General features: G+C 33.6%; 4 protein-coding genes, 2 long non-coding RNA genes, 1 other non-coding gene and 1 pseudogene across 9 annotated transcripts; 1 reads left to right on the top strand and 7 right to left on the bottom strand.

Annotated features, from left to right (window-relative positions):
• Positions 1 to 4,665: 4,665 nt before the first annotated feature.
• LOC149499149 (uncharacterized) lies at positions 4,666 to 5,112 on the bottom strand. The gene has a single exon (XM_089722087.1). The coding sequence runs from the start codon at positions 5,110 to 5,112 to the stop codon at positions 4,666 to 4,668; it is 447 nt and encodes a 148-aa protein (XP_089578213.1).
• Positions 5,113 to 21,590: 16,478 nt separating this feature from the next.
• Positions 21,591 to 22,139, bottom strand: LOC149499148 (uncharacterized). Its single transcript, XM_089722085.1, has one exon. The coding sequence runs from the start codon at positions 22,137 to 22,139 to the stop codon at positions 21,591 to 21,593; it is 549 nt and encodes a 182-aa protein (XP_089578211.1).
• Positions 22,140 to 69,726: 47,587 nt separating this feature from the next.
• Positions 69,727 to 76,490, bottom strand: LOC110009593 (uncharacterized). 2 transcript variants are annotated; one of them, XR_016322527.1, is made up of 4 exons: positions 76,072 to 76,490; positions 73,984 to 74,425; positions 72,337 to 73,825; positions 69,727 to 70,269 (listed from the first exon to the last, which is right to left on the bottom strand). It is a non-coding gene; the product is annotated as an uncharacterized LOC110009593 (long non-coding RNA). The 2 variants fall into 2 exon arrangements; XR_016322528.1 differs by lacking the exon at positions 73,984 to 74,425.
• A 736-nt stretch (positions 76,491 to 77,226) lies between these two features.
• On the bottom strand, positions 77,227 to 97,378 carry LOC105635434 (cuscuta receptor 1). Its single transcript, XM_089722070.1, has 4 exons — positions 97,372 to 97,378; positions 96,524 to 96,679; positions 92,849 to 92,989; positions 77,227 to 79,532 (listed from the first exon to the last, which is right to left on the bottom strand). The coding sequence occupies exons 1-4, from the start codon at positions 97,376 to 97,378 to the stop codon at positions 77,314 to 77,316; spliced, it is 2,523 nt and encodes an 840-aa protein (XP_089578196.1). The 3' UTR covers positions 77,227 to 77,313.
• Positions 97,379 to 119,030: 21,652 nt separating this feature from the next.
• LOC149499146 (uncharacterized) lies at positions 119,031 to 121,584 on the bottom strand. The gene is made up of 2 exons (XM_089722063.1): positions 119,130 to 121,584; positions 119,031 to 119,044 (listed from the first exon to the last, which is right to left on the bottom strand). Exons 1-2 carry the CDS (start codon positions 121,582 to 121,584, stop codon positions 119,031 to 119,033), a joined length of 2,469 nt encoding a protein of 822 aa, XP_089578189.1.
• LOC149499147 (small nucleolar RNA R71) lies at positions 120,983 to 121,089 on the top strand. The gene has a single exon (XR_016319240.1). It is a non-coding gene; the product is annotated as a small nucleolar RNA R71 (small nucleolar RNA).
• A 5,945-nt stretch (positions 121,585 to 127,529) lies between the features above and the next one.
• LOC149499145 (uncharacterized) lies at positions 127,530 to 132,818 on the bottom strand. 2 transcript variants are annotated; one of them, XR_016318832.1, is made up of 3 exons: positions 132,258 to 132,818; positions 128,950 to 129,033; positions 127,530 to 128,294 (listed from the first exon to the last, which is right to left on the bottom strand). It is a non-coding gene; the product is annotated as an uncharacterized LOC149499145 (long non-coding RNA). The 2 variants fall into 2 exon arrangements; XR_016318836.1 differs by having other exon boundaries at positions 128,950 to 129,027.
• Positions 132,819 to 134,944: 2,126 nt separating this feature from the next.
• Positions 134,945 to 142,748, bottom strand: LOC149499144 (cuscuta receptor 1-like; annotated as a pseudogene).
• Positions 142,749 to 144,179: the final 1,431 nt, after the last annotated feature.

Genomic DNA, 144,179 nt, shown 5'->3' with positions numbered 1-144,179 from the left:
GCTTGTATACATACTTTATTTTCATGAAAAACACATTACTTGGAGAATTTATCTTTTCCTTAAAAATCAAGAAGTTTAGAAATCATACTTTAAATTAAATTCAACTCTTTCAAGTGCGGAGTCTTAGTATTTATCTCCAAGCATATTAAACAACCATATAGGAAAAGATTCATGGCCTAAATGGCCCAAAGTGATATTCTCTATAAGACCAAACTTTCTTCTCACATTTGAAAAAACCAAAACTTTAAATTGACACTAATAACTAAAATGAACTCAGCTCATGTATAGTTCTTTAAAAAATTTCCAAAATTTCAAATCTTTACTCATAGGAAAAATACTCATTTTCAAGTTTCATTAAAAGCATTTTCTCCAAATTAGACCTTACTTATCATAAAAAGCTTAACATATAAATTTCATGTCATAAAAGTCATTCTTCATATTCAAGACACTTACTTATCAACTAACTCAAATAAAACGTTCCTTAAACACATATAAGCATACACATACGCAAGCTTTATGGCATATATTCAAAGATTCACATATTTCAAGTTATAGGAAAACTTAAGTCATAAGTCCCATTCTTGACATCAAGACTTTCGTTTTCTCATCAATTCATTTAAAACACTCTATATACCTTAAGAAACATAAATACACCTAAAGGAGGCATATACTTATTATTTTCCCAAAAATCCATATGGTTCAAGTCATAGGATTTTTACCAGTTCTCAAGTTATAGTAAGAATATTCATGCCAAACTTAAAACACATGCTAACCATCACAAAACAAAGGAATTCCATGATTGAAAGCATCACAATACCCGAGGAGATTTTTTCTATATTATGTCATAAGAAGAAAAATCTCATAAAAGACTTCCTGAATGCAAAACAAGCTTCTAATCATTCTAGCATTAATATACATTAAGTATCAATATCACATAATTAAGGTTTAGCTCCTCAATTACATACTAAGCATGCAAAATCCCCAATATCTCATATGCTAAAGTTACAATAAATTTCTCAAACTTAGTATTCATGTAAATTAACTTCACTAACATATAAATACATTTGTAACACATTACTTAGAATTTTAATAATGCATAAAAAAGTCAAAACTCAAGCCTTATCACCCATGATGGTTTGACCAAGTTAGGGGAAAAGGGAAAGAAAGCTTCCTTTTTTGGTTTAAACATGCTAACATTCTTAAATAACACCCAATATCATAACTATAAAGCCAATTCCATCAATTACACACATAGAGACAATTATTCCCAATTTCTCATAAATTTAAATCACAGGAAATATGGCAAAGGTTGATATTCATGCAAACTAACTTAATTCAATATTTAAATACATTCATAGCATAACATTTATGAGCATAATCATTATTTAAATGAAAGAAAGACAACACCTCCCCACCTAGAGGTGGTTTGGCCAAAGTAAGGGGAGTGGGGAGGAAATCTTTCCTCATGCAATTGATCATATAACAAGCTTCAAAAACCACCCAAGAACACAATTAAACCAATAGCATACATTACTCAAGCCAAAAATCACATAATCCCCAAATTCCTAACATAGAGTTCTAGAATCCAAAATTTAAGAAAATATATAAAGAGATGGGATTTATGAGAACTAACCTCAATTAACAACCTTAGAGAGCTCCAAAAAATAATGATCAATCCTTTGATTTCACTTTATCCAACCTTGGTAGCGCACCCTTCTTTAACAAGAGAATAATCAAAATCAATACACACTTTCAATCAAGAAAGTAAAGAAATTATGCTTGGAGATGAAAGGAACCAAAACCCCCAACTAAAATAAAAAACCTAACACAAATTCATAATTTCTACTTATTTAAACTATAGCTTTAAATCCTAATTTCTTGAACTTAGGCAACTATCCACTATTAAGCTTTAAAGTCATGAAGTGTAGGAACTAGGAATTAGCTTAGGTTACTTGGTTTGATTGATTTCTTGTAGAAATTTTGAAAGAAAAATGAAAAGGGGAGAGGAAGAGGGTTTGGTCAAGTTGTGGAGAAGAAAGGGGAATAGATTGTGCTATCACAAAACAAGAGAAGGGGCTTTATATTTTTATTAAGGGCATTTAGGTCATTTGCCAACTACTTCTTTAGGAAGTTGTTGATGAATGGCTTAGATTGAGTTAATCTAACGGCTATAAAACTCCTCTCATAATAGTATTTTTCTCCATAAAAAAATATTAAAATTACTCCATAAAAATAATTCTTAAATTTTCTAATTTTTTAAAATACCAAAATTCACTATTCACTAATTACTTAATTGGCCAAATAAATTCATAACTTATTTTCTACCCATCAAAATAATATATACATGCTCCAAAAATATTAAATAAAATATAAGACATAAATAGTAATTTTTTTGGGACCGGAATAATACCAATTTTCAGACATGTGGTACTATTCAGAGACTGATAAACTACTATTTCAAACACAGAAAATAGGGCATTATAGTTATACCCCTTTTAAGAAAACTTTGTCCTCGAAATTAATTTGAATCAGGAAATAAAATCTCATAATCCATTTAATTGTTCTCAAGTGGATTAATACTTAATGTCCTCATGAGAACTAATTGTCCATATACAGGCAAAATCAAGATTTTCAAATCCAATAACTATACCATATACTCCTTCATACAAGCGATATAGATCTCTAGGAATCCTCTTTAATCTTCCATAAGAAGTGCTTACTAGCATATCTTATCCCAATTAGCAATCAAATCAAAGGTTACATACAAAGATCATGGGTTATGCTTTAAGGTTCAAGGAACGAACCCACAAAACCTAATCACATATAACATGCTTTCATCAAGAACACTTTCACACATGCTTACATACATTCACATTTGCAAGCATTCTGTAAAAAGAGAGTTGCAATAAATAATAAGTCCAAATCTTATTGCACACAAGATGAATACATGTAATAATAAGGTCATGCAAATTCATACAAATGCTACATATGTACACTGCACCCACTTGCTCATTTATTCAAGGAGATTTAGAAGATAATGCCCAATAAAAATTCATCAAATCATATCATATTCCCTCAATTATAGTTATTTTTTACAACTCCATAAACCTTTCATGTCTTGCGAACAACTCTTTTAACTATTACATCAATCCTTCCATCTTATCTTGATTACTTATTTACTTTTGATCATTTGGCATAGAAATCATTTCCATATAAGCATAATAAGATCACATCAAACCATAATTATTATGAATTCACACTTACCTTATATAGTCCCAAAAATGTACAAGTCTATAGCTTGATTACTCATTATCTCCATTTCCATTTAGTCTTAGAAATCATGGTTTTTTATTACTATAAAATCACCAATTAATTACAACCATTTTATCATAAAACAATTGGAAATGCATGTGTATATTCATTCATATCACATATGTCATGTTCATAAATACAGATGCATGATCATGATAAGGTGTTTCAAGACTAAGATGTTACAATACTTCGGCCCTGTAAGAAATTTTGTCCTCAAAATTTTTACCTCATTCAAAGAATAAATGGGGGTAATTCTACCTTATGTACTATTCTGTTTCCCATGTAGCTTCTTTTCTAAAATGGTTTTGCCAAAGAACTTTAAACAATGGTATCTCTTTGTTTCTCAATTGTCTAGTTTGATATCCAATAATAGTAATTGGTTCTTCAAGATAACTCAAATTATCAGACACTTGAATATTTTGAGTTTGTAACACATGTGATGGGTCTGATTGATACTTTTTGAGCATGCTTACATGGAATACATCATGGATTTGAGCTAATTCTAGAGGCAATGCCAATCTATATGCTAAGGGGCCAATTCTTTCAAGGATTTCATAAGGACCAATGTATCTAGGGCTTAGTTTGCCCTTTTTTCCAAACCTGATAACCCCTTTCCTTGGTGAAACTCTGAGAAAAACCTTTTCTCCCACTTGATATTCCATTTCCTGTCTACTGATTTGCATAGCTCTTTTGTCTATCTTGGGCTGCTTTAAGCTTATTTCTAATAATTCTCAATTTGTCAACAGCTTACTGTACTATCTCATGCCCTTCCAGTATTCTAGCACCTTCTTCATCCCAGTATAAGGGACTTCTGCACTTTCTACAATATAATGCTTCATGTGGTGCCATATCAATACTACTAAATTCAATTAGGGAACGTATTGATCCCATGATCCCCGAAATTCAAGTATACAAGTCCTTAACATCTCCTCAACAGTCTATATAGTTTTTGAGATTGTCCATCTGTCTAAGGATGAAATACAGTATTGAAATTCAGTTTGGTGCCTAAAGCATTCTATAAACTAATCCAGAACCTAAAAGTGAATCGTGGATCTCTATAAAAAACAATCGATACTAGCATAATATGAAGTTTTACAATATCATCTATGTATCTTTGGGCCAACTTCTCCAATGAACTACCCTATCTGATAGGTAGAAAATGAGCTGACTTAGTCAATCTATCAACTATAACCTATAGAGCATCATTTCCCCTTGGGATTATAGGCAAACCCACAAGAAAATCCATAGTGATTCTTTCCCATTTCCATATAGGTATTGTCAAAGGGTGAAGCTTACCAGCAAGTGCGTGATGTTCAATTTTGATTTGTTAACATGTCAGACTTGGAGACAAATTCAGCCACATCTTTCTTCATCCTTATCATTCGTCATCCTACGCCACCAAAAGTGAGGTCTCAATGTGTGGTACATTTTGATGGTTCCAAGATGCATAGTATAAGGTGCCATATGAGCTTCCTCAAGAATCTCTTTCCCTAGTTCACTTACATCTAGTACACAAATTCTTTGTCCCATCATCAAGGTACCATCAGATAGCTGAAAATCTATAATTTTATTCTGCTTAACTTTCTCAATTATTCCACTTAACTTAGGATTCTTATCTTGAGCCTCTTTAATTATATCATGTAGCATTGGTCTAATTTTTAAAGTTGTTACCAATTCTCCTTCTTGTCCCACATCAAATTCAACATTTAGTGCCTTTAGATGGACTAAATTAGGTAATACAGATGTCTGAACATGTGCAATACTACTGTGGAACTTCCTACTTAATGCATAAGCCACCATATTGTCTTTTCTGGGATGATATTCTATGGTACAGTGATTGTCTTTCAAAAGTTCAAGCCATCTCCTCTGTCTCATATTTAACTCCTTTTGATTGAGCGGATACTTTTAAGCTCTTATGATCTATAAATAATTTGAAATTCTCCTCATACAAGTAATGACGCCAGATCTTCAATGCAAATACCACTGCTGCCGATTCTAAATCATGTACTGGATAATTCACCTCATAGGGCCTTAACTGTCTAGATGCATAGGCAATAATCTTGCCATGTTGCATTAATACACATCTTACGCCTTGATAAGATGCATCACTATAAATAACAAACCTCCTATACCCGAAGTAATAGTCAGAACTAGAGCTGAAGTCAACTTATGTTTCAGTTCATCAAAACTCCTTTGACAAGCTTCGGTCCAATTAAATTCAGTACTCTTTCTAAGTAATTTAGTGATTGGGGCAGTTATAAGTGAAAATCCTTTAATAAATCTTTTATAGTAACCAGCAAGCCCAAGAAACTCCTAACCTTAGTGACTGTCTTAGGTGCTTCCCATTTAACTATTACCTCAATCTTCTTTGAGTCTACTTCAATACCTTGACTTGATACTATATGTCCCAAGAAACCTGCATGGTTCATCCAGAATTCATATTTACTGAACTTAGCATAAAGTTATTTTTCTCTCATGGTATACAGTACTATCCTCAAATGTTCAGTATGTTCTTCTTTTCCCTTAGAATATACCAAAATATCATCAATAAACACAATTACAAATCTATCTAGGTACGGCTGGAGCACTTTATTCATTAAATCCATAAACGCTGCTGGTGCATTGGTTAGCCCAAATGACATAACTAAGAATTCATAGTGTCCATACCTTTTTCTAAATGTAGTTTTTGGAATGTCTGCTTCAACTATTTTCAATTGATAATAGCCCAATTTTAAATCTAGCTTTGAAAACACTCATGCTCCCCAAAGTTTATCTAACAAATCATCAATCCTAGGTAGTGGATATTTATTTTTAATTGTCATCTTATTCAACTGCCTATAGTCAATACATAATCTCATAATACCATCTTTCTTTTTCACAAAAAGAATTGGTGCTTCCCAGGGTGATATACTTGGTATTATAAACCCCTTAACTAATAATTCTTGTAATTAGGTTTTCAATGTCATTAATTCAATAGGATCCATTCTATAAAGAGAGATGGATATGGGGGCAGTGCCTGGGATTGCCTGACTATAGAAATCAAACATGATGGGATTGCTTGTCTATCTCCCTAAAAAATCACTCTTGGTTGATTTGACAATTCAAGTATAACTTCCTTGGTATAACGATTAACAATAGCTCTATGCCTTATTAACCAATCCATTCCTAAAATCACATCAAATTCTCGAAGAGGCAACAATATCAAATCTACCTTTGGTATTGTCTGCCTTATACAAATATCACAATATCGGTATACCTGGTTTACTTCCACATTATCCCGTAATGGTGTGCTCACTTTCAAATCATAACCCAGTGGTGTATGCTGATGTTGTAATTGTGATGCCAAATTCAATGCTATACACTAAAACGATTAGAGGAAGTGATAATCTATTCACATACAAGTGTAATTTAAACACATGATTACAAACTCTTCTAATCCTTGTTTCAAGGAACTTGTATATATCTAAATATAACAGAATAGAATTTGAATAAGTCTTTGTAACAATTACGTTGTTATCTTATCTAATACGCCCCCGCAAGATGGTGTACAGTCTGTAACACCAATCTTGTTTCTGAAATTGCTGAATGCTATGAAAGATAAGGGCTTTGTTAGCATATCAGCAAGTTGGTCTTTTGCCGAGATATGAGTGACTCGAAGAGTTCCATTTTGCACTTGTTGCCGTACAAAATGATAATCTATGGCAATGTGTTTCATGCGGGAGTGAAAGACCGGGTTTGCTGCAACATAAGTAGCTCCCAAATTATCACAGTAGATCACCGGAGATTTGGGTCTTGGAAACTGCAATTCATCTAATAAATTTCTGACCCATGCCAAATCAGCTGCTGTGGAGGCTACGGATTTATATTCAGCTTCAGTTGAGCTTCTTGCTACAGTTTTCTGCTTCTTTGAAGACTTGATATTCTTCTTCCATGGCAGATCGCCACTTCGGATCCTTCAATGCCTGAGCAACAGTCTTGGGAACAAATTGAATATCAGATTGAACTTCAATGGATAGACATAGTCTATTAATTAGCTTTTGAATTTGATTTTTCCTGCGTGTCACCATTAGATGTACATTCTGATTGAGATTAGAGGCCAACGGCAAGCTGCTCACAACATCACTTTGAGTAGGTAATAATAGGTGAATTAGAAATTTCAGTACCTGAACCAGAATCCGAGATGTTACTGTGTTCGGGTTGCTGTTGAACTAGCGAAGATGAAGCCGAGGAATCAGGGTTCACATAATTTGGTTGCCCACTACTGTCAAGACCTGCAGACATTGGTAAAATAAAATGTATGGGTGACCAGGTATCTAATGTATGAGAATTAGGTCGTTCTAAAGCTGTGGCTAGAGAATTAAACAGAAAGTCAGATTCTATAAAGTCAACATGACGAGAAAGATAGATTTTGGATGAATGAGGATCATAGCACTTGTAAGCACTTTGAGTAGCTGAATACCCAATAAAAACACAAGGAAGAGAACGTTTTTCGAGTTTATGTTTATTAAAAGGACAAATCCAAGGATAACATAAACACCCAAAAACCTTTAATTTAGCATAATTGGGTTCTTTGCCATGAAGACAGTAGAAAGGTAATTTATTGTCCAAAATAGAGGTTGGCATTCTATTGATTAAATATATGACTGTCTGAAAAGCATATGTCCAAAAAGATAGGGGTAGATTGGCTTGATGACGTAATGTGAGCCCGGTTTCGACAATGTGTCGATGTCGACGCTCAGCTGTGGCGTTATGTTCTGGTGTGTAGGGTGGAGTAAGAAAGTGAGAAATCCCTTTTTATTGCAAGTAAGCTTTCAGGTGTATAAATTCCCCCCCATTATCCGAATAGATTGATTTAATTTTCCTATTGAAGTAGTTTTCAACAAGATTCTAAAATATCGGAAAAATTGAAGACACTTCAAATTTTCTTTTCAAAGGAAACAACCACACAAATTTGGTAAAATGATCGACAAAAATGATATAATACCGAAATTCATCAATAGAAGTGACCGGTGACGGTCCCCAAACGTCACTATAAATTAACTCCAATGGAGCAGAGCTTGTCATAGTGGACTCAAAAAATGGAGACTTGTGCATTTTGTTGCACTTACATGAATCACAAAAGAAATTATTGTTTGAAACTGATAAATCAAATGACTGCAAAATAAGACGTAAGATAGGTGTTGAAGGGTGGCCTAGCCGACGATGCCATAGGGGCTGTGAAGAAGCAACAATATGATTAATGTTCAAAGAAGAACCTCTTGACAGATTGGGCGGCCATTCATAAATGCCATTAGTGGGCTTCCCTTCCGCTAGCAGCGCCCTCGTGCTCAAATCCTTCACAGTAAACAGAAAGGGATTAAATGTCACCTCAACATTATTATCAGTGCTCAATTTATAAACAGAAATAAGATTCTTGTTGAGAGCAGGAACACATAAAACATTCTTTAAACTCAAAGGCTTGGTGGCAGAATTTAAGGTAACAGTCCCTGTATGAGAAATTGGATAGGATTTACCCCACCAAGGAAAACATTATCACTGCCTTCATAATCTGAATGAATAGCCAAATTCTTTAAATCTTCTACCACATGCTGATTTGCACCTGAATCGACAACCCAACGAGTATCATTTATCTGCCGATTGCTAGTAACACAATTAACTTGAGCTTGAGTCTTTGAACCAGCAACAGCGAGTTTTCATTAAACAGCCATGGGAGCAATTTCTTGAGTTTAAAACATTGTTTGGTGACATGCCCAGGCCTGTCACAAAATTGACATTTAACCCTGTTTTTGTAGGTCGAGGAAGTAGGAGTACCTGAAAAATTTCCAAAATTAACAAAAGCGGAAGACTGAGGAGCAGCAGTTGACGATCCAGCTTTGTTTTTCGCAGTATAGTTCACCGTTGTGGGAGTAACAACCAAATTCGACTCACGATTCAATTGACTCTCAAAGTCAGTCAATTTATCATGAAGATCGTCAAAAGAAATCTCAGAGTCACGTGCTCGAATGGCAGCCGAAACCTCCTTATATTCAGCAGGTAGACCATGAAGAACATTGAGAACAGTTTCATTCATCGTAATAACAACACCAGCAGCAGCAAGTGTAGTGGTGATCGATTTAATTTTCTGGAGAAACTCAGTAATTGATGAGATCCCTTTCTTAGCTGTAAATAGAGACTCTCTCAAGCTCATAATGCGAGCTTGAGATGGCTTAACATAGGTTTTCTCCAGAGTAACCCAAACATCGTGAGAAGTTTTCTCACCAACAACGAAAGAGACAACATTGGGAGAAAGAGAAGCGATCATAGCGCTTCGAAGGAGTTGATCTTGACGAAACAGATAGGAACTGGTTGTCAGATTACTAGCAATAGGGTTCTCAACAAACTTAAGAAAATCATAACCAACCAATAAAGAGTACCACTGAGTATGCCACGATTGGTAGTTTGTGGCAGTCAGTTTAAGAGGAGCTTGAGCGGAGGCATTAATGGAAACTAATTGAGTTTCAAAGGGGTTTAGGGTTGGCATTTGAAGAACGGTAGGAGTGGTGGAACTGGTTTCTTCCAGAGGATTAGTCATTGAAAAAGGAATAGAAGAATCACAGATAGGATCGAAAAAAAAAATGCTGTTTGAGCAAAAGGCTCTAATACCATAAAACGATTAGAGGAAGTGATAATTTATTCACATACAAGTGTAATTTAAATACATGATTATAGACTCTTCTAATCCTTGTTTCAAGGAACTTGTACATATCTAAATATAACAGAATAGAATTTGAATAAGTCTTTATAACAACTACGTTGTTATCTTATCTAATATACACAAACGTGTACAACCAGGATCTATTAATGCATATACTTCATAATCATAAATAGACAACTTACCAGTAACAACTTCTATTGCATCTCGTGCCTCCTATCTAGTCATCTCAAAGACTCTAGCTGGAGCCTATTGCCCAAAACTCTATCCTTCAAATCGAGCAGCGCCATAACTACTTGATCTAGCTCTACCTTACCTTTACCTCTATGGGGTGCTGTTCCAACACCACTAGCTCTTGTGTTATGCATAGACATCTCAGCTTCAACTCTACCTCTTCCAATTTCAGAGAACCCAAGTGCCTCAGGACAATCTCTGATCATGTAATCTAATGATCCATATCTATAACATGTACCATTAAACCTAGGACACTCACCAATGTGTTGCCTACCATAATGCACACAATTTATTCTTTGTTTTATGGACCGTGTAGGCACTTGGTTTCTTCTTGTATAAGCTAGTGTCATTGGATGTGCCAGCCTTCTTGCTTAGGTACACTTCTTTCTGTATTTTTGGCTGGTTTTCTGTAAAAATGCTACAAAATTCCCCAAGATCAAGTGAAATGTGATTCAAGGAAGCTTTAAACAAAAACATAAATAAAACTCAATAAAAACTAATTAAAGTAATTAAAAATACTAAAAATCCTAATAAAAACTATATTAAAAATACTATAAAAATAACATCTGTCAATATATATCAACTAGTCATGTGCAAGTCACATGACCACCTAATTCCTCCTTAACTCCTTAAAGGTCCCACTTATTCATGCTTTTACCCACACTTGTAATTATAACTTTTCTTTTATGCTAATCGAGTCCATAACCCTCCATTAACACTTAATTAATCTCTGTTAGGTCATAACTAAACATCTTAGATGATTTAACATCAAATCATTAACTACTTAATCAAGATACTAATTGAGGTGCTTCAAGTACTAGCTTGTCATTGCTATGACTTGAGCACATTTAACATTCTCATAATTAATCTCCATAATAATTTTCCACTTTAATTAACTTTATGATATTGTGATTAACAATTTCTTATCAACATATCAAGGCAGTCTTAATCAATCAAATCACCAAAACAGACATAATTCTCCATAACAGTCTTATTATACTCTCTTGACTTAATTCACCTTTGAACACGTTATATGGATGTACAAAGTACAAATGTATCCTCTCAATCTAGGACAGAGTGCCAAAACTTCTCTGATTCAAAATTTTTCAGATTCATGCATTTGCGTACTTATACTCATACTAGATGTCTCATGTGCATATTCATGGTTAGGCATATCATGCCCTTATTTATCATAAAACAATTGCAAATACATGTGTATGTACATTCATATCACATATGTCATACTTATAAATATTGATGCATGATCATGATATGGTTTTTCAAGACCAGGATATTACAAAAATTATGTATTCGGCATTTTCTGTCCTACTTTCGCTCTCATTTCCCTTTCTTTCCACCTACCCCACTCTCTCTCTCTCTCTCTCTCTCTCTCTATATATATATATATATACACACACACACACACACACACACACACACACTGGGTGATTTTCGCTCTTTGCGCAGCTGTGTAATATATTTATTTTTGAGATATAAAATATGTGTATTGAATAAATTGCTAAAAAATTAAAATGCATACAATATATAGAGAATATGATTCAAATGTATCATGTGAAAAAAAAAATTTTTATTCTAACTAATGAGGAAGTTATTCACATAATAATTTGAAAGGAAAATGAATGTTAATATAGTATTTATACGTGGCCAATTGAAATAGAGAAAGCATATTGCTGCTTTAACATAAACTACTGATGGAAAAATTAGTAAGAACTTATATACCTTGGACTAATAACTCGAAGTATGCAGACAAAAAAAAATTTTTTTTGATAAAATTATGAATTATAAGTAAGAAATATATGTAAATAAATTTAGAAGAACAAAATTAGATAAGAGGTATGGAAGCTATTACTTTATTTATTGCAATTTTAAATCTTATATATTTTTTGGTAATACCTTTTTTGTCCATATTTATATTTATTTGTTTTGATTTTTTGTTTTATAAAATATTATTTTAGGCCAATTTATGAACAAATCATTATTCAAGAAAGCACATTTTCTATTTTTTAGTATAATGATAAAAGGCATATTTAAGTTTTAGTGAAAGAGAACACCAAGAGCATTATGTTCAAAACTCGTAAAAACTAAAAATTAGAGAGAGATAATTCTTAATGAGGGAGACATTAATTAATAAGGCAATAAAACTCAAATACAATTTTTTCTTCAAAAACCTACAATTTTTTTCTTAAATCAGTTATATTCAAATACTTACTCTCTTCAAAGGAAGTGTCATGTCAACATCCAACAAAAATCAATGATTCTATAATGATAATGATATATCTTTCTCTCCATTATATTGATTCTCTTTGATAGCATCACTCAATCTCCCAATTAATACAACAAACCTAATAACTTTATTTAAGCCCATGGCCAAGTCAATGAATAAATTAAATCTCTTTAAGGTAATTCTAATGGCAAATTATAACCTCAGCAAGTGGTTTATTCTTTGTAATAAGGCAACGTTCATTTGATGATACCAACTTTTTTTATAGTTTTTTTTATTGCAATAAAAGGTGTTATATCATTACATTCAATTGTGTTAAAGTTATTTCATAATTTAAATTATTAGGTTAGATTTTATAATTTCATGAAAAAATAAATTATTTTTATCATAATATTTCATCCCACAATAAGAGCAATTTAAGATAATTTCATAAAAATTAAGAAAATTTTTAAGACTGTAGGACACGTGAATGAATTGAATCATATATCCAAAAGGGGAAACTAATCAACATGCACCTTTAGGTGGAAACTAATCAAGAGGTGCCTTTTGGTGGAATGGCTTAAGGAGTTGGGAGAACTATTGGGTTAAGCGTTGAAAGAACTATAGGGTTAAGCGTGCTCACTTAACGGAAACCCTAAGATGGTTGACCTCTTGGGAAGTTCATCATTTCACCTGCGGGACAAAACCGTACGGATTTTACCAATCCATAAGATGGATTCGGCTTAATCCAAAGCGGACAATTCATGATTAGAGTCAGACATGAAATAAACAAACTCAATTCTTTTTTTCTTTTTGGTAGATAAGGAAAAAAAAAATTAAAAACAACTAACTATTACACATCTCTCATAAGCGACACTAGCTCAATCACGAGCAAGCGAAGAATAGATCCTGAACCTTGAGAAGAAGCATATTGAGCAAGCCAGTCCGCGTTGAAGATAGCTTCTCGAAAGCATGTAAAATAAAGAGATGGCAATATAAAGAGAAAAAAATGACGAATTAACAAGACCAAAGATCTAACAGCAAACTGACCAATTAACAAGACCAAAGATCTAACAGCAACCCATTAATAAGCTGGATCCCTAGAAGATTGTCACATTCCATCTGAACAATGGTGTAGCCAAGAGGATACACCAATTTCATAGTTCAGCGCCTAGGACCAAAGTGTCACCAATACCCAAACAAAACCCTCCAAGCCAAGAACCCAAATTGTTACTATGAAATTGGCAAGTTTGAAGATAATCGTGTAAAGTTCTCTCACATTAAAATGAGTAAAATATGCTTCGTTTAAAAGTTAAAAAAAGAAGTTTTATCTCCTCATATAAAGGAAAAATCTTAAAAGTTATACTTGAAAAATTCTCTATTGGATTATGATTATAACTTATCTGATAATGAGTTTAATTAATATTTTCATTTTCTTTTTCTAATGTGTTATCATGTATGTTCAAGTTAATCCGAATAATATTATTTAATTATTTTAATTTATAAATGTGGGAGTGTTAAAGAGTATGAGGTATAAAATATCATATAAAAAACAAACATTAAAAAAAGATATATACATCCTATTATTTTTTTTTTTAAATAGAGGATTATTTTAACTCAATAAGGAATATTTGGATTAAATTTAAAATTTTAATATTAAAAAGGACAAATATGTTAATTCAATTTGAATATTAATTAATGTTGTTATAAAAAAAAGGAGGAAATGATTTTAACTCAGTTAGAAGTTTTATATTAAAAAACTTAATTCGGAACTTTAAAATTAAAAGAAAATGAATGAAATATTTTAATTCAATTAGAAGAAATCTACAAAATCTTATTATTTTATTATCGTAACTAGGTAGAGGCTCGTACATTGCATTGTGAGAGATCAATTACTTTATCCATGTTGGTAAAATTAAATTTTTGAGATTTTTATTAGGCTAATTTTTTTTTAAAAAAAATGTTCATTTTTCAATTTTAGAAAATTATTATAATTTTGGCAATTGGTTATATGAATTTTTTTTATTCTAATCTTTTTGCAACTGCAAGCAAAAGAAAAACCAAGTTTATTTGTTATTTTTTAATTAAAATTATAAAGTGAATATTGAATAATAAATGGTAATTGTACCAAATAATTATTGCTGAAAAATTAGATTGATAACCTTTTAAGTATGATGGTGATGATGGATAAAATTATTTCAATTGTGTGATATTGAAATGTTCCAAAGTTTTATTTTCGAAATCGACCAAATTAAATTTAATTTTAAAAGCCACGTAAATATTATTTTTCAAATCAAAACTATTTTAACCGGATCGATTCTCACAAACTAAATGAAATTCAAATGACCCAAAATCATTTTAGAAGGACCTAAATCAACTTCCCAAGAAAGTTTACAAAATCAAGAAATGATTTAAATAATAATGATAATAACAATAATAATTTATACTATCTAAAAGTATGAATAGGAGACACTAAATTTCTAAAACGTCTCTATGAACTTTTAATTTTATTTTAATCGGAAAACTTTTAATTTTATTGGTCGATTAATTAGTAATATTGAAGGTTCTAACAGATTATAATGTACAGTAATTATTTTCCTTTATAAACATTAAAGAATTAGTGGACATGGTTTAAAAACCTTCCAACGCACGCATTATACCATTTTCGGCACTTCTCTGAAGGAGAAGAACCGGCCAAAAAATTAAAAAATTATAAATGAAATTTCACCCCTTTTATTATAGATGCAATAAAATTAATGTACTTTACATATTATCATCAAGCAATTTGCAACTTATTATTGGACATTTCAAGTAAATATTCTAGATCAAATTAATTAAATTTACATAACTATAATTAACAACATTCAGTTATAGCTAGTATTTACAGTAGCATTCATTGTATGTAGGGATTTGAAGGTTTGCTTTAGGAAGAAATAGCAGATATTAAAATTAAGAAATCTCTTTGGAAATTTAATTTTATTATATTTTATTAATTGATTAAAAATATTATAAATAGTCTCATTTCAATTAGAAAATTTTAAATTTTATTGGTAAGAAAAATTTTAATTTATTTGTTTTAAAATTATATAAATATTTGATTAAAAATATCATTCAATAAGAATCCAATGTGGCTGGCTGGCTGGCTATCCGTATATCAAGCGAGCCACATAGGAAGAAAACTCCTGATTGAAAAAAATTTATCGATTTAGAAACTTGATTGCAAACGTTTTCCGTTGAGACATTGGAATAGAAATTTTTCAAGAATTCAGGTATTAATTTTATAATTAAGCCTATTTTTTTAATTAAGAATAAACCAGAAAAATATTAACAACAGAGGCACTAGTATAAATGATATCATCTACGTAGGGACAAACAATGATGAAATTGTTTTTACCTCCCTTTTCTATGTAAAGTGTGGGCTCATTCTCACTCCTCAAGAACCCATGTTGCTAGAAGTATGAATCAATTCGGCTATACCACGCTCGTGGCCCTTGCTTCAGACCATATAATGCCTTTCTCATCTTGTACACCTTCTCCTCTTTGCCTTCAATTATAAAACCTTCTGGTTATGAGACATAAACTTCTTCTTGTAAGTTTCCATTCAAAAAAGCTGACTTGACGTCAAATTGATAAATTGGCCAGCATAGCTGTGCAGCCAATGATAAGATGATTCTCGTAGTTTCAAAGCGAGCTACAGGAGAAAACGTCTCTTCGAAATCAATACCATGTTGTTGTGCATGCCCTTTTGCGACGAGTCGTGGTTTATATTTTTGCACATTTCCATCTGCACAACATTTGGTTTTGAACACCCATTTCAATCCGATTGCATTTTTGCCTTCCGGTAAGTCCACCATCTCCCATATTGCGCATTCTTTTCGATGGCCATCAACTCTTCCAGCATTGCTTTTTGCCATTCTTCTTTTCCTGCTGCTTCTTCATATGTTATGGGATCTGAAGCAAGAAGAGTAAATTGACAAGATTCATATATTCTGTCAAGGATTTGAATTTTCTTGGTGGATTCTCATCTGAAGATTCTTCCGAAATGGAGGAAGAATGTTGCCTCAAGTGTGGTGATGAATTTAGTAAGATCATGGGAGAACTAGCAACTGAATTTGTTGGAGTTGGCACTTGATTGTCTTTGTAAGAGATTTTGTTGTCTATTGAAATCTGTTGCTGCATCATTTCTTTATTTTCTTGCCAATCCCAGCTTGAATTTTCATCAAATATTACATTCCTGCCTATTATAATCTTGCCACTATAAGGGTTAAATAATCGATATGCTTTGGATTGTGTACAATAACAAACAAAGATACATTTTTCAGATTTCTCATTAAGTTTTTGACGAACTTAAGAATTTACCAAAGCATATGAAATACACCCAAAAATTCTTAAGTGACTTACAGAAGGTTTCTTGCCTTTCCAAGCTTCAAATGGACTTTGGTTCATCATAGCTCTTGTGGGAGATAGATTCAACAAATAGACTAAAGTTGCTACTGCTTCAGCCTAAAATTGATTAGACAGCCCTTTCGCTTGCAACATGCTTTTTGCCATCTCCACAATTGTGCGCGATTCTTTCATTCCGCAATGCCCTTTTTCCTCTGGAGTATAAGGAGTTGTCAACTCCCAATGAATTCTATTTTCTTAGCAAAAAAGAGTGAATTGATTTGATAAGAATTCTCCACCTCTGTCTGTGCGAAGACTTTTAATTTACAATCCCCTTTGCTTCTTAACCATGGCTTTAAAATGCTGAAATTTCTCAAATGTTTCTGATTTATTTTCCAAGAAATAAACCCAACTCATCTGACTACAATCATTAATAAAAAGTAAGAAATAACGACTCCCACTATGAGACTTAGTTTGTATAGGACCACATAAATTGGCATGAATTAATTCAAGACAATTCGTTGCTCTCCACGCTTTTCCTACTGGAAATGACTTTCTAGTTTGTTTGCCATAAATGCATCCTTCACATAATTTAATTGAACCAATTTTTGGTAGTCGAGAAACCATATCTTTATTACTGAGTAACTTCATGCCCTTCATATTAAGATGCCCATACCTCAAATGCCATATGAATCATCATTTTCACTTGTTGCTAGTGCAAACTGCTCAATGCTGGAAACGTTTAATGGAAACATCTTATTTGAAGTCATGCTTATTTGAGTTCTTTGGCCTGATTTCTTATTTGTAATGAGAGAAGCGTTGTCATCAAATAAAATGGAATGCCCTCTAACCATCAATTGTCCAACACTCAGTAAATTGTATCCCAATTCAGGCACAAATTGAACATCATCCAATAACTTTACCTCACCATGATCAGTTTCCACTTTGACCATGCCTTTACCTTCAACTTGCATCTCTTTTGTGTTGCCAAGATGCACAGTTATTTTTTATGTCTCATCAAGCTTATGGAATAAGGATTTGGTGCATGTCGTGTGGTTTGAACAACCACTATCAACAAACCATAAATTACTTGGTTTGGAGTTAATGTCAATACAAGCCATAAAAAGTTGTGCTTCTTCTTTTTCTTCTTCATTCTCTGCAGCAAAGTTCATCTGTTGGTCTTTATACCAACATTCTGCCTTTATATGCCCGTACTTGCCGCAATGATAGCATTGAACACCATTCTGCCATTTACTTTGATCTTGGGACTGCCTTTGTTGTCCATCAGATCGGCCTCTGCCTCTTCCTCGACCATGGCCACGGCCACAGCCACGGGATCCTCCTCTTCCTCGACCTTTTTTTGCTGAAGTTTCACCCTCCTTGCTTTTGGTGACAACTTAAAATGCTTTTTCGCCATTCTTTTCAAGTGATCTATTAATTCTGGACTCATGTGCTTGCAATGACCCCATTAGTTCATCAAATGAAAACATTGATAAATCCTTAGATTCTTCTATTGCAGCAACTACATGATCAAATTTTGGAGTTAAGTGATAGGTCCCAATCAAAGCCAAAGAGAATTAAGTAGAGAGAATAAGAAGTTTTAAGTGTTTTGTTCCTTCATTCCTTTTTGCTGCGGATACAAGAGAATAAATAGGAAAAGAGCGTAACAACTTGAGCCTATTCTATATGTAACAGTCTGATTTTCTTTTAGTGTTGGCAATAGTGATTTACCGGTCTGTGAATATTACCATCGGTCCTGGACTTGGTATTATTTTAGTCCGGAAAAATTACTATGTATATTTAATATTTTCTTTACTATTTTTGGAGCATGTTTGCATGATTTAGGCGGGTAGAAAATAATTCATGAATATTATTGGAGAGTTTATGTATTAAATGCATAATATTTCTAGTGTGGTATATTAAAAAATAAATGAGGAATTATTTTAGTGGAGTTAATTTAATTAATTGGTGGAGTTAAATAAGAAGTAGAAGAGAATTATTTGAGGAATATTTAGAGCCATTGGATGAGATTACTTAGGACTTGATCTTAGCCACACATTTGGCATGAAATTTGGAAGTCAAATTTGACTTTGGCACCTTAAAGTAACACCACAACACTTTTTTCTTTCTTCTCTTCTCCTTCTCCACGCCATTTCCATCTTCTTCCTTCTTCTTTCATTTTCTTCATTTTCTTACCTCCAAATTTACCACCAAACTACCTAATTAAATCATAGAATAGGACTTAATTCTTAAGAATTAAGTAGTAGAGTTGAGATTGGTGATTAAAAGCAAAGAGAAGTGAAGTTACTATTGAAGCAAGTAAGTTGTGGTTTTTGAGTTTTGTGAATTGTTAAGTAGAATTCATGGTTTAGACATGTTATTGATGCATTAAATCATGCTCCAACTATTTCTTTTGTCAAGTTTTGCTTTTAATGTTGATTTCTCATACTTTGAAGAGGTTGGAGAACCATCCTCAAAGGGTAAAGAGAAAGCCAAGGAGTAAGGCTTTCCAAGCTTATTCAAGCTTGTTAATAAGGTTAGTGCAATAATACTTTCAATTGTTTAAGTTGTTTTTACATGGTTAGGGTTTTGAATATATTTTGGGAACTTTGTATGTTTTGGTTAAATTGATGAATTTTAATGTGAGATATGTTCTGCCGTGGGATTGGAACTCATTTTCGACCCCTTTATACTTTCCATCTGTTTCTGACTTCTTCATGAAAGTTGTAGCTCTATTTCTCAGCTTTCCAAAACATATTCTTATGTCTAATTCCAATACTTGTAGCTCAACTTATGATTTAAATACCAAAACTGGTTCTGTTATGGTGTCTTACCTGTATATCCGAAATGATTGTCCATTTTGACCACTCAAATGGCAACATAACATCTTATGTTCTTCATAAAAGTTGTAGATTTACTTCTTATCTTTCCAACCCATCCTCTTGTATCCAATTTCGAGATACATAGCTCAACTTATGGCTGAAACACCCAAACTGACTCTGTTGTGATGGGCCACAGGCATCACTAAATTGAGTGCCCATTTTGACCACTATAATGACAAGATTAGGTTCTGAGTTCTTCATAAAAGTTGTTGACCTATGTCTTGAGACTTCTCTCGTTCTGGATTGATTTCATTTGAGTGTTTGGTTAAGTAGGAATTCAAGAAAAATTGGACTTGGTTCTGCTGAATCAGGTCTGATCTGTTGGTCTGTGTTCCTAGCTTTTGTTTGCTATTTTACCATTTGATCTGGGCTGTGGTCCCTTCTGAACATTTGTAGCATTTTGTCTTAGCTTTCTAATGAATCTGATTTCATTCAATTTGGAGACCCATAACTCAAATTATGAGTTAAAAACCCAGCAAAGGGCAAGTTTATGAAAATGCTGAAAGGTTCTTGATTTATGTACTTTTATACTATATTAAGTTTATATATATCTATAATGTTTTGAGTAAAAATTTTGAACTGATGAGTATTAATAAATGAAGAGGTTTTGATTAAGAATTATTGCTTTTGTGAAAGAATGATTTTGATTTGGGCTCTACTATGCATGATTGAGACGTGGAATGATGAGATGGATTTTGTTAGTGTGAAGCTATGATCATATGCTAGGGTTATCAGCCCTTATAAATAGGCGGACGCGCTTATTTGTGTGATGGGGTGGTGCTTTCATAGGCCACGGTGGTGCTTTCATAGGCCACGATTGTGTGATGGGGGTGGTGCTTTCATAGGCCACGGTGGTGCTTTCATAGGCCACGAGTATGTGATGGGGGTGACGCTAATATAGGCCACGATCAAATCTGCTTATGTTCATTCTGCATGAGTACGAGCCTTAACAAAAAAAATGAAATTTTATTGTTGCTATAAAAGAATGAAGACATATTTGTATTTATAATCTTCTCATTGCTTTCAAAGTATTTGAATTAAATGAATGCGATTTCGGTATTTATATAGTTGAGTAATTTAAGATTTGCCTTAGCTATTCTTGTTAATTAAATTGTTGGTTATTTAGCACTACTGAGTCTTCCACTCAGCGCGTTGATTTTTATCACGCGCAGGTTAGGAGCGGAGGGTGTTCTTCAAGACCAGAGGAGTAGCATCATAGTAGATATCACATTTTGGGTAGGATATTTTGTAAATGGTGATTTTTGGCATGTATATAAATATTGTATTGTGAAGGTTGGATATAATAAGTTTATAATGTATTAAGAGTTATGATTATTTAAGGAAATAACATCTTATTATATTTTTGGTGTATGATGATTAAAGATTTCTTGAAAAGAATATGTTTCGAATATTATGCGTATGTTGATGGATGTTTAGAAGTGCTTGTGGTATGTTGTGTTGAATTGGAGTTTTGGGGGTTTGGAGAAAATTGGAAGTGTGTATATTTTCTTTGTGTGACAAGTTAATTTTAAGGGGAAACTCTTGCAAAATTTTCGTAGGAATTTCCTTAAACATTATTTTTGTAAAAAAAAAAATGTTAATTACTTGCCTCCTTATGAAAATTTAACCACTTCTAATTTGTGATCTAGCTTTAATAAGTGACGTTAGACGGTGCTCCGGCACCGATTGTCGCATCCACCGTCTGGTTCTCCGGGATTGGTCGGTGGGTGTTACACTATAGGCCATAAATGACACTTATTAGATAAACTAGCCAGATCCAAAAATCAGAGAGCAAATTGACTTATTCAATAACAAATAAACAAAAAAAAAATAATATTGCAGCAAACCAACAAACTTAAGCAGAGGCTTAGTCCAAATATTTTCTGTTTTGGATAGGCATCCTTGAGGACCTTCGTGGCTTATCATTGCATCCCCCTTTTAAAGGAACCTTGTCCTCAAGGTTCAAAGTAGGAAATCTTTCTTTCATCATCTCAGAATTTTCCCATGTGGCATCTTCTTGTGGCAATTGCTTCCATAGAGCCAGACTTTCCTGCTCAAAGCGTGAACCCCTTTTAATCCATCTAGTGTCCAATACCTCCTTTGGTTCCAAGAGAACATCACCATCATTGGACAATAGAGGCAAGTCCAAGGTGACAGGAACATCATCTCCAATATGTTTCTTTAAAAGCGACACATGGAAAACCGGATGGATTTTGGAGCCTGCAGGAAGTTGCAATTTATAAGCTAAATTCCCAATTCTGGCTTCAATTGGAAAAGGCCCATAATATCGACTAGCTAACTTTTGATGAGCTCTCTTGTACACCGAGTGTTGACAATAAGATTGTAACTTAAGATAAACCAAATCACCCACTTGGTATTCAACATCCTTGTGTTTTAAATCAGCTGTTTGCTTCATCCGGTTTGCATCACGCGAAAGATTAACTTTTAGTTACTGCAGAATTTCATCTCGAGTGACCAAATTTTGATCCACCTCATGAACAAGTGATTGTCCCATCTCATACGGTGGTATTGGCAGTGGAGGTCTGCCATACAAAGCCATAAAAGGAGACATTCCAATTGAAATATGAAAGGAAGTATTATACCAGAATTCGGCCCAAGGAAGAAATGAACTCCATTTACGCGGCTGTTCAGATACAAAACAGCGAAGATACTGTTCGAGACATCTGTTTGTCACTTTAGATTGTCCGTCATTTTCAGGATGATAAGATGAGCTCATATTTAACTTGGTACTAGATAATTTGAAGAACTCACGCCAAAAATTGCTAATAAAAATAGGATCACGGTCACTGATTATAGACTTGGGCATCCCATGATATTTAACAACTCCATCAACAAATGTTTCAGCAATTATTTTGGCAGTATAAGGATGAGACAAAGCTAAGAAATGAGCATACTTGCTGAGTCGATCAACCACCACCAGAACTGAATTTTTTGCCATATGAAAGTGGAAGTCCATCAATGAAATCCATTGTTATATCATCCAAGACTTGGTGAGGAATTGGTAAAGGTTGGAGAAGTCCAGCCGGAGATGAAGTAGAAGCCTTGTTTTTCTGACAAATAGAACAAGAAGAAATATATTGCTGAATTTGATTTCGCATAGAAGGCCAATAAACTGCTATGCTATTCTCTTGTATGTGCGCAAAACTCCAGATGATCGCCGCATAGGGAATCATGAAATTCCTGTAAAAGTTGACAAGTTAAATCAGTATTAGGAGGAATCACCACTCGATTTTTATAAAGAATTAAACCATTTCTCCACAAATAAGGGTCACCAGGTTTCTCCGTAGACAATTTTTCCACGCAAAGCATATAAGGATGAGTTGAGACAGTTGCCCGAATTTTATCCCATAAGGAAGTTTGTTGAAGGAAAAGAGTGTTGAGACTGGGGCTGCCTACATCGCGTGACAAGGCACCTGCTACTTTATTTTCTCTACCCAGCTTATAGATGATCTCATAATCAAACCCCAATAGTTTAGAGACCCAATTCTGTTGTTCTGGAGTGACAATCCGCTGTTCTACCAAGTACTTTAAGCTTCGTTGATCCTTTTGAATGTAAAATTTGCAGCCGAGCAGATAAGGTTGCCAAGTACGAGTAGATTGAAGTATAGCCAGCATCTCCTTGGCATATGTAGATCATGATTGTTTGGAAACTCACAAAGCACGACTCATGAATGCGATGGGTCTATCTTATTGGGATAAGACAGCTCCTATGCTAGTATTGGATGCATCTGTTGTAATAACAAAAGGTTCATTAAAGTTTGGCATTGCAAGTGTAGGCGTTGAAGTCATGGCTTGTTTTAAGGCTGAAAAAGATGCTCCGGCTTCAGTAGACCAAGAAAAGTGGCCTTTCTTTAACAAATTAGTCAAGGTTGAGCTATCACGCCATAGTCACGTACAAATTTCCTGTGACAACCTGTCAGACCTAAAAAACCACGTAATTTAGAGACATTAGTAGGTTTAGGCCAGTCAAGCATTGCCTTTATTTTCCCTTAATTCACCTGAACACCATCATGAGACACAATATGACCCAAATACTCAATTTGCTGCTGCCCAAAGCACATTTACTGAGTTTAATAAAGAATTTATGCTGCCCCAATATTTCAAAAGCCAGTTTCACATGTTCAATATGCATGTTCCAATTGGGGCTATAGATTAAAACATCATCAAAGAAAACTAGCATAAATTTTCATAAATAAGGGCGAAAAATAGAATTCATGAGAGCTTGGAAAGTGGAAGGGGCATTGCATAAGCCAAAAGGCATAACTAAGTACTCATAGTGGCCATTGTGTGTACGAAAGGCATTTTTATGGATGTCTTTAAAGTGAACCCGAACCTGATGAAACCTCGAAATGAAATCAAGTTTGGTAAAATAAGCAGCTCCAAAGAGTTCATCTAACATATCATCCAAAGTGGGAATGGGGAATCTATCTCTAATAGTTATAGCATTAAGAGCTCTATAATCTGTACAAAATCGCCATGAGCCATCCTTTTTTTTTTTTTAACTAATAGGATAGGAGAAGAAAAAGGACTTGTGCTAGCCCGAATTAGCCCCGATTTTAACATGTCATGAACTTGTTTTTCAATTTCAGCTTTTTAAAAGTAGGCATACCTATAAGGTCGTACGTTAATGAGATATGTCCCTTCTTTGAGGTTGATACGGTGATCAATTTCCCGCTCTGGAGGAAGCTGATTTGGCCTTTGATAGATGTCTGAGAACTGTTCTAGCTAAATCTGCATCTCTGGGTGTATTCCCTTAGGCAAAATTGTCGATGAGGACTCCACACAAATTGCAAAGAATGAGCTTTTGTGTCTTAGCTCTTTAGACATTTCCTTCAAGGAATAAGATTCAATTTGTTGGTTTTTGATCCCCTGTAGATGTCATTGCTGTCCTTCCCACTCAAAGTCCATAGTCAGTTGCTTCTAATTACATTGTACCGTCCCTAATTGCGGAAGCCACTGAATCCCTAATACCACATTCAAACCCATAATTGGCAGAGAATAAAATGTAACAATAAAGGGTATACCTTGTAGCAGGATTGGAACATTTTGGAATTTCCGACCGCACTGCAGAGGACTGCCATTAGCTACTTTCACATTAAAGGGTTTGATCTGCGTTACTGATAATTTGAGCAATCCTTCTACCTTTTCATTGATGAAGTTGTGAGTGGAGCCGCTATCAATGAGGACAATTAGCTCAAAGGACCTAATTGTAACAGCAATTCTCATAGTCCCTGTTGAAGACCAACCAGTGAGGGTGTGTAACGAGATTTCTGGTTTATCATCATCATCCTCTTCCCCAATCTCAATTGTGCCATCAAGGAGGAGAAGTTGTGGTTTGGAACACCTGTGCCCAGGAACAAATTTCTCATCACAGTTAAAACACAATCCCTTAGTTCACCATTTCTGCATCTCGTCCCAGGTAAGACGCTTCACCGGAGTGGCTGTCTTATTCTTTGTTGGAGACAAGAAGGTTGGGTGAATTGCTTTCCTTTGACATAGCAATTGCTCATCCCTCATCCGAGCTAAACCGATAGTGTCCTTTAATGTTTTTGGTTTAAACATTCTGATGCCATCTACGATTTTTGGTTTAAGGCCACCGATGAATGTCCCCACTAAAGCTTTCTGGGTCCATCCTCGTACTCTATTTTCGAGCCTCTGGAATTCCTTTTGATAGTCCCTTAAGAGCCCTATTTGTCGTATTTTTGACAAAGACTCATCAAAGTCTTCGCAATTGGTGGGGCCGAAGCGAGACCATAGTTCCTCAAAGAAAATCTCCCACGAAACATCCTTTCCTTCTTCCTGATGAGTCCGGCGAAGCCACTGGCACCATTCGTTGGCCTTCCCTCATAGGTGGTAGGAAGCCAAAGATACCTTTTCTGTTTCTAGGGTTCTTTGATATTCAAAATATTGATTCACTCGGGTGAACCATTCTGTTGGGTCATCACTTGAACATTGTGGGAACTCAAGTATCGCCAGTTTAGAAGAGAACATAGGTTTCCCTCTATCCTTGGATTCATCTCTATTGATGCGCATCGGGCTGTGAGGGTTACTAGCACTGCTGGATACATCTCTGCTAGCAAGAGCAATTTCAGAGAATTTTGTTATAGCTGCCTCTATTTATTGCAGCTTATCACTGATGCCTTGTTCCATTTTAGTCACACAATCTTAGAGCTGGCCAAGCCCGGCTTCCAAATTTTCAATACATTCTTTGTTTGTTGCCACGGAGAAAAGAAAATTTGTGCTCTGATACCACTGATAGGTCCCAGTCAAAGCCAAAGAGAATTAAGTAAAGAGAATAAGAAGTTTTAAGTGTTTTTTCCTTCAAGCCTTTCTACTGCGGATATAAGAGAATAAATAGGAAAAGAGTGTAACAACTTGATCCTATTCTTAAGGCCATAAATGGCACTTATTAGATAAACTAGCCAGATCCAAAAATCGGAGAGCAAATTGACTTATTCAATAACAAATAAACAAAAAAAATAATATTGCAGCAGACCAACAAACTTAAGCAGAGGCTTAGTCCAAATATTTTCTGTTTTGGATAGGCATCCTTAAGGACCTTCGTGGCTTATCATTAAGCTTCTCAATAATTTTGTAACTATTGTCTGATCAGTAATTTGCTCCCTGTAAGATCGCATTTGATTTGCAATTGCCATTGCTTTTGACAAGAAATTTTGCTCCGATTCGCCATTTTTTATGAACAAAGTCTCAAAGTCCTGTCGTAGCAATTGCAGTTTTACAGTGATTATTCTTGAATCACCTTTGAACTCCTTCTGTAAAACTAACCATGCTTGCTTCGCCGTGGTTGCAGCTGCAATTCGAGAGAAGACACTATCATAAACAGCTTGCTGAATTATCACCAATGCCTTGGAGTCTTTCTTTCTATTGTCTTTCAATCTATTTTCTTCATCTGGATCTACATAACCATGTTTCACCAAGTCCAAAAGATCCTGAGATCTGAGTAGAGTTCTCATTCTAATACTCCAAAATTCATAGCCTTCCCCTTTAAAGATGGGAATGAGTGGTTGTGCAACGCTCAATGCATTGTTGTTGTTTGCCATGATATTTTCAAAGTGTTTCACTCACCTGACATGTTTACTCTCTCTACTCACTCAAACCAACCAGGCTCTGATACCATAATGTTGGAACAATTGTGAAAATAGAATTAAAAGAAATAGAAATGTTGTTATTGCAGATGAACTCACAAATGCAGAAAATGGATGAGTTCTGCAGTATATTAAATTTCAGAATTGAAGTGCCTTTATACAGGCTTACAAACTTAACTAAAATAACTAAAAATACTCAATAAATCTCAATTATTATGCCACTAATAACAAACTTATCTTATTAGCTGAAACCAAAAATTTTAGGAGCAGAGAAATAATTGAGAAGATTCTATAGGACCAATTCTTCAATCAACTTTCAACAGAATGGTTAGCAAACACGTAAGAAGTTGTTATTGTGAGAATTGAATAAGTTGTCATAATTAAATAAAGAATTCATAAATTCTCAAAAAAAAAAGGAAAAGAAGAATGCTCAAAAAAGATTATGTCCAATATTAATATAATTGAGGGATTCGAGACTAGATAGCCAAGATGAAGGAATCTACCCACTGAAATAGTTATAGGATAGATCTAAGTATCTGACAAATGTCAAATTGTGTAGACAAAGAGGGAAATTGCCTCAAAATATATTAAAGGCTAGGTGTAATTCTTCAAGTCTCTTCAAGCCGCACAAACCTGTGAAAGCAATAAGACTAACTATCTCTTTCGTGATTAAATTCAGTCTCCCAAATGTTAAACAAATAATAAATAATTCTACCCAATGGATGCTTTTCACTTAAACGCGGGAATCAGATTCCAGTTGTTTTAGATTTTGTATATGCACTTACTACTAGACTATATTTTGGTGTGCGATTTCACATAAATTTAAGTAATTACCAATAATTTAAGTCTGGTTAAAATTTAAGTTTATCTTACTTTACTTTCCAAATACTCCAAATAATCTCCACCCAAACAAAAATAAGAGTTTATTAGAGGAAAGTAGTTCAAATATAATTAGAAATTAATCTTTTAAGTTTACTCGTATTTTTGAAAGTGGCTTGCACGTGGTTGAGATTCCTTTGAATTTTCACATTTCTCGCATTATTTGAAAGTAAGCGTGAGATTGCAAAAAAATTGTAATTAATCAAAATAAGATCCTGCTTGGGACCATCTGTTCCAAAGCAAAAAGTAAGGACACAAAAACAAATATAATAATAAGAAGTATCCCGCTTGGAAATTCTTTCATTCCAAGGCAAAAATTAGGGACTCGAGAGAAAATAGCCGACTGCAAAATCCAAAAGGAACGGTCGACGACAGATAATGCCGGAAATGTTTGAGTACAAAGTAAATTATTGCTAGGTCCAGTCGTCAAAAACGAGATTTTATTTCCATACTGGTTATTAGCACATTATATTTGCATTCCTCATCCTATGTGCCTTTATTCTTCATGCATACATGCAGAGCCTTCTTTGACTCAAGTCCTTTTATTTATCAGCAAAAATTGATCCGTCCCGGGAAATCACTTCGAGAGTTTGGCACCAACATCCTGGTCAACGTCTGGTCAGAGTGTCCCCAATCCCCGAGCGTGCTCCGGTTAGTTCTGTGGTTAGTTCAAGTTCGGCTGGTTCGGTTTCTGATTTACATCCTGTTGTAGTTGAGATGGCTGACAATAGTGCGAATGAGACTAGTTTTTATCCGGCCCAGTTAAGGGCTAGAACTGATATAATAGCCGCTGCTTTTGCTCAAGAGAGGGCAGGGAATCAGGATACTCCTTCTTCAAGTAATCAACCGGCTTCCCCTGTAGTTGAGGAAAGGGAGGCTCCAGAACACACTTTGGGTAACCAAGCATCAGTTGATAATGTTGGTCCAGTTGAGAACAATCTGATGAAACAGTTAGCAGAATTAAAGGATAAGGTGGAAAAGATGTCTATCTTGAAAGAAAAAGATCCAGTCACCAATTTTCACGTGACTGAATATGTCTTGAAGTCCACAAGTTCTACTTCTTCCAAGACCTTTAAGCATACCTTATTCGAAGGGGATAACGACCCAAGGTCTCATTTGTCTGAGTTCATTCGTGTTGCCCAACTGAACCGGTATGATGAAGAGGATGTGTTACGGGCATTTCCTCAGACATTGCACAAAAGCTATAGGAGATGGTATGACGGTTTGGATGTGGAGACACAGAGAGATTGGGTCAAGCTTAAGACTGCTTTTCTCAAGCACTTTAAAACAGATGACAGTGATGAGTTTGGTCTTCGTGATTTGGAGAGCCTAAAGCAAGGAAAGGATGAAAGCTTCTCCGATTACTATAGAAGATGGAGAACAAAGTTGTTTATGGTCCAGACAAGGCCAAAGGATCAAGAGTTGATCAGAATTTTTAGTCGAAGCTTATTACCTTACTTTAAGGAGAGGATGTTGTCTCAACATCTCACCGACTTTTCTTTGGTACAAAGGGCTGGATTAAATATTGAAAAGCTGTACAATGAAGAGAAAAAGAAAAGCCGGGGGTTTGGTAATTATCGATCTTCCTATGGTGATCAGAATAGAAGTGCTGGTAATGCTGCTACAAACCAGTCAGGGAGTAGCAATACAGTTGGAGTTGTTAATGAGAAAGTGAGAAGGGAATTCACTGATTTAGGTAGACCTTTAAGCACATTTATGAGATCCTGCATCAAGAATGGTGTGTTGTCAAAGCTACCAATTAATTCGTCTAAACCTATTCAGGGTAGATTTGTTGATCAAGACTATGAGTATCATCAATGCAAAGGTCATTCTACTGATAATTGCTTCCAGCTCAGGTATGCTATACAAGATTTGATAGATAGTGGGAAGATTACTAACCTTCTGATCGTAGTAAGCCGAGCACAAGGAATAATCCTTTACTGTAGTACTAGTATAACTATCCATCTCATAAGTCTCCAACAGGTGGATCAATTAATGAAATTGGAAGTGGTTTGCCTGAAGAGCTGGTATTGGCAGAAGCAGAGTTGGAAGAGAGGATGTGTGCCATGTTGAACATCTGGGATGACTGCAGCAGTGAAGAAGAGGTGGAAAGGAAGCCGGTGAAAGTTGAAATAGAAATGAGTATCACAGTCAAGATTGGTGAGGTACCAGACAATGAGGATGAGCAAGTTCAGCTAGCAAATCAAAACAGTTTGGCTGATCAAGCGAACCAATGGTATTATAGTAGTGATGATGATGTGAATGAAGTTGGTGTCTAGAGTTTGACCCGGAGCGGTCGTGTATACAATCCTGACAATAATTCCCTGGTTAAAGAAAAAGGAATTGTTATTGATGGGACGGAAAAGAAGATACCAGAGAAGGTGAAGAGCAACTCAGAGAGAAGAAAAAGGAAGTTGAGGCAGGTAAAGCACAGAAAAAGTTTACTGAAATAGGAGAAAGTAGCCTGAACAGAGTACCGAGCGGGGTGACAGCAAATGCAGTACTGAGTCAATTACAGAGGACTAAGGCTGACATCTCGTTATGGGATTTATTGATAGCTTCGAAAGAACACAGAGAAATTTTGTTGGAGGCCATGACGTTCGTTAGAGTTCCTACAAGGATTCAGAGTGTGGATATGATTAACGTGCTGCAGCGCAGGATAGGGGAGGTAACTTTCTTCGATTCTGATCCTCCTTCCGAAGGTGGGAACCATTTCAAACCTCTCTACATTCAAGTGGGTGTTAATGGAAGAGAGACCCGTAATGTGATGGTTGATAATGGGTCAGCACTGTGTGTTTGTCCACTAAAAATGTTGTCCAAATTCAAGATTGAAGAGTCGAAACTCGAGCCATCTACCATGGTTATAAAAGCTTATGATAACACCATGCATAGCGCTAAAGGAATTTTCAGGGCGAAAATCTCAACAGGAGTAGTAGAGAGTTGGGTGGAGGTGATAGTCTTGGATATATTGGGAAGGCCGTGGCTTCATCCTTTGGGTATGATTCCATCCACATTGCACAGAAAGGTCAAGATACCTTGGGGCACTGATGTTGTAAAGATTAATGCTCAGGAAGAACTGAATGTGGCTACTGTGGAAAGTTTCGAGGCAGCTGTTCCTTTATCTGGGTTTCAGGTGGCTGTAATTGATGATGTTATAATCACCGAAAAGAAGAGTGCAGTTAATAGGATGAGCCCTTTCTCCCGAAAGATGATGAAGAAAATGCAGTGGAAGTACGGCAAGGGGTTAGGCTGAGATTTACAAGGCAGGTTTGAACCAGTGCCATCCTCAAGTGGTCAAAAGCACCGATACGGTTTGGGCTATTCAAAGAATAGGAAGAAAGAGAAGTATGAAGTTCAGTCTCCGATAAAAGATCCGGGATCAAACAGGATTTTCTTGACCCCGGAGGCTTCCAGAGAGTTTCAGAGCAGAGGAAAGACATATCTAGGCTTGGAGATTTTCATGACAGATTTTGAGGAACAGATTATCAAGTCTCCAGATCCTTCTTTTGAGCAATTAATAGATGGTACACAATTTATGATCGGCATGGTTCAAGCAGGAAGTGGCTCGGAATGGTCCCAAAAGATGTCAGAGTTTGAAGACTTTCTCGGGATTAGGACGCAACTTCAAAGATGACTCAAAAGCAGAAGTCCAAGGCGAGGATCCTCCAATCATTGCTAGCAGTAGAAGATGCAGAGGAAGCTGAGAGGAAGATGCTGGAGGTGTCGAAGCGCACAGAGATGAAAGAAAAAGCTGCTCCAGAGACCGAGGATGCTCCTAGTGTCGATGAAGTCATACAAGCCATTAAAGATAGTTGTGATGAATGTATTGAACAAGCTCTTAATCCTATTTTTCGTTTTTCTGAATGTTGTTTTGAGAACGATTTGGATGGATTTCCTTTACTATTTCAATCAATGGAAGTGAATTTTGATTACTTGTTTTCTTATTTTCCTGATTGTCGTGTTCATGGCATTGATTATACCACACGCATATTTGACATAAATGCATTGCATCATTTCGCATTTAACCTAAGCACCACCGAAGATCCCAAAATAATCGAAATCGGATTAGACTTTAAGCTTGAACTCAGAAAAGATCTCCAAGAATGACTCAAGAGGAATTCAGAAGTTTTTGCTTGGAGTTATGCTGATATGCCGGGGATCGACAGATCAATTGCAGAGCATTTCATCCCTACCGATCCGAATATCAAGCCAGTAAAACAGAAAAGAAGACGGGTCAGACCAGAATGGCAAGACAAGATCAAGGCTGAGGTTCAGAAGCAGCTAGATGCAGGTTTCTTGGAGGTAGTGCATTACCCTGAGTGGTTAGCAAACATAGTCCCTATGCTTAAGAAGGATGGGAGACTAAGAGTCTGTGTCAACTACAGAGATTGAAACAAAGCCTCGCCCAAAGATGACTTCCCACTTCCACATATAGATGTTCTGATCGACAGTGCTGCAGGAATGGGATGTTATTCCATTATGGACGGATTCTCTGGGTACAACTAGATCTTGATGGCTTTGGTTGACAAGCATAAGATCGCCTTCATTACCGATTTTGGGACCTTCTATTATAAGGTGATGCCGTTTGGGTTGAAGAATGCCAGAGCAACATATCAGAGAATGGCTACAACCTTGTTTCATGATATGATCCATAGAGGATTGGAGGTATATGTGGATGATATGGTGATCACGACAAAAACACAAGAAGAACATACGGAGATGTTGGAATAGTTCTTCGCGCGGGTCAACCAATACAATTTAAGACTCAATCCTAAAAAGTGCATATTTGGGGTAATGAAGGGGAAGTTGTTAGGTTTTGTTGTAGGACCTAACGGGATCGAGATTGACCCAGATAAAATAAAAGCCATTTAAGACATGGAACCGCCGAGAACAGAGCGTCAGGTGAGAAGTTTCTTAGGGAAGATCCAGTTTATCAGCAGGTTCATTTTCAGATTATCTATTACCTGTGCTCCAATCTTCAAGTTGCTTAGGAAGAACCAACCGGTCAGATGGAACAAGGATTGTGAGAAGGGCTTTAATCCTATAAAGGGGTACTTGATGAATCCACCAGTGTTAAGTTCTCCTAGACGGGGAGAACCCTTGATTCTATACTTGTCTGTAGAGGATGCAGGAGTTGGAGCTATGTTGGCACAGCCAAATGCTACTGGAGTAGAAAAGGCCATCTATTATATCAGTAAGAAATTACTGCCTATTAAGGAGAAGTATAATTTGATAGAGAAGACATGTATGGCAATGGTGTGGTCAATCAAGAAGTTGAGGCCTTATTTTGATTCTTTCAGGGTCACCTTTGTTTCTAAAATTGATCCTATGAAGTATCTTCAAAAAACACCTACTCTAGAAGGACGGTTGTCCAAATGGTTAATTCAGATGTCCAGTGTAGATGCGGAGTTTGTCACAAAGAAGACGGTCAAAGGTCGGGTTGTTGCAGAATTCCTGGCTGAGAATCCCATTGCAGATGATGAACCATGGGAGCTAGAATTTCCAGACGAACATTTGTTATGTGTTGAAAAAGGGGTCTGGAAACTATACTTTGACGGATCAGCCAATAGAAATGGAGCTGGAGCTGGTATTGTGATAGAAGCGCCCAATGGTGAGGTGACAACAATGTGCAAAAGGTTATTGTTCCCATTCACCAACAATATGGCAGAATACGAAGCATGTATTATGGGAATAATCGAGTCTCTTCTTGCAACAGGTGCTAAGGAGGTTGAGGTGATAGGAGACTCATTGTTGGTTATTGAACATGCCAATGAAAGATGGAAAGTTGAGGAAGATAGGCTGAAGCCCTATGTTGAATACTTGTTAAAGAAAGCAGCACTCTTTGACAAAATCACTTTTACTCACATAGGTAGAACTTATAACAGAATCCCAGATGCTTTGGCAAATCTAGCTTCAGCGTGGCAGGATTTGAGTAAGGTCCCAAAGAAGCCATTTATCATTACCGCAGCAAATATCCCATGCTATGAAGAACATTTTGTGAATCAGGTTGAGTCAGAGGAAGAACCCTAGTTTATGGATATTTTGCAGTACATGAAAGATGGAACCTTTTTTGATGACGCAACAAAAGAAGATCGATCGATTCTAAGGAAAATGGCTCTGAATTATGTCCTAGTCGATCGTGAATTGTATAGGAGGGCCTGGAATGGAATGCTTCTAAGATGTGTAGGCAAGAAGGAAGGAGAACAGATAATGAAGAAGATCCATGATGGAGTCTGTGGTACTCATTTGAGTGGCATGAGTTTGGCTAGAAAGATTATGAGGCAAGGCTACTTTTGGGTGCAGATGGAAGGTGACTGTGTCAACTATGTTCGTCATTGCAAAGCCTGCCAGTACCATGATAACAAAAATCATTTGCCTGCTGTCGAGCTCCATCCAACAACTCCTTCTTGGCCTTTTTCAGCCTGGGGTATAGATATTATTGGCAAGATCATACCGGTAGCATCAAATGCTCATCAGTATATCTTAGTCGCTGTGGACTACTTTTCCAGATGGATTGAAGCTCAGTCCTACAAAACTTTGAATGCCAAACAAGTGGCTAGATTTATTGAGCAAAACATTTTCTGTTGCTATAGTGTTCCTCATCACATAGTTACAGACAACGGTTCTCACTTCCAAGCAAACGTCAGTCAGTTGTTATACAGATATAAGGTTGAGCATCACCATTCTTCTCCTTATCGGCCTCAAGCTAATGGTGCAGTGGAAGCGGCCAATAAAGATATTAAGAGAATTCTGTCCAAAATTTGCGAGAAGTATAGAAGCTGGGCTGAGAAACTTCCTTTCGCACTTTGGGGGCATCGAACTACCTCCAAATGAGTGAATGGAGCTTCTCCTTTCGAGCTTATATATGGGATGGAGGCAATGTTACCAATAAAGCTCGAGAAGAAGTCTCTCAGGGTTCTCGTGGAAGCTGGTTTGACCGAAGAAGAGTGGGTCAAGAAAAGATATGCAGATCTGGCACTTTTAGATGGCAGAAGATTGAATGCCAGATTCCAGTACCAGATGAGAAAGAGAAGGATTGCTCGTTTCTACAATAAGCAGGTACATCCAAGGGCTTTGAAAAATGGAGATTTAGTGTTGGTCAGACTGTTAGACCACGAATCCCAGAATCATCCTGGGGGAAAATTCAGACCCAACTGGCATGGACCGTTCAGAATTCAGAAACTATTGGCCAAGGGTGCCGCTGAATTGGTCACTACGGAAGGGAAGCCTTTTAATCGGATCGTTAACCAAGACCAGATGAAAAGGTTCTATGTCTGAGATGATGATTTCGATCATAAAAAAAAGGGGCTAGGTTGAAAACCCGAAAGGGCGACCTAGGTAAGAAATGAGCTCGTTAGGTTGAAAACTCGTAAAGGGCAGCCTAGGCAAAAGTTAGAGTTTAAAAAAAATTGAGATTAACGCATAATGCTTAGTTTAAATGAGAAATTTATGCCATGCATTTACATACTTGCGACTGGTTGCTCAATGCCATCAACCTGACTAGAAGGAGAATAGGCGAATGAGTAGTTAGAATGAACGACTATTGTATTAAAGTAGTTTCTCTTTACTTCTGTCAAATTTTTCTTCCCTTTTGTTTCTGGGGTATGATTGTTGATTACAAGACCTTCCTCTCTGCTTATTTGATCAGCATTTGCTCATTTGTTTTGAAGATGTTTGGGCTGTTGGTCCTGCCTGAGTGTTGGATTCTTTTAGACGGCGATCAGGAGGTCAAATGTTATTTTCTCGGTGGTTTCCTTGGAAGGATCGATAAAGGAAAACCATTAATAAAATCCGTAGCACTTAAATAGGTTCATGCATACATGAGGGAGTTGTATATTTTATCTCTTTTTGAATATTGCAGGTGATAAAATGGTCACCCCTTTTCTTTTTTCAAAGATATAAGTTTCCATCCTTAGTTAAATAATCTACTTTAATGTGCTTTCATTTTTTAATCCAAAGGCAGGAGGCCCAGGTGCTAATCCAGTAAATAATTTCAAAAGAAAAGATTTGTTGTTGTCTTTTGGTGTCTTTAAGTGCAGCAAACAGGAATCAATAAGAAGAGAATCAGAGGGATTATTCATTGAAAGGAAAAAAGGACACAACGATGACGAGCTCATAGCCCTCCGAAGTACAGGAAATTGAATAAAGAGAAAAGCAGCAACAGCAGTCATCACAGTGGTTGGATCATCAAACACCGACCCCTCCAAGACCCAGTTTCATCACTGGGAATAAAAACAATCAGCATACTCAGGTGTCACGGTGTCATGCATCACCCCCTGACCCATGTACCAGGTGTTCCGATTCTGCCAACGATCAGCTAGGTTGGTCAACAGACTCTGCGTCATGGGACCACTTTTGAAGTTATGGACTCTGGGAATGCGCTGAACGACACCACACTGGCGGTTGATTCTGTCTGAAAAGTAGGCTATGGAGCGATCAAGACTGGCATATAGCTCATAATTGAGGTTCATACTCCCAGTAGTGACCAGTCCAATCCTCCACCAAGGGCAAGTCCACCGAATCACGGGGTTATCTTCAAAATCAAAGTGTCCTCAGGAGCGGGTGCGAAAATTGGCAGGACCATAAGAGGAATCATGCTGAACTTATCTAAAGCCCAGGCTTGCAGTAACATCGGGCAACCCCGATGGTGAACGTTGAAGTTGGTGACCTGAAGGGCAATGTCCCTAACCCAGCACATGGTCTCTCCTATGATCATCATGAAGATGGTGCGACGATACACCTGCATGTCTCGGACGACGGTCAATAGTCAAAAATCTCCAATTCTAGGTTGGCGATTTTTCATAGCATACATGTTCAACAATAGGAAACAACAAGCCCGAACCCAAGAGGGGTTCGCATCCATGGACAGAACCCTATTCAAGAAAGGCTCTAAGGGAAGGCCTTGGTCCGAATCTATTCCACCAGGAAGGTAAACCGGACATAGAGCAGCAACCTCGGTCAGATCGTATCTTGGGCCTGGGGGCAAAGCTGGAGTTTCATCTTGTTCAGGGTGGTGACCCATTATGGCGCACATCTCCTCGCAGGTCGGCGTCACTTCAGAATCTTCAAATCGAAAAACTATAGTGTTGGGGTTGAAGTGCCTTATGAGCCAGGACAAGAAACCATGGTCATGCTTCAAGTCTTTGAAATATTTCAACCAGGCTAGTTGATTCATGGGGTGGATCTCCCACAGATTATCAGGAAGTGATTGAACAAAAGATGAGACTTGATTTCTAAATGCCATGGAAGAAAAGGGTTGTTAGAACAGTTTGTTTCGAATGCGGTGGAATGAAGAGAATGAAGAATGGGACTCCTATTTATAGGAGAGGAAAGGCCTTACTGGGTTGAAAATAATGCTCATCACCAGCTGGCTAGCATCTACTTTTGGTGGTGATAAGGTGCGGATTCGCCACCACAAGGAATCAAATAGAAAAAGTAGCGGTGGATGCATCCGAATAAAGCGGAATAAAGTGAAGTCTCAAATCAAAATGTAAATAATACTGTAAAAGAAATGTAAATAATACTGTAATGTGCTCAAACGAGTTACAAAATTAAAAAAAAAAAAGCAATCAAAAATGGAGAGAAGCCTAACGTCGCCTACGACTGGGACCAGCTGCCGCCTGCCTGACAGAAGATGGTGGAAGTGGTGGATCATCGTCAGACGAAGAATCATCATCATCATCCTCCTCTTCATCTGAGAAATCTAAAGGAATCCCCTCAACCTTCAGTCTAGTGTGGAGCCTGTCATTCTCCATCTGGAGATAAGAAATAGCAGCAGCCTAACGGGCCTGATGTCTCCGTAGCCTGCCAATCTCTAACTCCTGTGAAATAAAAAAGGGAGAAGGGTAAGAGAAGTACACAAAGCAAAAAGCAAAGAGTGAAACAATCATACCATCTCGTGGCGCTCGCGTACAATCTGGCAATATAGGTTCGGGCAAAGCAGAACCTCTGGTGTAGCTCCTGATACCTTTGAGCAGGCACCTGCAAGTGAAGAAAGACACTCAATGAAGAATCCTCCAGGTAAGTATTTCTGGCTCAGTAAATTCATTGTTATGCTTATATGTGTGGCATGCTCAGGATCCAGCTGTAGCTGTGGCGGAGCCTGCCTGAGATCAGCAGGAATAGCAAGGGTCGGTCCAAGCCCTAGGGTAGGATCCAAAGTAACCTCCATGCCCAGAGGGAAGGGGACATCACCTAGCATAACACCCGTAGGCCCGGCAGGAGCACCAACCTCTGCCTGCGCCTCATAGAAAGCTGGAGTCTGATGCCTCCTTCTATCCTGCAACAAGTCAGGGGAAGCCAGTTAGTTACTCGGACAAAGTGTTGGGAGAATCAATGATGAGGACAAAAGAGTTACCTGAGAGTACTCTCGGACATCTGTCAATCTAGTCTTTAGTCGGGTGGAGAGATAGGAGGCATAATCACCGGGCTCTAGATAATCATCGGCTGGGAAGCCACCATACTCTAATAACCTGTCTTCTGGGGTCAACCTGTCCAATGTGCATATGTGGCTAGGGGAAGCAACAGGCACTCGCCTGTGGGCCGTGGCAGTACGGATCTCGAGGACCCTCTCTCCTAGATAATACCGGTCCAGCCAGTAGCCCTGAAGTAAGACTCTGGACCGGGTAAGGGCCTCCGCTCGAACTCGAGGGGCATAGCCTGTCCAAGCATCTCTCTCCCATGGAGTCAGAAAGAGCTACAAAATAGAGAAGTCAGCCAAATAATCAGTAAAGATAAGAGGGGAGACATACTTAAAAGATTCTTTATACTTACATCAGCCAAGGCCCTGTCGTTCAGGTAGCACCTCCAGTGGTACGGATCCTCTGCAATGAAATTAGTATAATGGCGGTGCACCAGATGTCAAGGAATCCGTCGACCCTCAGCGAGCGTATCACTCTCAGGACCCCCAAGATAGATCCGATACTCATACGCCCATACCTGTGACAAGATTCAAACAGTTGAGTGTGAATTTGGGTCATTGAAAAATAAAGGAAGAAAATTCAGAAGGATAGGTATCTTACCTCGAGTGGGCGAAGGAACTGCCAGTTAGACTCACCACTACCCCTGGTCCATACATCCAGACCATGGTTTAGAGGTGAGCCAACGCAAGAGAAGCCCAGTCGTAAGTGCCGACAAGGCTCAGGTCCTGCAAGCAAGCCAAAACAGTAGGATCCCCCTTATTCTGGGAGGTGCAGAGGAGCTGCGAGGATATAATGTAAAAAATGAAGGACCTCGCTGCCTGGTCCCTCTCCTCTCTAGTGTACGCAGGGGCCGTAGGCTTGGCATCCTCAGGTAACTCCCTCCAAGCCGCTAACCTCGCTTGGATCCGCTCAGCCCAAAATTTATACACAACCTTATAGGAGACAGAGCCCTGCGAGGTGTACCTGGTGCGTGTAGTAACAACAAGCAGGGTAGCTACTAGCTCGGCTCACAAAGCAGCCGTCTGGTACTGGGCGTCTAAAGGAACAGCGTCACCATCAAATCCAATCCCGGTAATCGCAGTGAAATCGGCCGGTGTAAACGTTAGCTCTCCGAAGCTGAAAATAAAAGAGTGTGTATAGTCATTCCACCGCTCCATCAATGCGTAGCGCATGGCAGGTGGGAACCGGGGCTGAGTCCGGTGGAGGCCCAATGCATAATTGCCAAAACCAGCGGCGATAACTCTCGACCGCATTCGAGGGTCCAATAAATCCCAAAAAGCAGAGGCATCAGTAGAGGACCCGCCAGCTCGGGCCTTACTCAGATCGACCTATGTAAGAAATTTATTCAAATAAAGAGTTAAGCTAACAGTTATTTGTTTTAATTACAGGAAAATAAAGCCTTCTAGTCAGAAAAAGCTGCGTCACACAACTGTAGCAGCGTCACGCAACTTTGGAGATGCGTCACACAGCTACCCACGGAGCTGCGTCACCTCACTAACAGCTGCGTCACGGAACTGTTCTTCCAAAGCACAGTCGTATAACGCATCTGTCGAAGGTAAGAGGGAAAACCTAACATTAATCTAACCTTCCTGTGTTTTTCTATGAGCTTACAGGGTCTAAAGAAGCCGGATTCAACATGGCATCACATTCCTAGACAACAAATAAGGTATCAAGGTGCGCAAAAGGATCAAAATCAAAGTTCAGAAATTGAGGGGTCATGCGGCTTTGAACAGATGCGTCACGCAGCTGTTCACAAGAGAATAGCTGCGTCACGCAACTGTTCACAAGAGAATAGTTGCGTCACGCAACTCTCTCCTACGTGACACCACTGTCGATGAATAGACAGCATGAAGAACGAAAATATTCATTCAAAAATCACCCAGAATCACACAGAAAGCTAGAAATTCAAGTGTAATTCACTTACCTCACTCTGGAAACCGCGCATCGCGTCGGTATTGTATCGAATCAAAAAATCAGAGCCCGGTGCCGGAAGAAATTAAAGAGGCTGCTTACCGAAAGTAAGGGCATTGCGGCTCACAGAAATCCGATCACCCTCGAAGATAGGGATATCCGGGATCACAGCCAGAGTCTCCATCTCGGGAGCGTAGGCAGAAGCAGGAATCTCGGGAACTTGGGCCATAGTTGTTAGAGTTCAGAGAGAGTTTGGAAGTTTGAAAGTTTAAAGTAAAAAAGAATGAAAAGTAAAAGGTGATTTATAAAGGAAAAGGGTTAATGGGCCCAAACCCATCAAGAACCCATCAAAGCCCAAGTCGGTTTATTTAGGCAATTTGGAGTCGGTGTGCGGCTCGTATACTTCAATAATTCCATCTACTCGCCACACAGGGGGCAAAATCATCAAATTCACCAAATTACCCTCAGGACAACGGGTGATGGTTTCTCGAAGCCGTTTAGTCCCACCAAGCAGTGATGGTGTATCACGAAGCTGTTTAGATCCTTTTCTTGATTAGTGATGGTGCATTGCGAAGCTGATCAAGACAATCTCCATACCAAACCCTCTAAAGCCGATTAAACTGAGCTGAGGAGGTGAACAACAAAGCCGATTAAACTGAGCTTTGGACACAACCAAACCCTCTAAAGCCGATTAAACTGAGCTGAGGAGGTGAACAACAAAGCCGATTAAACTGAGCTTTGGACACAACCAAACCCTCTAAAGCCGATTAAATTGAGCTGAGGAGGTGAAAAACAAAGCCGATTAAACTGAGCTTTGGAGGCAACCAAAATCCTTCAGGCCGACCAGACCAAGCCTTGGAGGTGACTTCAAAGCCAATCAGACCGCGCTTTGGAGTTGTTTGTAGATCCGACAGGAGCCAACAAAGCCAATCAGACTGAGCTTTGGACGTGACCAGATGATCAAGACAATCAAAGTCCTTCAAGCCAATCAAACCGAGCTTCGGAGGTATCTTCAAAGCCAGTCAAACCAAGCTTTGGAGATGATCACAGATCCGACGGGAGCCAACAAAGCCGATTAAACTGAGCTTTGGACGTGACCAGATTCAACCCAAGATTGAAGGCGCGTCAGTGGGCCACCTTAACATTAATCGTTTACACGATTAATGATAAAGTGGGGGGCAAACTGCTGACGCGCGTCTTTATGGCCCCACCTGATCCGATGAGGATATGAGGATGCAAAATGAATGGGTTAATGCTATCTAGAAGTCTTTCAATCCAAGGATTTAAATTAAAACCGAAAATAAGTTTCTGACTAGGTCAGAGTTGCGTCATGCAGCTACTCAGGTGCGTGACGGCACTATAAGCTACGTCACACAACTCTAATCTAGCTCAGATTTGTATGTCGTTATCAAGAGCGACGACACGAAGTTTTTTAATCTGAACGACACGTAGTTGTGGTCCACCAAGTAAGCTACGTCACGCATCTGACTAGATCCGTCACGCAGCTATCTTCGGTTGCCCTACTTCTATAAATTTATCTTTTTCTCTCATTCGAGGGATAGGCTTTTAGGGCGTCTAAAAAACACATCTTTGGCTACGTTTTTCTCCAGAGACTCTTTTGAGTTCCTTTGAAGAAAAATAACCATTAGATATCAATTATGGTGAGAATAAAATCATAAAAAAAGAAAAAGCAAGAGAGAAAAGAGTGAGTGTTTAAATCCTTGTTGACAAAGCTTCTGGAACGCCTTAGCCATCATCTGTTAAGGCATATAAGCCATCTACAATCCTCAATCTGAGGATTAGGTAATTCCTTTATACTTTTTGTATTTTTATTTATTTATTGTTCTTGTTTTAGTAGTTTAATCTTAGTTAAAACTGTATTCTGTTCATTTTTTGTCGTTTTAGATTTTCTTAAAGCATATTTAAATAAAAGAACGATATAAACAAATTATTTGAAAAAAAAAAAAAAAAGTTCGGATTAGAGCAGTTGCGCACGCAGCCAATGGATCCATAACGGATCTGGCAGATGCGTGACGGAACTGTTCATACCCAAAAACGTTATGTTTTATACATACAGTGCTCTATTTTCCAGATTGTGGAAAGAATAGTTGCGTCACGCTACTGTTCAAGGAGGAACAGTCGCGTCACGCAACTGTTCAAGGAAGAACAGTCGCGTGACGCAGCTGTTCTAGGATTTCTAGAAATAATTTTTGTTTCTTTTAAAAATATAAATTTTGCACAAAATAAAGTTTAATTTTTCAATAAATCCGAAAATGTCTAATTACGAACAGATTGCAATTCAATTAAGTTTAAAATACTAAAATGTAATTTTACTTATTTACTGGTATGAATTTTGCAATTTTAGGTTGAATGAAAATGATATTTAATTCGTGTGCTTGTTAGTAATTTTGCATGTTTAGGGTTAAATTAAAAATAAAATGTGATGTAGATGTTAAATAATAATTGTGCATGATTTTGGGTTTTTGGTTTTTGGGTTTAATTTTGAATCGGGTAGAATGTATTTTTAGGTTCGGTTTGTTGCCCGCCTTTAACCATAAGGCAAGAGCGGGTCTTTTATTTATTTGATTTAATCGCTTTGGTTTGAATAATTCTGAATGCGATGATTGGATTTGGTTGGGACGATTAATTAATTTTCCATATAAGAACTCGGTCCGATTCATTTGAGTTGGGTTTAAGTAAATAAATAATTTGGCTTTTCTAACTAAAATAAATTAGAAATCATAGGTTAAAAGAGGCCGATTTTTCAAGGCGTCGGCTTCCAATGGGCCGACATACCCAATTCCCTTACCCAGAATCGCATTGGTGTGCCTGACTAGTCTTTTAATAATTTGGCCTTAAATGAAATTGGGTTTAAAATGGAGTCACTTTTTATAAAATAAAATTGAAAACTGTCCCATTGCCGAAATAATGGATGGCGACTCAAAAAAATATTTTATAAGACCGATTTATTGGCATTGTATCCAATAAAATGTTTTGTCATCACTTTTCATAATAAAATCGTTTTCCATCAAAAATCAAAAGGACGTTTTCGAGTCGTTCGGGGCGGGTACGAAAACACACGTGTTTATATGTAATCTTCTATTGAATTTTCTAATTAAGAAATATTTATTTTTTTATTTTAATATTAGAATATTTTTAAATTTTAATATTAAATTCAAATATTAGTCGTTATTATATTATAATAATTATGTGTAATATCCATATATTAAATAAAGAAATCTATCTTTATTAGTTGCCTAATAAATCAATATATGCTATGATTTAATTGAGTTTGAATTTATTTAATGTTCATATTAAATTATGTTTGACTAATTCAAAAAAACTAAAGTCCAAGATTAATAATAATAATAATAATCAAATCCCTTTAATTCAAAAATGTTCAAGTTTTTTTTTAAAGAAATTATATATATATAAAATTATTCCTAATCAAAATAAATTATGGCTAATAGATAATTGTAAATTTACAATGTTAAATATAATGAATAATAATAATAACTAAGTTCCTCTATTTTATTTTCCAAAAAACATGTAAGAATTTTCCGGTTTATACCACAGATGTCCCTAACTCATTTGGTTAAGCCTAATCTTACTCGCAGTGCATTAGGTCTAGAGATGGTAACAAGTCAGGTACCCGCTTAAAATATTCTATCTGAACTCGAATCCGATTATAAATTAGGTACTTGAATCCGTTTAGAAATTTACTTTTAGCACTCGAACCTATCCGGATCCCAATTATACTTATCCGTTTAAATGTTTGAAATACTAGTTAGCATTAAAAATATATTTTTTTTATTTTTCAAAAATAAAAATAAGTAAAATATTATAAAATTGACTTAATAAAAAATATAATATAAATATTAAGTAATAATTATAGCATTAATTATAATTAAAGAGGTTTATATATATAAAATTTTCTTCAAAAAAATAATTAATTTAAATATTTTTGAAATATTAATTAACGGGTAATGGATACCCAAGTCCTTGAACCAAGTCCTTGAATCCGAAAATGAACTGATACGGGTAGTAAAAATATTGCCTTTTTCTCGTCCGAAACTCATTTATTCACTACACGAACTCGCCAAAATCGGATTGGATTAGATCGGTATCCGGCGGCTCGAGTAAAATTACCATCCCTAGTCAGGTGCATAAGAAAGAAGTGTTCCCAACAGAAATTTTCTCCATTCACAAGGATCGAATACTCAATCACTTACTTAAAGGAGTTTGAATCACTTCAACTTAGATAACTTCATTGGTAAAACATATAAGAATTTTATAAAATTAATTTTTTTCTAAAAATAAAAAAAATTCTTGTAAAATAAAAGAAGAAAAAAAAATAAAGATGCCTTGCATGAAGAGAAGAAATTGTTTATTTGAAACAACCGGAAAATTTATTTTAAAAAAAAATTTTCATTTAAATATTTAAATATTAATTTAAGACTAGTGATATTATAGATAATTATCTCATTTAAAATAAATAAATTAATAACTTATGAACTTATTTTAACAAACTTAAGCTAAATATATTTCATATTTGTTAAACCAAACCTTTAAACTAATATAAACTCATTAAAAGTCCCCAAAGCAATTGAAAACTAAGAAAAACCCATGATTTGAGCCAAACCGGACTCAAATCAAACCTAAATCAGCCCTAACCAACTAGAAAGCTGTAGAAAATCCATAATATCCATTTTGTCCATTCTCCTTTTTCTCTCTTTCCGAGTCCGCCGACCCCTCTTCTTTTCCTTGGAATTTTTCCTGCAACGCCAGCCCTTAGCCGGCTGATATGATCCCTTCTCCTCTTTAGTAACATCTCCGGCCATCGTTCTTACCATCGCCAGCCTGCCAATCGTGGCGCGAAAACGAGAGAGACAGATGGAGCTTTTTATCGATCGGGACAACAATTCATAACTGGCCAACCTACCTCTTCTCTAGTACCTCACGACCACCACTCCTCCATCTCTGATCAACTGTAGCTTGCGATTTAGCGAGAAAAGAAAGGGATAGCGAACTGTGGTGCCGAGCTCTTCATTATCGACTACCATTTAGCTTCATCCGATGCGTTTTATGGCTCGGTGAGCTATATTTGATCCTTTTCCTTCAAGTATTTCACTTATTTCATAGTTTATTTGGGGAAATTGTTAGTAGAATCATGGATAAGAAGATACTAGGTTCTTGAACATTGTTCATGCGATTTTATTTCGGGAAAATTGATTTTTTTTCAAACTAGTTTAAGTTATTAACTAATCTAATGAATAATTTAGCATGAATAAGATGATTTTAGTTTGAAAATCGGTATAATATGATTATGGCAGCGGCTAACTTTAATCTAAGGTACTATTGATATGAAAGTTTGAGGAAAACCGCTAAACCATTCGTGATACCCCAACGCTACGACTCGTAAATTCCACCTTAAAATAAACTTAACCCCACCTCAATTCCAAACTTGTGTTATAATTGTGACGCAGGGGGGCTGTCAGTTTTCAACAAGTAAGCTAGGTGGAACAGTAGGTTTACAACCTTTGAATTAAAATTATGAGAAAAATAAGATGATTTACAATACTACTAGTGTTGTCTATTTATATTGATAAATCCTAACTAGACTAGGAACCCTAATTAAAGAAAGAATTAAAACTCTACTCATATTCAATGATAAAATAGTAAATCCCAATCAAATAAGGAAACGGAAAACTAATGCAAATCTGAAATAAAACAGTAAATTAAATAAAATCCTAGTTGTGCTAGGAATCCAATTAGGGCTAGGATTGCTCTTGCATTATTCTCCCCGGGTTTGAAAAAGACTCAACTCCGATGAGTAAACCTTAAAGATCCTTTAGGAATGCATAACTTATTCCCTTTGAATAAATAACCATCTTGCAATCGATATGGCAGACTTTCAGCTTCTGAAGAATGCAGCAAATTAGCCTTTATTATGCCAAAACATGAATCTAAATTATACTGGATTTTCAATTCTTCAAAACCAGTAATTTGAGCGCTCAAAATTGACAAAATTAGGAATCTTCTGCTCAATGCATCAGGCACAATATTAGATTGACCAGATTTATACTTTAGTGAGAAATTAAATTCATCAAGGAAAGAACTCCAATTAGCATATTGATTGTTGTGTTTATTCTGAGATTTTAGATACCTCAAGGCTTGATGATCAGAAAAAATCACAAACTCACGATGAGCTAAGTAATGATGCCAATGTCGAATAGCTCGTACCAAGGCATAGAACTCTATATCATAAGTTGAGTAACGGTTCTTAGCTTCAGACAACTTCTCACTACAAAACTCAAGAGGTCTGCCCTCTTGGCCAAGAATAGCTCTAATCCCTTCATGTGAAGCATCACATTTGACAATAAATAATTTCTCAAAATCTGGAAGTGCAAGAACAGGTGCTCTAGTAATCAAAAACTTGATTCTTTCAAACGCCTTTTATGTAGAATTTGTCCACTCAAACTTTTCTTCTTTAATAGATTCAATTGTAGGACTCATAATTGAACTAAAATTTTGGATAAATCTCCTATAGAAAGAGGCCAAACTATGAAAGCTTCTAACTTCTTTGACGGATTCCGGTGCTGGCCATTCGCTAATTGCACGAACCTTTCCTGGATCTGGTTTTAATCCTTCAGTAGACACAATATATCCTAGGAATACCATTTCTGGTTGCAGGAAACTGCATTTTTTCAGGTTTATGTGCAGCTGCTCTTGACGAAGTACTTTTAACACTTGTCGCAAGTGTTTTAAATGATCTTCCTTGGTGCGGCATTCAAATAACCCATCCGGCGTCTTAAAAGCTGTTTTCCATTCATCACCATGCCTCATTCTAATTTGGTGATATCCACTTTTCAAATCAATTTTGGAAAACACTTTAGAACCCGCTAGTTGATCAAGCATATCCTCCAATCTTGGTATTGGAAAGCGATATTTGATTGTAATCTTATTTATAGCACGACTATCCACACACATCCTCCAAGAACCGTCTTTCTTTGGAGTTAATAAGGCTGGGCAGGCACATGGACTTTTACTTTCACGCACCAGACCTTTTTTCAATAATTCCTTAACCTGTCTTTCTATTTTAGCCCGTTGTAAAGGAGGCATTTTGTATGCAGGCAGATTTGGTAAAGCTGCTCCTGGTACTAAATCAATAGCAATTTGGATGCTTCTTAACGGAAGCTTTTCAATACATCTTCACTAATAAACTCCTTGAATTCCTGCAATAATCGTTGAATTTCAAAGGAATATTCAACTAATTTTTCAACCTGGTCAACTCCTATCAGTTTGCTCACTAAGGCATACGTGACTCCCACCTCACTATGCACAGCTGCAAATTCTTTAACACTTACAAGCCCATTTAATTTACTAGTTGTAGCTCCTTTATTTGCTATTTGCCTTGTGTTTCTTCCTTGAGAGGATGCAAAGTGTACTTGTTGTCCTTATAGAATGAATAAGTATTAGGCCTTGTCTTGTGGTCCATATCATGATCATACGACCAAGGTCGTCCCACTAGAATATGCCCAACATCCATTGGTACTACATCACATAGTGCTTCATCTACCAAATCATCTCCCATTGTGAATTGCATTAAGCATTGAGATGTTACTGGTATCTCGTGCCCTTTCTTCAACCAACCTACTTTGTATGGATGAGGATGTTTTGTTGTGGGAAGCTTTAATTTATCTACAGCCTCCTTTGTATTATATTTTCCATACTTCCTCCATCAATGACTAAATTACACACTTTACCTTCACAAATAACATGTGTACGGAAAATGCTACGCCTCCTCCAATCTTCTTTTCCTTCTTTATTCATGGTTGTCATGACTGTTCGAACAACTAAAGACTCACTTTGAGCTGGTGAACATCAATTTCTTCTACTTCCTCACCATATTTATCAAAAATAAGGCCTTGGTCTTCATCATACTCGCCTAAATTCACCCTTCTTTGTGGACAGATGAATGAAGTATGTCCCTTTTCACCACAAGTAAAACAACAAACTTGAGAACTGTTGCCTCTCCCTGTAGACGAACCATAATTGTTTTGTCCACCATAAGGTACTGTACCTTTCTCTTTATCGTTCCCATCAACACGGGTTGTCTCTTCATTGTATTTATTAGTAACAGCAGCCTCTTTCCCGCTTTGTTGACTTGTTTGAACCCTCTTGCAGCTCCGAAATTATTTTGCCAATTGCTTTTGTTTATGGACCTTCTAGCACTGTAACGAGAAACTCACTTTTCAGCTGCTAAGGCATATTGGCGAGCATCTTCAAGATTGTGTAATCGGACTATGCCTATTTCATCTCTAAGGGACTGATTCAAACTAGCAAGGTAGCGAGAGGTAATTTGTTCATTACTTTCAGATATTCCAACTCGAATGGACAGATTATTAAATTTTGAAGTGTACTCTTCAACAGACATGCTATTTTGTTTCAAGTAGTGGAACCTTTCATATAGTTCCATTGCGTAATTAGTCGATAAAAATTGCTTATTTAGCTTAGTTTTCATGTGCTCCCACGTGCTGATTTTAAGCTTTCCTTATCGTGCGCGATGCTCCTTAACTCTCTTCCACCATTGAAGTGCAATACACTTCAATTTAAGCTTTACAAAATGCACTTTTCGGGTTTCAACCATTGGTTTCCATTCAAAATAATTTTCTAAACTAGTTTTCCAATCTAAATAGTCTTCGACATGTGATTTCCCATGAAAATCAGCAACTTCAATTTTAACTCCTCCACTATTTAAATCAAGAGCATGAAGTAAACGCTCTTCCAATTTGCCTCATGCTGCTGGGTTTGCAGGTCTAGCTTCATGAAAGGGGTTTAAGTCCTCGACTTCCTCTTCACTCTCAAGAGCTTCTTGAAAATCAAGGTTTTGGTGGTTGCCTTTCAGAGTCTCCATTCGGGCTTCCACAGGTTCCTGACGCTATGAGGCTTGTACAGCCTGTTGGCTCAAGGGTCAAATTCTAATCTCGGAATTTTGATGATTAAAACAAAATAAATAAATTTAAATTGTATTATTTGTGCTAATAATATTTTATGCAGAATACATATAGAAAGTAATAAACGAACAAGGCAAGTCCTACGAATCCAAAATTTATGAAGACATCCGAAGACCCTAGTGGTGAGACTTTTAGGATTCATTGTAGGATAGAGAGAAAATTCAATTATAAGCAAAAAAACCAATTTTTCTCTCATCAAAATTGTCTTTTCAAAAATAGATTCTTCAAAATAAATCTTGTCGCAAAATAAATTGTTTTGCGAAATCCCTTTAAAAATCGAAATATTCAAGTTACCTAAATTAAAGAGATCATGTCTCTAACAATTTTGGTAATAAGAATAAATCTAATGGAAATCTTATGTGCTTCATTTTCGGAAAACAAAATCTTCTTTATAGATCTAAGAATCTTGATTTATCCTCTTACCTAAAATGAATGAAGATTTTATTTTAATTCGTTTTAGTAAGAAAAATCTTTTTGGAAAATATTTATTCAAGTATTTACTTTCGAAAATATTTATTTTAAGCAAAGAAAGATTATATCTTATTTTCTTACCAAAAAGATAAAATATTAACTCAAAAGAATTTGGTAACAAGGATTTCCGTATCTTCTAAATAAGGAAAGTAAATATTCTGATTTCAAAAAGAGATTTTCACTTTCTAAAAATGAGAGTCACAGACCTCTCTATAAAAAGGGGTTTTCATTCTTGAAAAATACGGAAGAAAGAGTTTTCGTTTTAAGAGTATTCACCTATTGATCATATCTTTTATCTCTTAAAACTTACTCTCTACCCTCTTATTTCTTTTCATCTTTATCCTTCACATTTTTATCTTTAAAAGAGAAAAGAATTTTTATAACAACTTCTTTTGAAAAACAGTTCTGTCTTCTAAACGATTTTCTAATCTGAAAAATTATTTTTCCTGTGCTTATATTTGCATTTCTGTCTGTCTATTTAGATTCTGTAATCTTTAGTAGATAGGTTTTTATTTAATAAACATTTGTGTAATAGCTTAGGTGAGAAGCTATTGTGAAAAAGGTTATCAAGCAACCTTCTCCGTGAGAGAGATTCTAATGTCTTGAATTGAGTTTCTATACTCTACCAAAAATAGAAAGGGTTGAGGTTAGCTAGAACCTTTAGAAAATCTAGTGGGATAAAGGATAGATCTAGGTGTTGATCTATTGCTTTGTACTGTTAGTTTGTCTCTGTTGACGCGTATTTTTTATGCCCCGCCTCATTCAATAATCCAAGGATTTAAATAAAAATAATAATAATAAACAAATAAATAAAAAAATAATAATAATAATAAAAACAATAAAAAGAGAGTTGCATGCATCACACAGCTATGCTGTGCAGCTGTGTGATGCAACTAAAAAAAAATTAAAATAAAAAAAAATAAAATAAAATAAAAAAAATTTAAAAATTGCTACAGTAGCAAACGCGTGCTACAGTAGCTACGCGTGCTACTGTAGCTACATATTAAAAAAAAAAAAAAAAAAGGGGGATACAGTAGCATAGCTACTGTAGCTACACGTTGTGCAGCTAGCTGTGCAGCATAAAAAATAAAATAATAATAATAAAAATAAAAAATAAAATTAAAATTAAAAAATAATAATAAATAAATAATAAATAAATTAAAAAAAAAAGAAAGAAAACGCGTGCTACAGTAGCTTCTACTGTAGCACGCGTGGTCTAACTCTACAAATACCCCTCACAATTGCTCTCTCTCGGCTCCTCTTTCCTTCCTCTCTCTCACCACAACTGCACAATGTACAACTTCTACTACTACACTTCATAATCTTTAAATTTCTCTTGTGAATTATTTTGAAAAGAAATTGTCATTAGATATTAATTTTAGGTCAATTAAAATATAAAAAGTAAGAAAATAAGAAAAAAAAATAAATAAAAAACAGTTAAATCCTTGGAAATCAAGCTTCTAGGAGATCTAAAAAGACATTTGATCCATTTACAATACTCAATCTGAGTATCAGTTATTTTCCTTAACATTTTTGTATTTTTTACATATTCTTGTATTTTTATTTCTTTATATATTTTTGTGCTTTTTATATATTTTTGTGATTTTAGTAACTTGAGTTTCTTTAAATTGTAGTATGTTTATATTTGGCCATTTTATATGCCCTTAAATAACATTTAAATAAGAAATATTGTAAAAACTTAAAAATAAATTCTATAAAAAATAATAATAATAATAATAATGCAGCTATTCATCGATGAACAGTAATTGTTCATCGATGAACAGTAAACGTTCTTAGTTTTCTAGAAATACACTGTTCACGCACTATTTAGACACTATTTACACACTGTTGAACACTATTTACACACTGTTGAACACTGTTCATGCACTGTTGAGCACTGTTCATCCGATTTTCAGAAATAAAAAAAAATATAATAATAAAAATAATGAATTTTACATATAAATAAAGTTTGATTCCAAAAATGGCCAATTATAAACATATTATAATTTAATTAAGCATAAAGATCATATATATTTATTTGAATGAATTTTATTATTTTTGGTTGAATGCAAAAATGAAATTAAATTAAGAATAAAAAAAATTAAAATGTGAGTTAGATATTAAATAATAATTATGTATGGTTTTATTTTATTAGTTTATGGATTTAATTTTTGATTCAATTTATATATATATTTTTGGATCCGATTTGTTACCCGCCTTGAACCATAAGGCAAGAGCGGGTGTTTTATTTATTTGATTTATTCTCCGGTTTGTTGCCCGCCTTTAACCATAAGGCAAGAGCGGGTCATTTATTTATTCCATTTAATATTTTTTATTCGGTTTGTCGCCCGCCTTGAACCATAAGGTAAGAGCGGGTTTTTTATTTATTTGGTTTGATTGCTTTGATTTAATTGCTTTAATTTGAATAATTGCCATGTGATAATTAGATTTGTTTGGGACGATTAAATAATTTTCCAAATAGGAACTCGGTCCGATTTATTTGGGTTGGGTTTAAGTAAATAAATAATTTGGCTTTTCTAACTAAAATAAATTAGAAAACATAGGTTAATAATAGAGGCCGGTTTTTCCGGGCGTCGGCTTCCAACGGGCCGACGTATCCAATTCCCTTACCCAGAATCGCATTGGTGCGCCTGACCAGTCTTTTAAAATAATTTGGCCTTAAAACAAAATTGGGTTTAAAATGGAGTCATTTTCAAAAATGGTCCCATTGCCTAAACAATGGGTGGCGACTCAAAATTGTTTATAAGACCGATTTATCGGCACCGCATCCAAAATAAAAAAATTTAATCAAAAAACCAAAAAGGATGTTTTCGGGTCCTTCGGGGGGATTTTCGACGAAAACAGATTGGCGACTCTGCTGGGGATACAACCACTAGTCCCCGATTATTTTAATTAGATGGTTGTGATTAGGAATTAACTCTAAAAAAAAATAATAATAAAAACCTATGTTTTCTAAAAAATAAAATTGGTTAGAAAGCCGGAAAATTTTTAATCGTCCGTATATGTTTAATTGCTTTCCTTTTCTTTTATAGGATTTTTGCATTCATTCGCATTTCTCTCTTCTCACCTCATTCTACCCATGCTACCCTTCGGTGCTGGTGTTAAGTTTGACGGTGGATCTAGCCTAAACCATGCGATTTAGGTGCATCCATCCGAGAATTAACATTACTACCAACCGCAAGCCCAGTACCTTAAATGTGCGTCAAAAGGAGTAGGCCCAACAAAGCCTGAATCCTGTTTGCGGAACCCAGACTTTGTTACGCCCAATAAGACTAAAGCCAATGCATATAGTTAAAAGCCTTAGTTACTTCCCCTAAGGGGGTTCTATTTGCTGTTGTTATGCCGCATTCATTTCCGAGAGATTATATCGTCAATCTCAAAACCCCCCTGTTGGTTGTCGAGATTAGACCAATTCCTAGGAAATAGATGTCGAAATTTATACCAATGGAATCCGTGTGTGGGAGAAATAAGGTCGGAAGGCATGCATTTCCCAACTCCCGTTCCCCTATGTGTTATAAACTGTACATATGTTGTGACATTCATTCACCATGCAACACTTTTCTTTTTCAGCCATGCATTAATAAGAGCTAATTTTCAGTATGGATGTATGATCTCGATTTTGAGAATGGACCTGTAATTCGTTTTGAATAACATAATGCAATTGTTTATAGTGAATTGATACCCAAAAGAAAAGGGAGTTATAAGGGGTTGAGATTCCTTTGAATTTTCACATTTCTGGCATTATTTGAAAATGAGTGAGAATGCAAAAAAAAAAAAAAAATAAAATCAAAAAATAAAAAAAAATCAAAAAATCGAATTCACTATGTCACTTTCAGGTTGGGGAGGCCTAGGGATTTTCTGTCCTTTGTTGTTCATAATTTCTTGTGTGTTTTATGCATGTGCATTTTATGTGTTTTATGCCTGTATTCTCCCATAATGAGGACATTGTGTCTTTCAAAGTGTGGAGGAGATCTATATTTTCATTTCATTTCATTTATAAAAATAAAAAAATAAAAAAATGTGTGACAAAAAAAAAAAAAAAGTGTCAACTTCTTCACCTTAGTTCAATGTTTTAGTCTCTACATGTTGATTGGTTTATATTTTGCTTGTTGAAATAGAAGTCTTGAATAATATACCATGATTGAGAGATTTAAATGTTTTATGAACTTAGGTATTAAGATATGACATATAAAATTTTTCTTTGCAAATATTTAGTTAATCTTCTTGACATTATTTTTGACTTAAGAGAAGCATGAATCCTAACTTAAATGAAGAATATGAAGGAAAGGGAAACTAAAGCCATAATACCTGTATGTTTCAAGTCAATAAAGGATGAGGGTATTTAAAAAAAAAAAAAAAACAACGATAGAGGGAATAACGGAAATCCGTTCTAAAACGAAGTGGTACGGAGCATAAAATGCAACCACTTACTATTTACATTCCCACACCTCTCCATATAAAAAAGGAAGAAGAAAAAAAGAAAAATGTGGTATGGAGCATAAAATGCAACCACTTTGTGAAAAAGAAATAGGTTACCTAAAAATACCTTGAGATAAGAAACAATATATGTGTGCTAGAATTGTTCTAAGTACTTCCTATTTTGCATTTTAAGGCAGGAGGATTGCTTATCTCACATTTTGAATGACTAGATTTTGTATAGTTATATTGACAATTTTAAATGTCATAATCATTTATACTACTTGATTCATAAAACACTTCAATCTTTTGTCTTTGGTAGATTATTTAAGAAGTCTAAATCAACGAGCAAAGATAAACATGATCAACATGAGTTCAAAAAAAAAAAAAAAAAAAAAAAAAAAGAAAAGAAAGATGAATGTTTCTGCTTAGAGACAAGCGAAGAGCTAAGTGTGGAGGAATTGATAGCCTCGCAAAGCGGGCAAATTTTATTTGCATGACTGCATGTTGTTTTTATATATTTTGCATTTGCTTATGTTGTTATTTTAAAGTGATTATAGGAATACAATTCGAAAAAAAAAACAAAACAAAAAAATGTTTTTATACATGAGGGAGTTGCACATTTTATCCAATCACCCTCTCTTTCCAAAAAAAAAAAAAATGTAAATTTTTGTCCTCAGCTAAATAATCCGTTTTAATGTGCTTTCATTTTTTAATCCAAGGGCAAGAGGCCCAAATGCTAATCCAGCAAATAATTTCAAAAAAAAAAAAAAAATTTTATTGTTGTCTTTTGCTATCTCTAAGTGCAGAAAATAGGAATCAATAAAGAAAAAAGCGGTGGACCACTCTTGCAGTAGATGGACATTTATGCCCACATTAATTGGACCACTCTCACAGGTGAGTTGGATGCCTCCTTTTTATTTCTGTGGCTTTGGTTAGCTTTCATTTTTATTGCCTTTTGTCCGTTTTGGAATAAAGAAGATGGGCATTTATGCCCGCATTAATAAGGTGGACCACTCTTGCAAATGAGTGGTATGTCTCTTTTTGTTTCCGTGGCTCTGTGTAGGAACAAAGCAAATAAAAAAAAATCAATCAAAAAAAAAAATCAATCAAAAAAAAAAAAGAAAAAAAAAGCAGCACACGGACAAATGACGTCCGAATAAAGCGATAAGTCTTCTCTTGCGTCAATTCTAGCTTTCATTTTATTGCCTTTTGTCAATTTTGGAATAAAGTAGATGTGCATTTATGTCCGCACTAACAAGGTGGTGGACCATTCCTGCAAGTGAGTGGAATACCTCCTTTTTGTCCCTATGGTTTTGTTTTCTCTGTGCAGGAACAAAACAAATCAAAAAAAAGGATAGCGGTGGAAACATCCGGAGATGCAGGAGATGAGGCATCCGAATAAAGTGAAATAAAGCAACAGTCTCAAAAAAAAATATATTAAAAAAAAAATCAATTTGGAGTCACTTGCCACACAGGGGGCAAACTCAGCACATCCCCTCAACCTCCAGGTAAGTTTTCTTTCAACACTGCATCAGGAAAAGTATACCTGAAAATTTGAAAAAAAAAAAAACAGCAATTTTTGTTAAAATTTAAAAGACTTTTGTTAAATTCAAAGTTGCAATGGATAAAAAAAAATAATAAAATTTTCAAGGTTTGCTTAAAAGATAATATTTTTGGTCTCAAGACAAACTGGGGGCAAAAATACAATTCAAAATTCCAAGTTTCAAAATTCATGATTGTTAATGCATGGGGGCATGTGATGCTCCAACATTTAACAAAGGCAAGATCTGTTTGTACACAGAAATTGCTCTTTCCTTTTGAAAATGTTTTCAGGTCAACCGGTGAAGATTTCACGAAGCCGTTAGACCCCACCGAACAGTGATGATGTATTGCGAAGCTGTTTGGATCTTTTTCTCGAGCAGTGATGATGTATTGCGAAGCTGATTAGTGATGATGTATTGCGAAGCTGATTAGTGATGATGTATTGCGAAGTTGATCAAGACAATCTCAAATTCTCCAAAGCCGACTATGCCGTGCTTTGGTCTCTTTTCAAACTCTCTGAAGCCGACTACGCCGAGCCGAAGAGGTGAACAACCAAGCCGACTATGCCGTGCTTTGGTCTCTTTTCAAACTCTCTGAAGCCGACTACGCCGAGCCGAAGAGGTGAACAACCAAGCCGACTATGCCGTGCTTTGGTCTCTTTTCAAACTCTCTGAAGCCGACTATGCCGAGCTGAGGAAGTAAACAACCAAGTCGACTATGCCGAGCTGAGGAAGTAAACAACCAAGCCGACTATGCCGTGCTTTGGTCTCTTTTCAAACTCTCTGAAGCCGACTATGCCGAGCTGAGGAAGTAAACAACCAAGCCGACTATGTCGTGCTTTGGTCTCTTTTCAAACTCTCTGAAGCCGACTACGCCGAGCTGAGGAAGTAAACACCCAAGGCCAATCAGACCGTGCTTTGGAGATGATCAATCAAAATCCTTCGAGCCAATCAGACCGAGCTTCGGAGGTATCTTCAAAACCAATCAGACCGAGTTTTGGAGATCATCACCAATCCGACTGGAGCCAACAAAGCCGATCAGACCGAGCTGAGAAGGTGACCAGATGATCAAATCAACCCAAAATCCTTCGAGCCAATCAGACCGAGCTTCGAAGGTGTCTTCAAGGCCAACCAAACCGAGCTTTGAAGATGATTATCAGATTGAAGGCGCTTCAGTGGACCACTTTAACATTAATTGTTTATACAATTAATGATAAAGTGTGGGGGCAAACTGTTGACGCGTATTTTTTATGCCCCGCCTGATTCAATAATCCAAGGATTTAAATAAAAATAATAATAATAAACAAATGAATAAAAAAATAATAATAATAATAAAAACAATAAAAAGAGAGTTGCATGCATCACACAGCTATGCTGTGCAGCTGTGTGATGCAACTAAAAAAAAAATTAAAATAAAAAAAAATAAAATAAAAATAAAATAAAAAAAAAAGCAGCACACGGACAAATGACGTCCGAATAAAGCGATAAGTCTTCTCTTGCGTCAATTCTAGCTTTCATTTTATTGCCTTTTGTCAATTTTGGAATAAAGTAGATGTGCATTTATGTCACCACTAACAAGGTGGTGGACCATTCCTGCAAGTGAGTGGAATACCTCCTTTTTGTCCCTATGGTTTTGTTTTCTCTGTGCAGGAACAAAACAAATCGAAAAAAAGGATAGCGGTGGAAACATCCGGAGATGCAGGAGATGAGGCATCCGAATAAAGTGAAATAAAGCAACAGTCTCAAAAAAAAAATATATTAAAAAAAAAATCAATTTGGAGTCACTTGCCACACAGGGGGCAAACTCAGCACATCCCCTCAACCTCCAGGTAAGTTTTCTTTCAACACTGCATCAGGAAAAGTATACCTGAAAATTTGAAAAAAAAAAACAGCAATTTATGTTAAAATTTAAAAGACTTTTGTTAAATTCAAAGTTGCAATGGATAAAAAAAAATAATAAAATTTTCAAGGTTTGCTTAAAAGATAATATTTTTGGTCTCAAGACAAACTGGGGGCAAAAATACAATTCAAAATTCCAAGTTTCAAAATTCATGATTGTTAATGCATGGGGGCATGTGATGCTCCAACATTTAACAAAGGCAAGATCTGTTTGTACACAGAAATTGCTCTTTCCTTTTGAAAATGTTTTCAGGTCAACCGGTGAAGATTTCACGAAGCCGTTAGACCCCACCGAACAGTGATGATGTATTGCGAAGCTGTTTGGATCTTTTTCTCGAGCAGTGATGATGTATTGCGAAGCTGATCAGGACAATCTCAATGACCAACCAGTGACGGTCTCTCAAAGCCGTTTGGTCCCACTGAGCAGTGATGATGTATTGCGAAGCTGTTTGGATCCTTTTCTCGATTCGTGATGGTGTATTGCGAAGCGGATCGAGTCAATTCTCTCCTTGATCAATGATGGTGTATTGCGAAGTTGATCAAGACAATCTCAAATTCTCCAAAGCCGACTATGCCGTGCTTTGGTCTCTTTTCAAACTCTCTGAAGCCGACTACGCCGAGCCGAAGAGGTGAACAACCAAGCCGACTATGCCGTGCTTTGGTCTCTTTTCAAACTCTCTGAAGCCGACTATGCCGAGCTGAGGAAGTAAACAACCAAGCCGACTATGCTGTGCTTTGGTCTCTTTTCAAACTCTCTGAAGCCGACTATGCCGAGCTGAGGAAGTAAACAACCAAGCCGACTATGCCGAGCTGAGGAAGTAAACAACCAAGCCGACTATGCCGTGCTTTGGTATCTTTTCAAACTCTCTGAAGCAGACTATGCCGAGCTGAGGAAGTAAACAACCAAGCCGACTATGCCGTGCTTTGGTCTCTTTTCAAACTCTCTGAAGCCGACTACGCCGAGCTGAGGAAGTAAACACCCAAAGCCAATCAGACCGTGCTTTGGAGATGATCAATCAAAATCCTTCGAGCCAATCAGACCGAGCTTCGGAGGTATCTTCAAAACCAATCAGACCGAGTTTTGGAGATCATCACCAATCCGACTGGAGCCAACAAAGCCGATCAGACCGAGCTGAGAAGGTGACCAGATGATCAAATCAACCCAAAATCCTTCGAGCCAATCAGACCGAGCTTCGAAGGTGTCTTCAAGGCCAACCAAACCGAGCTTTGAAGATGATTATCAGATTGAAGGCGCTTCAGTGGACCACTTTAACATTAATTGTTTATACAATTAATGATAAAGTGTGGGGGCAAACTGTTGACGCGTATTTTTTATGCCCCGCCTGATTCAATAATCCAAGGATTTAAATAAAAATAATAATAATAAACAAATAAATAAAATAATAATAATAATAATAAAAACAATAAAAAGAGAGTTGCATGCATCACACAGCTATGCTGTGCAGCTGTGTGATGCAACTAAAAAAAAATTAAAATAAAATAAAAATAAAATAAAATAAAAAAATTTAAAAATTGCTACAGTAGCAAACGCGTGCTACAGTAGCTACGCGTGCTACTGTAGCTACATATTAAAAAAAAAAAAAAAAAAGGGGGATACAGTAGCATAGCTACTGTAGCTACACGTTGTGCAGCTAGCTGTGCAGCATAAAAAATAAAATAATAATAATAAAAATAAAAAATAAAATTAAAATTAAAAAATAATAATAAATAAATAATAAATAAATTAAAAAAAAAAAGAAAGAAAACGCGTGCTACAGTAGCTTCTACTGTAGCACGCGTGGTCTAACTCTACAAATACCCCTCACAATTGCTCTCTCTCGGCTCCTCTTTCCTTCCTCTCTCTCACCACAACTACACAATCTACAACTTCTACTACTACACTTCATAATCTTTAAATTTCTCTTGTGAATTATTTTGAAAAGAAATTGTCATTAGATATTAATTTTAGGTCAATTAAAATATAAAAAGTAAGAAAATAAGAAAAATAAATAAATAAAAAACAGTTAAATCCTTGGAAATCAAGCTTCTAGGAGATCTAAAAAGACATTTGATCCATTTACAATCCTCAATCTGAGTATCAGGTATTTTCCTTAACATTTTTGTATTTTTTACATATTCTTGTATTTTTATTTCTTTACATATTTTTGTGCTTTTTATATATTTTTGTGATTTTAGTAACTTGAGTTTCTTTAAATTGTAGTATGTTTATATTTGGCCATTTTATATGCCCTTAAATAACATTTAAATAAGAAATATTGTAAAAACTTAAAAATAAATTCTATAAAAAATAATAATAATAATAATAATGCAGCTATTCATCGATGAACAGTAATTGTTCATCGATGAACAGTAAACGTTCTTAGTTTTCTAGAAATACACTGTTCACGCACTATTTAGACACTATTTACACACTGTTGAACACTATTTACACACTGTTGAACACTGTTCATGCACTGTTGAGCACTGTTCATCCGATTTTCAGAAATAAAAAAAAATATAATAATAAAAATAATGAATTTTACATATAAATAAAGTTTGATTCCAAAAATGGCCAATTATAAACATATTATAATTTAATTAAGCATAAAGATCATATATATTTATTTGAATGAATTTTATTATTTTTGGTTGAATGCAAAAATGAAATTAAATTAAGAATAAAAAAAATTAAAATGTGAGTTAGATATTAAATAATAATTATGTATGGTTTTATTTTATTAGTTTATGGATTTAATTTTTGATTCAATTTATATATATATTTTTGGATCCGATTTGTTACCCGCCTTGAACCATAAGGCAAGAGCGGGTGTTTTATTTATTTGATTTATTCTCCGGTTTGTTGCCCGCCTTTAACCATAAGGCAAGAGCGGGTCATTTATTTATTCCATTTAATATTTTTTATTCGGTTTGTCGCCCGCCTTGAACCATAAGGTAAGAGCGGGTCTTTTATTTATTTGGTTTGATTGCTTTGATTTAATTGCTTTAATTTGAATAATTGCCATGTGATAATTAGATTTGTTTGGGACGATTAAATAATTTTCCAAATAGGAACTCGTTCCGATTTATTTGGGTTGGGTTTAAGTAAATAAATAATTTGGCTTTTCTAACTAAAATAAATTAGAAAACATAGGTTAATAATAGAGGCCGGTTTTTCCGGGCGTCGGCTTCCAACGGGCTGACGTACCCAATTCCCTTACCCAGAATCGCATTGGTGCGCCTGACCAGTCTTTTAAAATAATTTAGCCTTAAAACAAAATTGGATTTAAAATGGAGTCATTTTCAAAAATGGTCTCATTGCCTAAACAATGGGTGGCGACTCAAAATTGTTTATAAGACCGATTTATCGGCACCGCATCCAAAATAAAAACATTTAATCAAAAAACCAAAAAGGATGTTTTCGGGTCCTTCGGGGGGATTTTCGACGAAAACAGTCTCTTACCCTTGAAAAGAGATAACATAGTTGAGGATCTCAAGATGAGTCTTGGGCAGTGGATGTAGGCGAGTTAGTGCCGAACCACTATAAATCACTGTGTTGATCTTTTTAATTTCTGAAGTTTTGCTTCATACTATTTTACTCACACTTCTATTTATACTCTAAAAATGCTAAAGTTGTTAATCGTTTTGATGTTCTAAAACTGAAATAAGTTCTATCTTCTCTGAACATTAGAATTCTGGAATTCTGTTAAAAGTGAATATATCAAGTTCTAAACAGTTCTTCTATTTTCAGTATATTTCACTGTTTGGGTTTCTAATCAGTCTTCTAAACTTGATTAAAGCTTTGTGAAGCAGTTCTGATTTCGATAACTGTTTCTCACATAGTCTTTTCTGATTTTCTAAACTTTATAAGGTAGTTCTAATTTCAATAGCTTTCCGTCATAAAGTAGTTCTGATATTAAATAAGACATTGTGAAGCAGTTCTAATTAATAGTTGTATTTTACAAAGCCTTTTTATTTTTCTTGAATAGAACATTATGAGGAAGTTCTAATCTATAACTTATTTTCACAAATTCGTTAATTTTTTCCGCTGCAATTAGAATTCTGAGTTTTGTTTTTAAAGCTAAATTTTTATTTTTAGAAAACCCAATTCACCCCCCTCTTGGGTTGTGCCACAAATATACGGGACCCACAACCTGGTATCAAAGCTTTGGCTCTTGACTTACCGAAGCTTAACAGCTTAAGAGATAAGATCCCATGGTAACCCCACTTCCTCTCACTTCTTTGAAAGGTCAATTTGTTTCTAGACCTCCTTTGTTCAATGGTTCTAATTACTCTTATTGAAAAACCAGAATGGAAAATTTCATGGAATCAGTTTGATATAAACTACTGGAGGAATGTTATTACTGGTCCTCGTATTCCTATGAAAATTGTAGAAAATGAGAGTATTAAAAAAACAGAAGAAGAATACACAGATGCTGATTGGATTGATATTTCTATAAATGCAAAAGCTATTAATATTCTTCATTGTGCTTTAGACGCAACAAAATATGACAAAGTGTCTGGATGTAAATCTGCAATAGAAGTTTGGGAAAAACTTAGAGTTACCTATGAGGGTACAGATAGAGTGAAAGAATCCAGAATAAACATCCTTTGGAGAGAATACGAAATGTTTAGTATGAGGTAAGGAGAAACTATTGCAGAATTAAATTCTAGATTTACTAATATAGTTAATCCTTTGAGAACTCTCGGAATGGAAATTTCAGAAGATGAACTTGTTAAGAAAATCCTTAGAATTCTACCTAAAAAATGGGATTCTATAGGAACTGTTATGAATTACAAAGAGACTCCCGTCACTTATGATTATCTTATAGGAGCTCTTGTTTCATAAGAAATGAAATCTTCTTTGACTGTAGAAGATAAGAAAAAGAAAGGACTGGCTTTGAAAGTAGTTTCTAGTGAAGAAAGTTCTTCCGATCTTGATAGTGATGATTTAGCACTTGTTGCTAAAAGATTTAAAAAGTTCTATAGAAAGAGTGGAAGGCCACAGAAAAAGTTTATCAAAAAGAACTTTCCACCTAAAAATAGCAACTTACCTAAGAAAGAACCTTTTGAAGTGGTTTGTTATGAATGCAACAAACCTGGACATATCAAACCCAATTGTCCTAAATTGAAAAAGAAGTCAAAGAAAGAGAAGCTGAAGCAGGCATTCGTAGCTGCTTGGTGCAATTCAGATGATTCTAATTCTGAAAGCCAAAGTGACCAAGAAGAAATAGTTAATATCTGTCCGATGGCTACTATCAATTTTGATTCCAAGGAAATCAGCACTCTGACTTCAACACAGAAAGTTGAAATCGATGAAACAGATGCAATGGTCTAGAAGCATGAAGAAAGCACTGTAAGTATTTCTGAACCTGAATCAGAAAATGATCTTTTAGATACTTACAATAACCTTTGCAATGAGTTTGAAAAGCTTGTTAGAAAGCATAAAGTTCTAAAGAAAGATATCAGAAAATTAAAATATGAAAGTAATCATTTAAAAGATGCTTTTTATCAAGAAGTTACATGTAAAGATCTAATCACAGAGATCAAAGATCTTATAAATTGTAATAATAGATTTTCTGAAAATCTGATGCATCTTGAAGAAAAATGTAAAAATCTGAATTCTGAAAATGAATCTTTAAAAACTGAGATTCGAATTCTAAAATCAATTTCAAAATCGTTTTCCAAAGAAAAGACAAGTTCTAGCTATGATGGCATTTCTAAACTGAATCATGTTTCTAATAAGAAAAATGTTGTTTCTAATGTTGTGACTTTAGAACATCAAAGTTTCAACAGAAAGAAAAATCATAGTAAGCTAAATGCACCTGTTACCACTAACCCTCCAGGACCCAATATGAGTTGGGTACCTAAATCTGCTTGATCTTTTCAGGTGTGCCTAAGGAGTGAGCTGAAAACAAAAATGTGGTACATGGACAGCGCTTGCTCTAGGCATATGACTGGTGATAGAAAGAAGTTCACCAGATTAGAAAATAAAAAGGAGGTACAGTAAGCTTTGGAGACAAAGCAAAAGGTAAAATCGTTGGTATTGGTGTCATAAGTTCTAATCCTTCAATAGAAGATGTATGTTTAGTAGAAGGACTACATTATAACTTGTTAAGTGTAAGTCAGATTTGTGATAAAAATAGAAGAGTGATCTTTTAACCTTCTCATTGTGAAGTTCAGAACATGTATGATGATAAAACTTTATTTGTTGGAAAAAGGCTTAGGAATATATACCTAGTAGATCTCTCTGATATGCATAATCAGGATATATGTTTAGTTTCTGTTGATAATTCTAGTTGGCTATGGCATAGAAGACTTGGACATGCAAGCATGCACCTTATTTCTAAACTGTCTAAGGAAGATTTGGTTAGAGGTTTGCCAAAGTTGAAATTTGAAAAAGATTACATTTGTGATGCTTGTCAAATGGGCAAACAAACTAGAACATCTTTTAAATCCAAAGGCATGGTTTCTACTTCTAAACCTTTAGAATTGCTACACCTTAATTTATTCGGACCTATTACACCTTCTAGTCTTGGAGGAAAATTCTATGCATTTGTTATTATAGATGATTACTCTAGATTCACCTGGACACTCTTCCTATTTAAACAAATTCGAAAAAGATTTAAACATTTTTTAAGGCTTATAAATAAAATTTTTTGTTATCATTTATGTGGCTTTCAATGGTATAACCTGCACCTGACAAAAGAGAAAATGTTGAAAGCCACTTGCAAGTGTTTGAAAATTTATGATACTATATTTGAAGCATATTTGTCCAAGAAATCCATAGCTGTGATTTGAAGTAGCATAAGCAAAGCTCTGTTGCATGTTGATTGAGTTCTGGGTGCTAAAACTACCAGTAGAAACTTTCCAAGCTGTGTCTGAATACTTTATCCCACCAACAGAAGTTCTCAAGTAATTTTCCTTCTGTAATCTGATAAAATAAGCATGATATTTCTGCATAAGAGAGTTTTTCTTTCTCAGAATTTTCTTATCAATAACAGAGGAGGATTTGTAGACGACTATCTCTTGTGCTAATTAGTATTTCTTTTTTTCTTTTTTTTAAATGGATCTTATCCTCATTAGTTTTTTTTTTAAATTGTATTTATCAATTTATGAATAAATTATATAAAAATAATATCCAAATTCACAGTATTCGAATATGAAATATTAAATAATCAGTAATTACAAACCACTAAAAAGAAGCCTATAATAATCAAATTTAGGATATTTATCTCTTGTGAGAGCAAAATAATTGAAATTTCTATCTAGAAATCTCAAATTTAAAATTCTGTTAATATCTAGAAATCTTCTAATTTGTCTAATTATTTAATTTAAATACTTCTTCAGCAAGTGTTCACTTGTTGGACAGATAACCACGTTATCTTAAAGAAACCTAATAACATACAGAGAAAGAAAAGGTACTGACAAAACTCATTAATCTTTTTTCAGAAAGGTAAAAAAAATCATAATTTTGTAAAAGCCGATAAGTGAACTCAATATAACTCATTCCTTGTTCATATTCAAACCTCTTCCCCAAAAAAATTAAATTAAACATGTGAATTAAAATAAAAAAAAAATCTTATTAGGCAATGATTTTAATTAATTTAGAAATACCTTGAGTGGATCTTGAGTCAATATCACCCATACAATGGGAGATCGACAGGCAATGTCTCTACACTCAACCCTGTATCCCTACATCTTGAAAAAAAAAAAATTAATTTATAAAAAATAAATTAACGAATGCAGAAAATTGAAAAAAATATATATATTTTTATTTTCTTGGTCTATATAACTATTCATATAATAGAAAATAATTGAATGTCAAGCAAATTACTCAAACAATTTGGTAATTAATTTTTTTTCTTTTTCCATATATTCCTCTAATTCAAAAATCTAAGAGAATGTAGCATATATGCATACATGCAGCAAATAAGTTGTACATCAACACAATGATGAATCCAATTGCCAAAACTTAATTTCAACCCACTGAGCGGGTGGTTCCAGTGAATGTGGTGTAGGAAGGAGGTGGCCATAAATCAATCCAACTTGAAAGCAAAATAGAGAGAGGAACGAGACAGTTGAAAATTCTATACGTTTTAGGTTCAATATAAATAAATATATATAAACAGATATTAGTATTTATTTTGCACATAGGAAAATATTCAAAAAATTCAAAGTTGTATTTATCTATTAAGACAAAACAATATTTAACAAGATATATATCCAATTAAAATATAGAAAAGTGAAGAGAAAAAAAGAAAAAATTCCAAAAATTTCTAAAAGCAGGAAAATTAGAATGATTAAAAAATAGAGCGTCACGTCAGTGTTTTTAAAACATTAGACATTTTTTGCTTCTGGAATATATATATATATATATATATATATATATATATATATATAAATTATGAAAAATAAAAAAACCTATTTAAAAAATCAGAATTAAGATAAACAAGAAAAATATAGTATAACAAAATGAGCAACATAAAAGTATGAGGACAATCAAAACCATTAATTGGTATCTTATCTCTGTTTAACTGAAGCATAAAGAATTATTACTGGTATGTAAGACTTGACAACAGATGCGTAAGTCTCTTATATACCGGTCTATATCTGATAAACAAACAAGCAACTTGTGCGCAAAGAATTGTTACCTGTACATAAGCTTAACAACAGGTGCGTAAGCCTCTACGTTTTAGTATATTTTTTTTTTTATATAAACAAATGAGTTTCAATGTTTTCTAAGGACAAAAACTTATATTCTTCAATTCATATCAATACTAAATTGATTGGATTAACCTATAAAACCTTATATTCTTCATTCATATTAATACTAAATTGATTTGATTATACACTACTTAGATTCATTTTTATATAATAAAAATCATATTTAAATGATTATTTACAACAGAACAAATAGATTAAATGAAAAAAATAAAATGAATCAAAATACAACTCTGTCAAGCAACTAAAGAGAGAAAAACAACAAGAATGGATTAAATAGACTGATGCTCTCAGCTCAAAGAGTTATTTTTTACCTTTTATTGATTCTCAAATCGAATTCTTTGTAGGTTAATTAATTACCGAGGTACCTTTTCTTTATGTTCTATCTTCTTCTTTTTTGCTAGGGTTTTTCTTTTTTTCTCTTTTTGCTGCATTTTTGCGGTATTTTCCTACGTTTCTGCTCTCTTTTCCTTTATCCTCCTTTCACTTTTTTGCTTTCCTTTTTCTTTTTATATATCAAGCGACTGGGTTTTTAATTTACACCTTAGTCTTTGTATTCAATTATGTTTCACTCTCTTAATTCCTCTCATATTATTCTTCATGTTTTCCTTTTTTTTTTTTTTTTCTTAGTAGACTCCGCCTCAATTAATTAATTAATTAAGGTAATCTTAATTAATCTTAATTAAGCTAACTTCTAATCATGAGCTAGTATTAACCTTTAACAGTTTTTAGACCCAACAATTTTATTCTCTACAAATGCCCAAATATAGAAAAATTATAAACCAACCAATCTGGAAAATTACCAACATTAAATTATTTAAGAATTAAAGGATTTTCATCATCGAGCATAAGGATAAAAATCAAGCGTTAACATGAACTATGATAATGAAATAATGATTGCCCCATGATATGAAATATTGTGAATGAAATGATGATGATGGATGCTTATGATTATAAAAAGGTTATGACGTGAATTGCGATATGTATATTATACACCATCTGTCTCATTTTATTTGCATGATTTGACAAAACATGCATATTAAGAATTTAGTCAACAAAAATCATTTTACCCCTTTTTTTATCCTTAAATATTAATAAGAATCTTTCATTTAATGAACAATCATAAATATTATTAGAGAAAAAATAATTGTTTAAATGTATAAATTTAGAAATCTTGCAAACATTATGGGATATCCAAAAAAAGAATAACAAGCAAATAAAATGGGATGAAAGGAGTAATTGTTAATGTTAATGCGCATATTTTTATTGTTGTGGCATGAATTAAACTCTTTGGAGTATCCCGCCATGCATAATTCTCATTGAATATATTTAGGTTGTTCACTTTTCTACTATTTCAATTTTGCAAGTTCTTTTGAATTTTGGTGAGACTTCTTCCTTTCCTCCAAGCCAAGTTATTTTTAAGTACATTTAATTTAGGAGACTGTTAGATGACATGAAATTTATAGGCTATCTTATGCTAACTTATGTATGTGAGATTCAATTCCTTAGTGTTTCTATTCTTATTATCATGTTTCTTAATGCATTTCTTCGTTTTACCTTCAAAAAAAAAAAGATCATGGAATTGATTAAGTTGTATTATTGTAGAATGCTTAATATTATATATGAGAAAAGAAATATTTATATTCATAGTTTTGTATTTGGCTGTTCTTTTCTCATATTTATATTCATAATTTTGTATGTGGCTGTTTGAAGAATAATTTAAGTAGTAGAGACCAGTGCAATTAGATTCTAGTCTAACTGGATATTAGTCCATACAGGGATTTAAGCCGCGACAAATATTAGCTGCACATGAATTTTAAGGTAAAAAAAAATATTTTGCTCTAAATTAATATATATATATATATATATATATGACATTGTTGTAATACACAGTGTTCTGAGAACCTGAACGCCAAGTGAACCAGTGAAGGTAGGAGTTCATTGAATCAAAGAGTGCAATCGAATTCAATACGGTACAATCGGATTTTTATATATAATATTTTAAAATGTATTTATTAAATAAAATTGAAATTATAGGTTAAAAAAAACTTTCATATCAAATAAAAAAGAATCTCAGATTTGGCTTTTTACAAAAAAAATTAAAAAAAATTAGTAAATGATTTTATACAAAAAGAATAAAATATTACTAAATTTAATAGTAAAAAAATTAATTAATTATCATAAAATATATTATAATTTTCACATGAGGCTTTAAAGTTAAGCAATTTAATTATTTTTTAATTAACATATTAAGACTTTGAGTTTAGATATACAGAGGTTCAAAAACGAAAAAATCAACGCACAATTTGAATCCAACTGGTTTTTAGCTGGTCCAATTCACTGATTTTTAGCTCGTTCTCATCCGATTTAGTCCGATTCTTAAGACTGGCGATTTTCTTATGCAACTCGGACCGAATTTGTCACGACCAATTGCCATGGGCCAAACCGTCACTAGGGCCCAAGTAGGCTTATAGCCACCAAAACCCGTAATAAGCCTTTGACACCAGTAATATTCATTAAGTCGAAAAAGAGTATTCACAACACAAACTCTATATGAACATATATACCTGAAAACCAAGGCCCAATTCGATATATCATCATCATTCGACAATTATTAGTAACACGAGCCTGTTTTATGATCAATCCATCAGCATTCATAAAAGTATCTATGGAGCTTGCCCAACAATATTCAGCACTAAGTTTCATTCACAATTTTCAAATAATTATTCCTGGAGATCAAATATTTTTGGATATCTTATTGCACATCTTATTACACATGGCCACGGTTCCGAAACTGCCAGTTACAGTTTCGAAACTGCCGACTCCGGTTCCAAAAAATTTGAAACCGAAACCGAACCGAAAATTTTTGGTTCCATTTCCGGTTTGGAACCGAACCGAAAATTTTCGATTCCAGTTCCGGTTCCTTAACGGTTCCAAAACCAACAGTTCCGGCCGATTTTCCGCATAATTTTAAATTTAAATTTTGAAGACCGGTTTCCAAAATTTAAAATGTAAAAATTTGTGAAATAATTTCTAAAAAAAATACACTTAAAAAATTAAAAAATGATTGAAGTAAATTTATTTTTTTTAAAAGACTTGAACTTAATTTATTTTTTTTAACAACTAAATTTATTTTTTGTTTAAATTTATCCACGCATGATTGTGCTTCTAGTGAATCGGATGTCATACGAAATCGTGTTTCATCAATTTGGATATCCCTTAAGATTATATTGGTCGAGAGTGAAATCGAAGATATCATTTGTAGAGATAGATGAATATTGTGTTTCTCCAATATTTCCCTTACCCTTAGCGGATCTTGAGTTTCCTCCACTTGCTATTATATAAAAATAATATATAATTTGAAAAATTGAATAAAAAAATTGGAGAGAATAATTAGATATTGGAATTTAAAGAAATTAATTCATAATAATTTGGACAAATAATTGGAGATTTGACTTTGAAGAAATTATCTTGCAATATATTGGATAATAAATTGTGAATGAAAATTAGAGAAATTGTAAAGTAGAGAAGAATAATATAAAGTAGAGAGAGTAGAGATAATTTTGTGTGAAGAGATTGTAAATGGAATGAGGTATTTATAAAAAATCTAAAAAATTATTTTTCCACAAATACCCTTAAAACTAACCGTTATATAGCCGTTTATAGCTGTTAGGAGGGGTAATTGGGGATTTCACAAAAAAATTTTTAAAAAAAAAAAGCTGCTACATGCTGGAACCGCCGATTTGAACCAGTCAGAAAATCGACAGTTCTATCCGATTCCAGCCGGTTCTTGAAACCGCCGGTTCACGGTTCCAAAAATGGTGGAACCGGAACCAAACCGTAGGCCTACGATTCCGATTCCGACCGGTTCTGGTTCCGGTTCCGGTTCGGACCGATTGCAAACCGACAGTTCCGGCTCCTAAAACCGGATTTTGGCCATGTCTATATCTTATTACATATATTACTTTCCTAATGTAATTGCGGATCTCTACAAAATATACAATAATAAGAAAATTCAGTTAAGAAGAGCCAATAATTCAACTAAACTTTATTCTACCTAGCTCTATAGAGGAAAGGATACAGAGCTTCTGGCTAATATAGAGGCAGTAACCAAGATTCCTGAAAGAAATTAAGAGAAGAAAAAGTGAGTATTTCAATTCAGTAATTAATACCAAATAATACATGCTCATACAGTCACACAACATGCTCCTAAGTATTCTAAAAATGAATATTCATGTAAACACACATATGGCATATCAACAACACCCACAAACAATATCATCTTCACATGATCAAACAAGTGGAGATTGGTCTGGAGGTCACCAAAACCCTCAACAAGCCATCCTCACACATAGCCCGTCCTCTCATAACATGTGCACCAGGGAGCCGATCCCCATACATGGTCGGCTAATCTAATCCTCACTTGACCAGCCCTCTCATTACTTTTCCATTCCCTCTTTTCTTTTCCATTACCAATAGGAGGCCACCCTGTGATTTTCCACATAATATATATCATCAGATGTACACGGGGGCGCCGATCTCGCCATACATGGCCGACGGTATCATAGACCGCCCTAACAAACCTACAATGACCCACTTCATCTCAATTCCACACAAACAAAGCACATCGTTATCACAACACATGTAATCAAGAAATACAATTAAATGCAAGTACATCAAACAATTAAATATTATAATGCAAGTGCACAAATAGACATTTATATGCAAATACAAATAAACATAAAAGCAAAAAATGCTAATTATATAATAATTGGTACTTGAAAAATAAATAAATAGACAAAGCCTTATATAAAAATGATTTACGTATAATGCAAATAGTATGTACTATTTATTATTACTTACAATGATAGATGAGGAAAGACCATAATTTGGATTCTAACTTGTTGGAGCAATGAACGAACTAGAGTGATTCTAATGAAAATGAAATTGGAAGGAGAGGAAAGAATTAAATACAGTATTCTCCTAAATAATAATAATAAAGGATTATCCTAAATAAATCCTACAACCTATTTACAAGTAAAACTAATCTAGATTCTGCCAAAATTTCGGCAAAACCTCCCCTAAAAATTGGATTAAACCACCTGCTTAAAAATACAATTCAATAATAAATTCTCAAAGCCCATCCATCGGGCAATTCACAACAGCTAATACCGTCCCGTCCGCAATAATCATTATTCATTCATCTAAACATTTACTCAATTCATAATTAATACCAACTAACGTCAAATTCTTAGTTTATCAAAACGCTATATAATTACATTATCAAAATAAACAAACTACAAATAGTTCTTTTTCCCTTCATAGTGAATAGCTCAACTCATCCATATTTGAGCTACAGGTTAGTACATTCTTTTACTAACAACTAAATTATATTTTAATTAAGTACAGTAGTTGCTTGTTCTTAGGTTTATAATTTATACTTAGAGGTATTAAGGTTCAAGGTTATATTTATACAGAACTAAAACTTCTTCAACTTTAACTCATAACAGTAATCGATTCTAGTTAAACTAAATTAACAATTATCTAGTTAACTAACTGACTAAGTCTTTCTAAGGTCACGCTAACTGCTATTTCATCCATTTCTGAGATTTTTCAGCTTAGAAGCCTATGTACCAAATTTTTATTGCTTCTTAGTTTATTAACTATGTTTCCACATATATAGATTTAAGTAGCTAAACAATTCTACTTAGTTTCTGATTATTAGCTACCAAGTAACAGGTCAGTTATGCAATACAAGGATAACTGAGTTCTGGACATTTTCGATTTTTAAAGTCTATACACAAAATATGCGCTAATGAACGCTTTAATTATTAATCGAGGTCAGGTTGCAATTCTAATTGCATATTCGGAATCCACATGACAAATCCAACATTCTGCCTATTCGGGACTATTTCGGTCAGCAGAGTGACGCCGGCCACCGTCACCGTCCACTGTGGCAGGAGGGGTGGCAGACCCAAAATCTCGCCATCAAACATCAAACCAAAGCAAGATTTATAAGGAGTTCAATTTTGTGATCAAACTCAATAGAAAATACCATATTGTAACAAATCCTCAAATTTCACAACTTCAGAACCTAACATCTCAAAGTCCTTCAATTTCTAAGCCTAAGAAAAACTAATTTAAAGAATACTGAATACAAACAGAAATGACTAGTTTTCGATTTACCTTAGCGAAAGAAACTACCGGAAAGAGCTTGGCTTGCCGGAAAATCAAAGAAGGGAAGCTATCTAATCCTCACAGCTTCGATTTGCGCTATTGGAGGTCTGTTCGGTGAGAAGGAAATAGTCAGCGACAAGAGAGGAGCATCCCAATAGCAGTCTTGCCGATTTGGACTCGCCGGAAGTCGGAAAAGCAGGTCTGAGGAGGCTAGCGTCACCACATGATAGAGAGCATCTATTCGTCCTAGTCAAGCTACAATCGGCGAAAGGGAGACCGGAACTGAGGTCGAAGTCGATCGCCACCTAGCTTCGTCGGTTTGGTGGCCGGAAATCTGATCGGGGAAAGGGAGGGGGAAATCGCAGTCTGCGATCGAGAAGAGGAGGTTTCGAGTTTCCTTTTTCCTTTTTGTTGACTGTTTCTCTCTCCTATTCTTGATTGGTCCATATCTGGTCAGGCTCAATTTACTTGTTCGGCCAATTCAAATTGAAAACTTCAAGATTTTTAACGGGTTTAATGCTTTATGCTTGGTTCGATCAACTTAGTTAGCGGTTCGGTTTGGGTTCTTCTAGCCTTCAATGTTTCTAGAGATTTCTTTTAAACTCTAGGCTTTTTATTATTTGATTCAATAATATTTAGTTTTAGAATATTACTTTAATAACACAATGCTATAAAAATGGGTTTTGTTTTTATTTTTAATAGAAAAGTCCTAAAACAATAAATACAACTTTTGATATAAGATAAATAACTAATTTTAATTAAGATTTTTTTATTTAACTTTTATTAGTAGAGTTTTCGGTTTTAAATTTGGCGTTCCGATGTGGGCTTAGGCCCAATATGATCTTTTGGGCTACAAAAATCCATCCCACTTAGTTCCATAAGAAAATTTTCAGATTTTTATTTGATTAATTCAGAAAGTTTTAAAAATAAAATTACTAGGTATTATAACCACAATCCAGTTCCCAGTTAAACTGGTCAAACCGACAGGTCCGGTCCATAGAACAATGGTAATACCTGAATTTTTAATTAAAAAATTTTTAAAATAAATTTTTTTATAAATAGTTAGTTCTAAATTAGAAACCTTATTTTCAAGTTTAGGTATATAAATGTCACGACCCATTTCCATGGGCCGGACCGGCACTAGAGCCCAAGTAAGCTTAAGGCCCCCGAGGCCCGTAGTAAGCCTGCAACATTACAAATTTGCTATCTCAATATAATTTTAAACATTCGGCCCAAATTTATAACATCTTAACATTTACGAATTTCCCTTCTTACAATACACTATATTTATAATACAGACTCACAGAATTATTCCATCTATAATAATACACAACTTAAAAGTATACAAATTCTATAACTGCGGAGTTCACAGACGAATGTATACATATAAGTCTTCGAACATTTATCTATTTAATTGATCAATACTAAAATTAACGAATTTCTTTTTTTTTAACAGTGAAGAGCAGAGTTATAGCTGAGATTTAGAAAATGCTACTTCCTGAAAGATTTAAATAAAAGAGGTGTGAGTTATTAATGAATAATAATTATTGCATAACACACGCATTCATACAATGGTATAAATATATTAACCTAGTCATCCGACTAGGTATATGCTCACATAGCCAGTCACACAAATGGCATATCACCAGCACTCACAATTATTAACATCTTCATATAATCACATCACGTGGAAATTGGTCTGTGGCGTCACCGAAACCCCCGATGAGCCGTCCTCCCACATGGCCCATCCTCTCATAACGTGTGTACCAGGGAGCCGATCCCCCATACTGGCCGACCAGTCTAATCCTCACTTGACCAGCCCTCTCATTGTTTTTCCATTCTCTCTTTTCTTTTCCATACCAACAGGAGGCAACCCGGTCGTCTCCATTAAATCTAGATCATCAGGCGCTCACAACAGGAGGCCACCCTGCGGGCTGCGATCAAATCTAGATTATCAGGTGCGGCCAATAAAGAAGCCAACCTGTGGTTTTCCATATCATATAAACCACAACAGTAGGTACACACGGGGGCGCCGATCTCCCATTTACCCGGCCGACGGTCCAACTGTCCTCACAAACCCATGGCGACCCACTTCATCCTAACTCCACACAAACAAAGCACAGCAATATCACAACACAATTAATCAAGTATTGCAATTAAATGCAAGCATATTAATCAATTAAACATCGTAATGCAATACACAATTAGACATCCAAAATCAAATGCAAATAAATAAGTAATATTATCAATAAACAACAAAATAAAATAAATAAATAATAATAATACTAATAATAATAATAAACAATGAAAATAAATAAATAAATAAATAAATATGTAAATAATTAAATGAATAATAAAGATAATAAATAATCAGAGCATTATATTTATTATGTACCAAATTATAGAACTAATCTAAATAAACTTATTAATTATGTTGTTAATTAAAATTAGTCTAAGTTCTATCAAAATTTCGACAGCACCTCCCTTAAAAATTGGACTATCTACCTGTTAAGATAATGTCAATACTCTCCCTGTATTCATTCAATCCACAAACCCATCCATCGGGCAATCAATCAACTCAAATGCCCATCCTCCTTTACATAGCAATACCAATAATTAACGATTATTATTTGCTACTCTTTGCTCAACAACTCACTTTCAAAAAACTTGAACTCATTATTTGCCAAATCTATACCTAAGAAAAGTTTAAGCTCATAATTTAATATATTATCAAAATCTTTAGCTAGACATCATATCTTTGTTCCCATCAAATTAAACATCAACTTACAATCTTAAACAGTCTCTAATCATATTACAATTTAGAGAGCTGAATAATTCGGTAACCATTTAGACAATTCTAGAATTCTACTATTTATTACAGAAAAGTTAGCTAACTATTAATTCACAGCTGCTGCCACCATGAGAACTCTTCAAGTTTTCCACTTACATTTATGATTTATACACTACTTAACTCCATTCCTTATTATAGAATTAATATACAACTTTATTTCTGCAAGAAATAACATTCAATTAAATTTATTGTCATCCCAAACTATAGCTCACATTTCTTTGTCAATCACATCCTTAATCCTTAGCAACAACAATGTCAAATGCGAATCATAAATATATATAATATTAATATGGACTCATTTAGCAAAACTCATAAAATTTTACCAACTAGCCACTGCCAAAATAAAGAAATCAGATTTCTGAATATAGCCTGTACATTACAGGCCAATGAACTCCTTTCTCAACAAGAACTTAATTGATAATATTCTATATCTGATATCAAGGCAATAACTTAAACAAATGGTTAGATTAGTTACCGCCGTATCAAATTTGTTCTAACACCTCAACGAAAAATTGTAATAACCAAACATACCAATTTCATATCAATTTCAGCTTGTGCTTAAGATTAACAATTAAATCTGAGGTTTCCTCAAATTTCATATATATATATATATATATATATATATATACATATAGCTTGGATTGAAGCCTACTGCTGTCATTCTCATGCCATACCGAATTCCACATTATAAATCATCTTATTCATGCTAATATATTCAATAGATTGATCTATAACTTACATTAGATTGAAGAATTAAATTCTCCTTAGTAAAATTGCATGCACAGTAGTAACTAGGGATTTAGTTCCAATGCTAACATAATTCATTAATCAAATCCTTCATCATTCAGCAAGAACTCATAAATTAAATTGATGAAGGTTGGAAATTGACTTACCCAGCTGCGATACACGCCGGAAATCGAAATTTTCTGGTTAGAACAATCGGCAGCAGCTCCTTTGTTCAAAAGCCAATTCTGTCGATGCTAATTTGGTCGGAAATGAATAGGATGGTGGCTGGAGAAATGCTAGAGATGAGGAGAGGGCCTGTGATGAGCTGGTGTCGCCGGAAAGTCGAGGAGCAGGAGACTTGACGCGATTTCCCGATCGAAGGAAGTCGCGGCTCTCCTGCGCCTCCTGCGTGCGCCAGAAATGAAAGAGGAGAGAGGAAGGAATGCCGAAACTGCTGCGGCGAGGAGGCGACGGCGAGGAGGCGCTGGTCTCAGGCGGTCGAAAAAAGAAACGAGAGGAGGAGAAGGGAAGGGTGGGTCGCGCGCTTGGTGCTGGCGCAAGGAAGAAGAAGGGAAAAAAAAAAAAGAAAAAGAAAAAAAAGAAAAGAAAGAAAAAAAAAATCTTGGGGCTTCTAGACCATTCCGGTTCGATTCGAACCGGTTTGGTCTAATTTCAATGATTCGGCTCGACTGTCTTGGTTTTCGAGTTTTCGAATTGGTTTACGGGTCCAGTTTAGCAATAATAAAATACTAGCTGGTATAATTTCATTGGTTGAAATAAAAATTTTAGTTTTTAAATGAAAATTCTACGAAATTAAATTTTCGGGTCGTTTCAATAAAATTAAAGAATATTTTATAATAAAAATTTAGACAATTTATTTGTTATGTTTGAATTTATATTTTATTTGTATCAATTAAAATTTTAAAATTAAATTAATAAAAAATATGAAATATGTTTAAAAGGCACTTTCCATCCCTCTCTCACCAAATATCCCTCTCGGTCTATTTAACATTGAAAAACACTAAACAGAAGAGGTCAAATAATTCAATGCTCTTACCAATAATAGCATTTGTAGTAATAAATTTGAATCTGCTTCATTCTTATATCAACAAACTACAATAGAATATATAATTCAGGCTTATAGGGGCCAAAAATTCAAGCTTCTCATGTGGTAATGAGAATTTTTCAGATGACTTGTAAAGTTGAGAAGCTGCTTTTATTTGCAAATACATGGAAAATTCAAATTAAATTTCTTACTGTTTAGGTGCAACAAACATTCCTGGAGAATCTTTGGTCTAAATGCTTGTCATAAACTCAATAAATACATATCGAAATCGAACTCACTGTCTTTTATTCATAAGCAAAATTCAAACCATGGCATATCTAAAATAAGTTTTACCTATTACTTGTTAATGGAATAGACGACCAAATAACAACTTGGAAACAGTATCATGCACAAAGTAATAACATGACAACACAAACTGCTCAGCATGATGAAAAAGCCTTCCTCGCCAATAAGGATTGACATGAAGAATAGTGATGACTCCCATAAAGAAAATTGCAAAAGATACAGTGAAGCTTACAAAAAAGACCAAATGGTCAATCTCATACCATTTTCCATCTTCTGGTTCTGCATATGGCATTGGTGATGAATTCAGTGACTCGTGATTGCATTTTTTCTCCACCTGAGATCCACAGAGAAATGGATTTCCCTCAAAGCTTCTATTGTCGAAAGTACTCAAATGTCGTTCGTCTGGAATCCTACCTGATAAATTGTTGTGAGCCACAGAGAATGCCCCTAGGGAGTCTAGATCTGCTAAGCCATAAGGAATTTCTCCACTTAAATGATTATAAGATAAGTCTAAGCTCTCTAATGCTGTAAGATTCGAGAATGTTTCCGGAATCGATCCTATCAATTGATTATAGGATAAGTTCAAGGCATGAATCTGAAATAGCTTCCCTAGATCAAATGGAATCTCACCTGTTAATTTATTTTGCGACAAATCTAATCCAGACATGAGGTTGAGAATATGACCCTTAAAATTATAAGGCATATATTTTGTAACAAACTCAATTTTTGGGTCGACAATGATATAATTTCTTTGTTCTCCATATAACTGATATATGTCCAGGGCATCTCCACTAAAGTAAAGACCAAATTGTATGCTACCAAAAACTAATTGTGTTTCAAAAAGATCGCCATCAACTTTCGTCCTTCCAAAGGAGAGATTATATAAACAGTTGGGTATGGAGCCAGAAAAAGAGTTTCTTGAAAGATCTAAGAAGTTGAGCTCATTTAGTTCACACAGCCAATTCGGAACGAAACCATTTAAATAATTTCCTCCCAATAGAAGAGCCCGTAATTTTGGAAATGTACCGAATTTATTGGGAATGCTACTTGAGAGGTTGTTATCTTTCAAGTTTAATACCAACAGTCCTGATTTGTTGAGAAAATCATCTGGTATTGATCCGGTCAACCTGTTACCTTGCATATTTATATACCTTGTTTCTCTAAATTCTGAAGGAATCTGGTTGAAACAAGAAGGCAATGATCCAGAAAAGTTGTTATAGGAGAGGTCAACGTAAATAGCTGAAAAAAATTCACATGATACTTCACCTCTGAAAGAATTATGAGAAAGGTTTACGTGAAACAAATATGTGATGTTGTTCATCCAGTGTGGAATCTCACCATGAAATCTATTGTTACTCAGATCTAATACTGATAGGTAAGAGAACTGGGTGACTGACACGCGTGATAGAGTTCCCATGAAACTATTGTCATTCAAATTCAAAGACCATAAGGAAGTAAGGTTGAATCGAGCAGTGAATATTTCGCCATGGAAGTTATTATGAGATAGCTTTAGAATTTGCAAAGAAGTGCAACTCGAAATCATTTTCTCCGGTACTTCACCTGAGAAGTTGTTAAAAGACAAATCCAAGCTTCTCAATTTACAGTTGTCGCCGGGTGAGAAAAGAAAATCGCCTTGAAGATGATTTTTAGATAAATTGAGAAACTCAATGTTGGGAAACATCTTTTCGCCAATTTCTTGAAGCTGTGCATTGAAGTAATTATCCGAGACATCCAAACTAGAAATATTGAAGCTAGAGTTTAATGGTAGATGAAATGGACCAATGAAACTATTGTTCTTCAGGATTAGATGGGCAAGTTCTGTATTGTTGTCAAGCAACCAAGTGGCAAACCTTTGGTGTATTTTATTGTTAGACAAGTCGACCATTTTTAATCTGAACTGGTGATGAAGAAACTCAGGAATACGAGAGAGATGGCAATTTTTCAAGACAAGAACCTTTAACTGAAATGGTGGAACCCAACCCGAATACTTTGTCTCAACCTCAATTTTGTTGTCACTAAAGTCGACTACCTCAAGGTGAGAATGGTTAGCAAATAAGGTGAAAGAGAATGATCCATCAAAAAGATTTTGTCTAAGATCAATATACTTGAGGGATTTGAGGCGAGATATCCAAGATGAAGGAACATGCCCCGTGAAATTGTTGAGGGATAGATCCAAGTATCTAACTGATGTTAAATTGTGCAGACAACGAGGAAGATTGCCTCCAAACATATTAGAGGATAGGTCTAATTCTTCAAGTGGGTTCAAGCCGCAAAAACCTGTGAAAGCAATAAGATTAATCATCTCTTTTGTGATTAAATTAAGCCTACCCAATGTTGAATAAATAAATAAGTTGTTTTAAATTTCACATTGTTGACGCGTGTTTTTATGCCCCGCCTGATCCAATGATGATACGAGGATGAATGGGTCAATGCCATTTAGAAGTCTTTTAATCCAAGGATTTAAACAAAAAAATAATAGTAATAATAATAAACAAATTAAAAATTTTTTAAAAAAAAAAAGGAAAAAGACGTGTGCTACAGTAGCCATTGCTACAGTCGTGTGCTACAGTACCTGTTTGCTACAGTCCTAACCTAGCTCTATAAATTCATCTTTTTCTCACAATTTTCACACTTCTTACACACAACTTCACAATCTAAAAAACCCTAAAAAATTACCTGCAGCCACATTCTCCTCTAGAAACTCTTGTGAGTTAATTTGGAGGAAAATTGGCATTAGATATTAATTTTAGGTGATTTTAACCATAAAAAGAAAAATTAAAAAATAAAAACAACACATTTAAATCCTGGAAAAAAAGGCTTCTGGAGATCTTGATCCATTTACAATCCTCCATATGAGGATCAGGTAATTTCTTTAACATTTTCGTATTTTTTTTACATATTTTTGTGTTTTTATATATTTTTGTGATTTTAGTAATTTAAGCTTCTTTAAATTGTATTCTGTTCATCTTTGGCTATTTTATATGTCCTTAAATCACATTTGAACAAGAAATGATGTAAAAAATACTTAAAAATGGATTCTGGGCAAAAATCACGCAGCTGTTCATCGATGAACAGTAACTGTTTGTTCAATGAACAATAACTGTTCATCAATTTTCCCAGAATTGATCGATGAACAGTAACTGTTTTGTTCATCGATGAACAGTAAATGTTCTTAATTTTCCAGAAATCGATACTATTCACACACTATTCAGGCACTATTCACGTGCTATACATTATTTTTCCCAGAAATGATCGATGAACAGTAACTAATTTGTTCATCGATGAACAGTACTATTCATCAATTTTTCCAGAAATAATAATAAAAAAATATAAATTTTGTACAAAAATAAAGTTTAATTTCTTCAATAAATCTGAGAATGCCCAACTATGAACAATTTATAATTTAATTGAGCTTAAAATATTAAAATGTGATTATATATATTTATTTGTATGAATTTTATTATTTTATTATTTGTATGAATTTTTATTGGTTTATGGATTTAATTTTTCATTTGATCTGTATATATATTTTTGGATCCGGTTTGTTACCCGCCTTGAACCATAAGGCAAGAGCGGGTCTTTTATTTATTCCATTTAATATTTTTGATTCGGTTTGTCGCCCGCCTTGAACCATAAGGCAAGAGCGAGTCTTTTATTTATTTGGTTTAATTGCTTTAATTTGAATAATTGCTATATGATAATTAGATCTGATTGGGACGATTAAATAATTTTCCAAATAGAAACTCGGTCCGATTTATTTGGGTTGGGTTTAAATAAATAAATAATTTGGCTTTTCTAACTAAAATAAATTAGAAATCATAGGTTAATAATAGAGGCCGGTTTTCCGGGCGTCGGCTTCCAACGGGCCGGCGTACCCAATTCCCTTATCCAGAATCGCATTGGTGCGCCTGACCAGTCTTTTAAAATAATTTGGCCTTAAAACAAAATTGGGTTTAAAATGAAGTCATTTTTATAAAAACGGTCTCATTGCCTAAACAATGGGTGGCGACTCAAAATTGTTTATAAGACCGATTTATCGGCACTGCATCAAAACAAAACATTTTATCAAAAACCACAAAAAGGATGTTTTCGGGTCCTTCGGGGGGATTTTCGGCGAAAACACACATAAATTTAAGCAATAACCAATAATTCAATTATAGTTAAAAATTTAAGTTTACCTTACTTTACTTCCAAATAACCTCCATCCAAACAAAGGTAGTTTATTAGTATTTTTAAACGTGGCTTGCATGTGTTTATATGTAATCTTCTATTAAATTTTCTAATTAAGAAATTTTTATTTTTATTTTAATATTAGAATATTTTTCAATCTTAAACAAATAAACATTAGTTCGTTTAATGTAATATAATTGTTATGTGTAATATCCATATATTAAATAAAGAAATCTATCTTTATTAGTTGACTAATGAATCCATATTTGCTATGATTTAATTGAGTTGAATTTATTTGATGTCCATATTAAATTATGTTTGAACAATCGATATATAAATATATATGAAAGCTGAAACAAAGAAAATGTTTAACGCGGTCTCTTTGTTCATCATTGTATTTTTTTTTTTTTAGAAAATTTTAAGTTTTTTTTTTCATTTTTCGGTATTTTGAGTGGCCAATGCAATTAATTTTTTAATTTAATATGAATAATTGATAAGTTTTGAAACTTAATTTAATCTAATCAGCTAACCTAATTAAACTGCAACTTTAACTTTTAAATTTTGAATTATTATACATATTTTAACCTAATCCAACCAAAACACTTATTATATATAACTCTTCACCTTCTTTAAACTTAATTCATTTATTTATCATCTATTCTAAATAATTTGTAATATATAATGTGTGCTTGTATTCTTTTAGTGGTTTGAGTGTTCTTTTATCAGTTAGATATGCGTGCGTGTTATTACGTTCATTTCTTCATTATTAGCTATCGTGTTGTATCATTGTCATGTAACCTAGTTTTTCATTGGATGATTTTATTATTGAAAGTTTAATAGGTATGTATAGATTATTACGAATATGAAGTTTTTAAAATTCTTTTATCTTGTCTAATTATTATTTTTAATATAATTACATTTAGATAATTACAACTTTAAAAATTTTTTAAATTTTTTTATTTATATCTATATAAATATGTCTAGCTCTCAATATATATCGATATATTTTTTTTAGCGATCTGGTTGCTATTTCAGGTATTTTTACAACCAACACAAAATTGCTTATAAATTATGGTTTTATTGATTCAGATAATCGTTGTGCCCGGAAAACTCTGGCACCAACTTACTCTCAAGTCGGAGTAGTTCGTTGCAAAAGCTGTCTTTAAGGTCTATTGTTTTGCTTCTCTCTTTTTTCTGATTTTGAATTTGGTCAAATTTGGAAATTTTGGGATTGCTTTGAAATTGAATGGAGGGTGTTCCTTTCTTTATTTGCTGGAAAAGATTTGTAAATGAGATTATTAGGGTTTCAATTGATAAATTAAGGTTTCTGTAAGTATGCTATTTCTATTTTTTTGGAATTTGTATTGTTCCATATCTTGCTTAGAGTCTTGATATATATCTAGCTGATATTTTTAATATTATTATTGGATATCAACACTTACAATAAACAGCAATTTGAAGACATAATGGATGTATAAATGTGTCTCAAAATCAGATGTTTATCACTTAAAAAATATGAAGTTGTTATTATAAGTAGATTTAATTTACTTGGCAATTCTTTAAGCATGGAAATCTTTGTTTGGCGTCTTCAACTATTCCGTTAAAGAATAGAGTTTAGAGTCTGGTCTATACATCCTTCACCCACATTGTAAGAGAAAATAACATGATTTTGGGTTTTTATCTTCAATCTATTTGCCAACTTTTTGTTGCTTGCTGTAAATGCTCAAAAACTTTGTACTTGCACTTGATTATGGCATGTTATTTATGGACTTTTCTATCTTATTTTGCTCTTCCTCAACTAAGCCATAAATTATTGTATTTTTCTTTTTTTATTTAAAAAATTTTGGTTTTAGTTTTTGTATTTGGATTGGCCACATATTAAAATTTTTTAAATCTCAAATAATTTGACTTTTTTTTGAACATATAAATAACTAACTATTAAATATTCTATAAAAAAATAAATATTCAATATTATTATAATTAAAATTTTATTTAAAAAATTTCAGTTATTTTTATTCTCAAAAACAAACTTTATAAAAATAAAATATAATTCGTAAATCACAAATATCAATTATTTTTATTAAAAACGTTAACCAAAAAAATATTATTAAAATGTTTAATAGTTTAATTGATGAATAAAAATTATTTGTATTTTTATGAATTTAGCACTAATATAGTTATAGTGTTTAAGTAATACATTCTATTACTTAAATCCTAATCAATAGTCTCTTAAACATCAAATTTAAATATAAAGTATTATGGAAACAATTTTTTTTGATACATGGAACAAATCAATTTAATTTTGATGTTTGTTAAAACGTTAAAAAAAATATTATTAAAATGTTTAATAGTTTAATTGATGTTTTTGTTTTCAAAACTTTTGAATTTTTATTAAATCAAAAATTTGAATTTTTGACTGTATGGGCTGCAAATATCATATAATCCTAATCCGCGCCCATGTTTACAAAGTTGGGCTCAAGCCCAAAACATATTATTGGAATTTCCGAGTTGAGAACCTGTAAAAAAATTTTCAAGAATAAATATGGGGCTCTAACTATTAATCTATTATAAATATATACATGTGTGTCTACTATTTAAATTAATTATCATAAAATCAATTATTATTATTATTGAGTAAATTGGAGAAATATTCTAGGATCTAATTTACACCGATTAAAATAAATAAAATTAGTAGAAATGGGTTAAGAAATCTAGAATTTTCTATTAAATCGGACCAAACCTGAATTGGACCAAATCAAGGCATAAAAATCTTTTGGGTTTAGGAGAGAAAAATCCAAATTTTCCTCTCCTTTCTTCATCATGCGATCACAGCGCCGTCTCCCTCACCTTTTCGTTTTTCGGCCAAACGGCCATTGTTTTCAGCGAGTGAGGGCTCTAAATTATCTACTTGATGCAAGGAAGCACGATCAAGCCTTGGTTCACGCATTAGTCGCATGGATCAAGAGAAATTGCTTAAAAAAAGAAGAAGAGATCGGTAATGTAGCGGCTCATTTTTTGGCGATTCACGTCGTTTCAGGCAAGCCTAGGGTGCGAGGTCAGTACCAAACAACTCCTCTCTTCTCCCTCTATAATTTGATGGCCTTCCCGCCGACTGATATAGCCAGAATCGAAAAACCCAAAATGGGCACCACCGAACCTTTTTGGCCAATTTTCGGCCAAATGGTTCACACCCACTTGATTTGATCATATATTAGTGATCCTCTCGTCAAAACCAATAAAATGATGTATTGTTTGTAAATGTTGGTGAAGGTTCGATTTTTCGCCCACCGTGCACGGCGGCTGGCCGCGGCGGTCCGGTGACTGACTGGCGACGCTTCGGCAAGGACCCAAGAGGCAGAATCATCTTCTCCTCACGCAGATCATGGAATTGTAGTCTGATTTTTGATTGGTATGCTTTAAGACCTAGTTCCTCATTTTCGGTATAAATTCCAAATTTAAAACTATTAGTTGATTAAGTTGATTTCGATTAAATAGTTAATTGAATATGGTAGATGATATTATAATGATGGAGGATGGGCTTTAGATTGGATGGTTTTTCCCGATGGATGGGCTGCATGTACAATGTTGACAATTGTGATATATAAAGTACGGATAACTCAATTTATAGGGGAGATACTACCGGATGTTCGTCAACATATCTTTAGATAATTATTATTATTATTATTATTATTATTATTATTATTATTATTATTATTATTATTATTGTTATTATTATTTTCATTTTCATTTTATTTTCATTAATTAATGTTTACGGAAGATTATTTGGATAAAGAATTATAATGAGGTTAGAATAGCGTGTATAACATATATAGATAAGAATAGGTAACTTAGGTGTAGGAAACCGAAATAAGGAATTTATCTTAATCTGGAATATTTGGATTAGATGATTGGGAAAAATGGATACAATATTATTAAAAATTAGAATTTAGAAAGGGCAGTTAAAATTCATGAATAGTAAACTTATTTTGGTTCTTTCTTTAGATATTCATGCGGGTCTTGAGGAATCTAATTTCAAATAGTAGAGTATCGGGAAAGGAACATGACTTCTATCTAAACTCTATAACGATGAGTAGTGTTAGATAATTCGCATCATCCACTTGCATTTGCATCCATGCATTCACAGCTAAATGCTAGACATGCATTACTTAGTAAATTGTATTTTTTTTTGTTGCATTATTTGTTGCTATTGAAAATAGTTGATTAGTTGTGATGTGCTTCATGTATGCTTTGCTTGTGTGGAATTTGGATGAAGTGGGTCATCACGGACTTGTGAGGGCGGTCTTCGATGTCGTCGACCATGTATGGGGAGATCGGTGCCCCCGTGTGCATCTGATGATATATGATATGGAAAACCATAGGGTGGCCTCCTGCTAGTATAGAAAAGAAAAGAGAGTATAAAAAAAATGAGAAGACTAGTCAAGTGAGGTTGAGACCGGTCGACCATGTATGGGGGATCGGCTCTCTAGTGCACACATGATGAGAGGGCTGGCCATTGGCGAGGACGGCTCGTCGGGCGTTTTGGTGACGCCACTGACTAATTTCCACATGATGTGATTATGTGAAGGTGTTAATACTTGTGATTACTGTTGTTTTATCATTTGTGTGATAGACTGCATGATCATATAACTGGTTGAATGACCAGATTGATTTATTTATGCATTTATGTGATTGTGTGGGGTGAGAGGGTTATCTAACCCTACTCATTGAGTTTGGCACTCACCCCTGCTTTCTTTTTTTTTTTTTCACGTAATAGGAGGAAGAAGAACCCTATAGAACCGACCGATTTGAAATACATATATAGAAAATTATTAAAAGTTGTATTAAGCATGTAAATGAAAAGGTCTGTAAATTATGGAGTTTCGCAATTGTATTCCAAATGGGTTGTAATTGAATAATATGGTACATATATTAAGTATGTGAATTGTATTTTGATACATCTGTGGAATATGGTTAATGGAACTGAAGCCATGACTATGAATAGAATATGGTTTTAACTAATATAGGCTTATTACGGGCCTAGAAGGCCTTAAGCCCACCTAGGTCCTATTGCCGGTCCGAGCCTTGGAAATAGGTCGTGACATAAAAACTCAATATGGCCAAGTTAGTAAAGTACACAGCTTGGCGATGGTGTTACCAAGAAAGCTGAAAATTTGAAATGGGCCATATTTAATTATTTAGCCTGTGTAGATTTAAGTGTTGCTTGTGCATGAAGCTGTATAGGAATAATAGCAAACTTATCTTGTTTCAGTTTCAGCCCTATTTAGTCAAATAAGACTCATAATTATGAAGAAATATAACACAAAACCAGTTTTCTATTCAAATAATATTTCTTCCGAATTAGGCCAGCTAGTTTGCTTGTTAGATTTAAAGACACCCTACCAAGTCTATATAAAGAGAGATCAATACAACAATCCAATATCGAATCTTGGATTTGAGATCTTTGTTCTACTCTTTTCTTAGTTTTCTTTCTTTTGAGACTTCAAGTATTCAAGTTTGTGTAAAGGATCAAGGAAGCCGTCCACGCTATTCGTTGACTAGTTTTTATCTCTAAACTCTTATTCTTGTTTCTACTTTTCATTATTCACATTGACGATGGAATTATTTTCAAATTTAATTGTGTTTTATTTAATTACTATGTCGAACTAAATTCTCATACTAGGGATTTGATGTAGCTTAATTTCTATTCCAATTTATAATATTAGATTTGCTTTTCTTTGATCAAAGTATAATTTATTATTAAACTTAGTAATTCCAGGCAGAGTTCTCCCCTGGATTGATTTATTTCATTAATCACTATTGGGAGAAGGGTTTTTGATATGAAAAATGTAATAAATTACATGGGAATAATAACTTGATGCGAAAGCTATATGGTTTGACTCTTGAGAATTTTCATAAGTTAATGACCTTAGATTATGAATTTATAAACGAACCATAAACTGAATGATTTAATTCATGTTTGATTGCGCTATTGGAAGATAGGTAATTAATCCGGATTAAAATAGCTAACAATACATCAGAGAGCTTGTTAGTGATTTTAGGGTTGTTTTCCCCACTTGAACAATTAAAATTGATTAGCAAACTTGTATAGATAGAATTAAATGAAATCAAAATATGTAGTAGCTTTTAATCCTTGATTTCTTTTCATCAAATATTCTTGCTTGAGTTCTTTTCCATCGATTTATTTTATTTCTTTTATTTTTACAATTATTTTCTTTATTGTCATTTAAATAATAGTAGGTTAACATAATTTTGGTATTTGGTATACAATCCTTGAGGGAACGATACTCTACTCATTCTTTATTACTATTGCGTTTCGTACACTTAAGAATTTGCCTGTCAAAAGATGACGAGGATCTTGAACCTATGTCTATCGAAGAATGTAGACAAGGAGATGATTGGCCTAAATGGAAAGACGCAATTGAGACAGAATTAAAGCCGCTTGAAAAGCATAAAGTTTTTGGACTAGTAGTCTAAACACCAATAAATGTTAAGCCAGTGGAATACAAATGGGTATTAGTGCGAAGACGAAATGAGAATAATAAAATTGTGAGGTACAAAGCAAGACTTGTTACACAAGATATTTTGCAAAGACCTGGGATTGATTATGAGAATACTTATTCTCCTGTGGTGGATGCAATTACGCTTCAACATTTGATTAGTGTGACACTTCATGAAAAACTTGAAATGCGTCTAATGGATATAGTGACTGCTTATTTATATAGCTCACTTAATAAAGATATATATATAAAAATCCCTTAATAGCTCAAATTGTCTGAAGCACAAAAATTAAATTCTTGAGAAAGTTATTCAATTAAGTTATATAGAGCTCTATATGGATTGAAGCAATCTGGATGCATGTGGTACAATCGCTTTAGTGAATATTTGTTGAAAGAAGGCTATCAAAATGATGTTTCATGTCCATGCATTTTTATAAGGAAATTTGGATCTAGATATACCATTATTATTATTTATGATAATCATTTAAATATTATTAGAACTCCTGAAGAGCTTTATAAAATTGTGGATTATTTAAAGAAATAATTTGAGATGAATGACCTTGGGAAAATAAAGTTTTGTCTCAACTTGCAAATCAAGCATTTTTGAAATGGAATTTTTATTTATCAATCCACATACATAGCCAAGGTCTTAAAACAGTTCTATATTGGTAAAGCATATCCATTAAGTACACCAATGGTTATACAGGCACTTGATGTGAAAAAGGATAATTTCCATCATAGAGATAGTGATAAAGAACTTCTTAATCTTGAAGTATCTTATTTTAGTGCAATAGGGGGCACTAATGTATATGGGTATTCGTACTCGAACTGATATAGCATTTGCTGTAAATTTATTAGCAAGATATAGTTCTTCTCCAATGTGAAGACATTGGAATGGAGTTAAGCATATATTTCGATATCTTTGAGGTATAATGGAGATGGGTTTATGTTATGCTAATATATCAAAATCATATTTAATTGGCTTTGTAGATGCAGGTTATTTATCAGATCCACATAATGGTAGATCTGTTAGAAGCGCATATCGTGAACTCATGTTTGATGCAGTAACTACATTCATTCCATTTTGGAAGAAGCTATGGACTTTAAAGACTCCACCAAATGTAAAAAATCTTGTTTGGCATATTGGAAATGATTTTATTCCAGTCCGAGAGGCTCTAAATAAAATGGAATGAATCTGGATAATTATTATCCGATCTCTAATGCTACTATAGAGTCATCAGTTCATCTATTCTTGGAATGTGATTTTGCAAAGGACTACTGGTTTCAAAATCTAGGGGGTGATCAGGTTGGTTTGACATGACATCTATGAGCATTATGATAGATTGGCTATCTGTAGTTTTCTCAACTTACTCTACTGAAAAATTGTAGATTTCATGCCTATCATTTTGGGTAATCTGGAACCACAGGAACGAGCTTCTTTGGTAAGGGAAAACTACATCTGTAGTACAATTATTACACTTGGCATCTGTGTGGCTTCATGAATGGCAGACTGATCAATCCAAACATAGCCTCAATTCTCTTCCACAACAAGGATCAATTGTTGGACAAAATCTCCCCCAGGTTACAAAAAATGCAATGTGATGCAGCATTAGGTAACTCATCCCCGCTAGTAGGTGCAGGCCGAGTGCTCAGGGATGCAGATGGGAAGATGTGGAATGCATGTCAAAAAACACTTAACAGAGGAGTTGATCTGCAGATAACAAAGGCTTTATCCTTTCGCGAAGCTTAAGCAGGGTGAAAACGAAAGGTTTCTCAAGAGTTCAATTTGAAACGGATTCTCTTTTACTTGTCCAGGCCATGCATCACTCGAAAGAGGATCTATCCTATTTTAGTAGTGTTGTTTCTAAGTGTAAACATCTAATGAATGAATTGCAATATTGTTCTATTGTGTTTGTAAAGAGGTCAGCGAATAGAGTGGCTCACTTATTAGCTACTCAAGTATATTCTTGATCTAAAGGAATGGGGTTATGTCATTGTTGGCTCAAGGGTTAATTATATCTTGAGATTTTGATGATTATGCAAAACAAATAAATTTAATATTCTTGTATTTGCTAAAATCATTTTATACAGATTCTTTAATATGAAAATTGCTAAAGAAGGCAAGTTCCTACAAATCCAAGATTTTTTGAAGACCATGAAGATTATTGAAGATTGTTTAGGATTTAGCATCTTAGATATATTGTAGGACAGAGAGAATATTCTTTTATAAGCACAAAATATTTTTTATCTCTCTTAAAAATCATTTTCGAAAAATTACTTTAAAAAGAAAAGTCAAATCTTTTTTTAATTCCACTTACCTAAATGAAAAAAATTTTGACTTAATTATCTTTGGTAACAAATAATCGAGTATTTGTAAAAGATTCACGTATCTTTTATTTTCGAAAAAATGCCTTAAAAAGAAAAGTCAAGTTTTTGCTTTTTTTAATTCCACTTACCTAAATGAAAAAGATTTTGAATTAATTATTTTTGGCAACAAATAATCGAGTATTTACAAAATATTCACATATTTTTTATTTTCGGAAAGTCAAAATACTCATTAAAGCTAAATATCCAACGTTTTCTATAACGGGATATTCATCCCTCTTATAAAATCATTTTCTTCTTTCGAAAACTGTGGTGGTTTTTTGCAAGAGTAAGAGTCCATTGATTAAAAAGTTTCAGATCTCTCAAAGCTCTCTTTTTAAACCCCTTATTTCTTTTCATCTGTTTGTTTCAAGAAATATTTTCAAAGAGAAAAGAAAATTTAATAATAAAATTTTCTGAAGAACAGTTCTAAACTTTAATTCCATTTTCAAAATCTGTTTTCTGTTCTTCCTGTGCTTATACGTTTCTCTCTGTCTATATAGATTTTTGTAATCCGTTGTAGACTAGAGGTTTTTAAATGAAAAACTGTTGTGTAATAGCTTAGGTGAAAAACTTTGGTGTAATAAGTTATCAAGCGACCTTCTCTTTGTGTGAGATTTTAATGTCTTGATGTGAGTTTTTGTTCTCTGCAAAAATAGAAAGGGTTGAGGTTGACTAGAACTTTTGAAAAATCTAGTGGGACAAATGTTAGATCTAGTTGTTGATCTATTTTCTTGTATAGTTGGTTTGTCTCTTACCCTTGAAAAAAGATAACATAGTGGAGGATCTCAAGATGAGTCTTGGGGGTGTGCATGTAGGCGAATGAGTGCTGAACCACTATAAATATCTGTGTTTATCTTCTCTTATTTTCTAAAGTTCTACTTGATTATATTTTGTTTACGCAACTGTTAATATTTTTAGAAATGCAAAGTTGTTAATGAATTTCTGTTTCTAAACGTGAATAAGCTTTATCTCTATGGACATTAGAACTCTAGATTTCTGTAAAAGTGATAATTAGTGATAATTAGTTTTATCTCTAGCTTTATACCAAGTTCTAATCTGACCCTCGACATTCAATACAAATCACAATATAAGTGATAATTAGTTTTCTAATTTTGTTTAAAGCTTTGTGAAGCAGTTCTAAAATGCAATAATTATTTTTCACAGAATCTTTCTAAACTTGCAATAAGCTTTGTGAAGCAGTTTCTAAATGCAATAACTGATTCTTCACAGTCTTTCCAAGTTTGCTTAAGCTTTGTGAAGCAGTTCTAAATACAATAACTGTTCTTCACAGAGCTTTCTAGACTTGCAATAAACTTTGTGAGGAAGATCTAAACTTGATAACTAACTCTCACAAACGCTTTCTGATTCCGCTACAACATAATTCTGATCTTTTGTTTTGAAAGTCAAATTTTTAGAAAATCCAATTCACCCTCCTCTTGACTTGTGCCATACATAAACGGGACCCACAATCTAGTATAAGAGTTTTGGCTTTTAATTTACCGAAGCTTAACCGCTTAAGAAAAAAAATCCTATAGCAGTCTCACTTCGTCTTACATGTTTAGAAGGTCAATCTAGCTTTTAAAGACTTATAAAAAAATAGTACTGTTAATCTACAAATGGCTTTCTATATATTTGGGAATTATAAGATGAAATCTGAAGATTTAATTAGTATTAAATCCATTATGGTAGGAGTTATTCTCGTTCTACTATATATCCATTGTGGTACTATTACATTGACTACTTTACTTTCTATTGTCATTAAAGTTAAGCCTTAAACGAAGAGCACACAGAAATGGACAAAATAGTAACGGGACATAGGAAAACTTCAACACCGTTTGAAAATCGAAATAAAGGTAAATAAAAATCAAAATAAAGAAGAGAATGACATCAAATTCTTCCTTTTCAAAATCAAAAAATAAAAACCACTAACCTTACCTTTACTATATCTTTTTCTCTCCACTGAAAAAAAAAAAAAAAAAAAAAAAAGACTACATTGAAAATGAATGATCTCAATTATAGAAAGGTTTAATTTTTACGTTTTTTAAGTTGTAGTTTTTGCTTTCAAGAGATAAATTAAATAAATTAGAGAGATTGCGGTTTCATTGACAATCTCAAGAGCATGCGTAAAATTAATAAAATTACTTGCTTTATAGATTATGCAAATGTAATTTGCAATCAATTCATCTAATTCATAAGCAATTTACTGAGGTTTTTTCTTTATAAATAATAATATTTAATTGATAACAATTATTAGTATGACAATTTATTATTAGTTATAAGTATTTTATTAAAATAATGAAATTATTTAGACAAAAGACCTTTAATTAAAAAAATATAACACTTTTACTGAATTTTATATAAATTATTGGGTCGCAAATGTATGAAATGCGCAAAACTCTATACTACGGTTCAATGAGAAACCAAAAACGTAATGATGGGAATGGGACCATTACTTTATACTAACATTTAGATGGGAAAATGAAAATTATTAAAAGATTAGCCATAAGCTAAGAAATTTATAAATTTTAATATACTTACTTGACAAGGAGCCATTAAACATGTTGTCTCGTAAAGATAATGCTTTGAGAGAAGGAGGTGCCCACATATATGGTGGAAGAGTACCATTGAAATCATTCCCACTCAAATCTAAAATCTCCAAACTTTTAAAAGCTATAAAATCTGAAAAAAGAAAGTAAAAATAATTAAAATATCTAAGATTTTAAGTACTTAAATGGAATTTTAATCCTATGATACTAATGTAGATCATTTTTCCTAATACACTATATGATACTAATGTAGATCAAATCTAAAATCTCTTGCACACAAAGTGATTGAAAACTCAATTGTCAATTGAATATTGCTTTCAAAAGCCAAATAATATGATAATAAGCTAATAACCATCTGCAATCATATATGGAATCTAATATTTACCTTGCATTGTTAAGGTGCAATTGAAGTTATTGTGACTGAGATCCAATATTTTCAAGTTTTGCAAGCTAGCCAGCTCTGAAACATGCAATGGGAAAATAAATTAAAATTTTAGAAAAAGAGAAAAATTATTACTAGGGTTGTTACATTTTAAAAAGATTATACTAAACAACAAAATCACAATCTTTATTTTTTTTTTGACTAGAAAATCTTTATTGATGTAAGAGTAACTATCCATGGTAATATGCTTCTGCCTAAGTTATGATCATATGAGAGATCCAAATGTTGCAGTTTTTCCGAATTTGATGATCTTTCCGCAACTGCATAGTTCATAGTTGTTAAGTTATTAGCCATCAAACTCATAAAGAATAATTTTAAAAAGTCTATTTTTAGTTTCACTTGCTGTGTAATGTGGGAACTCCAATATTATTTTAAAAAGTCTATTTTAAAAATTAGATTTGAATTTCTAATTTCACAATGTGGGAACTCCAATATTATTTAACAAAAGCTTTTATTTAATTATTCTTTTAAATTAATTTGAAATTTTTGTTGAAAATAGAATTTTCGTTATATTAAAAAATTGGGAAGAATTGTTTTGAAAAGTGGGTAATATATTTTTATAATATATGGGTTGTTATAGGCCTAGCAATAATTTTGGTAAAATTATGTTTAAAATTTTTAGAAATTATGGATTAATAGAATTCTAGATTTTTGTTTATGATTTATCCGGTTCAAACATATCCTAAAGCATTTTGAAGAAATCTGAATCTGAGTTATAATTAATGTTCTAACCTTTTATAGTCCTATGAGGAAGTTCTAATTGTAATAACTAACTCTCATAAAAATTTTATACTTTTGCTGTTTTGGAATTCTGACTTGAGTTTTAAAATTTAAATTTTTAGAAAATCTAATTTGCCCCCTCTTAGACTATGTCATATAAAACGGGATCCACGTATATATACACATATATTAGCACGTTAGGCCAATGTATAACTTTTATTTTGGACTTAAAATGAAATTATTACAATAATTTTTTTATTGCAATGATTAATCTTTATTTGATTTTTTTTTCATTTTCATGTACTTAATTAGATTTATATTTCAATTTATGTAAAATATAATAAATAGGAATGCATTATTTATATGGTGAAAAATTATTTTTTTTTAATATTATACCAAATGCTGAAAAATTACTATTTTTAAGCGATCTTTTATGTAATAGCCAAATACTAGAAATTAATGTATTTTTCTAAAAATAAACGGAGCGTAGAAGTTTTAATTACATTACATATAAGATCAAAATCTTAAAACAAACTTATCTATTGCTATAAGACAAAAAAAAAAAAAAAATTAATGTTGAACTTTAAACATCAAAGTCATGCTAAAAATTAATTAGTATAATTAAGAAAGTAATTAAATAATTTTTATTGGGAGAATCAAATATATATATTCCAATTATGTTAAGCATCTAAGCAAAATGAACGAATGTAATGCAAATAAGCAACATGGTACTAAATAGAGGAGTCTAGAAGCATTCACCCTTATCAAATATTGTTTATTTATCTTCGCTTTGTTCATTTATTTAAATTATCTCTTAATCCAGAAACTCACCTCACCAATTAACAAGATTAACAAGAAAATAAGTTCAAATTACCAATACACAACATCAACTAATTATTTATATTTTAAAATTTTCTAAAAATAAAGAGATATATTATAATGGTAAAATTAACTACTATGATTAATAACTCTTATTATAATGATAAAATTATATAATAAATGGGTAGATCTAAATATGAAAAAAAAATTGTATATAATAAATTTGTAATTTATTTATAATTTATCTAGTGCCGTAAATATATATTCGATCGATATTTAAATAAATTAATTAGAACATACACTCCATGTATCTCACTTTCAAATACATACCTAAAAATAAAAAAAAATAAAAAAAAAGAAGCTCCTGAAGTTTTTTATATGGTTGTCTAGGTTACAAATGTAGAAGATGAATGTCATTATAAATTATTTGATGATTTTCTTATCTCGTTAAAAGAAAAGAAAAAAAGAAGAAAATGTCATTCTCACTTTCCTTTTTCCTCCATTAAAGAAAATGCCAAAACCTATTTTTATATCTTAGTGGATCTCCTTCGTCTCATGTCCATCATTAAAGAAACACACGTCATCAAATATGATATACTCAAAAATCAATGTAAAATAACTTCAAACCAATTTCATGAAGATTTAGTTTTTCTATCTATAATTTCTTGGAATTAATGATGATATTAAGGGTGGAAGTTTTTTTTGAGGATTGTAAAGTTTTAATTTTTGTTATAGTTTAAATATAATGGGATGGTTAGATAAATAAAAATGATAATTTTAAGATTCTTTTCTCTTCTAATAATTTGAAATCTCAATTGTTTGTAGAATCTTAGATAAGTAAAACTTAAAGAGAATTAGAGGAGGCTTGTTTTAATCAACTGCGGACAATGAAAATTCAAGTGTAAAACCTAAATAAAAATGATAATTTTAAGATTCTTTTCTCTTCTAACAATTTGAAATCTCATTTCTTTATAGAATTTTAGATAAGTAAAACCTAAACGGAGTTAGAATAGACTTGTTTTAATCAACTGTGAATAATGAAAATTCGATTGGGTGTTCTTGCACTTTGATCCCACCTCTCTCTTTTGATCTCTCTTTATCTAACTGTTTATTTTTTTCTCTTCATTTTTTAGTTGAGGAACAAAATTCATAATTTGAATCTTCTACTTCTAGCTAACTTCTAGCTAACATATTTGGCCCACAATTATATATATTATAATTTTTACAACTTTCAATTGAATTTATATGATTTTATATATGATTTTTGCTAATATTTATTGCATTTAAAATATGTGATAGAAAATTTTCAAAAATGTTAGTTGTGATAATAGTCAAATTACAAGGTAGATTAAAGAATTGTGTGAACTCTTTAAATTTTTTTTTAATAAAGTCCGGAACTTAACACTGAATAATATAACTAATATCAAATCTCTTGTGCAAACTCAATGATTGGTTGATTGTTACTTTCAAAAGTCAAATCATATGATAATAATAAGCAGGATTAGCATATATTTACCTTGCATTGGTAGGGTGCCATTGAAATCATTAAGACTTAGATCCAATACTTCCAAGTTTTGCAATTTAGTTAGCTCTAAATCATGCAATGGAGAAATAAATTAAAATTTTAGTAAAAGAGAAAAAAATTATTGTGAACAAAATTAATGGAAATTAAAAATGAAAGCATACCTTGATAAGGGAAGGAACCTCTCATGTCATTTATACTCAGATTCAAAATCTTAATCGATGTCATAGGAGTTACCCATGATAATATGCTTCTGTTAAAATTATTATAGTTAAGGTCTAAAACCTTTAATTTCTTCAAATTTGATAAACTTTCCAAACCTACAATTGTAATTTTTGAGTTATTAGCCAACAAAATCAATGAACAATAATTATGGTATTGGAATTGAATATCTAATCTAACAATTCAAAAACTTTAATATTATTCAACAAAATGCTTTGTTTTTATTTTGTAGAAGTTGGAATCTAATTATTTAGATCCATCTTAAATATCCCAAAATTTACATTCTCTCTTCAAATTTCTTCAAAAATCCTAAATTCAAAAATCATCAATCTCCATTTTAATTTGACTAGATTAAAGAACATGTGATTAGTTGGTTTTAGCTGCATTTAATTTTACATGTTGTTTATACTTCGTTATGTAAACTCTATGATTCAATTTTATTATATAAAATTTTTTTAGTCCTTTATTACCATAATAAATATAAATCCTTAGAATTTCTTATTGGATTAAAATAGATTTCAAATATATTATTCAACAAGATGAAAAATCCAATATATTTATTTTGATTCCTCTTACTAACAATATAAAGTATTATAGAATAATTTATTTAGCAACATATATTATGCGATAATAAAATAATTAGAAAAGGAAAAAAAATTCAAGCCTAATAATTTATTATTCTTTTCTGTAGAATATTCCTTCATTTTTTTTTTCTTTTGGAAAAAAAAATATTTCTTCATATGGTTGAATGTTTTGAAGTTATATGCTAAAATCTTCTTTGGCAATTGACCTTTCATACTCTTTGACAATGGTAAATTAAGTGAGGTTCAATTACAATCTCTCATGAATATTAGGAAAAAAAAAGAAACTTTTATTGCTCCAAAAATTCTAATATTTTAAATATCCCATTATATCGTTAAATATAGTAGCTAGAATTTGAATTTCCCTCTAAAAAATAATTGAATGTAATACCAATAAAATAAAATTAGAAATATATTATTTAAATATCCCATTATAATCGTTTTTTTTTTTTTTTCAGATTTCAATAGTTTTTCTTACGTAAGGTTCTACAGAGTTAATTTTAGAAACTAAGAATATAATACTCCATTCTCTTTGGGGACCTTAACAGCATCTATAGAATCATCATGTCAAACATCTAGTTTATTATATAAAATTTAATAATATAAATTTTATAAATTTTGTTTTTTAACTTGTAATAACCATAAATAATAATACAATTAGTTATTTTATAATATATCCCATCATAAATAATTAAAATATAAATATTACTTAAATGTATAGTCTATAATATAAGAAGTTATTAAATAATATATAGTATAGGAAACTAATATATTGGTTCAATATTAATTTGGGAAGTTGAACTAAATTATATACTAAATTAATGTTGGTGTAAAATTCTATTTATTATTATATGTGTGAATTATATATTAAATCTATTTATTCTAAATTCTTGTGATAAAAATTTACCAATTAGTATAAAATCCTTAAATATACATCTAATAGAATTTAGATTTAAATAGGAAATCATTATAACTAATTAGAATTTAGATTTAAATATAAAATTAATATAATAAGTTAAATTAAAGTATCTTTATTTTTTTAATCAATAAAAATAAAATCTTTTAAACATATTTTATCAATCCTTAAATTTAGTATGAATATTTTTGGCAATCTCAATGTTGTACCTCCTAATTTTAACTTGTATATATATGTTATAGATATGTAAAATTGGTGCATTTGAATCTATTTGAGTATGCTTTTTGTAACTATCTAATTAGTCAGTATTTATGTTTTTTTTTTTTTATCTTTTTCTCCCAACTCTCTCTTTCTCTCAAAATTTAAAACCTAAAAACTTATTTTCTCTTTACATTGGTGGCCATCAGTAATCTCTCACCAATGGTCACCTCTTTCTTTTTCTTTTCTTTTTTTTTTTTTGCAAATAATCCTCAGATATGTATATAGATTTGAGTTATTATCGCCTAAATATTGAGATTTATTGTTTCCTATATTTTGGATTTTTGTTCTCAGGTCTAGTTCTGAGTTATTATTGTCACCATTATGATGATTTTATCTAGAGTCTTTTGTTATTTAGATAGTTATACAGAAAGAAGTGCATATCTCCTCTCCAATAGAATGAATAAATTTGAAGGTAACCAGATCGAATTTATAGAAAGACCATGAAATCGAACAGTGACCATAAATAGCCACCAAGTGGAGCAAGCAATCGCTTATGAAACAAATATTATGCTCCGTCAACTCGATCAGATACTTCAAATGAAAATTTAAGAGTGGTTTATTATTAGACTTCCTATAGAAAAATATAAAAATATATTGATTTGCATCTGATATCTGAATAAAGTTTTATTTTAATGAAATTTCTAGTATGATTTCTTCTAAAAAAATATTTATGTTTTTAAGTACAGTTTTGAACATGTTAACTATAGAATTTTAATATAATCGAAGTGTTTTGTTAACTATATTAATGTTATTAAAAATTTGTAAAAAATATCTTCCTCTCTCTATCCTATAATCCTTGTTGTACTTTCTTTTATCATTTATCCCATATGATTATCTTGTTTCCTTTTATAGGAGTAAATAATAATATTTTTCAATAAATACATTAGTCAAACCAACACATTACCATTAATTAGATTTTGATATAAATAAAATTAAAATATTGATCTTTAATTTTCTGCTTATGCAATTGCCTTAATTTTGGGTAAATATATACCAAAAAAAGGGAGATGTATTGAGTCCTCTCCTCCGTAATTAACTCTCTTATTCTTTCTCTGAAAACTTAAAGCCTCTCATCTTTTTCCATTGGCAGCCACCGGTGAGCTCTCACTAATGGTCACCCCTTTTCTTTTTTTTTTTTTTGTTTGGTTTTTTGCAAATAATCCTTAGATCTGAGTTATTGTCGCAGATATATTATGATTTATTATTGCCAATATATTAGAATTTTATCCTCAGATCTAGTTTTGATTTATTGTTATCCCCATTATAGTGATTTTGTCTAGCGTCTTTTATTATCTGGATAGTTATCCAGAAAGAAGTGCATATCTCTTCTTCAATAGAAGGGAGAAATTTGAAGGTAATCAGATCGGACTTGTACAAAGGCTATGGAGTCGAACAGTGGCCATGAATAGCCACCAAATGGAGCAAATGATGGCCTATAGCATAAATATTATGCTCTGTCAACTCGATTAGATACTTTAAATCAAGATTGTATTTTTTTATTCTTTATATAAGTGATTTATTATTAGGCTTTTTACACAAAAATATAGAAATATATTGATCTGTATCCCATATTTATATACAATTTTCAATTAATGAAATTTTAGTTTGATTTTTCTCAAAAAAAAAAATATTGGGTAAATAATTATTGTTTAATATGCATCATTTAATTTTAATAGAACACTGATATAAGGGTATACTACGAAAAGTAAAAAATTTAGCGTAATTATATTGACTAAATTTTATTAATCCTATCTAGAAAAAAACTATAGGAACGAAGAATTTTTTATATATATATATATAGGAATTTGATTTTCCATGGACATGAAAATAGATTGACTTGGAAATATAAAACTTCCATGTTAACCAAATATGAGAATTTCATATTTTCATATATATATATATATATATATATATATATATATATATATATATATATATATATATATATATATATAAGCTTATTATAATATCAGTAAGTGTACGATTCTTCACTTTTTAGTTTTTAAAAAAATTTCGACAGTACTTTTGGCATGACATAATCAAATCTCAAGTCAAAACACACTCACATAAACAATTATATATAATCCCAACGTATTTCCAAATTCAAAATAGCCACTACTAAGCCTCTAACTCAAACGTATCATTCATGTGATTTTCACTTAATAAAAACGATCTAGGCGTGATTAGTGAGACAATGCTTGCGTGTGTTTACCAAAATAGGATGATACTGTATTTACCAAAATTTCTCCCCAAGCCTTGAGTTAAAGATAATAACAAATTAGCAAACGACTTGTAGTTTAGTGGTGTCAAGATGGTCATTAGACCTGAGAAAGTTTGAGTTAAAATTTTAATAGGAATCAAATAAAAAAAATAATTTTGGTTGCAATGACCCAGTTTGGTTTCACGCATCAAATAAAAAAAAAAAACATACTTTTGGTCGATATATAAACTTTTTCGTTGAAAATTATGTGATAAAATTGACACAGGTTTCCTTCCAAAATAAGATGCAAATATAATGGAGCTATATTGATTGCTAGGGACAATGAGGTTAAGGATCCAATCTTTAGGTCTCCTAAGTCCCTTTCATAATTTTTTTTTTTTTTGAAAAATCCAGCATTATTTATATATAGTAATTAATTACATATAAATTAATTTCAAAAAAATAAATTTCAATACACTTATTAATTTGATTACTAAAAAATTTGATTAGTATTAAGTTACACTCATTAATTTTTTTTTTTTTACAAGTTACAATTATTTCTAATAATTGTGCATTATTTTTTAGAATTTAGACTTAAGGTCATTTTTCTATTATCCATTCATTAATACAATTTTACAACAAAAAATATTATCCATGCATACAAAATTACAACAAACAAAAATTCGATAAAAAAAAAAAAGCAAATACATAAAGAACAAAACTTAAAAACTTCAAAATTTCCAACAAATCCTATTTATAACAAAAAATATGTTATCCATTCAAAATTACAAAAAAAATTCACCAACATTCACACAAAATAAACAACAATTTACAAAAAACAAATAACAAAATCAACATAAAATAAAATAAAATAAAAATTATTTGCAACATATATAAAAACAAAAATGCAAATAAAATAAAAAGGTAACGACTGACATGGCTTCTCCGGTGACCGGCGTTGCATCTAGGAGGCGTGCTGGAAACAGAGAGAAGAGAGAAAAGAGGAGAAGTGGCGCGCTGCAATTGCGCCCAAGGGGACCAAAGGGTTATAAAGCCCTAATTTTTTTCGACTGGAATTCATTTAAAAATCGGTCGCAATTTTTAATCATGCGATGTTGTTTTATAATCAAACAAATTGCGACGGACTTGTGACCAAAGAAGTTAGTCGCAAAAAATCGATCTCAAATCCGTCACTAATCCGTTGCAAACCAGATACTAAATTTGGTGCAGAACTGCAACGCACAATTTAGCCTGACAAATTGCGACCGACTTGTAACCAAAGAAGTAGATCGCAAAAAATCAGTCGTAAATCCGTCACTAATCCGTTGTAAACCAGATACTAAATTTGGTGCGAAACTGCAGCTCGCAATTTAGCGATGGACAGAAAAACGGTTGCAAATCCATCGCAAATGTGGTCGCAAATTCGTCTCAATTAAGTCGTAAAATTTATTAGCGCTAGAATTAGCGACAGATATGCAGTTGGCCACAATTTTGTCGCTAATATTGTCGCAGATTGGTCGCAAATCTGTCGAAAAATATTTAATCTCTATTACTTCAAAATTCATCGCAATCGGTCGCAAAATCATCGCAATAAATCGGTCGCAAAACCGCTTTTTTTTTAGTGGACCTTTTGATCTTTCTAATTGTGTGCATTTCATTTGTGGAGAAGGGATTACTACTTTTGCTTATGGGAATGTTGGATTTATATTGCTAAACATCTTTTTTAAATGTTAAATAATTTTTGTGAAAATTCATATTCTCTTTGTCATAGGTTGAATAATTATTGGTGTTGAAAATCTTATTAACTTATGTTTAAATTAAGGAATGTGTTTTATTGAAAATTGAATTTTTGCTAGAATATAATTAGCATAGGAAACACTTAATTTATTCTCATGTTAATAATTTTTGACACTTTTGAAATTGTGAATAATTATCCCCAACCATATTAAGCTAGCTTTGTTAGTTTATTTAGCTTGTGTTTTTCTTTTTTTTTTTTTTTAGTTTTGTTGCTTGAGGACAAGCAATGGTTTAAGTTTCGAGAATTTTGATAGGTGTTATTTTTATAATATTTTTAATAAAATTTTTATTAGGATTTTTAGTCTTTTTAATTACTTTAATTTTTTATTTAGTTTTATTTATGTTTTTGTTAAAAGCTTTCTTGAATCATATTTCACTTGATCTTAAGGAATTTCGCAAGATTTTTATAGGAAACTAGCCAAAAATACAAGAGAAGATCAATTGTTAAAGACTTCCAGCAAGTAGCACCCAAGGGCGTGCTACCCAGCACCCCCGTGCTACTCTGCGGAGTTTAACTTGGGCCAAAATTTCATATTAAGCCCGTGTTGCCCACATGAAGATATCGTGGGATGTACTTTATTAAAGTTGAAGTCCTATTTAGACGCTGGGAGAGTCCTAATTGGGAAGAAATACAAAGTCTAAACAGTTTCCTATCTCCAAAAGATTTCTTACTTAATAGAGATTCACTTTCCTAAACGAATACAAAGATATTCCAAAAAGTCTATATAAAGAGAGAGACTAGCCATGATCAAGGTAGAATCCATTCATTGTACATTCCATCTCTGAAACTATTGTTTTTTACATAGTTCTCTCTCTTTAAGACTTCAAGTGTTCAAGATTTATGTTAAGATTCAAGGAAGCCGTCCACGTTATTTGTTGACTAGTTTTTATCTCTAAACTATTAATCTTGTTTTTATTTTTCATCATTCATATTGATTATGGAATTATTTTCAATTTAATTGAGTTTTATTTAATTACTATGCCGAACTAAATTCTCAGACTAGGGATTTGATGTAGCTTAATTTCTTTTCCAATTTATAATATTAGATTTGCTTTTCTTTGTTCAAAGTATAATTTATTATTGAACTTAATGCTTCCAGGCAAAGTTTCTCCCTTGGATTGATTTATTTCATGATGCGAAGCAATTGGCACTTAAATATATGGGAGACTTGGATCGCTGTAAACCCAAGAAGAAGGGGCACGGCCGTGCCAGCCTCTGGAAGTCAAGGACGTGAGACACGCCCAAGCCTAAGAAGCACAAGCACGCCCATGCCGGATGAGAAGAAAGGGCACGGCCGTGCCATTTCTAGCATGCCCGTGCCAGCCTCTGGAAGTCTAGGACGTGAGGCACGCCCAAGCCTAAGAAGCACAAGCACGCCTGTGTCACAGCCAGCCTGCTCATGTTAGCCTCTGGAAGTCCAAGCACGCCCGTGCCAAGTCAAGCAAGCCTGTGTCGAAACTGATGAGTCCAGCTACGTTTCGGTGTCGGCACGCCAGTGTCATGCCAAGCGCGCTCGTGCTAGCCCCTGGAAGTCCAAGCACGCCTTTATCATGCCAAGCACGCCCGAGCTACGGACCTTACTAAGGCTTTGTCTAGTTACAACTTTGTGTTCTTTTTTTTATGGTTTTATATGATTAGCCTAAACCTATAAATATGTTATTTGTATTAAGAGCAGAGATCATTCTTTTTTACCATTATTCATACTCAATAAACTTCTTTGAGAGTTTAATTCTCTAATTCTTTTGTCAAATCAAACGTCATTGATCAAAACTCATGACGAAGTATAATCGTTATTCCCATTCACGTAACCGTTCTGCGTCAATTGGTATCAGAGCTGAAAGGCAAAAGTATCTCCATGGCCAACAATCATGACACACGACTCACCGCCATAGAGGTGAGGTTTGAAGAACTATCTGAATAGATTAGATAGTTGACTCTCACTATTCAATAAGGCAACCCACAATATGCAGCTGCAACAGCAGCTCAGAATCCACCACAACCAGATTATGCAAGATGCCAAAGTCGTTATGATGGAGGCCGAGATTACAGAGGTAATGGCGACAATTTTCATGAAGGCTACAAGATAAAGGTAGACCTTCAACCCTTCTCAGGATCGCTATACATAAACAGCACTCTTGATTAGCTAGCGGAGGTTGAGCGATTCTTCGAGATCATGAATGTCGAGAATGAACGTAAAGTTTCCATTGTGGCCAATGTGGTGCAGTAGCATGTTGGCATTCTATTCAAAATGAACGCCATCGTCAAAGGATTGAACCTATGCGAGACTGGGTTTTAATGAAACAGTTAATTGAGCAACGTTTTCTTCCCAGTGATCACTCTCAAATACTGTACAACAGGTACCATGACGATTTCTAGGGAAATCGAAAAGTTGATAAGTAAACGGAAGAGTTCTTGAGATTGCAGGCACAATGCGACAATTGTGAAACCGAATCCCAGCAAGTGGCTCATTATCAGAGGGGATTGAATCATGATATAATGTGTATGATGGGTGTAGCTGCGATTTTCACCTTGGCAGATGCAATTAAGATGGCTAAACGTGCAGAAGATAGAATTAATTGGAAACTGCAACAATCAGTTAATCATAACTAGAATTTCAAACAACCCTATTCATCCGGAAATTAGCAGTTCTATAGAAATTCTAGTGGGCAGAACTCAAAAGCAGCCACTCCTACCAATAACCAGAGTTATCAGCAGCTCACAACAAAAGAAAAGAAAGACTCCCGAGGAAAGGCTCCCATGATAGATAGAAGCAACAAACTGAATCCATATTAGAAGCCAATCGAAGACTATTGTTATCGTTGTAGAAAACAGGGGCATACATCTAATATATGTCCAGAACATAGGGGGCTAATTAAGGGCGTCGACAAGTGAATGTAGTTGATGAGGTGACTGAGGTTGAAGAAGTAGAAGACAAAGATGATGGATCCATGGCTGGTTCAGAAGATGGAGAAGTTACTTATGTCATTCAGAAAATTTTGGGTTCTCCAAAATAGGAAGGTGACACCCAATAAAGAAACATTTTCCAAGCCAAATGTCGGGTTGGTGAAGCGGTGTGCCGACTCATTATCAACAGTTATAGTTGTGAAAATTTGATAGCCAAGCAGCTGGTAGAAAAGCTAAATTTACCCACAGAACCATATCCTTCACCGTATAAGGTAGGGTGGATTAAGGAAGGTCCAACGATTGAAGTAAACTGGGTTTGCAAAGTTCCTATCTCAATGGGAAAGTCGTACACAGACTCCGTTAATTGTGATGTTGTGGATATGGATGCTTGTGGAGTACTATTAGGATGTCCATGGCAATTTGATGTAGATGCATTGCACAAGGGAAGGGAGAATTCATACCTTTTCACTTAGAAAAATAAGAAAATCATTGTCTTACCTTTTGGATCTTCTATCAAAGCTTCTAAAGTGGAGGGGAAATCCATAGTAGCTGTTTCTTCCAATGTGCAGGAATTATCTGGTGCAATTGAGAAGTCTAGAGGTGCATTGGCATTGCTGATTAAACAAGAGGCATGCCCTAATGAAGGGGCCCTAGTACCCCTACCAGTCAAGGAGTTGCTAGATGAGTTTCATGCCGTAGTTGAAGAACCATCTACACTTCCACCTTTGCGGGACATTCAACATCAGATTGATTTTGTCCCTGGATCAAAAATACCAAATTTGCCCCATTATAAAATGAATCCAAAGGAGAGCTAGATCCTTCAAGAACAGGTAGAAGAATTATTGAAAAAGGGACATATGCAAGAGAGCACTAGTCCTTGTGGGGTTCCTGCCTTATTAGTATCAAAGAAGGATGGGATCTGGAGAATGTGTGTGGATAGCAAGGCCGTCAATAAGACCACGGTGCAGTATCAATTCCCTATTTATCATATGGAGGACATGTTGGACCAACTGTCAGGATCTATAGTGTTTTCTAAAATAAATCTTCGCAGTGGGTATCATCAAATTCGAATCAAAGAGGGAGATGAATGGAAGACTGCCTTCAAGACCAAGGAAGGATTTTATGAGTGGTTGTTATGCTGTTTGGGTTGACTAATGCACCGAGCACGTTCATGCGACTTATGACTCAGGTTTTGCGTCCTTTGTTGCACAAATTTGTGGTTGTTTATTTTGATGACATCTTAATTTTCAGTTGCAATGAGGAAGAACACCTTCAGCACCTTCAACAGGTGTTGGATGCTTTATAGAAAAATGAGTTGTACATCAACCTTAAGAAGTGCAGTTTTATGACAAAGCGAATTTTGTTTCTTGGCTATATTGTTAGCTCGGAAGGAATTCATGTTGATGATAAAAGAAAATAAAATGCATTCAGCTACAGTAAAAGCGGGCTCCCCATCGGGCCAAGTACCGAGCTAGAGTCTCGAAGATGTTCTCCTAGCCAAGTGAATGTCTCAGCAAGAATAAGTGGAAAAGATGTGCATCACCTAGCCATCTGCTCGACTATGGGCACTAGCCAAAGGCTGCCATAGCCATTAATACCACTAAGTAGCAAGTACTAGCTAAGAATGCAGAAATAGACAAGCGGAGGCTAGTATGGGCTATTATGGTCCATACTCAATGCACAGTCTATAAATGGGCGCAAGGGCACGACATCAGCTCCTAAGTCATAAGACAGAATCTCATAAACTGAGAAACCAAATACAGGCAGAATCATCGAAGCAGGGTCAACATCCAATTGGGGCATCACAAGAACCTCTTCGGTCATGGGAATTCTCCTGAAAATGATGATAAGTCCCTCAAATAATGGACAAATATCAAAGTCTTTATGACGAAACAGGTTTTCTAAAGCATCGAAATAGTTAATTAATCATTACAGCAGTTCGGGTTGAACCCAAATGTTCCGATAGTAGCTTAGCCGGTTGATTTCAAAAGTTGAAAGAAAATCCTAGCCCTCCTAGCTAAAACTGCGGAACAATGCTTCCAATATAGTGTTTTAAGGACCGATCCATAAAGAATGGGGAAGAAATGAAGAGTTTAGGGAAGTTTTTGAGTGAAAGCTTCGTCTGGAAAGAGAGAAATAAGGTTTTGAAGCATGTATGGGCGATATGGACTTATATAGCAAGAAATAAAAGGCCAAACTAGTGGCACACACCACTGCAGCACTAGTGGCGCACACCACTAGGTAGCATACAGATGGAAATTTCCCTATTTCATTGCATTTCAACTTTCAGACTCGAAAAATAGTGCAAATATCAGTTATAAAGCAAATATACACCATCATCACTTAGAAACGTATAAAGAAATTGGCATATGCCTTCATATAAATAAAATATTCATTCTTTGCAAAACACTAATCCCCAAATTGGGTCCTGAATATAGAAAAAAGAAGAAAAGAGAAAAAGCAAACTGGGGTAGCCTTCTCAAGATATATATGAAGTCGTCTCCTCTGAGTCATTGCCGCTAGACTCCTCAATTTCTTTAACAATGATCGGCCAGTGTCTAGCTTTGTGACCAGCACGCCCACCGCGTTGAAATCCTTGGCCTCGGCCCGCTGGAGGTGCCACGCTAGCTCTTTGTATATTCATAAACATTAGTAATCGCATTTCATGCATACATGGCATATGCATTGTATATTTTTCTTTGTGTTGTTATTTTTTATACTTACAGATACATGCTCGTTGGAGTGTCTTGCCATGCTAACTTGAGGCGCACCGCTTCATACAACTGACACACCTCATTGTAATCGGCGATGGACACCTGTAATATAAGACAGGGGTAGCCAATAAGAGAAGGAATAAAATAATACAAATAGTCGTTAAAAGAAAAGAAGAGAGTACTTACATGGGTGCAGCCCGGCGGAGACATCCGATATGGGCTCACAAGATGTGACTCTAGCATACCTTATGTTGTCTGCCCCATGTGCTCCAAAATAAAAGAGAAGGAAGCACCTGTGCCACGCTCCAGCTTCCCAGCCACTACAGCTGTGTCGAGAGCCTCGAAATTAGAATCCTTCCTCACACGCTTGTCGTGCTGCTGCCGCTGTTAAAATAAAGCACAGTTAGCTGATAAAAGAAAGAGACACTAGGGCAAAGCCCAGAACAAAATAGAAGGGGATAAAACTTACCTGTGTGGGGCATCGCCCTGGTCCCTCTCATCCTCCTCCACCTTGACAAAGGGGTCAAACTCAGACGATGGAGGGATATGGACTGGAAGCTGAGTCCACACAAAGATGGCATAGGCGCTGGGTACAAAAGAGGCCAAGCGGTCACTAGCAATCGATCCTCTCTGTGCAGTCGCAATATCCTGCTCCAACTTGATAGATCGGGTGGACATCATATAATATGGCACATCGTGAGGCACCCTCCTCCAATCCGGTTCGAGCTAGCACTCGTACACCCTCTCTCCGAGGTAGTACATATCATAAAATGGACCAGGAAGAAGAAGCCGTCTCTACTGTTACCCAATGGCTGCCTAGACAAAGTCAGGATATTCAGTTACCTCTCGCTATGGGTCCCTCTATATCTGCAAATTTACAAAAATTTTATCAAAAAAAAAAAAAGAGAAAGAAAAGAGAAAAGAAAAGAAGAAAAAAAAAAGAAAAAGAAAAGCAAAAGAAGAAAGAATGAAAATAAAGGTCAATGAGAGGTAACAACTTACCCGATCCCAAGACAAGCTGTTCAGCAACTCCCAGAATACTAATATCTCTAAGGTAATGTAAGCATAGCTCCGGCTGAATCTCCAAGCTCGGCCTCGAGGGAGAGTCCTCATATTATTATTTGCATCGAAGCCGTACAAGTTCAGCATAGGGAGGACCTAATGCTCATAAGCCTAAATCTGTATCAAGAATAAAGTTGAAATCAGTGAATAAGTAAAAGAGCGAGAGCAAAATAGAAGAAAAGAGGAATCATCGAAGAGAATATAATACCTCGATGATGTGCTTGTAGCCGACCTTCAGGTGTGCTCTTTGGACACAAAAGTTTATCCCATAGTACAAGTACAACAAGGCAACAGCTCCGCAGTTATACTGCCTAGTCGCATATAAATCCTATAGAGGTGGTAGCAATGCCAAATCCACGTCGTTACTATAGTTTGTAAATAAGGTGGTTGAGATGTAGATAGAAGAGAAAGGCTCATGCTATGACATCCACATCCAGCTCTGCCACACGATCCCATGGCATATCCTCGAAATGGGAGATGATACTCTCATAATGAACCCTTTTGTGAGAGATGGTGGGCTCCATCCCAATAGCTGCTTAGAGGCTCGCCCACAAGCCCAGTCAATCCAAGATCCTTAACTAGTCATCAAAAATAATTGACCGCCCTCCGAAAGGAAGCCGGTGATGGCAGCGAAGTCAACCAAGGTGATCATCATCTCACCGAACGATAGATGGAAGGTGTGAGTAGTGTCCATCCACCACTCCATGAATGCCAAAATACTAGAGGGAAGGGTCTGCCCCTGCACCCATGGTAAAGTGTCGACGAAGTGGCCAAAATCAACCTCTCGGACACAGTCCTAGACTTAGACAGGCAAACAGTCTAACCACTCACCGGCTGCATATGCATTACCTCTACATTTTTTGTGCTTCGTACTTTTCTGCAAAATAAACCATTGTAATTATACAAATAAAAGTGCAAAGGCACATATTTATATGTTTTATTGTAGGAAATCAATAAAAAAATGATGAAAATAGATGTTTCATAGCTACTGTAGTGCAAGCCACTGAGCAATGGCGCAAGGCACTAACCAAGTGGCATGCGCCACTACTATTGTGGAGCACGCCACAACATAACCGAGTAGCCAAACAGCTAAAGATGTGGCGCACGTTACAGCCACTATGGTGCACGCAATAGCGGCCCGCCACAGCATAAAAATGGTAAAATTCTACCTAGTTTGTGATTTATAACCTATTGTTCGCTTGTTTCTAGTATTTATAATGCAAAAAAAAAAAAAAAAAAAAAAAAAAAAAAAAAAAAAAGAGTTCCAAATTACCTCATATGTGTCCCAGCAAAGGTGGCCAGGTAAATCATGCCGTAGGCTGATTGAAGTCCCTATGTCAGGGATAAACTCCCTTAGTTTCATGTCGTGGCTCACAGGTCAAGTCGCAGGATTGATCACTACATCTTCGAAAAGTCAATTCGCAACATTCTCGAAAGCCACACGTCTTGGTTGAGAGAAAGAGGAGAAAGAAGAAAAGGAGAGTTCTAAGAGAAGTTTTGAAAGTTAGGTTGAAAGTGACAAACATGTCACATGTCACTTTCACCTCTTTATAAAGTCCAAAGTGGGCCATGGGCTCAACTTCAGCCTTTAGGCCCAGAATGGACAAACGACCCACTTGCTACGACCAACTCTCATGCTTAGTCGGTAACCCGTCAACGGCCCGCCGCCTAAGCAGGGGCAACACACTGTTGGCCACAAGTGAGTTTCCTCATTTTTCTTGCCACAGCATGGTTTTTAATAAATACACACAAAATTTCTGAGCCTAATCATAAAATTTCTAACCCTAACCATCGGCCAAAGGCCTATTTCCTATCAATAAAAAATTGCTTTTGTAGGTACCTCCCAAAGTGGAGTATTTCAAACCGTAAGTCCCTTGAGGCAAGCAACCAAAGCCCTTCAAAGAAGGTACCATAAGTCCCCTGAGGTAGCCAAAGCCCTTCAAAGAAGGCACACATCCGTTAAAGCCGTCGACAATCGCCATAGCGCAACTCATCCGCATTCCATTTCCTCAATGACAACCTCTCACAGTAGAGCATTTCAGAACCAAGCCGTTCAAAGTGGCACACCAAACCCATCCAAAGTAGCGCACCCAAGCCGTCTAAAGTGACGCATTTCAACAAAGCTGCCGACGGCGCAGTCAGCTGCAGAAGCTGCCAACAACCATCATGGCACATTTCCTCCACCCTACATATCCAAAGTGACGCATTTCAACAATGCTGCCAAATGATGCAGTCAGCCGTAGAAGCTACCAACAACCACCATGGCGCATTTCCTTCACCCTACATGTCCAAATTGACACCCGTCCAAAGTGAGGCATTTCAATAAAGCCGCTAAATGGCACAGCCAGTTGCAGAAGACATCAACCACCATGATGTAATTCGCCTGCCTAACACCGCCAAAATGGCAACCTACATCAACAAAGCCGCCAAATTAGCCCACTTCATCCATTGAAGCCATTCAAAGAACACAAATCCCGTCCAAAGGACACTTGCCTTGTCTCAACTAGACTTGGTGTTGCGTCTCTATTGAGTTCCCGCAAGTATACGGATCGCAACGTAGTAATAAAAGATCGATCCCACGAGGAACGGGTTGCATACACTTTACTACTTTACTCTTAATAGTGTGTTTACAGAAATAAATACAAAAGTGATTGATATCTATTTATACTAAGACTATTATTTAATTAAATTAAAAGACAAGTGTATAGTAAAATATTTAGAATAATTAATTATAAAGATAAGTGTGTAGTAAAATACTTAGATTAATTGATCATACACAGGATTTTCCTTCTCTATGCAAAATCTTGTAATATGCAATAAAGAATTCTTTAATTACACATGGTATGATATAATTCAACTTTTCAGTATAGAATTATACTATCTATTATAAGTACTTATACTTATAATAAAAACCTTACTTTGTTAAATATTAAACCTAATTCTTATTCTTTGATTATTTCAATAAGATAGATTTAATTCCAACAGAAATAAGTGAAACATGCATATGTAAATTCAGCTCAATGAATTAAATCTCTTTGATCTTTACTAAATTATTTCCTTCTGAGAATATAATCTAGTAACTTTGATTAAACAAAGACCAAAAGATAACTTAAAGAAATTTTATTGAATACTACCAATTAGATATTGTTGCTTTGCATAGAAGAGTTATGAAGAACAACATACAATAAGTCTGTAAAACAAGAGAAAGAATGAATCTAACTCAGGCCTCTTGGAGGGCGTCACACCTCGAGGGACTTCTTGGTGTTTCTTGGCACAATCAATAACAAGTGACTCTCGTCAATCTTGTTCTAAGTACTACTAACACACTCTCTTAATACAATCTAAGTATTTTGTGAATCTAATTCTGAATAATAATTAATTCTGTATATCCTTTGTAGCTTCACTTTGATTGCTATTTATAGAAGAGAAGAGTGATGGTGGTGTTGATTGGCCAAGAGGTGCTTAAGGTGACTTCTCATGGGAGGAGTCCCGACCCCTGCATAAAAAGATATGATTTTCTGATGAAAAGGCAGCAAACACGTCTCCTGGAAATCTCGACTCGCGCTCGCGCTGTTGAAAGTCGCGCTCGCGACTTATGCTCCAGATGCTTCTGCCTCTCAAGAGTGATTTACGCGCGCGCGAAGATTAAAGTCGCGCTCGCGTCTTTTGCTGGAAAACCTTCTGACTCTCAAAGGTGCTTTCTCGCGCTCGCGTAGATGCATATCGCGCTCGCGTCTTTTGGTCCAATCGCTTCTGTTACTCAGATCTGCTTCTCGCGCCCGCGTAGATGCATATCGCGCTCGCGTCTTTTGGTCCAATCGCTTCTGTTACTCAGATCTGCTTCTCGCGCCCGCGTAGATGCATATCGCGCTCGCGACTTCCTTTCCTGGGTGTTAGTTGCGCGCGCGACTTAGCGCTCACGACTTGGGCGTGTTTTCTTTGTTGCGACCTGCTCCGCGACGTGAGGGCTGGATTTAAAGGTTTCTTCCATTCTTTCAACTTGTTTTGGTCTTCTTTTGTATAAAACAAAGCTTTGCTTCAACTTTATACCTGAAAATTACTTTAAAGCAAAACAACACGAACAAACGTAAAATATAGAAAACAATCATGCATTCATGCAATTTATATTGAAATAACATAACAAGATTTGCCCGCTTTGCGAGGCTATCAATTCCCCCACACTTAGCTTTTGCTTGTCCCTAAGCAAAAATATTCATCTTTCTTTTTGAACTTCATGTTCATCTTGTTTGTTTTTATTCGTTGATTTAGACTTCTTAAGTAATCTACCAAAGATAAGAGATTATATATATTTTATGAACCAAGTAGTGTAATTGAATATGACATGTAAAATTTAAAAATAGCAAACAAAAATCTGAAGTATAATAAATCTAGCCATTTTTTAAGAAATGAGATAGACAATCCTCCATCCTTAGAATGCAAAGAATAGGAAGTATTTTAGATAGCATACATGTATCTTTTCTTATCTCAAGGCATTTTTAGGTAGTTTTTATTTCTATCTTACTCAAGTGGTTGCATTTTATGCTCCATACCACTTTTTTTTTTTTTTTTTTTTTTTTTTTTTTTGTCTTTTGTGGTTGCATTTTATGCTCCATACCACAATTCTTTTCTTTTGCTATTTTTATTGAAGATATGTGGGAATGTAAATGATAAGTGGTTGCATTTTATGCTCCATACCACTTTTATTTTAAAACGGATTTTCCATTATTCCCCTATCTTATATTTTTCTCTCTTGAACATACCTTCATCCTTTATTGACTTGAAACATACAAGTATTTAATTTTCATTTGCTTCCTATTCTTCATTCAAGGTAGGATTCAAGCTTCTCTAAAACAAAAGATAATGTCTAGATAATTAACTAAAGATTAAAATGTGCTATTTGAAAAATGTCATATGTAAAATATCAATACTTAAGTTCATATAAACATTCAATCTCTCTAACCATGGTATATTATTCAAGACTTCTATTTCAACAAGCAAAATACAAACAAATCAACATGTAGAGATTAAAGCAAATGAACTAAGGCAAAGAAGTTGACTTTTTTAATTGTGCAATTTTTTTTTTTTTGAATCAGAGAAAATAAAAGAAAATGTAAGTCTCCCCCACACTTAAAAGACACAATGTCCTCATTGTGGGATGAGAAATGCAAGAAAAACAAATATCACATGCAATTCACACAATACTGAAGAAAAAAAATATATATATATATAAAGAAAACTAAAGGGAAACAGAAAAACCTTAGGCCTCCGGAGAACCTGGAGGCGATGGAGTGAATTCGATGTTTTTATGGTGGAAATATTTCATCCACTTCCGTTCCATCCGCTCGTGGTTTTTCTGAATTGTAAGCAATTTGTGTCCCATGTCAAGAACAGTAGCTTGCAAGGTTTCCTGCGACTGCTGTAAAGCTTCAACTTTACCCAAGACTTGCCTCCATCCGGCAACGTCATCTTCTTCTTCTTCCGCATGAGAAGATGATGTGACCGGTGCTTTGCCCTTCCGCTGTCTTTGCGTTTGTGCATCCGAAGTTCCTTCATCGCGCTCGCTGTGCCCAACTCGTGTTTCCCATGGCTTCCAACAATAGGTAACTGTACTGCCAGTTTTTACTTCTTCAACTAAACCTGTCCTTTTTAAGAATGCGCCATCCATATACCGAAAAGTGTCAGTAGGCTGGGGCTGATAAGGTGGAATAGGCATTCGAGCAATATGTGCCAAGATAGGCGCCAGACTACCTATTCCAAAAGTAACTTTGCCTTGATGACGAGAGGCGTTGTATATTGTATCGAGTATTATTCCTGCAACGTCAACTCGTTTTCCCTGTAAAATACAGTCCAAAATAAACAAGTCTCTTGTTTGGACTTTGGATGCTTCCACCCGTCCAAACAAGGCATAACACAAATACTTCTGCAGATATAAAATACTCTCATCTTTTATCCATTTATTTCCAGAATTTCGTGGGGTAAAAGTTGATTGCCCTGTTAGTTTTTCCCAAACGGAAGATGCATTCCATCCTTTCTGTTTAGGAGCACATAAACTTTTGGGAAATCCTAACCATTCATGCATTTGATCATATCCCACAGTTAATTCTTCTCCATCTACTCTAAAATTGATGGCCATTTGATCCTCATCCACCCAATCAACAGTAGTTAGTAACTCTAAACTTAATTTAGCATTTTCAGGAATTTGCAATTGACTAAATATTTCAAAATTTAGAGTTTTCAAATATTCTTGTACTTTCTCTAAAATACCAGTATCTTGCAAAAAGGTTGGGTCAAGAAGATACATACCTGTGAAAGTGCACTTGGCTAGGCGTGTGTAGCGTTCTCCTTCCGCTATAGTATATATGGGGAAAGGAGCCTTAAATCTAGTGGCCAAATCCTTTCGTGCAGGTGCAGAGGATGAAGATCCTTCCTTGGTCTTCCTGGCCTTTTGCTTGAATGGCATGGTGTGAGTGTGGATGGGGATATTTGTTGTTTAGGATACGCAGAAAACTTGTTTGGAAATTGGGTTTGGAGTGACAGAGTTTGGGGGTTTGTGAAGAAGGGATTGAGTTTCTTATATAGATGAATCGGGGGAAGGATAGGGTTAAGTAGTTAATGGGGAAGTTAAAAAGAAAGAGTTTTGATTGGATTTGAAAGGGTACTTACAGTTTTTGCAGATTTGAATGCTTTGGGAAGGCAAAGAATTGAATGGAATATGAGAGGACAGTTGAGAATTTCTGACCGTTAGGAAGTGGCGCCAAGAATTTGTAGAATCGCGCCAGGAATTTTGCTAGAGTCGCGATTGCGTTTGCAATTTCGCGCTCGCGAATGATTCGCCTCTGTCCTCTGTTTTGCCCTAATCGTGCTCGCGCTTGGTGTTATCGCGATCGCGAGAGTGAATCTCTTTGCTTTTGACTGATTTTGCAGAGAACTCGCGTTCGCGCAAATAGATGTTGCGATCGCGATTGGGGATCTTGAAGCTTCTGACTTGTTTTGTGTAAAACTCGCGCTCGCGCAGATTAATGTTGCGATCGCGAGTTTTGTTTAAAAAGCTTCTGTCTCTTTTTTGCGAAAGTCGCGCCCGCGCAGTTTGTATTCACGGTCGCGAATTTTGTTACCTGCAAAATAATTTCCCTGCATACTTGACTTTTGATGAGTTTTTCCCCTTTTTTTTTTTTTTTAACTTAAAATAAATAAACAAATAATACATTTGTAATAAACAAAGCATTTTAAGTAGTTATTGAAATTTATTCATACTTAATGAAATTGATTTAAAATGTTACCTGTGGTGGATCATCAATCCTATTACCTAAATAAAGCTTACATCGTTGTCCATTTACCATGAATGTAGAACCATTAGATAGATTCTTCAATTCTAATGCTCCATGTTCTGCAACTTTGATTACTTCAAATGGTCCACTCCATCTGGACTTCAATTTTCCAGGAAATAGGCGTAATCTTGAATTAAATAATAGCACTTGGTCTCCTTCTTTAAATGATTTGATTCGAATATGATTATCATGCCATTTCTTAGTTCTTTCCTTATATAACTTGGCATTTTCATATGCTAATAATCTTATCTCATCAAGTTCATTTAACTGAAGTTTTCTCTTGTAACCAGCCTTGCTTAAATCAAAATTCAAAGACTTTATTGCCCAATATGCTTTATATTCCAATTCTAGGGGTAGGTGACATGCCTTACCATAAAGCAAACGGTATGGAGACATCCCAATCGGTGTCTTAAATGCTGTTCTATATGCCCACAGTGCATCATCGAGTTTAAGTGACCAATCCTTCCGTGATGAATTGACTGTTTTTTCCAAAATCCACTTAAGCTCACGGTTGGAGATTTCCACTTGTCCGCTAGTTTGTGGATGATATGGAGTAGATACCTTGTGATGTACTCCATATTTTTTTCAAAAGGCTTTCAAATGATCTATTTAAAAAGTGCGTACCTCCATCACTTATGACTGCTCTTGGAACCCCAAATCTTGTAAATAATGCTTTTAAGAATTTGACCACTGTGTTGGCGTTGTTTGTGACACATGCTTGTGCTTCCACCCACTTGGAAACATAATCGACAGCTACCAGGATATAACTTTTACCTTGTGAAATAGGGAATGGTCCCATGAAGTCGATTCCCCATACATCGAATATTTCTACCTCGAGTATGTTGGATAGAGGCATTTCATCTTTGCGACTTATGTTGCCAACCCTTTGACACCTGTCATAATGAGAGACAAATATACGAGCATCGTGGAATAGAGTAGGCCAATAAAAACCACTTTCCAAAACCTTTGAAGCAGTTCTATTTGCCCCATGATGCCCTCCATATGGACTAGAGTGACAGTGCATAAGTATATCTTGTATTTCTGTTTCCCCTACACACCTTCTAATCATACCGTCCATACATATCTTGAACAAGAATGGTTCGTCCCATAAGAAATTTTTAGCATCTGCATAGAACTTCTTCTTTTGTGCATAAGTCATATCTGGAGGTATGATGTTAGAAGCTAGAAAATTTGCAATGTCAGCATACCAAGGTGTGTGAACATGTTGTACTAACATTAGATTCTCATCTGGGAAATTTTCATTTATAATGGTAGTTTCTCCTATTGGTCCTTCTTCATTTTCCAAACGTGATAAATGATCAGCAACTAAATTTTCAGAACCTTTTTTGTCTCTTATTTCAATGTCAAATTCTTGCAATAATAATACCCATCGAATAAGACGTGGTTTTGCATCTTTTTTAGCAAACAGGTATTTTAATGCAGAATGATCAGTATAGATTATGACTTTGGCTCCTAACAAGTATGATCTGAATTTATCACATGCATATACTACAGCCAACATTTCCTTCTCAGTAGTTGTATAATTCATTTGAGTACTAGTTAGAACATGGCTGGCATAGTATATCACATGCAACTTCTTCTCATGTCTTTGACCCAATACACAACCAACAGCAACATCACTAGCATCACACATTATTTCAAATGGTAATCCCCAATTAGGTTTTGCTATAATCGGTGCACTTACTAATGCCTTCTTTAAAGTTTTAAAAGCTTCCAAACATTCTGGAGAAAAATCAAAAGATGCATCTTTAACAAGTAAGTTAGTTAGAGGCTTAGCAACGATAGAAAAATTTTTTATAAATCTTCTATAAAATCCTGCATGGCCTAGAAAAGATCTTATACCTTTAACCGTAGTAGGAGGAGGTAACTTTTCTATGGCTTCTATCTTAGCCCTATCTGTCTGGATTCCTTCCTTACTTATTTTGTGCCCTAAAACAATGCCCTCATCAACCATAAAGTGGCATTTCTCCCAATTTAAGACCAAGTTAGCACTTTCACATCTTGACAATACAAGATCTAGATTTTTCAAACAACTTTCAAATGAATCACCATAAACAGAAAAATCATCCATGAAGACATCCATAATTTCCTCTATATAGTCATTAAAAATTGCGGTCATGCAACGTTGAAATGTTGCAGGTGCATTGCATAATCCAAAGGGCATGCGCCTATATGCAAATGTACCAAATGGACAAGTAAATGTGGTTTTCTCTTGGTCATTCGGAAAGATATAAATCTGAAAATATCCCGAATATCCATCGAGAAAACAATAGAAAGCATGACCAGCAATTCTTTCTAACATTTGATCTATGAATGGTAACGGAAAATGATCTTTTCTTGTGGCTGAATTAAGTTTTCTATAATCAATACATACCCTCCAACCTGTAGTGGTCCTAGTAGGAATTAGGTCACCATTATCATTTTTTACTACAGTCATTCCTCCCTTTTTAGGCACACATTGAATGGGACTAACCCATTGGCTATCCGAAATTGGGTTTATTATTCCGGCATCTAGTAATTTGATAATTTCTTTCTTTACTACTTCTGTCATATTAGGATTAAGTCTTCTTTGTCTTTCTGCTTTAGGTATATGTCCATCCTCAAGATTGATATAATGCATGACTCGATTTGGACTTATCCCCTTAAGATCAGAAATTTGCCATCCTATACTCTTAATCCTGTTTCTAACAATTTTTAATAAATCATTTTCTTGATCAATAGTTAATTTGTTAGAAATAATTATAGGAAGAGTGTGATCTTTACCTAAGAAAGCATATCGTAGATGATTCGGTAGCTCTTTAAGATCTACTGTTGGTGGAACTTCAATTGATGGTGGTAAAGGCTCATGCTCCCTAAGTAACATTTCAGGTCTTAAATTTATAAACTCTTCTTCTTCATTATTGACATTTTCTTCCTCAAAATGTTCCTTATCTTCTAAAGCAAACATTTCTTGTATGCAGACATCAACTACATCAATTCTCATGCAATTCCCCTCATCCATAGGATATTTCATGGCTTTATCTATATGAAATTCAATGATATCATCACCTATCCTAAGTACTAATTTTCCTTCTGAAACATCAATTAATGCCCTCCCTGTGTTCATAAATGGTCTTCCTAAAATAAGAGGACAATTTTCATCATAAACAAAATCGAGTATGACAAAATCAGTTGGAAATATAAATTTATCAACCTTAACAAGCACATCCTCAATGATACCATAAGGTCTTTTAATAGATTGGTCAGCAAGTTGCAAAACCATATTAGTTCTCTTAACTTCATCTTCTAATCCCAATTTCTTAAAGAGAGATAATGGCATCAAATTAATACTTGCTCCCAAATCACAAAGACATCTAGGAAAATCTACTTTACCTAATTTGCATGGTATAGTGAAACTCCCTGGATCTTTGAGTTTAGTAGGTAACTTACTTGAGATTATGGAACTGCAATCCTCAGTTAGAGTGACTGTCGACACATCTTCCCAACTACGTTTCTTTGAGATCAATTCTTTAAGAAACTTACCGTAATTTGGTATTTGTGTGACAGCTTCCATAAGCGACATGTTGATATGCAAATTTTTCAGTTTATCAATAAAATTTAAGAACTGCTTATCTTGCTCCTGCTTCTTGAGCCTTTGCGGAAAAGGTGGCCTAGATTGATAAGCTTTAACATTGTCCTTCCCTTTATCCTTTCCTGTTTCTTGTTCTTTGGATCCTGCATTATTTACTTCAATGCTCGGTTCACCAACCGGCTCCACAGTTGCATTATTCAAAACATTAGCTTCAATACCCGAAGGAACTATTTTATCTAATATTTTTCCACTTCGTAAGGCAATGGCGCTCACATTCTCCCTAGGATTCTTTTCTGTATTACTAGGAAGATTTCCTACTTCACGTGAGGAAATAGCATTGGCAAGCTGCCCTACTTGTACCTCCAAGTTATGTATAGATGATGAATGATTTTTGAATAACTTGTCAAATTTCGATTCCAACCATTTAAAGCTATCATCCTGACTATTCATCTTTTGGTTAAATCCCTCCAGAAATTTATCAATTTTATTGGTCAATTGTCCTAGTCTATCTTGATATTGACTGCCCTGATTTCCCCCCTCGTGATTATCATGATTTCTCCAAAAAGAATTATGATAATTACGATTTTCAGCATTATAAGTATTCGGATATGGGCCGCGAACTTGTCCTTGGACATAATTTACTTGTTCCTCCATAACCGGATGCTTATAATTGCATTCATTTGACACATGCCCATTTTGACCGCAATTGTCACAAGTAAGGGATGTTGATTTACTTATGTTTAAGTTATCAATTTTGTAGGACAAAGCAGAAATTTGTGCTTGCATCATAGTTAAAGGGTCTAATTCATGCATTTTCTTAACTGAATTCTTTGAAGAAGAAGAAGACTCATTGCTAACAGTAGAATGACTTACCTGAGTTCTTTCGGTTGGCCATATGCTATTGTTGTTGGCCATCTCTTCTAGTAACTCAATTGCATCATTAGTAGTCTTCTTCATTAATGATCCTCCTGCCATAGCATCTATAGTTCCCCTTGTAGAAGGTGTCACTCCATTGTAGAAAGTTTGAATCAATATATTTTGGGGAAGGCCATGGTGTGGACAAACTCTTTGGAGCTCTTTATAGCGATCCCATGCCTCATATAGGGATTCATTTTCATGCTGAGTAAATGAGGTTATTTCTTTGATAAGCCTAGCGGTTTTTGCTAGTGGGAAATATTTGGACAAGAAGGCTTGGGCTAGTTCTTCCCAAGTAGTGATAGAGTTTGGCGGTAATGAATTCAACCAAGCTTTTGCCTTATCTTTCAATGTGAAAGGAAATAGACGTAATTTGATAGCATCTGATGGTACTGAATTCATCTTGAAGGTATCACAGATCTCAAGAAAACTAGCTATATGCGAATTAGGATCCTCATTTGGCAATCCGTAAAACTGAACACTATTTTGAAGCATTTGTAATAAAGCAGGTTTAATCTCAAACTGATTAGCATTTACCGGTGGACGTACTACTCCCTTTTGTGAACCATTTAAACTTGGAGTCACAAAGTCCATCAACCTCTGTGGCGGATTTCCATCACCCATGATTCTTGAATTTCTTCTTTTCTTCTTCTTTTTTCGTTGTGAAAGGAATTGTTCAATCTCAGGCTGATAATCCTCCAATTCACTGTTTGAAGATCTGGTACTTGGCATATGAGTATGTAAGCTTATGTGTTCCTGCAAAATTTTGAATCAAATATAAGTATGTAACTTTAATTAAAATAAGCTGCAAATCACATATAAGAATATTTCGTTAAATGACAAAACACCGTTCCCCGGCAACGGCGCCAAAAACTTGTTGCGTCTCTATTGAGTTCCCGCAAGTATACGGATCGCAACGTAGTAATAAAAGATCGATCCCACGAGGAACGGGTTGAATACACTTTACTACTTTACTCTTAATAGTGTGTTTACAGAAATAAATACAAAAGTGATTGATATCTATTTATACTAAGACTATTATTTAATTAAATTAAAAGACAAGTGTATAGTAAAATATTTAGAATAATTAATTATAAAGATAAGTGTGTAGTAAAATACTTAGATTAATTGATCATACACAGGATTTTCCTTCTCTATGCAAAAGCTTGTAATATGCAATAAAGAATTCTTTAATTACACATGGTATGATATAATTCAACTTTTCAGTATAGAATTATACTATCTATTATAAGTACTTATACTTATAATAAAAACCTTACTTTGTTAAATATTAAACCTAATTCTTATTCTTTGATTATTTCAATAAGATAGATTTAATTCCAACAGAAATAAGTGAAACATGCATATGTAAATTCAGCTCAATGAATTAAATCTCTTTGATCTTTACTAAATTATTTCCTTCTGAGAATATAATCTAGTAACTTTGATTAAACAAAGACCAAAAGATAACTTAAAGAAATTTTATTGAATACTACCAATTAGATATTGTTGCTTTGCATAGAAGAGTTATGAAGAACAACATACAATAAGTCTGTAAAACAAGAGAAAGAATGAATCTAACTCAGGCCTCTTGGAGGGCGTCACACCTCGAGGGACTTCTTGGTGTTTCTTGGCACAATCAATAACAAGTGACTCTCATCAATCTTGTTCTAAGTACTACTAACACACTCTCTTAATACAATCTAAGTATTTTGTGAATCTAATTCTGAATAATAATTAATTCTGTATATCCTTTGTAGCTTCACTTTGATTGCTATTTATAGAAGAGAAGAGTGATGGTGGTGTTGATTGGCCAAGAGGTGCTTAAGGTGACTTCTCATGGGAAGAGTCCCGACCCCTGCATAAAAAGATATGATTTTCTGATGAAAAGGCAGCAAACACGTCTCCTGGAAATCTCGACTCGCGCTCGCGCTGTTGAAAGTCGCGCTCGCGACTTATGCTCCAGATGCTTCTGCCTCTCAAGAGTGATTTACGCGCGCGCGAAGATTAAAGTCGCGCTCGCGTCTTTTGCTGGAAAACCTTCTGACTCTCAAAGGTGCTTTCTCGCGCTCGCGTAGATGCATATCGCGCTCGCGTCTTTTGGTCCAATCGCTTCTGTTACTCAGATCTGCTTCTCGCGCTCGCGTAGATGCATATCGCGCTCGCGTCTTTTGGTCCAATCGCTTCTGTTACTCAGATCTGCTTCTCGCGCCCGCGTAGATGCATATCGCGCTCGCGACTTCCTTTCCTGGGTGTTAGTTGCGCGCGTGACTTAGCGCTCACGACTTGGGCGTGTTTTCTTTGTTGCGACCTGCTCCGCGACGTGAGGGCTGGATTTAAAGGTTTCTTCCATTCTTTCAACTTGTTTTGGTCTTCTTTTGTATAAAACAAAGCTTTGCTTCAACTTTGTACCTGGAAATTACTTTAAAGCAAAACAACACGAACAAACGTAAAATATAGAAAACAATCATGCATTCATGCAATTTATATTGAAATAACATAACAAGATTTGCCCGCTTTGCGAGGCTATCACTTGGCAACTCAGTAACTAGTAGGTAAGTATTTTCTCACCTACTCGTCTACTTTACACTTTAGCGACATCTTGCTTAAAAAATAAAATATCATTAAATTGGGGCAAACTATAGACGCTCAAAATTTTCCCTTAAAGTCTCAGTGATGATAAACCGTTTTTTACATAAGTTTGGATCGAGATTCCCGATCATCTTGGTTTTCAGACCAATGGTCTGTGGCTAAGCTAATACACGTGTTTAACCATTTTTACCTTTTCGAGCACAAGGCATTTCACAATGAAACCGAGCTCAAGAAGCGCGATGGGCTCTACAGGCGCACTTTTCAGTGCACCGCCTCATTTTGCATGCTACCCGGTTTGGTTTTGTAAAAGTGGATCGACCCTATTTTGTGGCCCACCAGTGGCATTTTTGTCACGTAAGCCCTAAAATAGGGCTACACATCCCCATTTGCATATAAATAGGGATTGGGAATTGTGTTAAGGAGGATTTTTTGGAAACCTTAAGGAAACTATTGCATTTTCAAAACTCAACACAAAATCAAAGTTAAAGTTGTGTTTTCTCTTTGGTTAAACTTGTGATTCATCCATTTCTAATCAATAAAAAACCTTAAGGATTCATTGAAAATCCCATAAACACATTTATCTAATCTCAAACTTGGATTGTTGGATCAAGAACTCAACTTATGGGTTCCTTCATCCATTCGTATATTAACTTTGAGGAAATCTTCAAAAAGGTAGCTTTTAAGGGCCTTTAATTCTTTTCTCCATCTCTTTTTCATTTTCTTTTGGTGTTAAATTAATGTTCTTTACTTTAAGGACTTTTAATATTCTGTCCTTTAAATTTCTGCCCTTTTTATTCATTGTATTATGATTATTGTTGCACTAACCCGTTATTCATTAACTTTTGAACATAAACATGTATCATTTTATCATTTGTTGGATGAATGAATGTTTTATGGTTCTGAGTGTATTGTATAATTCTGTAAATGTTACCTATATTTTATATGTTGAATGGATGCTTCCTTGTTGCTTTGGTTTTATTTTGTAAATTGGCTAAATTTAAAGGGTCTTAATTGGGTTCCTATTATTGCTTGCTTGTAATATTAAACAGTTGGGAAATTTGGAGGGTTAAAGGGTAGACTGTACAGTTAGGTATTGGTTTGTAATCTTTTCTCCTCCCCCCTCCCTTTCTTTGGATGGTTTATTTCATGTCGTATGGATGAGATTGTGTGCTTGATTGGATGAGATTGTGTGCATGATTGACATGCTTTCCAAAAATTGCAATAAAAAGTATTTTACACCTCAATTTTAGTGAATTGTATTATTAAATCATTGTGAATTAATGGACAACAAGGAGGCCGTTTAATCAGACAATATAGGTGTCTAACACCTTCCCAACATCATACCTAACTCCCGAACCCTATCTTTGATTTAAAACCAAGTTAATCGATTCTAAAGAATCGACTAATTCGAGAATTTTCCCTAAAAAAAGTGGCGACTCCTAAAACTAAAACTCTTACCAATGTAAGAGATACTTTCAATGCCTTTTTCAAAAGGATCGCCATTTCTGAGGATTAATAAAATGGATTTAATAAGAGAAAACCGTTTAAAAAAAAAAAATCAACCAAGCCTGTTCCGATTCGATTTTTTCGTCTTTAGCAAAAATCCCCCTGTCCTCAGCAAATTTTCTTATAATAATCTTATAGTCAATATCTCACTTCCTTATTCTACCGTGGATTGAATGATCCAACAAGAAGTTGGATAGATATTAGAGCTTCAGCGATTGATATTCACCTTCTGATATGAAAAGTAGCCATGAAGATGTACATACTTCGCCTGTTAAATGATGTGGCAAATTTTGACTATTTTTGGCATTGAGATCCTTTAGTGTAGCTCTATTATGAATTTTATGCATCAAACTAAATGAATGATTAATTGATTTTTAAGCTACTAAATATGTCAATAAAATGTTCCTTAATGATTGACAACCCTTGCCCTATAGATTTATCACATGATTAATGAAGTGATTCATGAGATTATTTAAATTAATAACCAAACCTGGGCTGACAATTGAGTTTATACTGAAAAATTTGTAACTAAACCTTGGGTTGATATTTGAATCTAGTTTCTAGATATATTATGCTTTAGAATATCAATTTTTATGATAAAAAATATTTAAGGTCCTAATGTGCATGAATTATTGGACATAATTGGTAGTTTTGCAAGTTGTTTGCTACAAGGTCGGTGCAGTGGTAATAAGAATGATTTGTTTTGGACTTGACCTTTATTAGACAACTAGCCTTATATATTAGGTATCATATGGAATTTAAGTGATTTTTTGTTAGTTATGAAGAATTTTATGGGAAAGTTATGAAGAATTTAAGGTTTTTTAAGAATTTTATTGCATAAATGTATATTACAGAAGTCAAGGCACAAAGCAAATTGCATGAATGTTGGTTAAATGCTATAAATGGACTATGGTTGAATTGTAAAATGAGATAGAACAAGCTATGATTGAGCTGTGAAAAGAACTATGAAAGAGTATGATTAGAGATGGAAGTGAGACGGGTATTTAATGGTATCGGATCTGGTCCGATCCGTTTGATAAGGGTACGGATGATTACAAATGAATTAGAGATGGATACGAGTAGTGAAATTACTACCCGTAATGGATACAGGTGGAGTATAGATATAAGATTCTAGGTACCTTCTAACCATTACAGATATAATAAAAGGTTTTGGCCATGGGTACCTGTGGGTACCCTATCTATTTATTAGCAAAAAAATATATTTTAAATAAGTTTAGGTTTGGATAATTTAAAATTTGTAGATACCTTACCCATTTAAGGAATACCTTAAACTCATTTGGGATAGATACAGGTAATAAAATTTTAAACAGGTTTGGATATAGATATTTAAATGGGTTTGGGACATATATTGGTAGTAAAATTTTAGATGGGTATGGATACGAATAGTTCAAAATTCGCGGGTACCCCCTCTCTTGCATCCCTAGCCATGACTGAGTTGTGAATGAACTATGATTGTGTTACGAATGAGCTATACCTTGACTGATGATGATATGAGATGATACTATGATGAATGCTATGCTATTTTATATAATGAGATGTTATGATGGGGTTGGAATAAAGTATGAACTTGTAATGTGCTATATAAATAAGATGAAATGTGATGATGATGGAATGCTTAGGAATAATCTGGTGTATGCCATTTTTGTCCCAGTATAAATAAATGATTGGTTTGTGAGGAAATGATTTAGTGTAGACTCCACAAATCACTATATGTAGAAGTAAACGTCATGTGAGAGAATGATCCGGTGGCCTGTGAAGGAATGATCTATGCAAACCCATGTACTCGTGTATGTAATAATGAGCTGTATGAGAATAATCTGGTGTATATCTAGCAGTGCCAAGACTTGAATGATGGTATGTGGGAGAATATAATGGTGTATACCTCATAGTGTCTGAATAAAAATAAAAATATAATGTTATATTTTGGCCGGTATAAAAATGATCTGGTGTGTATTCTAGTGTCTGAATTAAATAATATGGGAGTCTTTACTTTGTCTATCTTGAATCTATATGATAAATGATTGTGATTGCTTTAAGATGTGAAATGTGGGCTCACGCCTAAGAAAACGGCTCCGCATTGTATCGAAGCTCAAAGGCTCAAGGGAAGATGGAATGGATCAAGGCTAACCCGGAGAATACCAGAGAATAGAAGTCACCACCCAAGTAAAATCTGGAACAATTGCCATGTAGCGATTGAATTCCTCCAAAAGAACCCAACCGCTTAACCAGATTTTAGATAAGGAAGTTAGGTGCGGGCTTGTGAAGGTGTTAGGTGCCGAAGCCCACCCAGCTATAGCACCGGCCTCCACTTTGTTGGTTTATTTAGGTAAGGGTTGATTTTAATTTTTAACCCTTGTTACTATAAAAAAAAAAATCCTTTTGAAAGTATTTTAATTTTGAAACCAAAAGATCATTTTTCACATTAATAGGGCAAAATCGTAAACGTAAATAAATTAAACATCCACAACAACTAATTAAATATACAAAGAAAGGATGGACAAGAAAAGAATTACATCCCTAAATAGTTAACAAACCTACAACTAATTAATTACAACTCCTTTAAAAATAACGTGCAACTAATTGATTACATCTCCTTTAAAAATATCATACACTATTTAATTACATTCCCACAAATAATGAGTAAATAAATAAATAATTTAATCAAATAATCTCAACCATTCATCTAATAAATATACCATACAACCTTAATCATTCATCTAATAAATATATTTAATAACCAAATAAATTATGATACAAGTAAGGAATTAACACTAATTAAATTAAACCTATCATAACTCAACTAAAAAACATTTAAAATCAAATAAAACTAGAAGAAGGCCCGCACTTTTCACAAAGTGCTGTTTATAATTTATTTTTCAGCAGATTGCATTATTAAATTATCATGTTATAATAGAAATTGTAATGTTATTAATTTATATTAAATAATTGTATATCAACATATTTTTTTATTTAAATAAATTTGAAAACGATTTAAACATTTTTTAAGGCTTATAAATAAAATTTTTTGTTATCATTTATGTGGCTTTCTATGGTATAACCTACACCTGACAAAAGAGAAAACGTTGAAAGCCACTTGCAGGTGTTTGAAAATTTATGATACTATATTTGAAGCATAGTTGTCCAGGAAATCCATAGCTGTGATTTGAAGTAGCATAAGCAAAGCTCTGTTGTATGTTGATTGAGTTCTGGGTGCTAAAACTACCAGCAGAAACTTTCCAAGCTGTGTCTGAATGCTTTATCCCACCAACAGAAGTTCTCAAGTAATTTTCCTTCTGTAATCTCATAAAATAATCACGATATTTCTGCATAAGAGAGTTTTTCTTTCTGAGAATTTTCTTATTAATAATAGAGGATTTGTAGAGGACTATCTCTTGTGCTATTTAGTATTTCTTTTTTTTTTTTTTTTAAATGGATCTTATCCTCATTAGTTTTTTTTTTTTAAATTGTATTTATCAATTTATGAATAAATTATATAAAAATAAAATCGAAATTCACAGTATCCGAATATGAAATATTAAATAATAAGTAATTACAAACCCCTAAAGAGAAGCCTATAATAATCAAATTTAGGATATTTATCTCGTGACAGCAAAATAATTGAAATTTCTTTCTAGAAATCTCAAATTTATAATTCTGTTAATATCTAGAAATCTTCTAATTCGTCTAATTATTTAATTTAAATACTTCTTCAGCAAGCTTTCGCTCGTTGGACACATAACCACATTATCTTAAAGAAACCTAATAACATACGGAGAAAGAAAAGGTACTGACAAAACTCATTAATCTTTTTTCAGAAAGGTAAAAAAAATCATAATTTTGTAAAAGCCGATTAGTGAACTCAATATAACTCATTCCTTGTTCGTATTCAAACATTTTCTCCAAACAAATAAATGAAATCTGCGAATTAAAATAAAAGAAAATCTTATTAGGCAATGATTTTGATTAATTTAGAAATACCTTAAGTGGATCTTGAGTCAATATCACCCATACAATGGGAGATCAACAGGCAATGTCTCTACACTCAACCCTGTATCCCTACATCTTGAAAAAAAAACAATTTAATTTATAAAAAAATAAATTAACAAATGCAGAAAATTGAAAAAAAAAGTATGTTTATTTTCTTGGTCTAAATAACTATTCATACAATAGAAAATAATTGGATGTCAAGCAAATTACTCAAACAATTTGGTAATTAATTTTTTTCTTTTTCAATATATTCCTCTAATTCAAAAATCTAAGAGAATGTAACATATATGCATACATACAGCAAATAAGTTGTACATCAACACAATGATGAATCCAATTGCCAAAACTTAATTTCAACCCACTGAGCGGGTGGTTCCAGTGAATGTGATGTAGGAAGGAGGCGGCTATAAATCAACCCAACTTGAAAGCAAAATAATGAGAGGAATGAGAGAGTTGAAAACTCTTCAGTATAAATAAATATACATAAACAGATATTAGTATTTATTTTGCAGATAGGAAAATATTCAAAAAAATTCAAAGTTGTATTTATTTATTAAGAGAAAACAATATTTAACAAGATATATATCCAATTAAAATACAGAAAAGTAGAGAAAAAAAGAAAAAATTCCAAAAATTTCTAAAAGCAGGAAAATTAGAATGTTGAAAAAATAGAGCGTACGTCAATGTTTTTAAAACATCTTTTGCTTCTAGAATATATATATATATATATATATATATATATATATAGATTACATAAATTATGAAAAATAAAAAAATCAATTTGAAAAATCAGAATTAAGATAAATAAGAACAATATAATATAACAAAATGAACAACACAAAAATACGAGGACAATGCGTAAAGAATTATTACTGGTATGTAAGACTTGACAACAATGCTGAAGCCTTTTATATACCGGTCTATATCTGATAAACAAACAAGCAACTTGTACGTAAATAATTGTTACCTATACATAAGGCTTAACAACAAGTGTGTAAGCCTCCTCGTATCAGTATTTTTTTTATATAAACGAGTTTCAATGTTTTCCAAGGACAAAAACTTATATTCTTCAATTCATATTAATACTAAATTGATTTGATTAACTTACAAAAACTTATATTCTTCATTCATATTAATACTAAATTGATTTGATTATACACTACTTAGATTCATTTTTATATAATAAAAATCATATTTAAATGATTATTTACAATAGAGCAAATAGATTAAATGAAAAAAATAAAATGAATCAAAATACAACTCTATCAAGGAACTAAGGAGAGAAAAACAATAAAAATGGATTAAATAGATTGATTCTCTCAACTCAAAGAGTTATTTTTTACCTTCTATTGATTCTCAAATCGAATTCTTTGTAGGTTAATTAATTGCCGAGGTACCTTTTCTTTATCTTCTATCTTCTTCTTTTTTGCAAGGGTTTTTCTTTTTTTCTCTTTTTGCTGCATTTTTGCTCTCTTTTCCTACGTTTCTGCTCTCTTTTCCTTTATCCTCCTTTCACGTTTTTGCTTTCCTTTTTTTTTTTTTTGTATATATCATGCGACTGGGTTTTTAATTTACACCTTAGTCTTTGTATTCAATTATGTTTCACTCTCTTAATTCCACTCATATTATTCTTCACGTTTTCCTTTTTTTTTTTTTCTTTTTTTTTTCCTTAGTAGACTCCGCCTCAATTAATTAATCAAGGTAATCTTAATTAATCTTAATGAAGCTAACTCCTAATCATGAGCTAGGATTAACCTTTAACAGTTTTTAGAACCAACAATTTTATTCTCTACAAAAGCCCAAATATAGAAAAATTATAAACCGACCAATCCGGAAAATTACCAACATTAAATTAGTTAGAGAAATAAAGGATTTTCATCATCAAGCATAAGGGTAAAAATTAAGTGTTAACATGAACTATGATGATGAAATAATGATTGCCCCTTGATATGAAATATTGTGAATGAAATGATGATGATGGATGCTTATGATTATAAAAAGGTTATGATGTGAATTGTGATATATATATATATATATATAGTCAATAAAAACCATTTTACTCTTTTTTTATCCTTAAATATTAATAAAAATATTTCATTTAATGAACAATCAGAAATGTTATTAGAGAAAAAATAATTGTTTAAATGTATAAATTTAGAAATCTTGCAAACATTTTGAGATATCCAAAAAAAAAATAACAAGCAAACAAAATTGGACGAAGACTTATAAATAACAAGTGAGTACTTATTAATGTTAATGCACATATTTTTATAAATTTTGGTGAGACTTCTTCCTTTTCTCTAAGCCAAGTTATTTTTAAGTACATTTAATTTAGGAGACTGCTAGATGACATGAAATTTATTTTTATGCTCACTTATGTATGTGAGATTCAATTCCTTAATGCTTGTATTCTTATTATCATGTTTCTTAATGGATTTCTTCGTTTTACCTTCAAAAAAAAAAAAAAAAGGTCATGGAATTGATCAAGTTGTATTATTGTAGAATGCTTAATATTATATATGAGAAAAGAAATATTTATATTCATAATTTGGTATGTGGATGTTCGAAGAGTAATTTAAGTGGTAGAGACTAGTGCAATTAGACTATAGTCTAACTGGATATTAGTCCATATATGGCTTAAAATGGATTTAAGCCGCGACAAACATGAGCTGCACATGAATTTTAAGGTAAAAAAAAAAATATATATCTTGCTCTAAATTATATATATATATATATATATATATATATATATGACATTGTTGTAATATCCAATGTTCTGAGATCCTGAACCCTCAGTGAACTAATGAAAGTAGGAGTTCATTGAACCATAGAGTGCAGTCGAATTCAATACGGTACAATTGGATTTTTATATATAATATTTTAAAATGTATTTATTAAATAAAATTCAAATTATAGGTTAAACAAAACTTTCATATCAAATAAAAAACAATCTCAAATTTGGCTTTTTACAAAAAAAATTAAAAAATTATTAAATGATTTTATACAAAAAGAATAAAATATTACTAAATTTAATACTAAAAAAATTAATTAATTATCATAACAAATATTATAATTTTCACATGTGGCTTTAAATCTCGCCAGCATCATCAAACCAAAGCAAGATTTATAAGGAGTTCAATTTCGTGATCAAACTCCATAGAAAATACCATGTTGTAACAAATCCTCAAATTTCACAATTTCAGAACCTAACATCTCAAAGTCCTTCAATTTCTAAGCCTAAAGCCAAACTAATTTAAAGAATGCTGAATAGAATCAGAAATTACTAGTTTTCGATTTACCTTAGTGAAAAAAACAACCGGAAAGAGCTTGGCTTGCCGGAAAATCGAAGAAGCGAAGCTATCTAATCCTCACAGCTTCGATTTGCGCTATTGGAGGTCTGTTCGGTGAGAAGGAAATAGTCAGCGGCAAGAGAGGAGAATCCCAATAGCAGGCTTGCCGATTTGGGCTCGCCGGAAGTCGGAAAAGCGGGTCGGAGGAGGCTAGCGTCACCACAGGAGAGAGAGCATATATTCATCCAAGTCAAGCTCCAATCGGCGAAAGGGAGGCCGGAACTGAGGTCGCCAGTGTCCAGGAAGTCGATCGCCACCTAGCTTCGTCGATTTGGTGGCCGGAAACCTGATCGGAAAAGGGAGGGGGAAAACGCAGTCTGCGATCGAGAAGAGGAGGTTTCGAGCTTCCTTTTTCCTTTTTGTTGACTGTTTCTCTCGTATGTTCTTGATCGGGCTATATCTGGCCAGGCTCAATTGACTGGTTCGGTCAATTCAAATGGAAAACTTCAAGATTTTAACGGGTTTAATGCTTTATGCTTGGTTCGATCAACTTAGTTAGCGGTTTGGTTTGGGTTCTTCTAGGCCTCAATGTTTCTATAGTTTTCTTTTAAACTTTAGGCTTTTTATTATTTGATTCAATAATATTTAGTTTTAGATATTACTTTAATAACACAATGCTTAAGGCTTGGCCAAATCACGGTTCCTGGAACCGGAACCGCCGGTTCGAACCGGTCCGGAACCGGAACCGGAACCGGTGAGAACCGGAACTGGGACGAACCGGAACCGAAACCGGAATATTCCGGTTCGGTTCCGGTTCCAGATTTTCTGGAACCAGAACCGGCGGTTCCAGAAAACCGGTCGGAACCGGTTGGAACCGCCGGTTCTCCGGCCGGTTAGAACCGCCGGTTCGAACCGGTTCGAACCGGAGGTTCTTATAAACTGTCACACCAAAAAAAAATTAAAAAAAAAAGCTCCTTTTAGAGCAAAGAAACCCCAGTACCCCACCACTCTGTCCACCCAACCTTAGACACAATAAAATTATAAACCCTACGCCTACACCCTACAAAGGGACAACAGAAAAATGAAATAAAAAAATAAATACATATTCTTCTTATAATTATTGTTCTGAACGTTGTGTTTTTTTTTTTTAATTTTATTGTGAAATCTATTAATTATTCCTCCCAATAACTATAAACGGCTATATAACGGCTAATTTCAAGGGTATTTTTGAAAAATTAATTTTTTGGATTTATTATAAATACCTCATTTCATTTACAAATTCATTACAAAAAAATCTCTACTCTCTCTACTTACTCTCTCTACAATATTTTTTTAAATTATATTCAAACTTTTTTAAACAAAAAATAATTTCAGTTGAAGAATTTTTTTGTAAAAAATAATTATATTCAAGTCTTTAAAAAAATAAATTTAATTGTAGAATTTTTTAATTTTTTAGGTGTATTTTTTTTACAAATAACTTTCACAAATTTATTAAATTTTGAAAATCGGTCTTCAAAATTTAAAATTTAAAATTATGTGATTCGCCGGAAAATCGATCGGAACCGTCGGTTTTATCACCGGACCGGAACCGGAACCGGAATCGGAACCGTCCGGTTCCAAACCGGAACCGGAACCGGACTTTTTCGGTTCGGTTCCGGTTCCAGTTTTTTTGGAACCGGAACCGCCGGTTCTGGAACCGGAACCGCCGGTTCCGGAACCGTGGCCACCCCTACAATGCTATAAAATGGATTTTGTTTTTATTTTTAATAGGAAAGTCCTAAAACAATAAATACAACTTTTGATTTAAGATAAATAACTAATTTTAATTAAGATTTTTTATATAATTTTATAGTAGAGTTTTCGGTTTTAAATTTGGCATTCCAATGTGGACTTGGGCCCAATATGATCTTTCAGGCTAAAAAGATCCATTCCACATAGATTTAAAGAAAATTTAAATTTTTATTTGATTAATTAATAAAGTTTTAAAAATAAAATTATCGGGTATTACAATCACAATGCAATTTCTAGTTAAATTGGTTGAACCGACAGGTTTAGTCCAAAAAACAATGGTAATATATGAATTTTTAATTAAAAAATTTTTAAAATAAAATTTTTTTAATAAATAGTTAGTTCTAAATTAGAAAACTTATTTTCAAGTTTAGGCATATAAAATTAAAGAATATTTTATAATAAAAATTTAGACAATTTATTTGTTATGTTTGAATTTATATTTTATTTGTATCAATTAAAAATTTAAAAATTAAATTAATGAAAAATATGAAATGCGTTTAAAAGGTACTTTCCATCCCTCTCTCACCAAATATCCCTCTCGGTCTATTTAACATTGAAAAACACTAATAGAAGAGGTCAAATAATTCAATGCTCTTACCAATAATAGCATTTCTAGTAATAAATTTGAATCTGCTTCTTTCTTGTATTAACAAACTACAATAGAATATGTAATTCAAGCTTACAGGAGCCAAAAATTCAGGCTTCTCATGTGGTAATGAGAATTTTTCAAATGATAAGCAAACTCCTTGGAGAATTTTTGGTCTAAATGCTTGTCATAAACTCAGTAAATACATACCAAATCGAACTCACTGTTTTTTATTCATAAGCAAACTTCAAACCATGGCAAATCTAAAATAAGTTTTACCTATATGTATGGATACATCAACCACCACCACCATTACTTGTTAATGGAATAGACGACCAAATAACAACTTGGAGAAAGTATCATACACAAAGTAATAACATGACAACACAAACTGCTCAGTGTGATGAAAAAGCTTTCCTCGCCAATAAGGATTGACATGAAAAATAGTGATGACCCCCACAAAGAAAATTGCAAAAGATACTGAGAAGCTTACGAAAAAGACTAAATGGTCAATCTCATACCATTTTCCATCTTCCAGTTCTGCATGTGGCATTGGTGATAAATTCAGTGAACCGTGATTGCATTTTTTCTCCACCTGAGATCCGCAAAGAAATGGATTTCCCTCAAAGATTCTATTGTCGAAAGTACTCAAATGTCGTTCGTCTAGAATCCTACCTGATAAATTATTGTGAGCCACAAAGAATACCCCTAGGTAGTCTAGATCTGCCAGTCCATAAGGAATTTCCCCACTTAAATGATTATAAGACAATTCTATGCTCTCTAATGCTGTAAGATTCGAGAATGTTTCTGGAATCGATCCTATCAATTGATTATAGGATAAGTTCAAGGCATGAATCTGAAATAGCTTCCCTAGCTCAAATGGAATCTCACCTGTTAGTTTATTTTGGAACAAATCTAATCCAGACATGAGGTTGAGAATATAACCCTTCTAACTATAAGGCATATGTTTTGTAACAAACTCAATTTTTGGGTCGACAATGATATAATTTATTTGGTCTACATAAAAATGAGCTCCATCCAGGGCATCTCCACTAATGTAAAACCGACGGAAGCGCAAGGTGTAAACGTTATAGAGCATGTCACCAGAAATTAATTGTGTTTCCACAAATAATTGTGTTTCAAAGAGATCACCATCAACTTTCTTCCTTCCAAAGGAGAGATTGTATAAACAGTTGGGTATGGAGCCAGAAAAAGAGTTTCTTGAAAGATCTAAGAAGTTGACCTCATTTAGTTCACACAGCCAATTCGGAACGCAACCATTTAAATAATTTCCTCCCAATAGAAGAGCCCATAATTTTGGAAATGTACCGAATTTATTGGGAATGCTGCCTGAGAGGCTGTTATCTTTCAAGTTTAATACCAACAGTCCTGATTTGTTGAGAAAATCATCTGGTATTGATCCAGTCAACCTGTTACCTTGCAAATTTATATAACTTGTCTCTCTAAAGTCGAAAGGAATCTGGTTGAAACAAGAAGGCAATGATCCAAAAAAGTTGTTATAGGAGAGGTCTACGTAAATAGCTGAAAAAAATTCACATGATACTTCACCTCTGAAAGAATTATGAGAAAGGTCTACATGATCCAAGTTTGTGATGTTGTTCATCCAGTGTGAAATCTCACAGTAAAAGTTATTATGAGATAGCGTTATAATGTGCAAAGAAGTGCAACTCGAAATCATTTTCTCCGGTGCTTCACCTGAGAAGCTGTTAAAAGACAAATCCAAGCTTCTCAATTTACAGTTGTCACCGGGCGAGAAAAGAAAATCGCCTTGAAAATGATTTTTAGATAAATTGAGAAACTCAATGTTGGGAAACATGCTTTCGCCAATTTCTTGAAGCTGTCCATTGAAGGAATTATCCGAGACATCCAAACTAGAAATATTGAAGCTAGAGTAGGATGGTAGATGAAATGGACCAATGAAACTATTGTTCCTTAGGCTTAGTTGGGCTAGTTCTGTATTGTTGTCAAGCAACCAAACAGGAAACCTTCCTTGTATTTTATAATTGTTAGACAAGTCGACCATTTTTAATCTGAACTGGTGATAGAAAAACCCAGGAATACGAGAGAGATGTCAATTTTGAAGGCTAAGAACCTTTAACTGAAACGATGGAACCCAACCAGGATATTCTGTCTCAACCTCAATTTTGATGTCACTGAAGTCGACCACCTTAAGGTGAGAATGGTTAGCAAATAAGTTGAAAGAGAATGATCCATCAAAAAGGTTTTGTCTAAGATCAATGTACTTAGGGATTTGAGACGAGATATCCAAGATGAAGGAACAAGCCCTATGAAATTGTTGTTGGATAGAACCAAGTATCTAACTGATGTTTAATTGTGCGGACAAAGAGGAAGATTGCCTCCAAACATATTATAGGATAAGTCTAATTCTTCAAGTTGCTTCAAGTCACACAAACCTGTGAAAGCAATAAGATTAACCATCTCTAATGTGATTAAATTAAGTCTCCTCAATGTTGAATAAATAAATAAAAAATAAAACACGGGAATCAGATTTGAGTTGTTTTAAATTTCGTATGTGCACTTACCATTAGGCTATATTTTGGTATGAAATTTCACATAAATTTAACTAATCACTAAAAATTCAAGTCTGGTTAAAATTTAAGTTTACCTTACTTTACTCTCCACACCCTCCAAATAACTTCCGTTCAAACAAATGTAAGATTTTATCGGAGGAAAGTAGTTTTAAATATGAATAGAAACTAATATTTTAAGTTTACTAGTATTTTTAAATGTGGCTTGCATATGTTTATATGTAATCTTCTATTAAATTTTCTAATTAAGAAATTTTTATTTTTATTTTAATATTAGACTATTTTTAAATCTTAATATTAAGTTCAAATATTAGTCATCATTATATTATAATAATTATTTAAGGACTGATTGAGAACAAACATTAGTTTGTTTAATGTAATATAATCATTATGTGTAATATCCATATATTAAATAAAGAAATCTATCTTTATTAGTTGACTAATGAATCCATATTTGCTATGATTTAATTGAGTTTGAATTTATTTAATGTCCATATTAAATTACGTTTGAACAATCTATACCCTTTGTTCAGCATTGTATTTTTCTTTTTTTAGAAAATTTTAAGTTTTTTTTTTCTTATTTTTCTGCATTTTAATTGGCCAATGCAATTAATTTTTAATTTAATATGAATAATTGATAAATTTTAAAACTTAATTTAATCTAATCATTTAACCTAATTCAACTGGAACTTTAACTTTTAAATTTTGAATTATTATAGATATTTTAACCTAATCCAACTAAAACACTTATTATATATAACTCTTCACCTTCTTTAAAAGTAATTCATTTATTTATCATCTATTCTAAATAATTTGTGGACTTTTCTATCTTATTTTGGTCTTCCTCAACTGCGCCATCAATTATTGTATTTTTCTTTTTGTTTTTTTTTTTAGAATTTTGGTTTTAGTTGTTTGTATTTTGATTGGCCACATATTAAATTTTTTAAATCTCAAATAATTTGATTTTTTTGAACATATAATAAATAACTAACTATTAAATATTCTGTCAAAAAAAAAACTAAATATCAAATATTATTATAATTAAAACTTTATTTAAAATATTTCAATTATTTTTATTCTCAAAAAAAATTTATAAAAATAAAATATAATTCATAAATCACAAATATCAATTATTTTTATTAAAAACATTAACCAAAAAATATTATTAAAATGTTTAATAGTTTAATTGATGAATAAAAATTATTTGTATTTTTTATGAATTTATCTCTAACTCAAGCTCTAATATAATTATAGTGTTTAAATATGACTCTAATACATTCTATTACTTAAATCCTAATCAATACTATCTTAAACATCAAATTTAAATCTAAAGTATTGTGGAAATATTTTTTTTTTGATACATGGAAACAAAACAATTTAATTTTGATGTTTGTTAAGACGTTAACAAAAAAATATTATTAAAATATTTAATAGTTTAATTGACGTTTTTGTTTATTTATTTTATACTAATTATGTTAATGATATTAAATCTTAAACATATGTTAGTAGAAAAGAATTATTAATCAAAGTAATGAGACAATATATAAATAAAGACATAAACAAAAATCTCGTTTTTTATAATTAAAATTTATATAAAAACATTGAATAAAAATATTTCAAGAATTCTTCTTTCATTGTCTATTCTTTTTTAAAATTTCAAATAATTAATTATATTCTTTGAGATTTTAAATATATTTAATTACAAAATGTTTGATAATAATAATCATTCCACTAAAATATAAATAAAAATAAAAATAAAATTCTAGATGGTTCTCTCCTTTCATCCTTCTATTTTTTTTCTTTTTCTTTTAGAAATTTTCGGAATGTTATTTTATTTTTCTACAATTTAATTGGTTCTTGAATATATTTTTAAAATTTATTTATAATTATTTTAACTGATATATAGATTATTATGAGTTTGAAAATTTTAAATTATTTTATTTTTAATTAATAATTTTAAGTCAACTACATTTAGATAATATAATTAACCGCGCGCGAAGCGCAGATCGACGACTAGCTTAAAGATTAAAGCCCAAGACTAGTAATAATAATAATCAAATCCCTTTAATTCAAAAATGTTCAAGTCTTTTTTTCAGAGAAATTATATATATATATATATATATATATATATATATATATATATATATATATATATATATATAAAGTTATTCCTTATCAAAATAAATTATGGCTAACAGATAATTGCAATTTTGCAATCTTAAATATAACAAATAATAATAATAACTAAGTTCCTCTATTTTATTTTCAAAAGCCATGTAAGAATTTTCTGATTTATACCATAGATGTCCTTGACTCATTTGGTTAAGCCTAGTTTTACTCGTAGTGCGTTAAGTCTAAAGATGGTAGTAGTTCAAGTACCCGCTTAAAATACATTATCTGAACTTGAACCTGATTATAAATTAGATACCCAAACCCCTTTAGAAATCTATAAAAGATAATTCATTTGTAAAATATTGCAAAACAATTGCCAAACGCATTTACTGATCTAAAAAAGTAATTAAATCTTATTTATCAGCTACAAATGCTTAAATTAGAATTGAAACCCCTGAAGGATGAATTGCCTATGCAAATTAGTTTAAGGCATGCTGAAGCATGGTAAAACAATCGGTTCCAAAGATAAAAATCCTAGAAAAAGAAAAAGAGCAAATATTCAAGATGACCAACTTTTAGAAGAGCAAACTACGGAAGAAGTTCCTAACATGACTAATAAGTTTCCAGAAGAAACTCAGGTACCTGAAATCATTGAAAATAATGAAATCTCAATAAATTATTCATGTCTGGACAAAGGTTGAACCTATTTAAAATAAAAGTCGACGCAATTTTTGCATATAATGTAGTGCTAGATATTGTGAAAAATGATAGGTCTTATTTTTATAGTATTTTTAATTTACTTTTTATTAGGATTTTTAGTATTTTTTAATTACTTTGATTAATTTTTGTTTAGAATTATTTATGTTTTTAGTTAAGTTTTCTTGATTCTTGATAAGCTTGATTTGAAGGGTTTTTAGCGAGAAAATATCCAAAATTTGTATTAAAGAAGATTGAAGCTGAAAAATAGAGTTAAAAGCTTAACATGGCCAAGTCAGTAAATTACATGGCCTAGCCATGGCGTTACCATGAAAGCTGAAAATTGAAAGTGGGCCATATTTAATTATTTATCCCATGCAGATTTGAAATATAGGCGTGGCTTGTGCATGGAGCTATATGAGAATAATAGCAGACTTATCTTCTTTCAGTTTCAGCCTTATTTAGTTAAATAAGACTCCTGATTAGGAAGAAATATAACACAAAATCAGTTTCTTCCTAATTAGGCTAGCTAGTTTCTTAGTCGGATTCAAAGAGACCCTATGAAACCTATATGAAGAGAGATCACTACAACAATCCGATATCGAATCTTGGATTTGAGATCCTTGTTCTACTCTTTTCTTAGTTTTCTTATCTTGGACTTGAGTCTTTTAATTAGCATAATGTCATATATAAATTAGACTTGTCTAGAACCCGTATATGAGCCCATTCATAAATGAAACTAATTAAAATAAATATTTTTTAAAAATTATTCTCAACAATATCCTTTTTGTTCAGTGAATGACTAAAATATTCTCGTTTCAATAAAAAATTATTCCCTCTGTCCCATTTTGTAAAAAATATTTCTATTAATCTACAAATGGCTTTCTATATATTTGGGAAATATAAGATGAAATGTAAAGATTTAATTAGTATTAAATCCATTGTGGGAGGAGTTATTCTCATTCTACTCTATCTATATATTACATTGACTACTTTAAATTCTATTGTCATTAAAGTTAACGCTTTAATTTCTAAGAGCAAACGGAAATAGACAAAATAATAATAAAGGTAAATAAAATTTCATCTCCATTTGGAAATCGAAATAAAGGTAAATAAAAACCAAAATAAAGAAGAGAATGACATCAAATTCTTCACTGAAAATTTTAAAAGCATGTGTAAAATTAATTGCTTTATAAATTATGCAAATGTAATTTGCAATCAGTTCATCTAATTTACCGAATTTGATGGGAATGGGACCATTACTTTATAATAACATTTAGATGGGAAAATGAAAAATATTAAAAGATTAGCCATAAGCTAAGAAATCTTTAATATACTTATTTGACAAGGAGCCATTCAACCTGTTGTATTGTAAAGATAATGCTTTGAGAGAAGGAGGTGCCCACATATATGGAGGTAGAGTACCATTGATAAGATTCCCACTCAAATCTAAAATCTCCAAACTTTTAAAAGCTATAAAATCTGAAAAAAGAAAGTAAAAATAATTAAAATATCTAAGCTATTAAGTACTTAAATGGAATTTTAATCTTATGATACTAACGTAGATCATTTTTCCTAATAAAAACTTTATTCACTATAAATTTTACAATTTACTTATGATGATACTTAGATATCAAATGGTAGGAAAACTTGCCTGTACAAAACCTGCCTTTATAAATCTTGCTGGACCATACACCTAGATGAATAATTGGAAATATATATGGTGGTCCTTGATTTGTCTGTTTAAATTAGAGATTTAGTTATAGATAAGCTATGCACTTGGTCTGAAATCTGAATGATTTGTATGTATTTGGTCCCCTGGTTTATATACCTGCAGCCAATAAGGCAGCAACTTTGTACTATCTGTACCGTAATGGTCCACATGTGCAAGGCCTGGCCAAGCTTCTGTTCCGGACTTGGGAACTGAACTGGCAGTTGAACCAAACCGGTTCAACTGAAAAAAGAATTATGACCAAGACCAGAGAGGGTTAGAAGTTAGAACGTAGAGTGAAAGATTGAATTTTGTCCTTAAAAACCGGTTGGAAGCAGAGATTTTGGTTCGATTCGGTTGGGTTTATATGGGGCTGTGGTGATGTGAGCCGTCTTATTCTCCCACAGCACAGGTTCAGTTGTCATTTTGTGTCCCTACACGGTTTTGTTTTCAGCAAAATCTTAAAAATAAATGGAAATTTTTAACGAAGTCTCCTAAATATTTTCCTGGCCACTTGTTCATTTACTGCTCTGCTCCTTCGGCCCCACTGATGTAAGTTGTTAATAATAATATAATAATTTGTAGGATTAATTAAGTATTAAGTCCAAATGTTAAAAGACTTATTAAGTCCAAATGTTAAAAAAAAAAAAAAAAAAAGAATGATATACATGATATAAATATTTATTTTTTTCCTCCTTATTTTATCTCGTCTCTTGCATGCAAAGTGATTGAAAACTCAACTGTCAATGAGTATTGCTTTCAAGAGGAAAATAATATGATAATAAGCTAATAACATTCTGCAATCATATATGGAATCTAATATTTACCTTGTATTATATTGAATCTATTGCCACTGAGATCCAATTTTTTCAAGTTTTGCAAGCTAGCCAGCTCTGAAACATTATTACTATTGTTGTTACATTTAAAATATATATATATATATATATATATATATACTAAACAACAATAAGAAAAAATGAAAATGAAGGCATACCTTGACTAGGAACGGAACCTTCCATGAACATATATTTCATAATCAAAATCTTTATTGATGTAAGAGTAGCTATCCACGGTAATATGCTTCTGTCCAACTTATAATTATATGAGAAATCTAAAACTTGCAGTTTTTCCAAATTTGATGATCTTTCCACAACTGCATAGTTCATAGTTGTTAAGTTATTAGCCATCAAACTCAAAGAATAATTTTAAATAGTCTATTTTTAGTTTCACTTGCTTAATTAGATTTGAATTTCTGATTTCACAATGTGGGAACTCCAATATTATTTAACAAAAGCTTTTATTTAATTATTCTTTTAAATTAATTTTTGAGTTATTAGCCAACAAAATCAATGAATAATAATTTAAAAATATAAATATTTAATTATGGAATTGGAATTGAATATCTAATCTAACAATTTAAAAACTTTAATATAATTCAACAAATTGCTTTGTTTTTATTTTTAAAGCTAATTGGCATGGTTATTGTTAATAGTAGCTTCTATATAAAACATGCCTTACGTGTTGTTTACAGTTCGTTATACAAACTGTATGATTCAATTTTATTATATAATTTTTTTTTATTTATATGATTATAATTGAGGCTCCGTTTGTTGTACTTTCTTTTTTCATTTATCCCATATGTTTATCTTTAAAATTAATTCCAAGTATCTAAATATCTTTAATAATGAAATTTACCAAGTTTTTTTAATCATCTTTGGCAAATTTCAACATATGGTACTTCTTCCACTATGGGATTATTTTGATAAAGAAACTTGATTACAATATTATGCTGTTGCAAACAATGTCATAGTCATTTTATTACAAATCGTTTTGAACCATTATTAATTATTTCAAGTAGGATTTTTAATTGTTCGACCTAACAATTTGACAATGCATAATAGTTTATCAATAATAATAATAAAATCAACAATAATAATTAATAAAATAATATTTAAATATTCGCGCGGGAAGCGCGATTTTCGACTAGTTTTCTTTATAAGTTGGTTTGTTTCTTACCCTTTAAAAGAGATAATATAGTGGAGAATCTTAAAATGAGTCTTGATGAGTGGATGTAGGCAAATTAGTGCTGAACCACTATAAATCTTGTGTTAATCTTCTTTTAATTTTTGAGATCTTGTTTGATTGCACTTGCTCTATTTTCACATATGTTTTATGTTTTCTGAAATGAAAGTTGTTTATGTTATTCTAATTCTGAAAGTGTAAAAGATTCATCTTTATGGATTAATAGACTGTTTATGATTTCTCTAATTCCAACTTATCCTGATATATTTTGAAGAAATCTGAATCTGAGTTATAATTAATGTTTTAATCTTTTATAAGCCATATGAGGAAGTTCTAATTGCAATAACTAACTCCCATAAAAAAATTTTATTTCCGCTGCTTTAGAATTATGATTTGAGTTTCAAAGGTTAAATATTTAGAAAGCCCAATTCACCTCCTTCTTG

The sequence above is a fragment of the Jatropha curcas genome, chromosome 1, assembly GCF_041381405.1.
Source record: "Jatropha curcas cultivar XTBG-Jc1 chromosome 1, XTBG_Jcur_1.0, whole genome shotgun sequence".
NCBI classification, from domain to species: Eukaryota; Viridiplantae; Streptophyta; class Magnoliopsida; order Malpighiales; family Euphorbiaceae; genus Jatropha; species Jatropha curcas.
Note: the sequence above shows the minus strand (reverse complement) of the source record. Positions and strands in the feature narration are given on the sequence as shown.

Excerpts from the sequence above, each read along its gene's own strand:
- LOC105635434 (XM_089722070.1), bottom strand. Across the intron at positions 92,990-96,523 it reads AGGTTCCTTCCCTTATCAAG|ATTTTATAGCTTTTAAAAGT; the intron begins GTATGCTTTCAT and ends TTCTTTTTTCAG. Across the intron at positions 79,533-92,848 it reads GTTTAATGGCTCCTTGTCAA|GTTTTTGCGGCTTGAACCCA; the intron begins GTAAGTATATTA and ends TTGCTTTCACAG.
- LOC149499149 (XM_089722087.1), bottom strand. The coding sequence starts at position 5,112 with ATGGTGGCTTATGCATTAAGTAGGAAGTTCCACAGTAGTATTGCACAT.
- LOC149499146 (XM_089722063.1), bottom strand. The coding sequence starts at position 121,584 with ATGCCAAGTACCAGATCTTCAAACAGTGAATTGGAGGATTATCAGCCT.
- LOC149499148 (XM_089722085.1), bottom strand. The coding sequence starts at position 22,139 with ATGAAGCAAACAGCTGATTTAAAACACAAGGATGTTGAATACCAAGTG.